This window comes from Neopelma chrysocephalum, unplaced genomic scaffold (assembly GCF_003984885.1).
Source record: "Neopelma chrysocephalum unplaced genomic scaffold, ASM398488v2 Primary Assembly neopelma1_60, whole genome shotgun sequence".
Lineage (NCBI taxonomy): Eukaryota > Metazoa > Chordata > Aves > Passeriformes > Pipridae > Neopelma > Neopelma chrysocephalum.
The window spans coordinates 17,662,651-17,771,430 of NW_020897715.1; the positions used below are offsets into that span (position 1 = coordinate 17,662,651).

Genomic DNA, 108,780 nt, shown 5'->3' on the forward strand with positions numbered 1-108,780 from the left:
TGCATTCCTCATAAATCTTCCATTACTGTCTTTTGCATTTGTTTCCATGTGGAAAAACTGAAAAGCTTCTAATTTGAGTTTGTGTGACTTTATTTTTGAATATATCTCAGTATGTCTTGTATTTTTACCTTCTGTTCTTCAGACTTAGTAGCTATCCAGTAAATAGTCAGATATTAGCAGTGTTTAGGTTGTTGTTCACGTAAAGCAGGCAATTCACATTTTCATTTCTCTACATTCTGTTTTCTTTATAAATTTGCTACAGGACTTTTCCTCAGCATACATTATCTTCCATATCAGGTGCAATCCTTCAAGTTGGCTGAATATGTTTCAGTAAATGGTTTTACTGTGGAACAGAAAATGTTTGCACAAGCAGCACACCAAAACAGCTGGGATGTGAACAAATGCTCGTTTGAAAGGCCAGTGCTTGAACTAGTAATAGGTTTGGCTGAGACTGGCTTCATGTAGCTTTCACACTAATCCCAGCAATGGCCCCAGCAGTGTCTTTAGTTGCTTGTCTTTCCATGAGGCTGCACCGCAACTTAATGACTTCCAGCAAGCTGAGTGAAGGGGAGATTTGGTTCAGGGCACAGGCAACTGAGTTGCAGAGCTTTCTGCTGTTGCACAGCTGTGATTTGAAAGAGTTATGTTTGAGTGTGTGTGAGTACACGTGCACAGAGTTGTCTGTCCAGTGGCAGGGGGGGAGACACAGAACAGCCTGCGGCTTTTGATCAGGACCAGCTTAAGCTTGCTTCCCACAAATAAAGCCTTAAAAAGTTTTGCATCACATGGCTTAAGATATAAAATATTTTTCTCTGAGAATACTAATGCTCAGGCATGGCTTTTAGGTGGAAATATTAATTATTGGTCTCCAGTGTTTATTAAATTTTTATGAGAGCTGTGCCCAGATATGTGCTTATGTGACCATGAATAACTTAGTTCTTGCTGTGACCATATTTTTAATAGTATGTTTTTCATTATACCCTTCCTGGGGTTGGACTAATTTGGCAAAGAGGAATCTTTACTTGCTCAGCTGGTTATTGCCCTGTCTTGTACTCTTTGGCCACAAAACACACACTTCTATACAGTGTTTGTATAACTGGGGAGAAGAGGGAAGTTATTTTCATGGACTCTATCTGTCTCTCTATTTCTGCTTGTACTATGTGGTTTTGTCCTTAGGCTTAGCAAACTAGAATTTTTCTTAGTCTCAAGTAATTTGCCAACCAAAAAAGTTACGTTGTTCCGGCAAATTTTTCTTATTGTCCAATAGTCCATCTCCATGTGTTTTCTCCTTCATCCGACTCATGACTGCGTCTCTTAGCCTTGTCATAGCTACCCAAAGCCCTGTCTTACCAACCTTAAGCCTCCCCTATTTTTTCAATTCTTTATATTGATGCATTTAAAACCAAAACTTCTGCTTTCACCTTTGAATGCCATGTGAGAGTTCTATTTTTTGCTAGATTAAAATTCAAGACATAACTTCTCACCTTCATTTACTTCAGTGAACTGACAATTAGTTGAAATTAAGATTGCATTTATTTTGAAGATACAAGGTCAAAGGATTTTATTTAGTTTTTCTTTTGTTGTTTTTGGTGGTGGTGTTTCCTCCAGATTTTCTGCTCTGATGGAGATATTTCATTGTTGTGTTCTTCTCATACTGTTATATGTTGGGTGCTGTCTCAGTTTAACGAGACAGAAGTGTTTACTAGGGAGAGCGGGTTCCCTTGACAAGTGTTTAGTGTCAGTTCACTGCACATTTTACACCTATTAAAGTACTTGGCATCAGCTCAGTGAAGATTTTATTGGTAAAATGGAAGAGGAAATAACTTCAGCCTTTGCAGACCATCTTTGCAGTATGATTTTTGTCCCATCCTGACTCCCTATGCTTTTTCATGTATTAATACAGGTGAGAAAATGGTGCAGATGAATGCTGCTTCTGTTCCATGGGTGGAGGCAATACCTAGAATGGATCTTGAGTAGTGTCTACAAGAAACAGCAGTTACACTCACCTTTCAGTTTCCCCACAGAGAGAAATCCAGCTCCTCATAGGAAGCCTGGGAAGCTAAAGGCAATAGGAATGGAGAAATACGTGTGTGTGAATGTGTGAGCACACATGTGTGTGCTTGTATATTCTCAGGTGACAAACCTCAAGAAGCTTTCCAGGTTAGCTTGTGTCTTACTCCAAGCTCCCCAAGCCTCTCCATGTGCATAATTTTTGTTCCAGCTTCATCTCCCCCAGCTCACAATCTGTCTGTCATGACTCACACACTCACTGGCTTTGATTTAGACTCCATCTGCTTTCTCAGCTAGTCAGAATCCCAGTTCTTCTGTAACACACTGTAGGAGAAGTGTGGGACTGGAGCAGAACATGTATCTGTATTCAGGAGACAGGAGGGGGAGGTGTATTGACTCCAGTCTCAAAATTTCTCCTTGTCTCATCTATCTCAGTGGAAGCATTTGTTTAAGCTACAAAATGTAAATCTGCACTGTAAGGCTGGGGATGACTTGGAGAAACTCGTCGTTCGTGAGGGTACATGGACCTTGTGATCTGATTTGGTCTCAGTGTTGTCACTCACTGCACATTTGTGCGAGTTTAAAAGGAATGTCCTTTCTCCTTTGCTTGTATAAAGGACTATCAGAGTTCCCTGAGAAAAAAAAGCAGTTGTTTTGCCTCTTCTCTGCAGGCAGCAGAAGGTGACACAAAGGTAGCAGGGAGGCTGTGTGCTAATGCCTGGCAGACAGAAATGTGCCCCTCTGGTGGAGGCAAGCAGCTGGTGTGTGCAAGAGACTTGCCCTCAGATCAGTGTTGTCTTCTCACAAGGACAGGGTGACTCTGCGAGGACAGAAGAAAGGGAAAGGCTGTCCCCAGTTAGCTCATAAGGGTGGATCACGTGCCAAAGACAATACACAGCTGGTGGGCTCTGAATTCCAGTCAGCAGAAATAAATTTTTCCCCCTTCAAGAGACTAGCTGGTAAAATTTCCTTCTACTATAATCTTGTCACAGACTCTCCCACCCATAAGCATCATCAGAGAGGAATTGGTGTAAGATCAATGTCAATCCTCGGAATTAAAGCCAGGAGGGAATTTTCCTTTGGCGCCTGGGTTAGAGGTAATGATATTTTTGACTTGCTACTGAGAGAGCTTATGGAAAATTACCTGTTAAGGTGAAACTGGTCACTCTAAGTTAGGTAAAGCTTTAATAATATCAGGAAAGGGGATGTCACCCAGCATCTGGGAGAATACCCCCAAGAACATATTCTCCAAGCCTGGATTTCTTCTCTGTTGCTGGTAAGTGGAAACGCATCCAATAGGCTGCTTGGGACTGCATATAAGTGCCATGAGACACCAAAAATATGATAGAAAGAGATGTAGACTATGAGAAGAAAGCAGCAGAATACACAGAATTTGATTTTGCCTATTTACTGAGAAAACCTCACAAGAGCAGTGAGTTAAACAAACCAGCATCTTATCTTTGGATGCTAAGATTTTGCATGCGTGACACGAACTGACAAGACATCTTTTTGCAAGATGCAGATCAAGATCTGCTCTAGATTTAGAACTGGAATAGAGAGGGATGCTGTAGACAAGGGTTGAGGTCTCTGCTGTTAGTCACAATGGAGAGAAGCCGGCAAAAGTGAGAGCTGGAATTCTCAGATATGAGGTATGCAGAAATATGTGGAAAGTAGGCAGTGCAGAATTAGCAGGAAAGAAAGCAGGAGTTTTCAGAAAGAAACCTGTTTTCAAAGTGTAGAAAATCCGGCTTCCCTCTGCTATATTTCTTGGCAGCCTGCAAACACTCCATTTTTTTTTTTTATTTTGAGTTCTTGTATTTTAAGACTATAACTGTGGAAAAATTGTGAACAGTGATTCAGAGAGACAAACACAGGTATTTGAAATATAGTTATGTACGTGCTGCTTTACTCCTCTTCCCCCAATACTGAGAATACCCCCACTTGAAATTTTCACATTCTGTTTAAAAATTCCAGAGATTATGGGAAAACAAAGAGGCTTTTCTCCCTTCCAGTGCTTTCTAAAGCCCTGGCTGAATTCAAGACATGAGACATATACCAATATTTTCCTTCTATCTGTTTTTAGGGTGTGGCTCAGCTAAAGGACAGAGGAGAAGCTCTTAACTGCACCCCCATCCAGGAAAATCCCAGAGTAAATATTGAGAAAGAATAAAAATGTTCTACATGGGAATGTTTGGGAGGGATGCAAGATAAGAGCTAGTGAAAAGGAGCTGCAGCAACGTGGACAGGATTGCAGTCAGAAGCAGCAGTATGCTTCTAGGCTGGGGGCCTGGCTGTGTTACACTGGTGTGTGCAGGCCAGGTGTGACTGGAAGGATGACACCAATGGTAAATGAGAAGAACTGCTCCTCTTCCACTTTCCACATGGCAGATTGACCCAGAACATGCTGACCGTGTCCAGCAGTATTCATATCCTGTTACAACCCCTTCTGCTGCATTATGTAGACATGGCAGAAGCCTAAGCATTATGAGCCTGTACTTCGGCACCTTCCAGTCCACATCTGATACCTGAACACACCGTATAGTCCAACAGTTCTTTGTACAGAGACAATGCAGCAGAAGAAAGGGTTGGTCTGATGCCCCTCCTCCCAGCTGAATCATACCTCTGTGGGGATTGCAAAGAACATCCAAAAGCTTCTCTTTGAGGAGCAAACACAAGAAGACTGGCTCACTGAAGAGTGTGATGGACTACTACCCTCACACCAGTTATAAGCGGACATCCTCATCCTCATCTTCATCTTCATCCAGGTCAGTGGTGCGTAGGCTTATGTCCTTGAGGATGTCTGAGATGTTTTCAGCAACTGGCCCTGTAAGCTCCATCTCTTCCAACTCAGTATCAGTGGCATAAGTGGAGCATGGGACTTCCCCCTCTTCATGCGAGTGTGAGGGCTGCGGGGAGTCCGGGCAGGGAGGCAGTGGGCTCTCAGTGCCCAAGGGCACTGCTTGCTGTGCTGCCACCATGCCATTGTCCTCCCGGCTCCACGCCTGAGTGGCCTGACTGACCTTCTCACTCTTGGTGGAAGTCCGGTTGGTACTTCGGAAACTGGCGAGGGGTGGGCGGAGACGAACCCCGGAGCGCGTGGAACCTTCTATTGCCTTCTGGAGCTGTAAGAAGAGAAAAAGGTCAGAAGAAACAGATGAAGAGAAGGGTGATCCAACCTTACTCAGCAGAAGTTCATCTACTCCCCAGGGCAAAGGGATCACAAATAGAGTCATAGCTCTAGCTCTGAGGCCTATGGAGATAATCTTTTACATTGGTCGTGTAATGAAAAATTCCATGGTAAATAACAAATTCTACACCACTTTCAGAAACAGCAATAGCCACTCAGTTAAGAGCCCTACACTCATGAAAAGGATGAACCTTCTAACATTCCTGTAAACAACACCTGCTGCCTCCTCTGAAATGCAGTCATCCATTCCTCTACATGGCTTCCAAAGAGTTGATTCAGAATTCAACACTGGATTGAAAATGCAGCAATTGTAATTATATATATTCCCAGCTGGAACTTGCAGCATCTGTAAGGTATTGCAGTGATCCACAGGATATTTGCAGCTAATTAAGAGAATGGTAAGGGATCTGTACTTACCTCTTCCAAAGCCAACACTCCCCTCAGCTTCCCCATACTGGTTACATAGGCATGGCTGAGGCCCAGTAATGAGAACAATGTATGCGTCTATGAGCAAAACCACAAAAGACCATTTCAGGGATTTTGGAAACTGGTAACATGGTACTTGGTGCTAGAGCTGGTACTTGGGATTTAGAAATGGGAATCACAAAGGCATGCAAGTCTGCAGTTATCCCGGTGAGAAACTACCTTCCCCTTTTGTATTTGTCAAATTCTACTCTTTGGTCCTTCTGCTGTGCAGCCATAGTTGGGAATGCATTGATGATGGAGAACATCATTCTCAAGGTCACTCTCATCCTGCATCTGGCAGAGATTCACATGCAATACCCTGTGTTGTGTATTTGGGGACTTAGCAGATCTGTTTCATTTTGGTCCTGGAAATTGACCTAGCCTATGTAAAGCCAGAAACTGCTTAGGTTATTTATTCTAGTGCTTTCCTTAACAATAGAAGATTTATTTTTTCCTGTTCCAGAATAATTTTTGTTAAAACTTAAGCTTGTTGCTGCTTATCCAGTGCAGCGAGAACACTGAGAACAAGTTATTCCCTTTCTCTTGCGAAGTCTCCTTGAAAGGGCAAATATCACACTCTTATCAGTCTTCTTTTCTTAAGCCTAAATATACCCCATTATTTTACTATTCTTCATAGATCTGGCTTTCTAAAACTTTCCACATTCTCAGTGCTCATCTGTGGTGTACTTCCAACCTTCAATTTCTTTTAGCTGAGCTCCAGCTGGACTTTACCTGTGGTCTTACATTTAGTCATCCTTTCACAGTTGGTGTTTGCCTGGTTTTTTACATCACATGAGATATTGAATGTCATTTTCAAGTGTAAACTAGGAAAAATCTCATTTCTCAGGAACAAGACATTTTACCCTAATGTAAAAAAAAAAAAAGGGACTGCTTAAATATAGTTTGATCATGGTAAACAGTTATATTCTTGCCATTGTCAGTAGTCTTACATTTAGCTCTAACTGTGCATACCTCAGATAGTTTGATTATTTATTCCTGCTTTTTTGTGTGCATCCAAGTTAAGTTGATTTGTCTCTTTTTTCAGAGTTTCTCACTTGCTCTTTTGTATAACAGGTACAAAACTTCCCCTTTTGCAGCCTTCAAGTGTAATTTCTTGTAACCCCTATATTCTCAAAGATAAATGCTAGTGGTTTTCAGATCACTTCAGCCAGCCCTTTAGAAAACACCAAACTCATCTGAACTATATGCTAACCTGTTCTTATTTTGCTCAAGGCTATCTTACCCCTTTGATAACAGCAATTAATTAATTTTGTGCAAGGTATATGCTGACCATTCACATTAAATGAATATTTATAAAAACAGGTACTGTGCACTTTCACTTCAGTAGACTGCTTTTCCTTTCCACTGAGTGAAAGGCCAGTCCTCTCTTCCCCTGACATACGATTGCTTTAATCCCCAGTCATCCTGTGTTGACTCTAGAAGTTGCATGAGCTTCCTCTTTCCTTGTGCTTCAGTTCAATGAAGAACCTATGATATAGACAGACTCTAAACCCTGACAGAAACACCCTAAGAAATCCAGAAGTACTCATTCCAGTACTGCACACTGACAAAGTAGAGTGTAAATCTCAGTGTAATGCCACAGCAGCAAGGCATACAATTCTACTACAGTGTTAAGGTAGTGGCTGGGAAATCCTGTGTGGTGTCCAAAAGGTTTATAAATAAATGCACTCAGACTTCTTATCACGTAGCCTTTTGTTTTGCAGGAGACTGGAGGTACACACAGAAGGTTGTAGGAACAAACTGACTTCTGTAACTGGATGTGGAAGTAGCTGGTGGTAGTAGTTGTAGGTGAAGACAAGGAGAAGAAATAAGTCATAGACTGAACTTGCAATGATAGATAGGATGAAGAAGAATGATATATGCCTCAGGGAGACATCAGCACCCACCTTGTGCAGGGAAGTTCTCTCCACCAGTTGGAAAGGGCAGGGGTCTATGCGGCAGCTGTCAAAGCACACGTTCTTGTTCAGTTCCTCCTGTTCCCAAGCATCTATCTGACACAGGAAAGAAGAGGAATCACTTACAGTGATCTGCAGTGTTGCTGCCTCGTGTACCCAAACTAGTCCCCTTCTTCTGTTAATGCTTCTTCCTTTCTATGTAGATTGTTCATCTTACCCATTATATCACCCCCCTGAGGTTTTGCATCCCTTTCTTGCTTGATGTCAAGTCCCTGTGGAAACAGAGCAATTCCAGTACCTCAGAGGTTTTCTGAGAAAATGAGGTTTTGCTTCTTCCCGCTCAAAGAGGGAGTGAACATCTTTTGCTTTCTTTTCTGAGTGCATCTTCCCCTTGTCATTGCAAGATAATTGATCCTTTGTGTAAAAAGTGAAGGAATAACATAGGACCACAGAAAGATTTAGGTGAGGGGGCACCAGTGGAGGTCTCTAGTCCAAAACACTGCTTGCAGCAGGGCTGACTTCAAAGGTAGGTCAGATTAGTCAGAGCCTTATCAGCACATCTAGCCAGACAATCTGCTCTTATTGGGTGAGACTTGCCCACTGTGCAACTTGAAGAAGAAGATGGCTTTAGCCGTGGCTTTATGTGGCAATCACTGAGGTTGCTGGTGTTCAGGAAGTATTGCAAGTGACAGGAAATGGGTATAAGAAGCACTCACTTAACCTCACTCCCTTTCTGCAGCTGGTCTTACCTCTTCTGGTGTCATTGTCTCAACAACTTCCGCCGGCTCCTGTAGGAGAAAACACTCTTCAGGACAGCCAAAAACCCCACTGTTTCACTGAGTACAGAAAATAAAAACCTGCACAGACCCATGTGGTCCCCTTTTTGCTCCAAATAGTATATTACTGAGTGCTTAGATTTTCTTTATATACATCCATTATAAGGTGTACCTTGTTCTTGCTGTGCTTCCCTTGTCAATGACAATTCACCATGGAATTCTGGTGGAGCAATTCAGGTGCCCAAACATGGGCATCTAGTACTGATTTAGATGCTCTCAAGATATCCCACGTGGGGTCCAACCACTGCTCTAGGGTGGATGGGTCTCCCATAAGCTCTTTATGATATGCACAAAGCCTGTGCAGACGTGTCAGATAACCAAGGACATTTAACGTGGCAAGAACCAAAAGCACTTTTTAATTTTTCTCTGTCTAGCCAAAACTGTTTGCCAAATGGAATAGAACTGCACTTTATTGCAGGTTATCCAAAATATCATTAATTTTTTTCACTGAGAAAAAATGCCCACACTCAGTCATGGTGGCAGCATTGACACCTGAGCACAGGTGGCTCTTGAGGAAGATACAAAGTCCTTTACAGTAATCACACCCTTTCTCTTTGGAGAGTGTTCCCCACTGATGCTGTCAGAGTTCAGGACCATAATTGTGTCCATGTTTTGGCCAAATGCTGAATGTCTCTGAATAGTAGGTTATATTTCCATTGCATTCCCTTCTTTCTTATATTTCCATTGCATTCCCTTCCTTCTTCAGGGTACTACTAAGCTCTCTGTAGCCCTAACCTTGACAGTGCTCTCTGTTTCAAGTGGACGGCTGCAATGGCACAAAAGCTGCTGGATCAGTTGCCTCAAATGCCTGGAATTGCCTGAACAATGAGAACAAACACATGGAAAAGAGAGAAGAACAAATGAGAGACAAAAATACAAAGCCCCATGCCCATCCCCTTACCCAAGGCAGGCTTGGAAATAATATGAGGGACATGATATGATAGGGCTGAGTCAGTCACAATCTAGCATTGAATTTGTAAGGTGGTATCTGGGACATTCCAGAATGAATATTCCCATGGAATATCTGTTTTTCAAAGATAGGAAGTAAACCATTACAAAGTTGTCTTTGCAGATAATATTCATAGAACAGAAAAAACAAAACAACAAACCAAAAGCAGGACTACTAATACAGCAAACAATCTGATACATGGGATAAAATGCTGTGACAGGAGGTTTCTGCAGTCCACGAAGAGAATGTGACTTGGAGAACGAATGTGGCAAAGGAGGTAAGAATTTGGAAAGTAGTTCAAAGACAAAATATATCAACAGACTGAATGTGACAGGTGCAAAGAGGTGAGGAGTCCATGGGTTGTAACAGCAGTGTAATTATGGGAATGGAAAAGACCAGAGTTATACTCCCAGGCAGGATAGGCAAGAGTTAGCAAAGAGCAGGAGAGAATTTCATGCTGTTGTAAACAAGGCTGTGGAGGAAATTTGCTCAAAAACAACGATAGCTATGAGCAAAACTAAAAACGGCAAGGCCTCACAGAGTCATTCCTGTACCACTTCCTCTTGTCGTTCCTGGGTCACTCAGTACTATCTTCCCATAAAATGTCTCACACACTGTCCTTGTTTTCATATGTGATTCTTTTTCTGCTTTGGTAGGGAAGGTGGATGGCTGCTCGAGCACTCCACTGCTGTGAAAGCATAGCATGGGTTTTTCTATGCCTTAGAGGTTTAGTCGTACGAGAGGTGTTACTGAACCAGAATTTGCTATATGCTGTATTATTTGCTAACCTCTGGGTGCCTAAAAGCATGAGCTAGAGTCCTATCCTCTGTATTAATTCTCAATACTGAGGTATATCTCTGTGCTTACTCACTCTCTGCATGTTTCAGGATGTGTAAAGGAGAAAAACAACCCACCATCCTGTATCAAATATACGTGATATATGAATCAGAAATGCACTGTAAGTACAGTCTTGAGAGCAAAGCTAATATAGGCTGGGTTGGTACAAAAAGAACACAATACATCAGTATTTGTCCATCATATTAATGTAGCTGAATCAAAGAGTTGCATGTCTGAGGGAGGAACTGTTCAGTTTTGGAGAAGGCTGAACAACAGCCTAAGCTACTCAAAAACCAAGTGCAAATGTTTAGCTCTCAGGCTGCTTTCCCCAGGGAAATTAATCCATATGGTGAAGAAACCAAGAGATCTTCCATGCAGACTCTCCAGCAAATGTCCAAGGAGATGTTATTGCAAAGGGTGGAGTGGGGAGTACTAAAAGAGAGAGAGCATCTTTAGTGGGCCTACTTTTGCCATGCTCTCTGAGGATCACAACAGAAGATCTTTCTAGGTACAGTACACTAACAAAGTATCTTTAATACTGGAATGGCAGAGAAAGTTCCTTCTCTCAATCTCTGGGAAACTAGCACCTCGCACAGGCATGTACAAACAGTTAGTGTGAAAGCTTCCCCAAGCTGGCTAGGACGTGTTTGAGGCATGCCAGAAGTTACTATACCTGAGTGTTGCTGGGGCTCCAAAGTTTCAGTCATTTGTTTAAGAGGACTTGTCAGGCCATTTGGCTCCTCTGGGTAACTGGGAGTGGGACTTGGGGGCTGAGGCAGCTGTTATGGAAAGGACAGAAAATAAAGTCCACCTTGTGTCATTTCTTTCTCAGCATCTCCAAATGCCTTACTGCTTCTTAAGCAGTCTCTGTGTTGCAATCTCTCCACTTGTCTCCCTCACCTCTCCCTTCTCATCTGTATCCTCATCCTCATCAACATAAGCAAAAGAGTCATGCTTCAGCTTTGGCAGGTTTGCCCACGGTCCTTGGCTGTGTCCATCGTAAGGTGCCTCAGACAGCTTCTGCTGCATTTCTCTGTTGAGGAGCTGTCGTCGTTCTGGGCTTATATGTCTCTGGAGGAGAGCTTCCAGTTCCGATCGCTCTACAGACCCCAGAAGGATCATGGTTTCTGTATAACACGGAGCAGAGAAGCCATTAAGCCACATCAAGGTTTTGATTGTCCCTTTCCTCCCTCATGGTTCTTCAAAGTGCTTGGGCTCATTCTGTCTAGAGCAATACAGGAGTCATTAACGAGCCGTGCTAGTTGCTACTAGGCTGTGGGAAGGAAGCTCACCGTTCCTGAGCTGTGCCCCTCCTCAGCACCATCAGAAGCAGGCTTTTAACTTATGCAAGATCCCAGGAGGGCCCTGTTATCACAGTTCAGTCTACAAACTTCCCACACACCTCCCTTATGTGCTATATCTGCTTCACTGCCCACGCTCCAGCTTACCTGTCTGACCAGCTGGAACAGCCTCCTGTCATACATCATCCACAGAGAAAGATTTTTAGGAAGATTTTTTATGTAGTAGGTTCACACTGTCTGTTTCACAGCATGTAATTTGAAAGCTAGTTTCTCTGGCTCTTTAAGCTGAGACAGTCTTCAGGAAAGGTTAGTTTCTTCACATTGCTTACCTGGTGAGTCCACCAAAGGCAAAGTCTTCACTGTGGTGCTTTGGAGTAGAGTTTGCAGGTCTCGGTATTTACAATTGGAGGAGACAAATTTCACATCTTGGACCATAATATCCTCCACAAAGATATTGTATTTGCTGTGAATTTATGGACAATAAGGGGAAGAGTTAGCATATTAACAATGCCTAGCAGGTAAATTCCTTAAAGAAATACATAAATGACCACTTCTTTAAAAAGTGAAAGTTGAAAATACAAATACCAAATGATCTTCTGCATGACTAACCAGAGGACTTTCCAACAGGATCAACACAGACTAACTGGATATTCATTACAGTGTTATTATTACATATATTACACTATTACATTACATATATTATTACATTACATTAATGTATTCCACCCCATTACCCTGCACCAAATAATACACACATATGTATAGATGTTTTTAATATACTTAACTATGTATATTACAGATACTAGAGAGAGGAAGTCATATGTATAAATAACTGAATTTTGCTTCAAGCAAAATATCTAAATAAAATGAGGTTTCAAACATTTGTTAGAGGAAAAAAAACCAAACCCCACTGAATTAAGATAAATGAAACTCTCTATTTTTAAATTTTTAAACTAAAGCAATTTGGTAATTTTCATACAGATTCAGTAACACTGCAGGTCATTCAAACCTGTGCTTTCAGTGAAAAAAGGAGACTTTTCTCTGTTTTTGTATATGAACCCTAATTCTACTCCACCACTTGTTTTTTTTCACTGCAAGCCTTTTCTGTCTTTTTATTTCCTTTGTAGTACTATCCCGTTTTCATAACTTTTTTTTCTCCTGTAGTCTTATCCTTTTCTGCTTTACTTCTTTGCCACTCCCTGCCTCCGCCTCTGTTTTACAACTATACCTTATGTGATTCCAGCCCAGGTCTGGCAGGTAGGGCAACTTCTTCACCTGGATGATGCTGTCATAGAGGCTGGGCTGCAAACTCTGGGCCACCATGTTGGCAAGAATGACAGCCACCATCATAGGGAGGATGTGAGAGATCTGACCTGTCAGCTCGAAGCAGATCACAGCAGTGGAGACAGTGTGGCTCACGGCTCCTGTCAAAGCTGCTGCACCTTTCCCAGATAGGGTGGAAAAGGAACAGGGAGAGAAGGCTATCATATAGAAACAGCATGTCATGTCAATAAGGAAAGTTATGACGATGGGACCAGGTGGAGACAAAGAAAGACATGGAGACTCACCAATGACAGCATAACCTCCAGGTAAGATTTGATAAACAATATCATCAAAGAGGATCCCGTTGGGAAAAAGTGCTGCCATGATTTCCCCAATAAGACGTCCAAATGCAGCACCTGAAAAACATCACTGACAGTTACAGAATTAACATTTAAGGAACATCCGGTCTGTCCTGTGCAGCTGTGCTGGGCAATCACTTGAATATTTTCTAACAGAAACAAAGCCAAAACTTACATTAAAATGACACTGCGGACTAAAAAGTAGTTTTCAGTTACAAAATATGGAAGTTAGATTCCAGGAGGAGAAAAGGATACTAAGAACATAAATACAGTTGACCCCTCATTCATCCACTTGGACACACCAGGCACAGCAGTATTTGTGCTTCTCAGGCAGGAGGACATATTTTCAAGCTGTGTACTATGTCAGTCCAAATCACAATTGAGGCCCTTCAGACATTCTCTGAATGTCCAAAATTAGAATCACAGCTTACAGAAAAGTTTAGGTGGGAAGGGACTTTTGGAGGTCTTATTCTGATCCCTGCTCAGAACAGGGCTAATTTCAAAGCGAGATCAAGGCACCCATGGTCTTGTCCAGACAGGTTTTACAAGCCTATGAGGATCTTTTGTATTGGTGGACACAAAATGACATGATATTCCAGAATTGTGTCCAAAATGCTGAATGCAGGGAAATAACCAATTTCTTTGCCTTGCTGGCTAGGTTTTTCCTAATACACCCTTGTTTGTAGTTAGCCTTCATCACTGCAAGGGCATGCTACTGGCTATGTTCAGTAGCTGCCTGCAAGAACATGGAGGTCCTTAGAGCACATTGTTATGTTTGATTTGTGGGTACTTAATGCTGAACTTCATGAGTTTGTATAATTCAGTCTAACTTAGCTTCTCTTTCTTAACATTAGCATAATAGTAATTTTATTTTTGTTATTGGAATTAAAACCAGTTAAAAAAGCAATAAATTTCTGTTATCACATTTCAGTCAGAAGAAATTAAGAAGTCATAGATTACATAGCAGGTAATAGTTTTGAGGTTGTCTCTTCTAGCTGGCCTTCAGGGGTGAAAGGAGCAACTACTATGAATTGTAGGATGAAAGTTTCTCTATAGGTGAAGAGGCAGAGAGATTAGAAGGTCATGGCTCAGCATGTCTTCCTACAGTGTGGCTTTCCTTATGTAAAAGGACAGGGATTTTCTCCTCAGCATTTGGCTTCGGAGGTTGGGAAAATGGCAAAAACAGAGATTCAGAGGCTGGTGTATGGACTGCTAATCAAGCTTGTCATAGAGATCATGTGATGACTCCTCATACACTGGAAGAAACCTATTGGGTATGTATGCAATGACTCTCTTATCCTCCCCACCTGTCAGATGTATATGCTACAACAAACAATTGAGACCTACCTAATACGAAAACAGGCATGAAGCCTCCACAGGGGATTGGCATCGTAGTAAAAACAGCAGACATGCAGAACTAGAACAGAGGCAGAGAGTGCAGTTGTTACTGAACAGCAATAGCATTTCCTGCAGCCTCACTCTACTGCCCATCCTGTGAATCTATGAGGAATCACGTTCTGAGGGACCTGGCATTTCAGCCAGAAAGTGAAGGATAAAGGGGCTGTGAGGCATGAAAGGGAGCTGGAGGAATTGTGGCAACGCACCCACACTGATGCAGAGGACCTCTATGTGACCCCTGTGGTGGCAGGGAAGCTGAATCACCAAGGGGATGGATGAACAGGAGAACTCTTTTGCCTTGGACCTCGGGAGCTGATATTTCCTACTGCTCCAAACACCTTAGCTTTCTATAGAACAGTGTTGTCAAAAATTCACTGACCCAGAAAGATTTCAGTACAAAGAGAATTCTGGAGGCCTTTTCCCCAGCTCCCTGCTCCCAGAAGTGCTAACTCCTAAGTTAGATGGAGTTGCTCAGAGCCTTCTCCAGGTGAGTTCTAAACATCTTGAAGGGTGGAGATTCTCCAGCTTTTCTGGACATTTGTGCTACTGCTGAGCCACAGTCAGGAAAATTTTTTCCTGAAGTCTAACTCCTAAGTTTTGTTTACTCAAGCTTGTGTCTGTTGCCTCTTGTGTTATCACTACATTGGTCCAAAAATGAAATCTGTTCTGGTATTGCTAAGACCAATTCAAGTGCTGACTTAGCCCAGACGACTTCCGGAGGCAACAGTCTTAAAAATACCTCAAAGGCCAACGTGCTCTTCCTTCCATAAGCCGTCTGAGGAAAAGTTCCTGGCTGGTCACAGAGGCCAGCGAGCTGCAGAAACGGAGTACTGCTAACTAAGCTCTGTCTTTGCAGTACCAAACCTGGCCAAATATAGCTGAGAACTGGAACTATAGTGCAGTGGAGAATCAGGCCAAGGCGTTGCCCAGAGTAAAATCAGCAGTTTCTTGTTTATGTGGTCTATCTCAACTCTGAACATATCCAGAAGAAAATAAACTGCTTGGCACAGTTATCTAGTGAGTTGAGAAAGCCTTTAGTTAGTAGGACAAGGCCAATGAATCTAGTATCTGAGGATTCAGCTCTTCTAAAGACAAAAAGATGGACTCAGAAGAGATACATTATGTAGTCCATACCTCTTTTATTCAGCTGAAGGAGACCTTATCTGCTTGGAACACTATAATAAGAATTATCACACAAGCAGAACCCTTAGCCTCCTGTCAGAAATTCGATAAGACTGTTTTACTCTAGGTGGAAACAGCTGTGTCAATCACTCATTGATGTCCATTCCTGATCTACTGAAATGTTTGACTGACATTGCAAGGTGGCCTCAGCTCTTCTGTTCCTTTGCAATAAGTAGGAAAAAATAGGACCTTTTCTATGATATTTTTATCCTTTTATATATTTTTTTTCCATCTTAGGAAAACCTCTTTCTTGCTACTTGTATTTTGAAAACTGGAATACCATGTTTTCTTCTTTCTGATGTTTTCTTCTGTTCTGTCCTGTATCAGTTACGCAATTGATCCTTTCAAGGCTGAACAGTTGCAACTTCCATACACCATGTCAGCTCAGAACTTTTAATCTGCTGTTGCTTTCTGAGATGTGAGTAAAACTGTTTTCAGATGTATTTCTCCATCAAATTATGGTAAACAAAGAAATTGTAACAAATCCTCGATCCTCACATACTCTTATTTGTCTCCTATCTGTAGTCAGGAATATAAAATAGACTGTATCAAAATTTATTCAGATCAAATATATATTATTTGAGAGCTTTTTAGTCAAGTATTTATTTTTGTGGAATTTGATAAATCTTTCCTGATGTAGTCCTCCCTCCCAGCATCTATACAGTGAGTATCAAAGGTCATTCATCAGAATGCGTGATGAGATTGACCTAGGGAGCAGTGCTTCCTACCTTCACAAGGAAGAAGAGCAGGATGATGATGAAGATGCTGACTTTAGGATGGATCCAGGCAGCAGATTTCCCTAGGATCTGAGTGTCCCCACTGTGTTTTATCCAGGTATAGTTATCAAAGAGAGTGCTGATGGCTTCCCGTGGCATCAACTGAGCAGCAAAAAAACAGGTGTGAGTCATGAGATTAGATGGAGTAAGTATTCTAACTGTTGCAAGAAAGTGGAGGAGATTTTTCCTTTGGTAATTCATGATTACTAGACTTAATTCACATTTTTCATCTTCAGGAAGAGAGATAAAACTTTTCCTGAACAGGTGAAAGGATAACTACTTTTACACATGGGGTGACATCTTCCTTATTATTTGCTTAGGAGAGTGGACCTATTTCAAGTTTTATACGAAGGAGATAGCAGAGATCATATAGTGCCTCCTCAGTCCAAACTCCTCCCATATCTTTCTTCCCCTTTCCATGACACAAAGTTATGGGGGCACAGGATAAGAAGAGATTTTTCTGCAGAATTGCACAGAATTGCTAATAAACATTCCACTCTCACCTCTCCTGCCATGAACTGCCCAAATCCAGGAGGAAATGTCGCAGTTGCTATAAGGAAGGTTATAACCCCAGGGTATACGAGTCGGCTGTAAAGGAAGAAAACTTTATTAAAATATGACCCCACATTCTGTTCTTGTAGCACTATCACTTCAGGACTATGAATGCTATTTCTGTGAAAGCTCTCTGTACCTGTATCCTGTGCTTTGGAGTGCTGTTACTGGCTCCACTCATCATCATAATTCATAGAGAGTTCACTTGTCAGCAAAGCCCTTTTTCCAACCATAGTTAATGTAATGGGAGGGATGGAGGAAGAGAGAGGGATGTACAAAATGCACAAACTTGAATATGCATGGGGAAACTTGTATTTGCAATGATGTGTCGACCAATTGTCAAAAGCCAGTACCTCCTCCATTTGTCCTGATTATGCCAGTCTTGCTTCTTCATCGCCCATGCAATGTGTCCTGTTCTAGTGGATTTAAATGTACAGTTTTGTCTTGCAGGCACCCCCTACTGCGTTAAATCTTATGGGAAAAACTGCTTCTATTTCCATGGAATTGCTGACCATCACGATTCTGGGGAAGGTGTCCTTGGTATTTAGTGGGTCTAGGTGTCCTGGGCCAGTGGGCCATAGTTGGAGAGCAGGCTGAAGCCGTCTGTGTTTTCCTACTGCTGTGTCCAATCCCAGTGTGGGTTTCTGGGTAAACTGAGACACTTCATGAGCACTAGGACAACATTAAGCTACCTCTACGTGCTGGACTAATCCTGTCATGTCTCCCCTGGCAAGTTACTGTGTTCACTATAGGAAGTGTTTTCTGAGATGCTGTGGTATTCAGGAAGGCAAAATATAAACTTTAATTTCTTTCAGTCTAAGGACCTACAAAATTCTGAAAAAAATTAAAGTAAATTCCCACTTTGCAGGCTTTGCTTCACTTCGTTATTAACTTAATTTGATGACTCTGCTGATGCCTGTGGGTAATGCTACATAATGAAGAAAGACAATTTGTTTTCCACATAAGAAAATTAGTTCGAACTTCTATTTTTCTAGTATTATTCTGCTCAGGTTTGCAACTTGCTAAGAATTGTAGGCCCCCCACACCTCTCACAGCACAAGATTTCTTCTGTTAAAGAGACTGAAAATATTTACAGTTAGTCATTTTTTCTTCTTCAGATTAAAACTTTGGAGGTTAGGACTTTATTAGAGAGAGGGAAAATATTATCTATCTAATCAATAGTTTCCCTTGTCCTCTGAATGAATATTACAGTCACCCTTCTAAACCAGGAAACTATTTGAAAGAATTGGGACTGATCGAGAAGAAAATCCAGTGCAGAAAAATTCTCTTGATGGTTACATAGATCTTACTCCTATATGAGAGCAGTTTCTCATATTTTTACTATCTCACACTTGAAATATTATAATACCTTCCAGAAAGCATTTGTTACTATCCAATAGCAGTAGGGTGTAGAAATCTGGAGTCTAAAGAGAGTATCTTCAAAGGCACTCACTATTTGGTGAGAAACTGGCTCAGAGCCTTGTGACGCCGGACGCACAGGACCACTTGGCGGTTGAGATAAACAAAAAACGCTCCAAGGAACCCAGAACATATGCTAATACGGAGAAAAATAAAAATCATAAAATACCAGATAATGCACAAACCATCAACCAAGAAAATGAGTTTAAGTGGTTTCATCTTCAGCTGCTTATGAAGTCTTTTAAATGACACCAGAAGGGTTACTCCTACAGCAACTCATTTGAAGACATTGACTCCCTGATGAAAGGGAAGAGATTATTTTGGACCTCTTTGTCATTCACACTGTCATTTTAGCACTTGAATTTTCTCTTGCTTAGAGGGGGAAATGTCATCTATAAAAATCTGTAAAATAATCTATAAAAAGTGATTGCAAGTTCTCAGTGGGGGCTGTCAAAGAGCAACTGGACAAAGACCAGTATTGTCAGAAATTAAACATCAGGTTGGAACAGGAAATAGTAAAAATGAAGGGAGTTTAACTCTGATTCAGCAAAATTATATGCCTAAAACAAATACTAAAAGTAATTACAACTCTTGTGCCTATAGCAAAGTATGTCATTTCTATGATCCTAATCACCTAGGCCTAAGTTTCTGATCCTAATAAAGTAAAAAAAAATTATAGTTGGCTAAGAACTGGTCTTATCCTTATGCTCTGTAGCTTAATGAAACCAGGATAAGTAGGGCCTAATATTCAAAGGTAAAAAAAAAAAAGGCACAAAAAAAGACTGCATTTGGAATTTGTGAGGGGAAGCCTTATTTTATGTGGCACATCCACATAATATTGAGAATAAACAAATAAGATTTTCGTTCTATTAATTTTAAAAATTAATTGAATTTTCCTTGTTATATGCTAAGCATGCTTTTGCCAAATCTCAAAGATTAATTTAGCATACTTAAAACGTTGCATGTTGAAAAAAATCCTGCTTGATCATTTAAAAATTGCATAGAAACAAGTTTAAACTAAATCTAAAACTGTTCACAAACAAACATGTCCAATGAACTACTCTTAAATATTTTAAGCAAGCACTGTTTAGAACTACAGCTAAAATAGACCAGGCAATATAAGCCTAAGAACTTCACAGTGAACTAAATTTCTCTGTAATACCTTATTTTTAAAATAGATGTCTCCATTCATGTCTAATAATTTGCCAACAAACTGGAAGTGCACTTCCTGTATATATTATGCAATTTAATATTTGCTGACACAGAAGAACAAGATCTACCTATTGATAGTGCTTGTCCTACCTGAAAGCGAAGAAATATGTTGGATAGAAAGAGAGTTCAACTTTGAGACTTAAGAGAATTTGGAGCATTCCAAGTTGGCATCAGGACTTTATTCAAGACTATCCAAGTCTTTAGAGTTGTCTTCTATTTTAACTACCACATTGAACACCCAGGCATTTGAAAGCATTTTGCAGTTGTCATATACTCCTTTTCCTAGCCTATGTGCAGTACCGAAAAAATCCAGCTCTGCCAACTCTGTTCAAAACATGGCAACAAGAAGTTTTGCATTCTACCAATCAGCTGTAAATCAGGATTACTTTTTTCCTTGCCAGTCTAAACAAATAGATTCCCCTTAGTTCAGCATGCAAGTCTGTTTAAGGGGAAGAACAAAGTGGATACAGATTATTAGCAAGAACTCCTGTATATTCGTACCTTTTCAATATATCTGATGTCTTAAAAAAATTCCACTTCAGTTCATGTTCAAATAAATCAGTAGGAGGGCAGCCTACTAAAAGGAGCTGGAAAACCTCAAATACATTCCTGTTCTGGGATCCAGGTCTTGCAACAGAATGTGATCACCACACCAGTACAGGTGTTTGTTCTTACAGTACATTCCCTTCATTATTGCTCTGCAGTGATTTCCCTGGAGCTTCTCTCAAGCTCTAACCAGAGATGTTTCCTCACAGCAATTCCAAATTCAGGTTTTCTCTAGTATTTCCCAATATTTATTCTTCTTAAGTTCATTCTTTCATTTCCCAATGAAAGAATCCACTCCACAAATGAAACCAACTCAGATATCTCCATAAACAAAATAAAACTGATGCTCATCTTAATAAATTAACCATTTTTCTCACTGAATCCAATTACGGTTCAGTTGCCCTTGCCACCATGTCGGATGTACCAACCTCTCTTGAAAAGGATAACCATTCTGACCTGGTGAAAATGAAACTTCTGGTTAAATCTTTTGTTCCATTTTTATCATGTGAAAAGGCCATACTTGTTGGATCAGTTCACTTGGGGGTGCCATCAAAGCAGCTAAAGGGCCATTCAGTAAATCTATTCTCAGAACTTCAACCAAGATAGACTTACTTTTTTTTTCCTCAGAACTTATTTTTTGAAGAAGATATGTGGAAAGGAAATGACAAACAGCTTGATAATACCCACATTTCCTTCTTCATCCATTGTGCTACATGGACACCATCTGACGGAGGAATTCCAACAAGTAGAAGCCTTATTTGTGACAACTAAAGTGTCTAAAAGTGATGTATGTAACTATTTGGCAGAAGAATTCCTAACAGAGATCACATTATAACTTTGTAGAGCAAGGAGTCAGTTTCCTGGGAACTTACCCTATTATAGCAAATGCTGGCAGCTCTTGCAGATCAAAGGGGAAATCCATACGGAAGTTTGTTCTGAACAGGGCTGTGATGGTATCTGTGAGAGAACAAGGAGGTAGAGGAGGAAAGGTAATAATGAGGTGAAAAGTTGAATGCCATAAAATCTAGGAGTAGGGACAAGGAAACTAGTTTATATGTACTCCTGTGTGGTTTCATGACATTATATACAGTATTACAGATTGGCAGACTGCTCTGATTGTAGTAGTGCCTATTTTTGAGCACTTGCAGCCCTAGATATTATAGGTTTGTTTTCAGAGACTTTATACATTTTTTAAGTACAATCCCAGATTTTTAAAGTGGTTTCTTTTCTTTCTTGTCTTCTACCATCCATTCACTACTGCAGAAAAAAAAAGGCTCTGTTCACTATACTCACTGCCTCTGAAAAGGTCTCTTTGCTGAGGCAGGCAGTGCTTGCATATCTGGAGAAACTGTGTCACCCACAGTTGTGATTCCCTTCTAGAAACAAAACTCAGATCCTCTCTGAAGTTACATCTGCAAAATTTTTGACTGGTACCAAAACAACAAAAGGCTTAGAAATGAGGATGGAAAAGATCAGCTAAGCCCCATCTTCTCCAGCTCACTCCTCCTGGTAGTGTTGCCCTGCTGAAACGAAATATTGAAACCTGTCTTACTTTTATCTGGAGGTACATTATTGTGTGGAAACAGTGCATATCTATATGCCAATGGGTGAAGTACAAATTAGCAATTTAACAGGGTGGAAATGCAGCTGAATGAGGATGGATGTAAATCCCAATTTGCGCTGGATGAAGCGATTATTTGCAAAATGAGGAAATAAAAGAAGCAGTGAAAATCTAGCATTGTATAGCAATGACAGGAGGCATTAATTACTTGTTATTTGTTCAGGCAACACTAGGTTTAGGGCAATGATTTAATCAGGTCTCTGTGGGTTTCACTAGCTAAGATAACTGCATGTTCCTTTCCAAATTGGGAAGATCTTCACCATGTTCCTTCCCTCCCAGCTGCACTGTTCTCCTTTCCCAACGTACCCATTCCCACAGCCTTCACTTAGTTCTTTCATCTCATTGCAACTTGACAGAAAACCTATCTGCTCTTTTCCTGAATTAGTCCTCTGCCAGGAAAGCAAGTTGAATGGAGGGGTCCAACAATCACAGAGATGGTACAAGGGAGGGGAATGAAAGATGGTGAAAAGCGAGATATCCTCTTTTTTTTGTTAGATCAGCCCCAAAAAGGGATCATCTCAATACAGTTTTAGGAAGCAGATGGTCCAAGCCACTAAACGTCAGTGCACTAAAACGTATAGTAGGGTTCATTTTCAAAGACTTTTGCCACAGGGTGACCAGAGCAAACAGTCACAGCACTTAGTCTGAGTCTTTCTAGGTTCCCTCTCTACTTCCACGAGACAGAAAGAGCTTTCCACAGAAAGATTCACCACACCTATCTTCATTCTCTTTCCTGAGTGGCTAACCCATCCTGAAACTGAATGTCTAAGCCCTTTTTTCTCCATTGGCTACAAATTTCGCTACTTTAGAGTAGCTGTTCAATTCTTACAAGGTTAGAAAAAGTAAAAAGAAATGAGAAAGTCTAATTAATGTGAAGTCTACTTAAAAATAGCTTTGAACTTTAAAATAACACATGTAAACACTTTAAAATAACATGTAGAAGTGATCAGAGGGAGCAGGAGGAAGGCAAGGCATAAAACATTATGGCAAATAAGATGAAAGTTCAGTATGTAGTAAAGCAGGTGGTCTGCAAATTGTAGAACTCCAGTCCTCCATGGCTGGCAAACAGGGGCTTAAGCTTCAGCGGTCAAAGAGAGTGGGCCAGACGTTATTAGGAAAGTACAGATAATGGTGTAAAGCCAGCCAAGAAAGCCATGAGTATCTAGAAGCAGGCAAAGATTTTGTGGGTCTAAGAAATAAAAGAGTGAGATGCTACACAATTGCATCTGTCACTCTGATATGATCACTTCCCTACCTGCTACTTCTTGGTAGCAAGCATAACAGAAAAACCCTTGCATGAACAAAGACTGAAAAAACCACGCTTGTAACTTCCAAGGGAAATGAGCAAGAAAAGACATGAAAGATAAGTTAGAGCAGGCATGATAAAAGATCATAAAATAATGAATGACTTAGCTAGGCAAAAATTTCTAGTTCCTTAATACAAGAACAAGGAGACTAGCAACACAGACAAAGAAAATTCAGAACTATGAAAAGGAACAATTTGTAATAGACAATTGAATCACGGAGCTCTTTAACCCAGACAGTCAATGAAGCAGAACTTAAGGAGCCATTAATATGGATATTAAAGCTGTCTGGATGATTTTGAAGAAGGGACAGGAGTCAAGATGTTTCAGGATTAAGCTGATTTCTAGTGATTTGAGAAAGTAGACAAAGTGAAGGACAGGATATTATCTCCTGTCATCTCTCTTTGAATTTCTTATATTTTTTTATGGAAAGAACAGAAAGATTGGGGGTAGGGGTGTTTTGTGACAGATCTAATGGTTGAATACCCTTCGGTTTTAGGCACTGTGACATAAACAAAGATGTAGTCACTTTCTACATTTGAGTAGACAGTGTAGTCATTTTCTATATTCATAAGTATGTTCAAACTCCAAAAAAATCCAGCCCTGTGAAGCCCAGAGACACAAGTTATAGCAGTTTTAACTAAGTAAACTGCCCCCATGGAGCTCAGATCAATAAAATAGATACAACTGTAAGAATGAAATAAAAAGGCATTATAAGGAAGAGGTTTACATAGAAATGGCATCCTTCTGCACCAGAGCTCTATTCCTGCAGTGTGTGAGATGCTTTCCTGAAGAAGCTTGCCCTGTGCTATTTCTGTCTGCACAAATGTCACTCTCATGCTTTTCAGTTACTTGAGACAGTTATTTTTTCAGGACCTTCAGTCATATCCTACCAATCCTGTAGCCTCTTAGTCATTTAATCATCTCAATTTTCTTGACTATTTGTTTTAATGTTTTTAGTCAAGAGATGACCAAAGTAGACCATGGTATTTCCATCAGATCACAGCAGCACACACTGTGGTAGGTATTGCATTCTCTGTATTTACAGCCTTCATGTTATTCTGAGTAGAGGCAAAAATCTCACCTCAGGGCCCCTTTTGCTTGCCAAACACTCATATTCTGTCATTTATCAGTCATATCCTGTCATTTATCAGTCATATCCTCAGCACACTTAGGAATAGGTTAGTTTAGACAATGACAAGACACTTCTCTTTCTCTTCTCTTCTGTACTGCTGAAATCACATGTTATGGCAGAAGTTTCAGACGTCATAGAACACTGTGGTTTTGAGGAAGATGGAAAGTAATGCATTAATACAGCAACTTTTGTACAGACAGTAGCTCTTAGCTTACCTGCATCCTTGTTCCAAACAGCAAGAACTCGGAAAATGAAGGCACTAAAGGTAGCTGCAAAGAAACCTCTCCAATAATTGCGCACAGCAAAGTAAGTGGAAGTGACCTCAATGCTGAAAAGTACCCCTAGAAAGAGTTGGAAAGGGAGCAAAGTTAAAATCAGAAGTGCAATGCTAGAAGCATGAGAGAGGCTTCTAAATAGCCTTCTAGAGCTGTGGTCTCCACATTTATTTGATCACATACCCCATCAATAAAAGATTTTTGAGCATGTACCCTCCCTTTTATAAGTGTATTTATTTAAAAATAATATGCATGTATTACTGTACTAAAATATTATGTACAATATAAAACATACACAAAAAAGAAATTTAAAAAAAGATGAGATGATGAAATAAACAAAAATTTTAAAAAAGTATTTGTTTTATTTATTAATGGAGCAAAAAAATTTTGTTCTCATCTTGAAGTACATCAAGTACATACATCAAGTGTGTTTATTTTTTCAAAAATAACTGCTAGGTAGCATGCTACTGACAGACTCCTGTCATCACAGAAAAGATCAGCAAATTCAGAACACTTGTCATTTTTGTAAAAGAAAAATGTGTAACTGGTCTTTAAATTCAGTTGCCATGAGATAATCAGCAAATATCTGTAGAATTTTCATGGTCACTCCCCCCCCATCTCATTACAATGTATTGTAAAGATTCTACTGTTTCAGTCTTGTTTTTATGAAATGAAGCACATCAATGATATCCTGTAGCACCTTGTGCATGTCTGTCTCCCATTTCTTTGCTGCAATAGCTCATCCATGAACATCACAGTGAACAAATTCCCAACGTAGTGCTATCAATGTAACCTTACCACCCAGTCCTTCTCTTAGTCCGCTCCACAGCTTTTCCATAAAGTATTCTTATTAAAGAAGTGATTTACTGTTGAGAACACAGCTTCTGTATTAGATCTTTCCTTCAGTGACTCACAGAAAGTAGTTCTGCATGTATTTCACTATTGAAACAGAATTTGGCAAATACCATAATGTGAGGCATTTTAGAAACACCTGTACTTTCATCCATCCAAACAGGAAGCTGCTTCTAGAGTGTAATTTGTATGAATACCTGTTTCTTCAAACCTTTAGCAATGTTTTCTATGTATCTTTCCATAGTGTTTGCTGACCAAGGAATGCATTTTAGTTTGCTGCTCTATTGCTTTCTGTGTATTATTGCAGACATTTTTACCTTGGCAGGAAGAACAAGTGTTTTCTCGGTGGTATGTGGCTTTTTGTATTTCACTATGAAGCAAGAAAAACCTTCCTGTCTTCTACACTAATGTCATTAAGTGTAATTTGTCATTAAGTTCAGAGAAATTTCGTACTGTATTGAATGTCACATGACTTGAAACATCACTAAAATAATTGTAGAGGTTTGTCTTCATGTTCTGGATGCTTAGATTTTAAATGTCTTACTATTTCTGATGGCTTCATACCATCATTAATGAACTTCTCAAAGCACAATACACACTTAGGGTGAAGTTCATTGTTAATGATAGCAGATGTAAATCCATATTTAAAATAGCCTTTGATAATTTTGATTTTTTTGTCCAACTTCTTGTCAGATCTGATTAGATGATCACTGCTGTACCTCAGAGTGTGGCTGATTAAGAGCCTGTACTAGGAGTAGAAGTATCAGCTCTGCCATTTTCTTGTCATTTGTCTGAGCTTGCATTATTAGTATTATCTTCAATCCATGGCCTCTTTGCAGGGATCTTTTTAAGCCACTTGTTGAATTTGTGAGGATTAGTTTAGTTAATACTAGATAATATACTCCAAAAATCCACTTAATCCAATATGGGCACATATTGATTGCAATACATTGCAATATGCTGAAACAAAGCAAATGATTGAGGCACCATGGTCAACTCCCTGCTTTGGGAACAACCCTGTGCCTCATGCACTGTATGTGATAAGTGGCCATATGACATAAGAAGGCATCACTGCCAATACGTATATTAATGTTAGCAAAGTTTAATTATTTAGTTTTTTATATTAAAAAATAAAAATTCTGATTTCCTCCCCACACCCAATCGATCACCTTGTGCACCCCCAGGGATACGCGCACCCCAATTTCGAGACCACTGTTCTAGAGAGCCTTCCCCTCTTGCCTCCAGAAGGTGGACAACATATGGAAAAAAAGACTGTGTCAGAGATGCTGGAGAGGTTGGTAACAATAAAGGTAAGCTTCTTTGTCCAAAGTAAATGACAGATCAAAAATGTGGTGCAGAAAAGGGGAAGAGGAGAGGAGGACTAGTCAGGAGAGGATTTAGGTACCTGAGAAAAAAGGAAACAGAACAGCCACTTGCCTCCAAGTGGTGTCCCGAAGCAGCAGCCAACGCCCACAGCACACCCCACAGTCAGGACATCCGTGTAATAATATGGCTGCTACTGGTGAAAGAGACAGAGAGACAGAAAACAGAAGAAAGAAGGAAAGAAATCAGAGACTGAGTAAAGAAACTGGCAGGTATGGCCACATAATATCACCCAGCTCTGTCACCAGTCTTAGTTATAGCTACATTTATCTTATTTCTCCCTTCTGAATGGTTTCAAAATATTCAGAAGACAAGACCTGGCATAGGACAGGCATATACCTGGAATCATACATTCAAGACACATGAAGAAGGCAGCATCTCGTCTTCCATAGAAACATGCACATTTCTGTCAGTGTAAAAGAAATGTCTCATGGAAAATCTTCCAGAGGGTGGAATGAGCCTAAGTAGGTTTCACTCCATCTCTTTTACTTTGGCAGGGAATCTCAGGATGCACTTGTGCCACAGACTGCCTCAAAAAACCCACTCTGTAAGTCAGTGTGTACAAGGCACATGCATGTCCAGAGCAGAGTGTGGACTCATGCTGAAGGTCCTTTCACGCTGGGTAGGTGAGCGGGTAACAGATCACCTAGTAAAACATTGTGCTATCCTGATGAAAACTATCATGATGATAAAGGGAATTGGAAGGTATAAAAGGTAGAGTCTTTCTAAGAGACTGGGCACCATTAACTTGTCAAGGGCTAAGCTGGCTTTTTATATCCATCCTCATTAAAACATAGAGTGGTATTTATCAGCAACAGTGCCAAGAAGTTATGTACCATGGGCAATACGATATGAAGTTGCAAGCTATATCCCGGACTAAGGTCAGCTGAAGATTACATGTCTCCCAGGTAATGGAAATCACATATGGCAATTTGGTGAGAATCCAAAAGAGGAACTAGGGTTACAAAAACTATTATAATTTTCTGTTTGTTCCCATACTACAGTGTTATCACAGACTCACAGCATGTATTAGTTTGGAAGGTGCCTCTGAGTACTTCTCTATCTCTCTATCAGAGATGGACTAACTCCAAGGTTAGACCAAGGGTGCTAGGATCAGGGTGCTCTGGATCAGGGTGCTAGGTGAGCCCTGAACACCTCCAAGGGTGGAGATTCCCTAGCCTCTCTTGGCACTTGTGCCCCCTGAACCACCGTGGGGCAAGGGAAGAAATGTTTTTTATGCAAGGATAGAATTTCCCTTGTTGCAAGGGGACGTACAGCTCTCAGCCTCTTTCTTGCTGAGCCTGATTTTCTTCCTGGCACATCTTTTCTCAAGTTATCCGTTGAAGAACCTCTAATCTGTAGCTGACAAACTACATTCCTTTTTTTAAAGTAGCCAACCAGAGTAAAGATCATTATTGTTGATGCAAGACCATGTTGCATCTGTCAGCTAACTCATCCATTTGAAGACTAACAGGAAAGTAGTGTATGGACAAAATACAGCCAACTTAAAAAAAACCCATAGCATTTAAAAACTCCTTAAACTTATGAGCACAATAACCATGGAGAGAGGCTCAGGGCAGTGCACAGGGAGGGAGACAAGTGAAATGAAGGCACAACAAAGAATGGAGAATGTTTTAAAGACAAATTATTTATGAATATATTTCCACTGCTTTAAGAAGAAGTTATGTTCCTCTGGCACATGTGCTGTTTAAAGAGATTCCATGAATCAGAAGACTAGTACAAATGTGAGGAGGAGACATAAATTTCCACATTTCTCCTCAAACTGGGATCATAGAAAGGTGGGAAGGGACTACTGGAGTTGCCTCCTTCAACTTCCTGCTCAGAGTTCTGCTAATTCCAAGGTTAAATCAGGTTCTTGTCCAGGTGAGTCCTGAACATCTCCAAGGGTGGAAATTCCCTGGAAACTCTGAGTATCTATGGCAGTGCTGAATCACCCCTGGGAGAAGGGAACATAATTTCCCTGAACACAGTCAAAATTTCCCTCGTTGCAAGTTGTGTCCATTGCTTCTTGCACTATGTCACTCTGGAAAGAGCCTGGCTTAATTTTGGTAAAACCTCCCTTTAGGTGGCTGATGACATTGGTTACACCATCCCCCTTTAGCCTTTTCTCCTTTAGGTTGAACAAACCCAGCTTTCTCAGCTTCTCCTCATATACCATTACTCCTAACTCCCAATCATCCTATTGGCTCTTTGCACCTCTCTTATATGGGGAGTTCAAAACTTCACACATTGGTGTTTCTGTTCTCCAGTCCATTGACGAAGTACTCACGTAGTAGTTTCCAGTTCACGTAATCACTTCCTGTCACACTTGCCATCACCTCCTGCTCTACTGCTACTCCTTACATTTAAGTGTTTTTTAACTTCTGTTCTCTACTCAATCCTTGTTGACTTTCTGGACAGCCCTTGGTGCTCTCCAGGTGGAGCAATGTCCATGGCAGGCAGGGACTGAAAAAGCTGCATCATTAGAAATCAGCACATTAATAGGTGTCACTCTTCCTATAACCTTCCCTTCCTTTTGCTGCCATCAGTTTCATGTGAAAAGAAAGGACTTGTGTTGCTAGAGCGGTAAGGTATCTGTGGAGAACCTTTCCTGAGAGCAGAAAATCTCACAGCAAGAGGCTAAATGACTTGTACATTAAATGCCACATATAGGAAGACACTTGCCTCCAAGAGGAACCCCGAAGCAACATCCAACTCCAACTGCGCAAGCCGGCATCAGAAGGTCGAACTGCCTATGCACATTCTGGAACAGAGAGTGCAGCCAGAGACGGGCATGCTGGGGTTAGAGGGAGCAAAGCCAGGGGGTTAGGACCCAGAATAATGAAAATAAGCAACAGCCAGCAGCAGATTCAGCCACTGCTATTACAAATAGCAGACTCTACAGGCTTTAGTGCAGTCTTTAGTACTGTCAGCTGGTCTTCGGCAGTGATATCTGGTCCTTGTGCTCAGACACTCAAGTAAAACAGTCCTCCAGTTGTTGTATTATACAGTAAGTTTCTGCTGAGAGCCTGCATGTAAGGGAGTTCCTACATTTAGCTATATGTGCAGTTAATAGATTTTTTTTGGTACAACTAGTCAACACAGTGATCGGCCTGCAGAGGTTGTTCTGCAATAACAAAAGCATAGAGATGGTATCAGGGTCTATAATTAGCAATGCTGTATAAATTTGGCTTAAGGACAAATTGATTTTTGTCTGCAGCTACTTTTTTATACAGACAATGATCACAGTGCAAAAGTATCAGCATTGAAAACTTGTCAAATACATATTCCTAATCATCCTCTGTGTAATTGAAAGGTAACATTGGTGGTCCTAGACTGTGTATCTGGCCTCCCACTACCGTTTTGTTTGGCTTGTATTTTGCTGCTCAGCAGTACAGTGAACTTCAAACCATGTTTCCTCTCTGTTCTGTGGCCTACCTATACTGTCCTATGTGTCTACGGAGTTCAGCCTGTGGAAGAGCTATATGCAGAGACACGTGTCTTACCTCATACACACCACAGAAGATTGACATGAACTTGCTGAGTACTGCAGCACAGATACTGGCAATATGAACAAAAGGACCCTGCAAGAGAAGAGGAGGAAATAAGAGAGGGTTACCCTCTGGTTACTGACAACCATTTAGCTATTGAAGACCTCATAATTTCTCTTTGGCCATCTCAACCATTCAGACAATCAATAGGGTTGGAAAAGACCTAGATCACTGAGATCACAGAGTCCAACTGTTAACCCAGCAGTACCATGTTCACCACTAGACCATGTCCCCAGATGCCACAATCACTCAGCTTTTGAATTCTTCTAGAGATAGTGATTCCACCACTTGCCTGGGTAGCCTATTTCAATGCCTGACAACCCTTTCAGTGAAGAGGTTTTTCCTAATATCTAGTCTAAACTTCCCCTGGTGCAACTTGAGGCCACTTCCTCTTGTCCTGTCATTTGTTACCCGGGAGAAGAGACCAACCCCCACCTGGCTAAAACCTCCTTTCAGGTAGTTGTAGAGAGTGACAAGGTCCATCCTGAACCTCCTTTTCTCTAGGCTAAACCACGCTAGCTCTCTTAGCCACTCCTTATAAGACTTGTGCTACAGACCCTTTAATCCTCCTCAGTCCTCCAATCTCCATTTTTTTTCCAGACTCTGATCACTATTGCACATGGAAACAGCAATATTTACCTCTTTCCCCACAGGCATGCCACTTCCAAGCCCAGCTGTAAGGCTCACAACTTTTGCCACAAAAGCTTTGAGAGTGAGATATTCCTTGAGGACCACTCCCCTCATAATGGTCTTGAGCTCTGGGATCCCAGACCCTGATAACAACAGCAGAGCAGGGAATGAACTAAACCCGCAGGCAAATGAAACAAGAAAAACAAGACAGACAGAAACAGATCTTGCCATGCCTTCTGCCCTCACCAACAGCCTGTGGAGAGACGAGGTGGCAGACAATGGCCGCAAACAGAATAAGAGCAAGTGGGTATGCAACCCACACCACATACTGCATAGGAACATTCGGGTGCAGCTCTCTGTACATCCACTTGTAGGCTGTAGACAGAAAAACAGAGAAGTTGTCAGTAACCACAGCTGCTCCAAACAGGTTGGTACATATCAAAGAATCACACACTTGCAAACGTGCCCATGCTAAATCTCCCCAAGAAATGCTACCCTAAAGTCCTCATTTTCTAAGACAAGCCTTGTTACATTTTGAGTATGAATTCCCAAATAAAGCAGGCATTCTGGAGGAATGGATAGAAGACACTATTAATGCCTGTGCCCCAGTGTGACCTAAGAAGAGATGTGTTACAAGCAGTTGTGAGGTTGAATCACTGTACAGTCTCTTTTCATTTGGCAGCCTGACTTTCTTATGTGTCCTGAAGGAGAATAAAGTGGTCCACAAATCTTTTCTTCCTAAAAACTAGTTTAAAAGCTCTGATTATGATTTGCCTTGGAGAGCAGCAGCATGAGGGGAGCTGTGCCAACAGCTATTAAAACAGCAGTAGTACCATTGCTCAGGCAGATACCATAGCATGAGCGGCTGAGAATCCAAACTGAACTGCAGCTCCTGTGCAATTGTATCTTCTCTGCCTGAGTTGGCTCCCTACGCAGTAGGAGGCTGAGACTTGGGGGAGGGAAAGAAAAAAAACCCAAAACCAAAGGACTCAGTTGCAGAAAGTAAAGGATAGGGACTCTCAGAGACTGATAGACTATAGCAGACTCCTGGTAGATGGGGAAGCTCTGGGAGGAACTTTGGCTGAAGGAATATTGGGAGCTTTGAGGAATTGCAGTGTCTGGTGGAAATCAGCAGCCAAACAGAAAGGGTTGGTGTGCATGTGCCGGTAAGGACTGGGACACTGAGAGTAAGGACAAAGGAACAGTGCAGTTAAAAGGATGTGAGCAATGTTGTGCGTGCGTGTGCACACTGAGATAAGGGGAAGGGGGCCTGAAAAATCTTGTAATGTTTATAGCGGGGAAAGGGGAAACAGACCACAGGAAAAATGCAGGGAAGGGATATAAGACAGCAAAGAGGAGATCTTTCTGAAAAGGGCCAAAGGTCAGAGCGCTATGAGACGCCAGGTAGCAGAAAACTGCAGGGCACCGTGTAAATAAAAGTTGGAAAGAATAATGATATAAAAAGTCAAAACAGTGTCAGGAGGACATCTAAGAACTCCTTCCACTTCCCATCTTCATGTGCTTAATATTCTCAGGGAGGAAGAGAAGCAGTATAATAGGAAGGACCACAGTACTACTTCCCCGTGCTCCTGTATATTCAAGGGAGCAGAAGGGGAAGGTATCGAAGATAATGGTTTTGTCTTTGGCTCATTATACACATATCCTTTGTTTATGCCCACTAACTTCCAAATTTTTCCCTGCCATCCCTTTAATGAACCTCTTCCTATTTAACCTTCAAACTTCAAACTTCCCTGACAGCAAGGGGTGAGGACGTATACTGATGTTAAAGGAGGAGGAACATTGATCACTGGGCTTTGTAAAACATATGTATCATTTACAATCTGCTTTTGCAACACCTGAACGGGACCCACCCTGTAGGCTCTTCGCACTGGCATAATCCATTCCCCAGCTCACCAACGCCATGACCAGACCCAGCAGAACCAAGAAAATCCAGTCCTCTCCAAGCTTCTTGGTAATATATTTCTGCATGCGTTTAGCACAGTCTGTGGAGGGAAGAGTGAACCATAAAAATTGAGGGAAGATAGATGAAGCATGTATCTATCTCTCCTTTGCTGAGAACTGACCACAATCAGGATTTATTTGGAAGCATCATGGGATTTGTGTTGAAGGACTGGTACCCATCCCTCTCTCACATGGTTATGCAAAAAAATGAAAGGGGAGGGTGTGTGTGTGTGTGTGTGTGTGTGTGTGAGGATACATAGGGTGGAATTTAACATCTTGTACACTAGCAGCAAAAGTCTGATACAAGGAAGTCGTTTTCCTCTTGTTACAGAGATCTGTTGTGGAAAAAAAAAATATTATTTTTTTTATTCCAGACAGATCTTGACTCTCCCTAGGATGAAAGCTCACATGAAGTTTTTTCTTCCAGTGAGATTTCTTTTCCTTCCCTCTGTGCTTCTCCCCAGTCACAACTACTTAAATTCCATCTCTCTGGCAGGCCTACCCCAATATCTGGTCATAGGGTAATGAAAGATGAATTCTCTCTACCTTGACATTTGGAATAGTGTTCTTCTTTGATCTGTACTTGACTGTCACGTTTCAGGGGTCTTCCATTGTTCTTTTGGGCCTGTTTCTTCAATAGTTTTGCTGCTTCCTTCTCTGAAATGTCAGTTATCTGGTCTGTGTATTTGCCATAAAGCTAGAGGAGCAGAAAGCAAGAGAGATCAAAAGAAAAGGTAAGGCAATGCTCCTTCACATATAGCATTAAGGATGAAAAGGCAAATCAATCTACCAACAGTCCAAGGTGCAGGCCCAAATGTACCTAAGGAGGGAGTCTGAGACAGAAACTCTCAGACCGATGCAGCTCATTTTTCTTTTTTTCTTTTTTCTTTCTAGTTCCCACTTCCCAATCTTTCCAAAACCTTTTCACCTCCTTTTTGGGAGTACAAGATATGGTCACAGAATTCTCATTGTTTTCTAACATGCCAAGAAAAAGCTGGCTGTGGTCTAAAGAGATCGAGCAGACTTTCTGGAAGTACAAAAGAAGGTCAAAAGAGCTCACATCAGGCTGCCATCCTCAGAGCTGTCTCACAGATTTCAGCAGCACTGTAAAACATCTCTGAAGGTTTTGAGATGTATTACACTATCAAACAGGCTGCAGGAATGTCCTGCATCTGTTCCTCCTGCTGCCAAGGAATGCTTAACAGGGCACACAGCCACTGATGGTGCCTGCAGAGGAAAAGAATCAGCATCAGCTCAGAAATATCACTGTGTAACTGCACTCCTGTTATTTACCCAAATCAGCATGTTAAATCCTCATGAATTTCCTAACTACTTAGTCCAGTCTTTGTCTTCAGATACTAATCTTGAAATGCCATTGGTTATATGCAATTCACAACTAGCTACACACAAGGATATATCATACATGGATATGCAGTAAACTCAGCAGTTGTGCTGTCTTGTCAACAAGATCTTAAGGGAGTTTGAAGAACCCTGACTGTGCCCCCTTGTTTGTTTACCAGATTCCCTGAAGAGCAGCTATCCTACCTCACTCTTCCAGAGTATAGGTGGGGAAGGTGTGTATTTAAGAATCTGAGAATAAGCCTCTCCTTCTCACATGTCCTTCAGTGAACCAGGTTTAGCTTTACTTCAGGTCAGGTTACCACCTGATGCACTTCCCACCTGTAAGAAGGCAACTCTTTGCTTTCTCCGTAGTACAACACCTGCTTCTCTGAGATTTTCTGAGTGGCAGGAGGAGAGTGAACAATGTTTTTATCAGCAAAGTCAAACACTTTAGCTGGAGAATGACTAGACATAGGAGAGAGATAATGCTCTACCACACACTTAGAAGACATTTCTATTTGACAGTTCCTGCCTCCTCCTTTCGAGGTAACACAAGAGATGTTCCTGTTCCCCTAAGATAAAATAGATTTAGAGACTCAAAGAAAGATTTACACTGGAAGGCACCTCCGGAAGTTTCCAGGCCAAACCTCTGCCCACAGAATGCAAACTCCAAAGCCAGATAAGCCAGATTAGGCTGCTCAAGACCATGTCCAGGCAATTCCTAGACATCTCCAAGGGTGGAATTTATCCAGTTTCTCTGAGCACCTGTTTCAGTGCTCTATCAGTTAATATTTCAATATAACAAATATGATTGAAGGTCCTAATTATTTTATTTATTTGCACATATTCCTCAAGAGACGCTTGAACCATATGCCATAGCTCCCTTTGGAAATCCTTGTGGATTTTTTTTTTCACAGAACATATCTATGCTTTATTAAATCATGCTGTTCTAAAGGTGGCTCACCTAGTGTCACTTGGACAGGTTGATCCTATCTGAACAGCTGAAGATATTCTTCTTTTCGTCACTCTATTGGAAACTACACAAATTTAATGCAATTATTAATCACATGATTACCAACACATTCTAGGTAAATTAAGCAATGCAGATCCTTTGCAGTGAGGAATGGCCATGCTCTGACCTCCATAATACAGACAGGACAGTGAAACATCAGGCTGAAGAATTTCATCTAAAATGTTGCCACATACAGAATGCAATCCTACATAGCAAACTGCTCAGGTTTTTTTCTCTCACTGTGTCTATTTCAGCCAGAAATGCTAAATACTAACAGATTTTAGACAAATGCATCTTCACATCACCTCAGCTAGTGTTTCATTGCTGTTAAATGGTCATGAGGGATGCATTTATATCAAATACAGCTTAAACCCATTTGTGAACTCAAACCCATATCAAGTATGAGATTCAAATTAGAATCTTCCATCTGCCAGATAGAACATCATGACAGTATAATAGTATTGAAAGTCCTCATATGGTATCCTAGTTCACTGCTTCTGGCTGGCTGGAAAATGGTGCACTCAGGATGTGGGAAAAAAGAAGTTAGTCTACGGGCATAAAAAAAAAAAGAAGTTTGTCCTGCCAAACAAGATAGTTTCAGCTCATTTAAAGAATGCTTCACACATGTGCTTTGCTTCTCCAGGACTCTGGCAGTATCTAAAATGGTAAGAGATTGTGGGACAGAGAAAGAATCCAGAAAGCAGAGGATTACCTTAAAGCAAAATTAGGTTAGGCAAGAACTATCTACTCCACTAGAAGGCATGTAAAACTAAAAATATAACACAGTAAGACTCCGACTGTTTCTTCTTCTGTTGCTCTCTCACCAACACAAGGAACACAGGATTTCTGAGCACCAGAAAAATTGAAGACAATTTTATAAGATCTCAGTTACTACCTAAGGGTTGAATCAGAAAAGGTACTATCACGCCTAGCTTGGCTAAATGCTGAGTGAGACCATGATAATGGTGCAAAACCAGCTGAAGGTGTAAATACCACTAAGGATTAAGGGGAGGAACATACATATAAAAAAAAATCCAGGGAGAAAGCACAACCACGGTGAAGAACATTTTCAGGGAGGAAGCATTTATTAATGCTTAACTGCAAACCAGCAGGGTTTGTCTTTCCAAAAACTGGGGAATTTTCGTTGCTTGAGTAACAGAGGAAAAGCTGCACAGAATCTCAGGGAAAAAATACACCACAATCTCAAGACTTTTCTGGGAGCTATTTTCTGAGAGCTCAGCACATATGTAAAACTGTTCTCTCACAGTCCAAAGCCTAAGCTATTTCCCATGCCGTTCAGACTGAACAATACATTTTACACAGAATACTCCAGTCCTGAAACCCCCTTTCCCCAGCACTGTCAGTGCATCCTGTTTATAAGTTGCTGCTCCTAGTCACTGAGGCAGTCCTGGACTCTACTTCTCATCCCTTTCATTCCAGCCTTGTAACCATTCTGTTATCTTCATTAGGTGATTTTTTTCTGATGGATCACAAAAGAGAAGCCATATTGGTCTCAAAGGTGAAAACTCCCAGAATTCACTGCATAAGTAAATTCAGATGTCAGTGAAAAGTCTTGACTCAACAGCTGAGATGTAGAGCCAGTGAGGCACATGCAAGCAGTGGGGGACAGCAACAAAGTAATAGTTTTTCCTGTAGAAAAGGTGGCAAAGGGGAGGGTCTATCAGCAATTCCATTACTTGAAGGGTGAGAGGGTTTGGAGAGAAACATCAGAGCAAGACTTTTCGGAGGGGCACAATGAAGGACAAAAGGGAAAAAATGCAACTTGCAAAAAAGTCCACGCAAAAGGAAAACATGTCCCCATCTACCTCCTCTTGAGGGTGGTTCAACACAGGAACAGATACTCAGAGGGATGGGGAATCTTCAGTCTTGGAGATGCTCAGAATGTGCCTGGACAAGGCCTTGAACAACCTGACCTGTCTTTGGAGTCAGTCCTGCTGTGAGTAGGAGCTTGGGCTGGAGAGCTCCAGAGGCCCTCTCACCTACCTCTCTGTGAGCCTGTTATTCTGTATTACTGCATTGCCTGATTTCGTATTGCACATCCTCCCACTACACCCATCTGCGTATTGCTGAGTGAGCTCTCTGCCAGGAACACACTTTCTATGGTCACAAATAACACAGCTTCTAAATACTTTACCAGCTGTAGCTGCTTTCTCATGCAGACAGAAAGCAATACAAAATTCTACAGTGTATGATAATGTATATTTTTATCAAGGTATATTATATCATCTATCTACTATCTGTTATCTTAATTGTCCAACATCATGTGTATATTATTATTTTTATTATTATTATTATTATTATCATCCTGCTATTGTTATTATTTTATTATCTATTAAGCACTATCTGCTTTTTTTACCATTTATTATCTGAAGGTCCAAGGCAAAAGACCAAGACTTCACTGTTCTGGGGCCTGCATAAACCCAATCAAATCACAGGTAAAACAGAAGGCAACAGCTAGCAAAAGAAAAGTGTACAACAGGATCAAAACCTCTCTCTGCCAAATGTTTTTTCACACATCAGTGGAGAAAGAAATCTTAATGATTAATCTAGATGGAAATGGATGAAAACGTGTGCAGCAGGTTGTTTTTCATGTTAATAACATGCTAATAAGTATGCATGTTTGTACAAAGTATACATGCATATTTATAATTTATCTGAATGTGGATGAATGGCTAGCAAAATACACACATGCACAGCAAGCCTGGTTTTGCCAGAATGTGTCTGCATACAAAGTTTCATACATAAACATACGTTTATGTGTACATGGTTGTTTATGTAAAGTATTTCTGGGACATATTTTTCAGTAAAACTATAAATAGAACTGTCTTTTTTTTCGGTTGCAAATTCTGTTCACAAATGCATGCTTGCTTGGGGACATATCTGCCTGAAGATATCCTTGGGAATGGATTTGATGGCCTTCTTGTTGGTGCTTGAGGTTGTCTATCTACATGCACTGACCATCATGCCTCTGGAGCCGAGCACAGAGACATTCTGGTGCCAGGCAGCAAGAGCACAGCGGTGGGTTGTATCTCCTTACTGTGTCATCTGTGTCTGCTGGTGAGTATGGTTTTAGATGTGTGGGACTGGCGTATCTGGTGGATATGTGTGAACTGGAATGTTCCTGGGATGCGCTTAACTGGAGAAGCAGTTTACATCCCGCAGCTCCCTCCCATACCCCAGCTCACTGTCTGTTCATGGTGTGGTGCACACACCAAGGTGCATTTCATTTGCCCATCTCAGCTCTCCAGCCCCACGTGCTTCCCTACTTGCACCCCATGGGGCAGGCACAACCCCCAGTGGAGCTCAGTTCCAGGTGGGCACATGTACCTCTCCATCCTGTCCCACCCCCCCCCATGCTCCAGTCAGACCTTTTCCAGAGGCCTTGCCAGTGGCACTGCTGATTCCAAACCAGCTGGGGGGTGGTTTTGGAAGACTTTAGTGTAGGACACATGCAAATTCTCTGATGTTTTAGTTTCAGAAGAGAAATTTCTGAATATGGCCAGATAACCAATTATCTTATCTTTTGTGATGTGACACATAACCATCCTCCTTGGGATGCTTATCTACTGGAAGAGATTTTCTTGGTGCCAAATGTGGCTTTTTTTTCTATCACTACATCACAAATGTCTTCCCCCACCAATTATTCACCATCCATGTAAGGGGATTTGTATTCATGTAAGGAGAAACACCCACTCTATGAATTCCACATTCACAGACTCTCTCCCTCATCATTTAATTGGATCCTTCATTGCACCAAAGCCCTTTTACGTCAGATTGATTTGAGCAGAGTGGTAGGAAATTAGATACCAGAGCTCTGCTGTAAAACCTCCCTTTGCATGAGGCTGTCCCAAAAGTAGAGGTAAAGGAGATACAGAGAGTTGTGGAACAAGAAGCCATAACCAGAGTACATCTCTGTCCCAGATATTTTTCTGAACCACTGCTTTTATGAACTACAACAAGAGCCAGGTCAAGTGTAAGGGTTAGAAAATCCCTCATTTACAGCTCCCCTAAGAATTACCAAAACTATCAATATACCTGTATGGGTCTATGACCGTGAAGTTCTTTTTGGTCAGAGAAAAGTCACAAGAGAGCTTTACTTCATGTATACAGCTGTGCAGATAGATACCCATCCATCTACATCAGTGTTCTCTTTGATTTTATTCACTCTTCTGCTCTACTTAATATCACTATGCAGATGAAGGCAGCTGCAGCTTCTCTTTGTAGTTACAAATACATTAATGCTCTGGTTGATTTTTCCCCATCCCAGCTTGTCCATTCCAACTCTCATTGAATCTATGGCAGGTAAAAATGACCTCTGACTTGAAATACTGATAAGGACTCCTGGCTTTAAGTACAACCGTGAATGCCAATGCCTGACCTGGGACTCAACAAACAAAAAGGGGAGAATTGGTAGAACTGGGAATGGACAGTGATGTGTGCTCTACCAGCACTGTTCTGGGAGCCCCAAGAGCCTATGTGATCTCAGGGAGACCTGTGCTGCCACAAACATCCCAGTTGTCCAGCCCTACCTGTGGGTAGCTGAGGGAGTTCTCCAGGTAGCGCGGGTCGTCCCCTGTCCCCCCGGCCTCGTGTCCTGCCTCCAGGGGTATCCCATAACGGGTGCATTTCTCAAAGCAGACATAGTCGTATTGCGGTGTGCCCCCCCACAAAGCTGGCTTCGATTCGGGTTCCTGCGTCATGGTCTCTGAGCTCTCCATGCCTCTACTCTTCCTCACGCTCATCCTTAACGGAGCTGCTGCTCTGGGCCTTACCTAGAACCACCTCGTGTTCTGGCAGAGAGCAAGGCCTCCGCATTTTCTGCTGCTCCTTCCTTCTTTTTTCTCTCCTCAGACCACTCTGACTTGTCCCGTTCTTGCACTCTCTTTCTCTCTGCACCCCCCACCCTCCTCCTCCTTGTGCCTCTCTCACTTTCTTCCCTTCCTGCACAAAGGCAGTGATGACAGGGTTCAACTATATTTATAGCAACCTTCATCTGCCACATGATTCCTCAGTACTGTGCCTGATCTCAGCAGAAGGCAATAACTCTGTTGGGATTGAATATCAGGTGTGAGCAAGAGGGGAACTCCTGAAGGAGAGGAAAGGGGAAAGGAGGTGGTATGACAGACAGAGCTATAAGTACAGACACAGAAAGCAGGCAGGAGGAAGCAGAAAATATTATCCAGGATATGAGCTCTTTCACAGCCTCCCATCCTGAGCAAGCCGTGTTTGCAATGACTACAAAAGTCAATGGGTTTCCTCATTCTCTCCCCAGATACCAGGTGTCCAAAAGACTGAGCGACAATCATAAAGATGCCAGCAACTATGGTGAGATGGAACGAGATAGTTGTCCACTTAGTGTCCCAAGAAAATTTTACCTAAGTCCAAGGCCCACAAGAGAAGGAGCAATCCCTAATGAAGAAGTCAGGCATCCCTGTAAACTGCTGAATATTACAGTCTAATCTCAGCCTTCCCACATGCCCTTATGGGGAACACTTTACACTTTGAAGAATGTCACCAAACTGCTCTGTGGGTACTCAATTATAGGTGTATGCAGAAATTTATTCTTCTTAATGCTCACTTTTCACACACTAGAGAATTGAACAGCTTTTTTTCTCCAATCTGCCAGCTGTTTCTCAGGCAGGGAAAAAAGCAACAAGCTCAGCCAACATCAGTGAGCTACCAGACAGTGCTAGGAATGAGAAGCGTGTTACAGCAACATGGCCTAGAGGCATCTACCAGTACTGCCAGTGTGCTGCCTGTATCCATTCTGATGGCTATTAATTAAGGAAGAATAGTGAGTTCAAGATCCTAAAAACTGTGTACAAAAAAAAAAAGACTTCTCATACTACAGGATAAGAGATTTGCAGGCAGGATGGGGTTGAAAGACAGGCAAAATGTCCTTCTTTTGGGTCCGAACAGTGGTCCCATTATTTCATTTTGCAGATCCCTGTAAAATATTTCTTCTTTTACTTTTTCTTAATCTGCATGGTCCTTGAGAGTGAATTAGAAAGCAAGTCTCCAAGAAGAAGACACACCTAATTTCCTCCGTAAGCCACCTTTTCTACTCCTCCAGTGTTTCTGCTAAGATATCCATATCGATGTTCATTAGCAGTAATATCCATGTGGATATTGTTAGTCTCTACAACCCACGACTGGTGGTGGGCCAGGCAAACACTGAATATTTACAAAAGCAATACCAGTGCTGCCTCAAAACCTAGAGACTTACCTGTTTCATTCCCACCAGCACTCATTTTACCGTCAACAAGCAAGGAGGAAGACTACCTATCAACCAGTAGGACAAAACTTGTAATGAGTCACCTTAAAGAAGAGTTTCTAAGTGACTATGTCTAGGAAATCAGAGAAAAACATTTGGATACCCTCATAGATTACCATCTATAAAAGCATTAATTGCTCCCAACACACTGATATGCTTTTGGAAGACTGATGTTACTACGGCATAGCATATACTATATAGTGTATAAAACATAAAAAACTCTGTAGAATATAAGTGCACATCATATATAGGAAGCCTAAACACCAACCACAATAAGGCTCAGCAAACACCAAAGCTGTAATACAGCGCCAGATCTTTAGTTACTATCACATGTACCAGAGGGGAACACTCATCACAGCCACTGGAAAAAACTACTGAGAACCTTTACCCAAAAGTTCACTCTTCTAGCTCATGTTTTTCAAGAGGCCCAAGAATAGCACATTAAAAATTGCTACAGTATGAAAATGAACCCCACACTGCCAGCTAATCAAACTCTACTCTCTCTCTTGCATGATATTGTTGTGAAATTTCCATGGGAAATAATCATATAATAATAGCCTAAAATAGGATGATCCTACCCTGAAAGGCTTTTTCCAAGAATTGTCCCTCTCAGCCTCTCAGCACCAGTGTCACTCACCTTATCAATAAAAGCATGAAGGATCCCAATGCCAACATTCACCAAATGACTCTAGATGCCACTTGAACCTCTACTATACACATGAAGAAGGCAACCTACAAAAACCCTGACCCCTCACTCTTGCTTTCCACAACGTAATACATCTCATCCAGTGCATGGAGTGGTAGAGTGATAATTGAACAATCACTGTGCTGTGGTGGTACCTATGTACACTCTAAAGACCTAGCTCCAAGGACATCTGCAGCTAAGGACTCAGGATTTATCTGATTACCGGTGGGACAGCACTTCTCATCAAAAAATATCTCTACCCCTGGCCTCCATACCAAGATACTGTTTACCAAGAAAAAGACTGAGAACCAATCTAATGAAATGTATAGTTCCAGCTGTACTCGTTGTCTTGCCTGTGTTTTCAGATCCGCAGAGTCCCATAAGTACAGAATATAGAGCACACTCCAAAAAAAGTCTGCCTTTCTGCATTGCTGCTGCCCAGCAACTGCTGTCAAATCTCCCCTATCACTTTTACAGTAATTTCTTGTCACAGTTCTTCTTCCTGTATTTTCTTTATTGTTCATTTGTCCTGCTTTCTACTACCCAGGGCTTGCTCTGCCCTTATACCAGGACTCAGCAGTGTAGTGCTGCTGCTGCTTAAGAGGTTGCCAGCAGACTCAGGAAACTAGCACAGACATAAAAAAAGAGGAAGATTTAATAACCATCTTGCACTAGCCACAAACACAGATGATCTGTATGCATGGCTTGACTCTTCAGGTGCACCTAAGCTTCTTGAAAAGGCTCACAAAAGTTTCTGGACTGCTCATGGCATGCAAGAGGAAAGGGATACAACTTGCTCATACACCTTTTTTTTCTTTGCATATTACAGGCCCTAGTGGGACTGCAAAGTGTGTTTCTGAGTGTACTTCCTTCAAGCAGGGCATCTTTGTGACAGATGAAACTACAGCTATAGTCCAAATTAGGGTATTAAGTGATGAAAAAGGAAGGAACAGAAGTTGGAAGAACTCTCACCCAAGATGGGTCTCTTCTCCAGTCAGCCATCTATTTTTCTCCCTCCTCTTCCCAGTTTTCTCTCAGGTCTCCTTTTCTCTGCCTTTATTTCTCCTGAGTGCTTTTCAAGATGCAGAAATATAATTCCCTTATGTATGTATATAATGGCCTTCCCATTCTACTGCCTTTATAGTGAAAGCTCTGATAGGGTGAGGGTTCAGATAACTGAAGACTTGCACTTCTCTTATGGAGATTTATCACCTGAAATCCCAGTACTATTAATCTACAGTGACAATCTTAATGTTCCCTGTGCCCTGCCCACACAACTATCAGATGTCATTCTAACTTCTGAGACTTCTGTTTATGCTAGAGCTTTTTTTGGTTTGTTGTGTAGCAGATTCATCCTAAAAGATCTAGACCACTTCATGACCTCACTGTATACAAATATTATGGCCCACCACCAGGCTGCAGCCTCCTCTGGAACGAGAAACATCATGTTTGTTTTTCAGCTGCCATCAATACTTCCTACATAGACATTATAGCAGCTGGTAGTGCAAGCCCTCTACCACCCCAGACTGACAGAAGTTGAATTTTCTGAGGCAGAGTTATTGTTACTCAGAACCCTGCATGCAGAATAGAAAAACAGTCATTTAAGAACAAAGAAAAAATAGCATTCTGTGCTTAAGAAAGCTCAGTCTAAGAGGTCTCCAAGGCTGTGAATGAGATAACGTAAAAGATAGATATGAGACAAAAGAAACTGTAAATGTGAAAAAGGGAGTTTTAAAGGAGGAAGAGGAGAAAGGTAACAAAAAGAGGACTACTTAACAGCAACAGAGGGTCTAAGAGATAAACACAGAGGTAAAAAGAGACAAAGCACAGAAGGGTATGAGACAATGAGATGCTGGACAGGAAGAAGATACAACAAGCATATTTTGCCTCAAGCAATAGATTGAGATAGAGCAGAAAAAGATGGAAAAGGCAGAAAAAAGATTTCAGTATGTGTCAGATAAGGCAATGGCTTCTAAATGAGAACAAAGTGCTTGACTAGGACATTTTATTAGAAGAATACCCATGGTGGCTTCAAAGAGCTACAGGAGGCAATTAGAGCTTTGGCAGAGAATGAATGCTGTGAAAAGGGTTAGGAAGAGGGAGGGAGACTGGAAGAAAAGACAGCTTTTAAAGTTAAAGAAAGAAATAGATCACGGACTGAGGCTTGAACAGTAGCAAAAGACAAAAATTTAAGCTGTGCAGGGGCACATAGTAAGCCAGGCTGAATATGGAGACACAATGACGGAGAACTCTCAGAGGACACTTGAAAGAAGGGTTGAATTCACAGTAAAAAGTAAAAAGACCAGAAAGTTCAAGAGCTTTCATCATGGAGAAATAACAAGATAATATGATGATATTCAAGTGGACATGTACTGACTAATACTAGACTGAATAGAGGAGAATTGACAGAAATAGGGCAGATTTTGAGAATCGTTAGCTTTTGATAATTCAAGTAGAGAGAGGCAGAATGGGGAAAAAATCTCACAATTGAAAGCTGGTAAATACTTACAGGAACACAAGGACATGAAGGAGCCACTGAAGTACATGTTGAAATAGATGAATTTGGAAGGAAACTTGAATAGATCATGATAGGGCATGATGACACTGTGGTATGACATGATATGACAGTATGATATACCATGACTCGACAAAAAATAAATGAACTTTAAAGTTATGTCTCAGTTCCAGAAACAACCCAACTGTGACAGTCTGCACAGAGCACCATATCTATGTTGATGCTGGCACTTAAGGTAAATTACTTGTTAACTTGAGATTGTCTTGTCCTACATCACAATGTGGTCACAGGTTGGAACTGAGAGCAAAAATAACAAGCAGAGAGAACTTAAACAAACCCAGCAACAAGAGCAAGATACAGAAAATCAGATGAAAGAGAAGACAGCAAAATTAGGTTTTATAAATGGATCCCAGCTCATTCAAAGCTTTAAAGTGGATCTGACTGTCCTGGTGAGATCTCTGGTAAAGACCATTAGGCTTCAAAACTCAAAACAGAACAGCCTTTAGTGAAATAAAAATAAGATAATTTGATTGTTTTAAACAGAGAAAACTTCAAGCATGCAAGTCGGGAAGCACAGAAATAAATACATAGCTTATACACAACTCTCCCCCACCCACTGTGACCTTGGTTGCAATTAAGCTGACGACCTTCTGAGCTGCTAAAATTTTGTGCTTACAGTCTATTGCCTAGGAGATTGTTTCCATACCTCCACAGCTTGGATGGCTCCTCCCCTACAGCTGCCCCTCTTCTTAAATTGCAGTCCTCAATTCTGTCAGTGATTTCCTACCCTACAGCATCCTGTAGCTTCTATTAAATAATTTCTTCTTTCCATATGCTCAAAGACTTTCCAAATGAAGAGGTGTCTTACTGGTGGGGTAGAGAATTGATTGTCTTGTCTTAGAATAAACCAAGAACAAATCAAATAGGCACAGTGTGCATACAAGTACCAAAAAGTTAAAGAAAAAAGTAATAGTGGACTGCTGAGAAGCAGAAAACTTTTTATAACTGGACCCTGCATCCAAAAGCAGCTAAAGTCAGTGAGAACTAGCAAACATTTAACTGTTTGAAGTGGATTCAGTGGATTTCTAATTTTCTAGGATAATAATTTTGCATGACAAACATTCTCTGATGTAATTTGCTTGAAGACAGTTTTAGCAGAAAGGACCAAAGAACATCTAGGAAATACAGATTTATTAGGGATGCTTCTAAGCTAGTGAATTTCTTTTTATTTCAGCACAGATAATCTACAGCTTGTGCCTTTCTTCCCCTTCTCTCTACAGATTGCCTGTTGCATAGGTAAAATTAATAATTGCACATTAGTTCTGTCAATCATGCTATTACACAGCAGCATGACTGACGTCGTGAGGGTGGAAAGAAAGTGCAGTGATGAGCTGCATAGAGATGGGTTGCCACAGGCTGTGCCAGGGCTCCTGGTTTTGAGTCAGATTTGGCTAATTTCAAGTGAAGAACGCTGTCTCTTATGTAAGCCATGGTCAACTAGGAAAATGTGTGGTTAAAGCTGAAAGGTTTAGGAAGAGGACTGGCTTGTGAAGTAAAATTATTTGGACTGAGTTGAAACGGGAAAGTTTCAAGGACATGTTTGTGGTGTGCTTGAGCTGGGGTTGGTCAAGAAGAAGAGACCATAAGTATGGACAGAGTATCTCCAGAAGGCCATAGCTAGAATTAGAGATATGCAAGAAAAGAAATAATGTATTTAATTTTCTTGATATATGTTCAACTTCCAAAGTCTCGAAAAGTAATTTCTTTGAAGCCCTATAATCTATAGATCTCTCCTAAAGAGTGATCACATTACATAATTTAGGGGCACATTACATAATAAGGAGCAGACTGGTTGAAAAGGACAGTCTTAATTTTTGATGTACTGGAACTAGTGATCAGGAAGCTTGATGTAAGAAAAAAAATTAATTTTTCGGCCAGCTCAGCTCTCCATTCCAGGTGATGAACGGCTATGTGAATATTAGTAAAGAAGTGGTCAGGAACACACCTAGAAATGAAGAAAGGGACTGTCTTTTCTGATTGCAGCAGAGACATAATCAACCATAACCCTTTTATTAGTAGCATGTGAGTCTTGCTTACATTTCAGACTTCCATCATGATTAGAGCAAGTGCTGTGAACTACTTACAAGAATTCCATGGTTGCCAAGTACTGGTTGTTGCCTGTATGAGTTTATCCTGTCCTGTCTCAGATAACCGAGATAAATGGTGTCAATATAAAAGTTGTGGCACAGATGTATTATCATTACCATTCAAGATTTTTTATATGCCTTATTTACTATGTTATACTAGTAAATCTTGTACAGTTTTGACTAAGCTTCCTGTTTTCCTTCTCCTTCCTCCATCTAAATGCAAATACCCATACAAAAGCACCTAACCATCCAGCACAGCTGGGGTCTTGCCTGTTTCCCATAAAACAATCCCTGGTGGTAATATGAGATAAAGACTAAGGTAAACAGAGGGAAGATAGTGTTTCTTTTGGCAGCCTGAATAATAAATCCATCACAAATGAGGGCAAAGCAATTCCCCTGCAGCAATAACCTTTCCTGTTATCACTGGCTGCTGATACAGGGATGATAGTGAGAGTCAGTTGACATTCACTGGACTCTCTCCCTCTTTTATCAGTCCCTTGCTTTGACTTGTAGGAAGGCGTTGGGGGAAGGGAAGAAGAACTGCATCAAGCAAGTGTATCCAGGTTGAAGTACTGGGCCACTCTTGGTATGAGGGCTGCAGAAAGTCTTTTCTTTGTGGAACTTATTAAACTAAAGCTGCTGCATACTTACCAGCAAGAGCCTATTTTGACTGGCACCAGGGAAAAAAGTGCAAGAAGTACTCCAGGGCCATGAGGCAAAAACAATCTCCAAATGTCAAAGAGAGAGGCAGCCTAGTATTTCCAGTTGATGACAAGATAAGTCAGCAGAAGAAAGTGCAGAAAGTTGCCCATAAATGGCATTGTGTCCCAGAACTGGCATTTAATGTCCATGCCATCTAAAAATATAAAATATTTTTATTTATTATAAATAAAGCTGGAACAGGAACCCAGGAAGTGGATGTAGATCAACATATGAAGCTGTTGAATGAAATCAGGAATGGTGGAGAGATAATGAGCCAACACAGAAGAAGATGCAGAGGATAAACAGTGGAAACTATTCTAACTTTCATTCAAGTTGAGAACAGAAATTAGTTCTAGGAGCTGCTAAACTCAGACTGTTTATGAGAAATTACAGATTTTTGGATGCCATGTTTGTTTGTGTAACAGCATTACTCACAGTCCTGCTCATGCATTATTAGGTGTTCAGAGTCAGCAATAGTCCCTAAGAATGTTCATGGTATCTTGTTCAAACACTGCCCTTGGTCTGGGGTGTATATCAATTTTTGCCCATCTGTATCACAGACAGATTCTATTCCACAAATAGCGTTATGTCTATAGGATATTTTGATATGGATAAGTCAGTAAACAAAATAAAAGCAGAGATGGTCCTTGTGAAATTTTTCAAATCCCATTCCCTCTGCTGGTTGTTCTTGCATCAGGGAGAGCATTGTTGCTCTCTGACAGGTGCACTGACTGGCCTGGGGACCTTTACTTTGCAGGAGGAGGACAAATATCTCAGACCACAGGTTTTGTGCACCACAGGGACCATGGGCTCACACAAGTCTGCAGGCTCCTCAGACACATTGTGCTGAAGCATAAGCTGTGCCACCTGCTGAAGACTCATTGCTCTGGGAAGAAGATGCAGCTGACCCTTGCCGTGGCCGATTACAACTTCATCTTTATCAGTGTTCAAAGAGGGAAGGCAATCCAGAGGGTGTTGCTATGGTGCTTCCCTGTACCATGAGGACCACAGCTCTGGCTACAGAACTGGCTGGTATACAGCACTGCTGGTACCAGTGGCATCACCAACTGCTGGCCACCAGGTTCCTTTCTCCCATTCTCTCTCCCTCCAAATGAAACTGCTCAAAATGCCGTCATTAAACCCCATGGAATGGGGTTAAGGTCTCTATAGGTACATGGTATTCTCTTGGCTTTGGACAGGAGGGTTCCCCACTGTCTTCCTGCAGGACATCTTCACCAATCTAAGTGTACTTTGTGGCAGGACCAGTTGGACAGACATGTCTGTCTATACAATTTCATACTGAGTTTTGCCACACTCATAATTATAATCCTGTCCTGTCTTGACCTATAGTCTTGTACACTGAGGAACATGATCGTTGCACTAAATCAGCTGCTGCACATTCAGATCTGCTTAGAAGTGTTTTAACGTCTTTAATATCTGTGTTCTGATACCAGGTCTGCAATGTCATTTTTATCAAGACGCCTTCTACAGCAGTCCTCAGTCCACAGAAGTGTTTGGAGCCAGCTGTGAATTTTTATTCTGCCATGCTGACAGAACTGCACTGGAAACAAGAGGCAGATATCATCAAGAAGGCAGGAGGTCAGCACTCCCTAAAGGACTCCTGGTACACTCTCCAACCAGATAATAATGCTTCTTTCACTTATATCCATGTGGAACGAATCAGTCTGAGCTGCTCCTGACTAGACAGAACCTGCATCTTGCACAAAAACACCTCATGGACAGCCTCTGGTACCTAACTGTTGTCCTTCCCAGATGACCATCCACTCTCTGTAAGGGCTGTTGTCACTTCTTGCTGGCCTGATGGTCATTTTAGTACGGGCATTGTAGGACCTATGGAAAGACAGGTCCAAAGGCTTTGGAAAATGGCGTGTACCTGATCATCTTGCCATACCTACACATAGTGATGGCTGCCAGCAGAAGGATATGGCAAACATGCAGTTGTATCAAGAGGTTTTGGAGCTGGACGGGTATTTGCCTTGTGATCCATCATTTTACAGTGAATGTTGGCAGAAGTAGAATAAAGTGTAGGATTTGGAAGTTTGATTGTCCTGATATGTTGTTTTTTTTCTTGTCATTGCTGCAGCTCCTCTGGGAAACAGATCATATCATACATTTCCTCTACACCTTGAAGAAAAAGAGGGTTCTAGGAAGCATATCACCTGCATTCTGGCAGAGGGCAGCACTAATTTTAAGAATCTGAATATTTAGAAGGTTATCAGCACACTTTGGACTGAAGATTTAGGAGAGAATCATGCGTGCAAAAGCATTTTTTTCTTCAGGCTGTTTCTATGAAGGATAGCAAAGTTACAATAATTCTGTATCCTCAGGTGCAGGGCAGATCAGAGTCTGTGAACAAACAAATTAGACATAGAAAGCAAATATGGTTCAATGCAAATGAAGTACCAAAACAGGAACCAAAGCAGGTACACCTGTTTCTGCAGACTGATTCCTGCAGCTGGTCTGTCCCTCCGTACAAGGTCATTCTTCACAACAGTCTGTAGCAAGAAGCTGCATTACCAAACAATTTTCTTGTCCTTTCGAGATGTTTTGAACAATCATGTGACTGAGAGGTGACCAAGATGAGTTGATGGAAAACCAGTCGTTTTGATGGTTTGGATTTCTCTTCAATCAATGGCCTGAGCTAATTTAACATTACAGTCATGGACATTAGACTAATCAGGACAGGGGCAATAGAAAAGCAAATCCAAAAACAGAGGAAAGAAAATAAGTCTGTCCCTTTTCACAGATACCTGACATCAGATCATATCACATTATATTATATTGTAAGACTTCGCCCTGGGAAGCATAGAGTCAGCTGGTACACTGTTATAGAATCAGCTATGTCAGTCCTCCACATTCAGTAGCAAAATGCCATCAGCTGATGATTGTTCATTCTCTTTAGACAAGATCCATTTACTACAAACCCAAGCACACTGAGCTGGGAAAGGGGGAAGAAGGAGGTAAAAGCCTACACATAGAAAAAAGGGTTATGTTGGAAATGGAAACCACTAGAGGTTCTGAAAGAGTCAAAAATCTTTGTGGAATGATTTAGAAAGGGTATGCTGGAATATCTAACATTACACTATTTGCTATGTAGCATTCGAGCAGTTTCCTACAGTGAAGGAACAATAAAAGTAGAGAATAAGGATGACATTGGGCAGCTCAGGGCTATAGCTGAATGGGGAGTGAAAGGTACCATGGGGAAGGACTACTTGCAGATATTCTGCCTGTTTCTGGGCCCTTGTGGTGAGGAACTTTTACGGTAGATGAGTTGGAGGGGGGAACCTTCAGGCCTGGCTTCAGTCCATTACCTGGAAGGTGTATGCCCTTCCACCCTGCCCCCCACCCACGTGGTGCTGTGACCCTGCAAAGGAGCACTCACCAGACCACCAGGGAGAGACGGACGAAAGAGGAAGTTTATTGTGGGGTAGGGGTTTATAAAGCTCTTGGGACAGTCAAAGGGGACCAATCACAGTTGAGGGGTCTTACAAAAAAACAATCAGGTAGGGAGTTAACAGCCAAATAAGGAAGGGGTTAACAAAAGACCATGAAAACACCTTAGGACATCTTCCCAGGGCACTCCTGCCTAAGAGATAAGGAGTCTTTACAGAGGGTGTTGGGAAGAAGGAGCAGTGACTCTGCAAAAAGCCATCTTAACACGTGTTTAAACAACATTAAAAACTTCTGATTCACCAGTCCATCTTTGGCAGGACTTTTTCCATAAATCCATTGCTACAAGGGGCTACAAGCAGGATGGAACAAGACACTCTACCTGAGCTATGCACAGAAAAGGCTGCCTGTCACACGGTACACTGGCCTAATCAAAAGCCAATAATATATCAGACGTTGACCTTCATAGTCTCCCTTGTTCCACATCTCCAGACAAAGTGTTGAGTCTGGTCTTTTATCTTTTGGTATAAGGCAGCTAAAGAAAAAAAAGATAACTTTTCTGCAGTCATGGCATAAGAGTAATTTTTGACTGTTTTTGAAATATAGCTCAGTTAAAGAAGAGAGAACACACAGTAATTCAAGATTTTTCAGTGCGGCCTGAACCTTCACAGCTGTCCCAAAACTGTGAGCACCATAAAGAAAGGACAGTCACATTCCTTTCCTTGCACTAGCTTTGATATTTCTGCTCTGAGCATTGTGAAAGGTAAACTGACAAAAAAATATTCATATCCTCATGCAGTTAACTGCTCAGTTGTGCTCTGAGTGAGTTCACCACAGGTCAGAGGAGCAGCATGTAAGTACCAGGCTATTCATGCGGCTGTGTCAATATATCATGTCAACTACAAAGTACATGCTCATGTGCAGCACTAAAACATATGTTTAGGGAAGAGAACTTTGCTTAGCCTGTGCTTCATCTTCCCAAGAGAAAGATTTCTATGTACCTCTGGAATAAAGTTCCTACCCCACGCTGGCTGTTTCTTCTGTCACTACTCTGTGGCACAGCTGGGATAAATTTAATGCTGCATTTGCCATTACTTGGAAAAGCTTAGGTGAACCTGCAGCTCTTTTGCCCTATGAGCCTGAAGCATTATGGACTTCAAACTAATGGAAATAAGGTTTCCAACATGCCCTATTTCTATATGGAAATGGAACTAAAAGCAGCCTACCCTCAGTGCCATGTCCTCTATCTCTGATAATAAACTTGTTGCCAAGCAGCATTAATATCAACTACCTCTCTGGTCTGGATAAGGGCTAACATAGTGTTGTTAAGGAATTCAGAAGAGTAAAAATGACTGAAGAATTTTGTACAAAGACTTTAACAGGATGATTGAGCAATAAAATCACAGAAGTCAAAATAAATCTAAAGTGATTGCTGTGAGGAGGAACAGACATTCTAGCTTTGCATACACCAGAATCCTCCAACTATTGCTATTTAAGCTTTTACTGTTTAAGAATAAGGTTACACAGAATGGTCATGATAATGATTCCCTCAGCATTTATTTAGAATTACAGGTTAAGAAGTAGGAAAATAAGACTGAACTAAATGCAATGTGCAACTACATCTGAGTAATGTTTGCCTTTCTGTTTCCCCCAGTTTAAAAAAGAATATAATAGAATTGGAAGAAGTTTCAGAGGATGGCCAAAATTATGGAATAGCTGCTGTATGAAGAAGAGTTAAGTAGACTTGAACCTCCCAGGCTGAAAAGGGCAAGGAGATCTGGACATGAATAAAATGATGAGTGATATGAAGAAAGTGAACTGAGAAGATTTATTTTGCTGTAGCTCAGGAGGTAGGGTCAGTTCAGAAGAACAACAACAAAAAAGTTGATAAAAAATATTCATCTTGTTCTACTGAAGTCAGAATTTCTTGGAATTTAGATGCAGGCAAAGAGTTTTAATTTGCTTCTCCATCATCATCATGGCTAGGCTTCGCGAACGAAGATTTGGGAAGGGCTCTACCCATTTTTCATGCAAGCGCGTTGGTGGCTAAAAAGGCCAATACGAGAAAGGCAAGTCCGGTTGCAAAAGACACAGCAGAAAGACTCCTTAGATGGTATATTCTGCAAGGTTCGATTCTTTCTGCGTTGTCTTTTCTCCTCAAGAGTGATCCTGCGTGCTTTCTCAAAAGCATCAGCAGCGTTATAAATGGTCTGTCTCCAGGCCTCCCGATTAGAGGCCAGAGTGGACCAGTTATGGTGATCAATATGCCCGAGGCTGAGTTGTTGCTTCAGGGAGTCCTTGTATCTTTTCTCCATAATAGAAGTAAATGACAGGTTTGTGTGAATCACTTAACAATAAGGGTAGATAAGAGAGTTCATTACAGATGAAGAATTAAAAATACATTCTGCATCATATTTAGAAGACAATAATCTTGTAGACCAGTAGCTAACTTGCACTGCTGTTCCTCTGAGTACTTTAGTTAATTACAGAATCATAGAATATTTGAGCTTTGGATGGGACACATGCTGTCTTGTCCAATACCATGCTTAAGCACTGTCAACAGAAGCAGGCTGCCTAGGCTATGTCCAGACAGCTTTTGAATGTCTCCAAGGATGCAAATTCTATAACCTCTCCAGGTAACCTGTGCCAGTACTCAGTCATGCAAATCCTCTTTCTTTATGTTCAGACAAAAATTCCTGTTTCAGTTTGTGCCATTTCCATCTTGTCCTGTCACTGGGCACCAATGAGAAGAGCCTGGCTTCACCATCTTCAGTCTTCCATCAGATGACAAGACCTCACCTGAGACTTCTCCTGGCTGAAAAATTCCAGCTCTTTCAGCCTTTCCTCAGATGTGAGATGCTCCAGTCCCTTCATCATCTTTGTGGTCTTTTGCAGAACTCTTTCCAGTAGCTCCATATGTTTTTAGAACTGGGGAGCTCAGAACTGGACACAGGACTCTAGGTATGGCCTCATCACAGCTAAGTGGAAGGAAAGGATCACCTCCCATATCCCATGGGGTTCATCCAAGCAGATCCCTGAAGAGCTAAAGACTTCTCTCCTGAACTCAAGGATTTAGATCTTGTTTTTAGCCCTTCTCTCTTCTCAGATCCTGAGGCTGTCCCGGGTCTTCACACCTTTGACCACTCCTTTCTCTTTTGTAAATATCAGGTCCAGCAGAGCACCTCCTCTTGCTGTCGCCTTGATTATCGGTGTTAAGAACTTGTTGTCAATGCACTTCAGAAACCTCCTGCATTGCTTGTAAACATGAGGCTCTTCCAGTTGTCTGAAGAAAGCATCATCTAATTCTGAAATCTGTTTGGAGGACTGTGATCTATACCTAGGCTGAGTACATTCTCAATACTGGTAAATATTTTTTTGTAGTTGTTAAAAGCAGTAAATTCTTTCTGATATTAAAATATTTTGTAAGCTTCTGTGAGGGGTCTTCAGGCAAATTCTGTTCTTCAGTGTCCCAGTAGAGATTTGGGTACCTCCAGGTCTCAGGTTATAGACAGTCACAGTCACTATAGTATTTTACACCATATCAAAGAACGTGTATGCTAGACTATACACGGTTAAGACTAATTGGACTAACTTTAATCTGAAACAAACTCGTGGGTGCACAAGATTATGTACTTAAACACTGTGTTTCCTCACATCACCAAATCAGAAAACAACATACCACATGTAATTTGTCAGAGTTTTTAGACCTACAGGTAATGGCTTTCTTTGAAAATGTGTAGGTGCCACTCAACACTTGCATTATCACTGTAATAGATACAGTGAAGGTGCTTTGTATTTTTATGAACTTTTAGAATCCACTCTCAATGCTGATAGTTGATAAGCAAACGTTCCTGATCCATGGCCTTTTATAAATATGTTATGGGAATAGATGACTTTGACTCCCAACATCCACTTGGTTCCTTTATGGACACATATGAATCAATTTCTTCACCACAAAGCAGGAATTTGTTGTAGAGGTACATGGCTGAATTTTAACAAAGCGAGCAAATTCTTTAACCCTCCCTATATCCTTATCAATGTCAAAAGACTAAAATGTCTGTTGCAGTCACAACTCACGGAGGATCTCTTTGCTACTCCTATGTTCAGTGTGAAGAATACAAAAACATAACATGCCTTCTGATGCAAAGAACCCACAATATAATCTGGTTCCCCAAGAAGCCCCATGTCACTTAGTAGTAAATGTAAACACTAAATAAGCAGATTCTGTCCGATAAGGTGCTCTCCAACATTATTAACCTATGTTTGTTCTCCCTCTGCGTTAATGAGTTAACAGTTATCATTTATTATGCAGGTATGTGGAAGCTGTTCCATCAAAACTGATAACAGCAACTTACTGTCGCTTTGCTAAAGCAAACATTGAAAAAATAACTTATTTTTATGTAGTGTTTACCACCAGCTTCTCTCCAGCATGCCCATGTTTTTTGCTGTGATTTCATGGAGATTCACAACAGTAGTCAAGTTTATCTTGGGGATTTATATTTGCTGTACATTTCAGTCATCATCATGGCTAGGCTTCGCGAACGAAGATTTGGGAAGGGCTCTACCCACATTTCTTGCAAGCACGTTGGTGGCTAAAAAGGCCAATACGAGAAAGGCATGTCCGGTTGCAAAAGGCACAGCAGAAAGACTCCTTAGATGGTATATTCTGCAAGGCACAATTCTTTCTGCGTTGTCTTTTCTCCTCAAGAGTGATCCTGCGAGCTTTCTCAAAAGCATCAGCAGCGTTATAGATGGTGTGTCTCCAGGCCTCCTGATTGGAGGCCAGAGTAGACCAGTTATGGTGATCAATATGCCCGAGGCTGAGATGTTGTTTCAGGGAGTCCTTGTATGTTTTCTTTGGGGCTCCTCTCTTGCGGCAGCCGGTGGCAAGTTCACCATAAAGCAGGATCTTAGGGAGGCGGTGGTCCTTCATCCTGGAGACGTGCCCTGCCCAATGCAGCTGTGTTCTCAGTAGCATGGCCTCAATACTTGTGATTGCTGCCTGTTCAAGAACAGATGTATTGATCACATAATCTGACCAGTGGATGTTTAGGATTGTACGGAGGCAGCGCTGATGGAAGCGTTCTAGGAGACGCAGGGGGTGGCGGTAGATGACCCATGATTCGGAACCATATAAAAGAGTAGAGAGCACTATGGCTCTGTAAACACTGATCTTGGTACTTTACATTTCAGTATTGATGAATTATTTCTCATCTACCATACTTTGTATGCCACCTGCTGTACAGCTTGGGCAGTAATTTCTGTATTCCAGTTGCCCCTCTACTGCCATTGTTGAGAACTATACTAGCAACAGGTCTAACTTTTTTTTAATGTCAGGAATTCTAGTACAAGGTCTTTCCATACATACACCCCCTGCCACAAACTTGCCTGAAATAATTTAATCTGCTACATTGCCAAATTAGCATATATCAGCTATCAAAACAATTATGTATTGTCTTGTCCATATATTAAAGCTTATAGCATGTAGCTACCCTATTAAGTTTCAAACAAATGTGGGATGCCCCCATATGCCATTTATACACAAACAAGTTTTCTTACTTTTTACAGCACAAGATCAACAGCAAGGTTTAAACTGATCAGCATGCTACCAGCCCCTGGGATTTATTTGTTTGGGCAGGAGGTCTGTACAAATCATGGAAAAGCTTAAATTTTGTAGCATTATAAATAAGGGATAGGTAGCTGGACAAAATCGCTGAAGTATATTCTTACTGCTACTGTGCTATAATTGTGACAGCTTTCTCAGGAATAAACAACTGCAGTGCTGAGGGACAACACCACTGCTATCCCACTAGCTCCTGGTGTGAGAACTCCACTTTGTACCTGGACACTTCAGGTGGTTTGGAAATAACATTTTAAAAAGTATAATTCTGTACACCTTCCCAAAAGAACCAAATACCTGACTGATGCTGGAAATGTGTGAAAAAATATCTTTCTGCAAGTAGCAGAAAAGGCCCCTTGCACCCCCTGCCACGATGTTGCTATCCAGGGCACAGTGTTCCCAGGGAAGCTGCTCCTGTGGGGCTGTAACTGCTCCCGCGGTTCAGTACAAGGACAACGTTGGCAACAACCAGGGAAGGCAATGACCAGCGGCAGGAAAAGTCTTTAGTACCATGTCTGTTGCACGTGCTACTGACCAAACTTTCTCTATGGGAAAAAGCATTTAGGTCAGGAATATACAGCACTGGTGTGCAGCTGTGGGTGTCACCTTGGGAAGTCTTGCCTGGATTGTTTTCTGGAGAGGTTGAAGGAGCTGGGTTTATTCACCCCAGAGAAGAGGCTGAGGGGGATCTATTTGCTGTGTGCCATTACCCAGAGGGAAGGTATAGACGACACAGAGCCAGGCTCTTCTCAGAGAGGCACAAAGAAAATGCAAGAGGCAACAGCCATGACTTGAAACAAGGAAAATTCATGACCAAGAAGGAGGTTGGACAGGATACTGCCAGAGTTCCCTTCCCATCTAGATCTTACTATGACTCTGGTTTCTTTGCTTTGATAGAAGCAAAACCAAAATACTGGCAGGCAAATTTCAATTATTAATAGAACTATGGAGACCAGACCTGCTAGCAATACAAACTGGAAGTGAGAGAATTTCCTCAGGAATATGCTAGGTCTCACAGCAGAGCTTATGGCCACAGCAAAATATATCAAAAAAGTTCCTAGGTAGGGCAGCTCTGCACATCTCTCCCATGCAGTGATGGACTGAGTTAAAAATTTCTATTTTCTTTTCTACTGTCACAGTCAGCAGCCTACACCTTGCCATGTACAGCCTGGCCCGGTATTCATCTGCATCTTTTGTCCTCTCCAGCTTTAGAACGGGCAATAGAAATCTGCACAAATGATCTTTCTCATGATCTCAGCTATCCAGGTCTCTTCTGCCTTCTAATATTACTTTCTGTATGATTGACAATATCTTCAAAAAGAAAAAGAGGAGAGAGGAGCTGTGGAGAATCCCCCCTCTGCCTTGGGACAGCAGAGGGAAAGGGTCACATGGGATATTTTTAGAACAGAATCCAATGGCAGGGATGTGAGGAAGGCACAGAGAAAAACACAGCTGTGAAACCTAACACTTGGCTTCATAGATATTGAGAGCAGGAACGGCAGAGAAACAGATTGAGGAGACGCAGCAGAAGACAAGTGAGGAAAAAGTATATGACGATAAGAAGAGAAAGGTAAAAGAGTAAGGGACAAAGAGGCAATGAATACCTGGGAAAGAAATGGCTAAAATAGATTATTGGAGAGGAATGGGGAAAAAAAAGCCAGGAGCGGAAAAAATTAATAAAGTGGCCATATTATATAAATAAACAGAGATACTTCAATCATAGAAGGGACTTAAGGACAAGAAATGGTCAGATGACTCATCAGCACTCTCATGTAGACCATTTGTGACCTTGACGGCTGACCAGCAACTACTCACTGTACCATATCTCCTCATCCCAAAGTATAAGTTACTTCACAAGTAACTTAGGTTGTGGATTGTGACACTGCAATATATTTTCTAAATCAGAGGAAAATATAAATCATTCCTACAGTGTTTGAAGTCAGGCAACGACCTACTGTTTCTCTTTTACTACTGATCAGCATGCCCAAAGAGCAGCGATTGCTTTATGTCTGATGTCTTAAAATTAATGTATGCCGCATTAGTTCAGAAGTGCTCTCTGCTATTATTCACTCACTAAACAAGAAAGAACTAACATGCCCAAGAACACAGAATGAAGAGAGGTAATGATGACACTTGAGAGGAGCCTGCCCCTAAAGATAGCATTTTAAGGTGTAAAATTGCTAAGATACTCAAGTCCTGAAAGTGTCTGGTATCCACTTAAGGCAACTACAACCAGAATTACGATCCCTTTTTCACTTGCTACTTAATCCTTATAAATGTTATTAATTTTTCTTGTTTTGAGAAATAATTTATTCTTCATTGAGATTCAGCGCCTACTCAACACTAATGCTTGGATTATATCCAGCAACTAGCTACTCTCAGTAATTAGCTGCTACTCTGCATATGATTCCTGAGGACTTGAATATAGATGGTCATTCTCAAAGAATTCCCAACTTTACAATCATCTCTTATGAAACAGGTTGTAGCATGGCTGCCTCCTTATCACAAAGCTTATCTGGGACTTGAATTCAATAAAGAACTGATCCTTTTGGGTTTACCTATGCAGACACCTCAGGAATCAAACGGCTACCATTTATTACATTATCCTGACCTGTCCAGAAGCCTAAAAGAACTCTCAATGGCAAATATTTGGGATAAATTTATGAATAAATTAAGATCATGTAAGACATTTTCTTTCTTTCTCTCCCCAATAGCTATTCAGTAATATAAAAATATTTTGTCAAAGACTTGCCTTCGCTTACATTATACAGACCACGATCCTTGAACTCAAGGAAACTAGTACTAGTTGTGTCTTCCCACATTCAAGAAAACTCTCATTAGTCTAAATACTCTGACTAGTCTAGTTCTACCCTAAAGAACCTAAAACTGAAAACTGTAGATGTTCATGAGTTTGTTACATTTGCAGAAGAAATATAGTCATTTTATCCAAATAGCATACTTGCTATTTCTGCATCTTTTGTTGTCCCATGCTCTCTTCTTTACCACTGCTCTTGTTCAGGTTTGTATTATGTCCTTACAGTTCAGTATCTTATGCAATCATTACAAGTTTGTTTACTATGCAAACAGGTCACAGCAGTCCCATTATGTTCTGTATTAGGATCAGTCTCAATGCCCCAGTGTTGGTACCACTCGCTCCAAACAGTGAGGATGATTCTTTTTTGTATTGGACAACAAAGTCAGGCTGCCAGAGATGAAATATATCATAATCCAGCCTTTCCACTGTAATGATTGTATCCTTCAGCAATGTTTATACTTTATATGCAATAAATAGGGCTTTTAGTAAAAATTGTTGAGCTGAGGGCATGTGCTTGTGATATGCCTATTTGGAGCACTCAGAAATTTACATTCATTACATAAGTCTGAATTTTAAATCAATATTTCAGTCATAAAGGGCTATATGGTCACATCAAAGATCATACAGTTCTTCATTCATCTGTAAGGCACTATGTCCTATGCAAGAGCAGTGTTCAGCAGCAGAGAATTTTGAACTGAAAGCTACTCTCCTGTTCTTCAGCTCAACTTTTTGCTCCCAAAGACAATCATACCTTCTCCTTAGCAAATCAGATGTTCTAGAAACTGAAACCAGAAAGTGTAGCAACAGCCTTCATTCAAATATCTATAAACCAAAACGGTGCAAGACCCTACTTGAATGTGCCCAAGAGACACCATAGAGCAACAGGTAAAAAAGTCTCCATCTTTCTTTTCAGTAGCTTAAAGAAGATGAGATTTCATACTTTCCTCAGCCTCAACACAATCTTATTTGTCTCTAAACACTGCTACCAAAACTTTGCATGCTCAGGTCACTATTCATTTTTAGAGGTTGGGATTCCCTTCATGCTGCTCCACAGGCAATCTAGAATGTATGATGCTACTTCTCATCTCAGTGACCAAAGTGGTTTTTTGGACACAGTACAGGCTGCTGCCTCCACTTGCCCAGAAAAGTGTGAGGACTTACGAGATGCAATGAATCTTAGTTCTCCTAGTTGGTGGTAACTCTTTAAAGTAGTTAAAGCAGAAAGTGGTGCAAAAGTTCATATCCAAATACCTATAAAGCCAAGCAGTGCCTGACCCCAGTTGGATATGCCCAAAAGATGCCCTAGAACAACATGCTCCATGCTCTCACAGCACCTGTTAACAGCCAGTATGGCAGAATCCTAACCACATCTTCTGGGAGCTGTAAGGAAGGGCAGGGAAAGGTTTCAGTGTCTTATCTGTGGTTGCCCAGAAAAAGGAAACCCATTCACAACCAGCAGTTGAACTTCTATGCATCTCTGCAGAGTAGGCGTTGCTACAGCCCTGAGTCACTCCAGCACCTTTTTCCTTGTCTGGTGATGTAAATTTTTCATCCACGTGGATTAAGATCAACTCTCATTTTCATACTGAGCAAAGGAAAATATGGCCTTGTTCTGTCTTGGAGGAAGCCACTACTGGAACAAGTGCTCAGGTAGATCTCTCACAGAGTCTGTCTAATGCAAACAGGGAAGGATATTTATAGGCAAAGAAAGCATTGAGCCCCTTAAGCAGAGAACGGAAGCCAGCTATCATGTAGGAAACATTCTGTCCTGCTGCAGGTATTGTACTCACCAGTGTCTGTTGGTATCTGAACGCTTTTGTTTGAGCGGCATCCCCAGTCATATCCCCAGCAGCCGTGTCCTGTGGGATTAGGGTTTGTTCAAGACAATGTCTTCCTATCTGCCGTCCACAGCAGAATCATGGAGTGAAACAGGCGCAAGGCTTCAGCTAAAATCCCACAGAGCACCCTGAGAGAGAAGGTTACTGGTGAGGGAAAGACAGAGAGGGAGAGTGTAACCAGAAACTCCCTGCCCCCTCCTGTTCAGTCTGCTTGGACACAGCAGCCGCTTCCCTGCCTTAATCTCTCTCTGCTGACCTGGCAATGGGACAGCTCAGTAAATTAACAGGAGGTAACATTTCCCTCTCCTCTCTCAGGCAATGTCATTCTTCACTGCATTTGGAAAGGGTGGGGGACCATAGAAAGAATAGGTGCTGACAGCAGAGAGAGACTAGGGATGAAAAGGGTGGAAAAGAAAAATTACCAAAATTAGAGACAAGAGAATCATCCTGCAACTTAAGCAGGATTATTCCTACAACTTGTTTCAGGGACAACTTTGTGAAGTGTCAACATCTGAGAGGGCAATTATTCTTAGCTGGCTATGGAAGAATATTCTTTATATAAATTACATGCTGTCCTCACATTTAAATGTAATTTTTCTTAAAGCACACCCATTATTGCTCGTTACCTCACCATGAATAACCAGCCTTCCTCACAGTCTTAGTACCTTCATCCATGGGCATAACCAACACTCAGTGTCTTTTTCATCCAGAATCACAGAATGGCTGATGTTGGAAGGGAGCTCAGGCCCAACTTCCCTGCTCAACCAGCACCCCTGGAGCCAGTTGCTCAGAGCCATGTCCAGACAGCTTTTGAGTATCTCTAAGGATGGAGACTCTGCAACTCTCTGTGCAATGTCCTCCAGTGCTCAGGCACCTTCACAGTAAAGACGTGTTTTTATTCTTGTTGGTGTTTTTTTTCTTAATCTCTGACTAGAAATGACATGGGAATATAGAAGACAACGGAAAAAACTATGCTTAACCAAGTTTTTTATACCTAAATCCAGTCAAAGTTGCTCAACAGCACAGTCAGGAAGGGTTTGTGGGCTGTTGAGGATCCTGGGACATCTGCGGGGTTGCAAAGTAGGGAGGTCCTGTCTCCTGCCCTGCTGTGTGTTTTGGGCCTTTGCCAAAAGAAAAGCAAGGAGGAACTAATAGTATAGAAAGCACAAAATCAGGGTGCTGCTGTGTGCTTCTGCCTTGAAAAACAGCATTGAGCAGCTGCAGTAACAGCTACATCCTCAGCTGAGTCAGTGCTACTGTCTGCTGTATCCTGAGGCAGCAGCAAGCACAGAAGTGTGTCGGGAATGAAGCAGATAATATAGACCACAGATCTTTTCACAGACAACTGTTCATTTTTTTTATCTGCTATCTGTAAAGCTTTTCATTCAGGGAAGATGATAAATTCTATATCTAGGCAAAGCAGTTACTTAGAGCAACGTCATGACTTCCTAAGCTGCTGCTCCCACTAAATAAAGATGAGTTATGTAAGGTTATGTGAAAGGTGAAAGCATCTCCTTTATTAAGGTTATTCAGTCAAGGACCTTTTCAGTGCAAAAGTTGGGAAGCCACAACTAACACCACACAGAGACCCAGAATTCAGAGACAGAGAGAGAACAGAAATCAAGCAAAGACCAAATGTCTCTGGTCACTATTTGACAGGTCATTAAGAAAACTACAGCCACAGCTTTGGGCAGGTCCAGCCCGGGCTTTTTAACTATTATGAAGAGGGAAACAAGAGGAACATAAGGATTTGAACTAAGTCTGCGGGACTTTGCAAAACTTGATAAGGAAAAGGGTTGGGGAGAAATAAAAAGGGGAACAGATGGAAAGGGACAGGTTTCGTGAAAACCAAAGCTGGTCAATATCTGTCCTATCTTCATATTAAATGCTTTCTTCATTATCTTTCCATGAAATCTCATTATCCCATGCATATGACACTGTAAGTTTGAGATGCCAACAGCTGGCAAGACTGGTATGAGTGAATTTGGGGTCAGCAACTGCAGTCAGACCAGGGGTGTTGGGGGTTCTGGGGACAGGAGTTGAAGCAAGTGGGGTCTCAGCATCAGTAGCTGGAGCGGCCATAGCTCTCTGGATCATCTCAAGGGGTGCTCAGAGTGTTAGCTACAGGTCAGACTTGTGTGAGGAGACCTGGCACTACTAACTGGGTCAGACCAGGGCTGTAGGTAGCCCAGGCCTGTGGTCTTAGCAACAGAAGTGCACAAGTGTCTGCTCCAGACTCTAGGATGGGACCAGCACATGTCCTGGATGCACCTGGCGAGGCACGAAGCCCAGGGTTTCTGGGCTGGGCAGGAGGAATACCGAAGCCAGATGCAAGAGGCAGTGGCAGTTTGTAACATTCCTTAACCGCCTTTTCTGTGTAAATTGATTTAGAAAATTTAAGCCTATGCTCAGTGTGACCTTTTCTACTCACCCTAAGTCACTTTACAAGTGACTAACATCTAGCTAGTTTGTGTTTTTTCTTTACAACCTGAACATAACAAATCCAAACCTAAGTATTTTCTTAATACAGCATGATGCTTACCTTTGCCAAAACATGATTTCTATGGGAGGTGTTACTGTTCATCCTTATTTTGCAGCTGCAAATCAAAACTTTTAGGAGTGACAAAGAAAATTAAAATTAAAAAAAAAATAATCAATGGCCTGAACCATAGTAATTCCAGTGATATTTCTAAGTTAGAGAAATGAGTACAACTGTGAGCTCTTTCAAAGAGGTAATGAATTACACAGATGTCATCTTAAGAATCTGTGCATGCAGGTAGAACAGTTTATGCAAAAACACAGACTGCAGACCAAGTTATACATAACACTTACCATAAACAAGGTAACATGCAGATGAATGGAAACAAAAGAATCCCTTCACAAGAGACAGTTCTGTGTGTAGGACTGGCAAAAGCAGCAACACCAGGCCAAATTGCACTAAGTAGGACATAGCTCGCTCCTAGTTAAACAGACTCACCAAGGCCGCTGATCCTGTGACAGTGATTGGTTATAACTTCTCTGGAGATTCTTGTTTCATTCCCTTCCTTTTAAAGAAACTGTTTTCTGTATGCATATGCTGATGACATCATCTATTACATAACAGTATCTTCTTTTCTTGCATTTCCTTCTCCTAACTTAATAGTGTTGTGATGTAGTGAAGAACTCTCATACCCTGAAGGGTAAGAACACTTTGCACAATAGAGGTACTGTGTACATTAGAAGTCTCAGCTTTGCATAAATTTTATTTATGTTACCCAAATCTTTTCATGTTTTGGAAAGCATGCCCTCTTTCAGTACCATTCTGTACATCCTAATTTTTAAGGGAACCAATGACTATTTTTATAAAGTCGGATCCTTTGAGTACCTATTACTTTTAATAATGGTAAATATGGAAACGAAATCAGTTTAGAATTACAATTTCATTAATTATACTGAATTTTAAATAAATGTATAATTTATAAATAAATAAAATTAATAAATATTCTCATACAATTTAAGATTTTTAAAATCCCTTGTCATCATTGGATTCACTGTTTTCACTCTCCATCCCATAAAACAAAATCTTTGACCTTATTCTTTAGGTTTCAAGACAAAATGTGAACCTGCTAACATTTTTCCACTATCCCAACTATTAAAATTCCTTAAACTATACTAGCAGCTCAAACTTACTTCTGTGAAAATACAAACATCTTGTTTACTACGACTTCTGGACTACTAGAAACATTTTCTGCAGAAGTAGATGTTGGTAATTCCAGTGCTAATATTACTACTAGATTTCCTGTATCAGAATTCAGTAGTATTAACAAAACCAATGTCATGGCTAGGCTTCGCGAACGAAGATTTGGGAAGGGCTCTACCCATTTTTCATGCAAGCGCGTTGGTGGCTGAAAAGGCCAATACGAGAAAGGCAGGTCCGGTTGCAAAAGACACAGCAGAAAGACTCCTTAGATGGTATATTCTGCAAGGTTCGATTCTTTCTGCGTTGTCTTTTCTCCTCAAGAGTGATCCTGCGTGCTTTCTCAAAAGCATCAGCAGCGTTATAAATGGTCTGTCTCCAGGCCTCCCGATTAGAGGCCAGAGTGGACCAGTTATGGTGATCAATATGCCCAAGGCTGAGTTGTTGCTTCAGGGAGTCCTTGTATCTTTTCTTTGGAGCTCCTCTCTTGCGGCAGCCAGTGGCAAGTTCACCATAGAGCAGGATCTTAGGGAGGCGGTGGTCCTTCATCCTAGAGACGTGCCCTGCCCATCGCAGTTGCGTTCTCAGCAACATGGCCTCAATACTCGTAATTGCTGCCTGTTCAAGAACAGATGTATTGGTCACATAGTCTGACCAATGGATGTTAAGGATTGTACGGAGGCAGCGTTGATGGAAGCGTTCTAGGAGACGCAGGTGGTGGCGGTAGATGACCCATGATTCGGAACCATATAAAAGAGTAGACAACACTATGGCTCTGTAAACACTGATCTTGGTGCTTTTCTTCAAGTGTTTATTACGCCATACTCGTTTATGGAGTTTTCCAAAAGCACTATATGCCTTCGCTAACCTATTGTCTATCTCCCCATCAATCTTACCATCTGAGGAGATGAGGCTGCCTGGTTTTGTTGGCCGGCCCGGTTTTGTTGGACCCCTGGTGGCCTAGTGGTTAGCATGTGGGACTCTCACCGCTGCAACCCAGGTTCGAATCCCAGTCCCCCAGCCCTGTGAGGCCATCCATCTATGAGAAGGTCACTCTAAAACAAACCTACGTCCTGAGGACCTCACTGCCATTGTCCAAGCTTGCTTGGCCCCGGCAGATGAACCTTAGGATTAAAGGGTGGGCTCAGTTCAGCGCATGCTGTGTCTCACCTAAAAAATCCATTGCGCAGGCTGGAAAGGTTAAAGACCTTTCCCAAAACAAAACCAATGTACTCCTTCACTAAAAACAGAACTCGGACTCTTCTAGGTGTCACAAATGACACAGGGTAAATGGCAACCTCTAGTGGATCTGGATACTGGGGATTATTTTAGAACTAATGAAAACAGAGCTTCTACCTTCTTATTTCACACTCATTGGCTTTCATTGGTTGTTTGTGAAGGTGGAACAGAAAGTTCTGTTGGTTCTGTGCTGTATAGCTGCTCCAAGTTACAAGTCTTTGGCACTACACATCAAGGCCTCTGGGCATCCCTGGACATTCGTTACCATGCAGCTCTCTCAATTCCTTGGATATTCCCCCACTTCCTGGATTTTTCCTCCAGCTGGTACCTTCATCTTCTGTTTGGCTTCTTCCTCTTTCCAAGACTCCTTTTTTTCAGGAACCATTCATTTTGGCAAGAACACCAAGCCCAAAATTTTCTGATGTGCTGAAGCACATCATCAGCCTCCTACGTGGTGGTTCTGCCTCATATGCCTTTATTAATGTATTAGCCTTTGTTTAGCTCAGGTGTTATCAAAATTTACAAGCAACTCACACTGGTTGCAGCTAGCAAGTAGCAGGCCTAAGAGTTCAAAAGTGCTTCTGGGATGTACTATCTCAAGAAATTACGTGAAATTGTTTTTATATAGAACCTCCATTTCTGCACAGAGGTCTGACTCTCCAAATGGAAGATATTGCACAGATTAATCAAACAAGAATTCTTTATTTTAATGCTTCAAGGCAGTAAAATACAAGTATACAAAAAGAATATACAAAAGTGGCAGTGATAATACAACTTGATACAATCCTACAGAAATTTAATCCATCAGAGTGGACTCTTCATCAATATACCTATCGGTAAAATATTGCACCATTTCATAGAGGGAGCACTCGGGAAGACTGTTTATACTCCAGGAAGGTACAACAGCCTCTAAACTGGTATATTAAACTTCAGAGTAAGGCACCAATTGGCAAGTATGATTCTTGTTCCGTTTATCACATTGTGTGTAAGATAAATGCAAGATAAATGTTAATGATGCACCTTTGTCAACCGGAGGAAACTCAGCCTTCATTTTCCTAGGCAGAATAATAAAAAAGCATATGCCTAGTTTTCCAGCCTCCCTTCATATCCCTTTGTGCTTCCTATTCATAATTCTATCCTGAAAAAAAATATTTTAAAAGCCATACTTACATTAGAAAAGGAGTAAGCCAGGAACTATGCCAACTTACTACTACAAAATGAAGAAGACTGAGACTTAAGTGAACAGCCTGTAGTCCTTATGTAATCCAGTATCCCAGGATTTAGGCTCTACCACAAAACCAGAAAAATGCCCATCTCCCACATCACATCAAATGGGAGTAACTGCAATTGGACACAGCAAGAGACAAGTTACAGCTTGAAGAGACTGTGAAGGAAATTTTCAAAAGAAGTGGTAGATTATGCTTTTTAATGACCATGGCTGAAGAAAGAAAACTCATAATAGGGTAATAATGTGAAACTCTTCCCTTTCATTTAAAAGGGAAACAAACTGCAGTGATAAATAATCTAAGTAACATACTTAGACTGTAAAGAGCTGCCTTGAATATTTTTGTTAATAAAAAAAAAAACAAGCGATCCTTTTGTTCAAGGCTGTAGGGTTTCAGGGCTTCAGTTGTACAGTGCGATTTATGGACTCCTGAGAAGTTGATGGATTGAATGCTGTCTGTTGTGACACATAACTACTATGGCAAACAAATTCCTGAAAAATAATATTCCATGCAATTGTTCATTCTTGGGACTACGGGGAGTTAATCTACAATTTATAGATTCAAAACTATTTCTGGGGCAGTTTCTGCAGACTTGTCTAGGTCTCTATTTGTTTTGCTGATAATCTGGGATGTCTTGTAACTCTCTTGATAACTTTGCTATAGAAAGAATGTAGAAAAATAGACTTTTAAGTGATCACAATGGGTAGGAAAGTGCTGAATACTGAGAACATAACCTTTCATTTTAAAGAGGGGGAGAATTCTCCTTCACAAGGGAGCTCTTTTTCTAATATACACAGTAGTAAACTGTCCCGTATGAAGAACCACACAGAAAGTATTTAAAATACAAGCATAAGATAAGTAGCATTTTATGACTAATTTTCCTTTCAGAAAGGCTTAACTTTTTTTAAAAGCTGTACTAATAGTCCATTTTCACTTTCACTTTGTTTACAAATGTCCTCACATCTCCTTCCAAAGGATGTTCCCACTTCTTCCAAATTCTAGTGCTGATCCTCTTTCCATCCATTTCTATACACACAAAGCAAATTAGGATATTAGAATTTTAAACCCTGAACTGAATCAGATTACAAAGAGAGTTGCCAGAATATTTTAAAAAAACACATCAAGCAAGAATTGGACTGGCCAGATGAAGAAGCATTCCTTGCTTGCACATCTGATGTCACAGTCAATAAGAATAAAAATGCAGACATCCATAGTCAAAGTTCAGGTTTGGCAGTATCCCTCGTCAAACACAGAAGGTTATTTTCCTGGTAGATAGCCAGGAAACAGGTAAAGGTCCCGACAGAGCGTGCTACAATATTCTGACATTTCCTTGCAGCGGTGAAATTCTGTGTCTGGGGCATAAGCCTCTCGTTGCTTGATTTGCCTATTCACCTAGATGTGATATTAAAAAAGAAAGAAAAAAAAAAGACTGGAAGGATTAAGATGGAAGAAAAATGTCATTGTTTCCTGTACTCATAGATTATTCTGTTTAACATATTAAGTAGTCCCCTTTGTATTGTCTCTCTAAACTATAAGGAGAAAGAACTAGGGTGCAGTTCCACAGCAGCTCAAGTTGCCGTGATCACACTGCTTTCTTCAGTCCTTCTTCCCCCATTTTCTCAATCTTTACCTTATGTGAGTACTAGAGCTTTTACAGCTATGTGGTGTGCCTGTTCAGGGAATGAATTCACCTGAAAAAGAAAGTTATTTCTATAGAAGAAAAGTAATTCCTGGCAAGAAAGATTAATTCTTCTTGCAAGTTCATCATGTGACCACACAAGTGAAACAAAAGCAGTGCAAGAAACAGCATTTTTACTTTGGTTAAACTGCTATGGAACTGCATATAAATAAATAAATATGAACTGGGAAAGAAATAGTAATTTTGCTACAAACAAGGCAAGAACAATTGCTTTAACGGTAGACTAATCCTAGCATTTTGAAGCACTGAAAGGCTCTTCAAAAACCAGGTAAAAGTGGGAGGGTAAATATACTTCTGCTTACCTTCACCAACATGTCAGCCACGTGAGTGTCTCGGGAGTCCTCTGCAAACACAGAGGTGAGAGCTTCGATATACCAGGATCCATGCTTGGTGTTTCGAATGGCCACAGTGCCTGAGAGGAAAGTGTCTATGATGAAGTTTTTGGGGAACACAGACACATAAAACCTCTTTATGCACAAACAATTAGGGACTCTATCCAGTACCTTTCAGACAAGCATATCCACAGATCATATCCGAGCATGTAGGCAGACGCAGCTTGAGACTTTCTTCCTTGTTTGCATCACTTTCCTCACAGCCTGAGGAATCTGACCGTTCTTTCCCATCTCTTTGATCCACTCCCTGGTCAAACTTATCTGTGGTGGCAATAAACAAGGAGGGGTGGGGGGGAGAAGAAATTATCCAGAATTACTGGATATAGTTTTCCTGTACTTCCTTAGTTTTGGGCTCTGGTCAGCAATGCCACAACCGCTGTCAAGCAGAAAGCTTTTGTATGAACTTTAAGCTTTTTCAGCTGTTTTAAAAACTCATCTGAAAGTCCTTCTGCACAAACTAATGCAGATATCAACAACTGCTCAACCTAACCTGAGACTTGGTCTGCATGCTGATTTCTGCTCCTCCCTCTTCCTATGCAGATCATGGGATAACCATGAAAGCAGAGAAGTTTCTGACGGTTCTCCACCACGCATGGAAGGATTTGATGCCTAGCCATAAAGTTTTGATTTTCCACTTGTAACTACCTTAAAAATATCCAAAAATGTCTAGTGCAGTTTGCAGTGCTAAAGACTTATTTACTGCAGAACTCAAACAAGAGCTATAATTTTAGTTGCTCAGGTCTACCTCCAAGACATCTAGAAAACATGGACCAAGTATCTCACCTAGTTCTAAAACCTGACTACAATACTGCTTGTATTAATCAAAAGCATAAATTGTGCAGCAGTAAAATGCAAAATAATCTGACCCCAAATATGAGAACTCCAGTACATGGAGATTAGTTTAAAATCTTGAGAGTATTTTGATGTCTTTTCCAAGATCTATTAGTATGTATTATGAGAGTATAGATATTCTCAACTGTTTTTTTTACATTATGCAGAGTTTCCATTATAATCTAAATTAATTGCTTAGTGGTGATAACTTTGATAGTCCAGATATGTTGCAAGAAAATTAAAGCTACATTTTTATATACTTTTGCCTTCCCCCCCCTTTACTTTTAAGATGAGAATCTATTATTCTACTTTCTTCCTAACAGCATGGGTCAGACTAGTCTTAGGAGATGAAAGTGTCCACTTCAAAGGCCTTCCTGTTATGATGGTTCTTAGTTTTTGATGCCAGCTCAAGCCTTAGAAGTACATTTGGACTTCTAACCCTTTTACAGGCAGTGGCACCAGTGGCATCTCATAATTATGCACTGGAAATGGTCAGTTCATAAGTCAGCAACATTGTTCTTTTCCTCTAAAATGAAAGCAGCAGTGGGAGGGCTGTGATTGTCTGACAGGTTAGATATAGCCTTGAATAGGGCTCCATAGCTCAAATGACTTCCATTAAGTTTCTTCCTCATCTCTTTAAGGCAGCAATGCAAATTTTTCCATTTTTAACCACACTTTTTTCATGTCTTTTATCACGGTTTTCCAAATCCTTTCAGTTCTCTATCTTCTTAAAAATTCAGTGTACTGTTCACAGTGTTGTTATTTCAGATAAGACTCAGGTAATTTTACAGTCAAGCTATATTATTCACACTGCCATCATCCCATTATGTAAAAAATCAAAACTTTTTTTATTAAAGCTTCAGAATTACACGTCTTCCTTGTGCATTTGTCTTCAAACACCACTCAAGTCAACTTACCAACATAACTAAACCCTGTAAAACACTAACCCTCTGCATACTTAACCTCCAATTTATATCAGCAATAACAGCCACACAGATTGATCTAGTCTGTTTACATTTTACTGAAGCTGCCAGATAGGTATTTTGCCAACTGATTTAAATAACTGCTAACTACCCATTTGTCATTACTTAGCACAGTTCTTTACTCTTCTGGATCAACTACTACACTAAACACAGATATAAAGCAGCTTCAAAGTTACATTTTATGTCATACTGAAACTTTTCCCATTGTTTTCTGTAGCCACTGTTTTTTGATCCATGGCTGTAGGTGGACTACTTCAGTTCTTTAGTAGAGTAGACTCCTGCCAAAGGCTCTTTGGAAATAACCACTTTACTAAATCTTCTTTAGCTACATTTTTTAATGTGCCATTAATAGAACATAGAGTAGGCTTACTACATAACATTAGGGAAGAAGAAGAACCTGTGCATTTCTCATTTTGTTTCAAATAGCTCCAGCTAACTTGCATGGCATTGATAGCTTTACCACTATTCTAAAGTTTCCATACTATTTATACAGTCTTTTAAATGCTGTTTTTGAAAAAAAAATTGTATTGGCTAGTCTAACCTTTGAATGCTAACATGAAAGGGTACACATTTTTGTTGACAATTAATTATTTTGTAACTGGCTTTCCCCTCCAACTATTAATCAAGGTTTAAAAGAGGTTAGAAAGGGCAGGATTTTGCCTTTTTTTTTTTTACTCAAGGACAGTTTTCCCTTTCAGTTGTTCAAGTCTCAGTCCTCTGTCTTTTGGAGTATCCCAGTTCTAAAGTATTGTGCGTAGCAAGCTTTACCACTCTTTCTCAACTGCAACTTTTTTGGGAATAGAAAGGCCAAGCTTGATTTGTTAATCTTAACAGACTCGTTATGGTAACATTACAGTCAAATAAACCTAATTACGCAATTAGGTCAGCTGCAAATTCTAGCTTATTACACTTATTTCCACACTGAGTCTGCGCATTCACATTTGCTCAAGAGTATCTAAACGTTCAATAACATAAGGAAAGCAATCACATTCATTACATATTGTAAACATGCATGTTACAATATTTCCAAATACTTAGAGGGATAGGAATGTTTCTGATCACCAAAATACTTCATGTAGACTAAGTTTTTCCCTGCATTGGGATTAAACAAGGTGAGACAACAGGTGAATGAACTATCCTCTTGGCTAGAGGACAAACTATAAAGCTTGATAAAAATAAAAAGAAAAGGACAATTGCAAGGAACAAGGGAAAAGCAGGGGAAAGAGCATATACACTAGAATCTCTATCACAAGGGGAAAAACCAAAACCATAAGACAGAACTTCACTTTGGAGTATCTGCAATTTCACAGCGATCTCAGAAAGTCCAAACACTTGATGGAAAAATTCAATCATTAGCAGATCTGAAAGGTGGTTAGTTACAGATATGTGTTTAGTTACAAAAAGAAGGAAAAGGAATAGCAGAATTAAAAAAAAAGACAAAAACTACAAAGCACAGAAAAAGAACAGGTGTATGAGAATCAAGAAAAGAGTTCTGTACATTAGCATGTAAGAATTCTCTAACAGTATATGAGGAAAAGGGTAGAAAGAAAGGCCATTTTGAGGTTGAAAACAGGCTACGGTAAAGTAAAAAAAAGACAAACCCCCCAAAATACTTGGAACCAACTTTGACAGCTCAAGAGACAACCACAAGAGACGCAACACATGGAGGATGAAGAGAAGGACACGATCTCAGACAAGACTCCAGTGCTAGTGTACCTCTCCATGCTGTGCTGCAATTTGTGCACCACATGCCCCACTCCCCTTAATGCAGGCACAGTATGAGAAAGCCTCAATGTATGAGTGGGGTATGACAGCTTTATGTCACTAAGGTGCTCTGGGGTCTGCAAGTCAATGCACACACCTCATGCAGAGCAAAAGACACTTACAGAGCAACAGATGCAGTGGCAGCAGCAGGGCAGAGGGAGGTGAATATGGGTCCCACTTACACCTGAGAGGAGCAAACAGGAGAGATGACAGCAAGTTGAATGTGAGGGTGTGCATGTGTGCAAAATGAGCCTTAATGGCATGCCAAGTACTTTTAGCATTTGGGCACTCACCTCCCCGGCAGGCCTGAATAAAGAACATTTTAGGTTTATTCTGGAGATTTGGACAGTTTGCGTTATCAAAGAGCCGGAAAACCTCCTGCAACTGAGAGAAGAAAGAAGATAAATATTCTTCACTGTAGCCTTGTATAAGCCAAACCCAGCCCCACCTTGCTTCCCTGTATTTTGGTTATTACCTCATCAGTCTTGATATTTTCTCCTTTATCTCCAAACTCAGCATGTGACAAACACACCCCTTCCCCACCCTTTACCCCAGCTACTGCTAGTTTTTCTTGCACTCTACCTAGTACTTGTACAGAAAGAGAGAATGAAATAAATTCCCCTACTTGCCAGTCTTTATTTTCCAGACCACTCACAGACTCCTGCCCTTTTCTTGCCACAAGCCCTTATTTTTTCCATTTAAAAAAATGTGAATCCTCAGTCTCCCATCACTTCATTTTTTTTAAATGTTTTCCCCCTCTTTCTTGGTACTTTCCTAGAGACAACCTACAACACCACATCAGGATACAGCAATATACCTGTAGTAGCTTGCCATCAGTACCATAAACCGCACCCTCCACACCATGGGAAAGCAAAGCTACAATGCAGGAATCCACATACTGATGATCTGGCAGCTTGGAGAATCTCTCCAATGCATTCTGCATCTCCTGAAACAGAATAAAAAAACCTGTTTATGCTTTCCAGACTCGCACAGGGAATGTGAGTCAATATTCATGGAAAAACATAACCGGTCCCTCCTCTTACAAAAAAAAAAACAAACAAACCACCTACATACAACAAGTTTATAGGAAAAAGACGTGTTTTATTTAAAAAAAAACCACCAAAAACCAGCAAAATGTTCTTGTTCTTTTATGTAATATTCAGTTCTAAGTATGACATTGTGAAGTAAGAATCACTTGGCCAACAGGGGGATGCAGCAAGTAGTACCTGAGTTGGTACATGTGGATTCAACACAGAAGAAACTAACTGGTATTTTACAAAGGTTTTACACTGACACTTGAGTCTGACTGGGATATTAGAGCAACTTAACAGATATATACTCTGGGACTTCAAGCATTCAAACACTAGTGGTCAATAAACAATTTAAACTGAAAAACTTTACAAACTCTGACAACATGGCAGGTGCAAAAGTATTATTATAATGTTGGAAAAACTGCTTTCTTGAGTAAAACACTCTTTAACAGGTTTTGTACCACTTGGGTTCACAGGGATTTAAAAGAAATAAGAACAAATGAATCTGGAAAAGGCAGCATTCCCAGGGATAGTGGCTTGATTAAGTTAGTCATGGAACACTACCAACATTCCTAAGTGAAACACAGCTTCTTCTTTAGCAAAGCAAAGACTGAAAAAGTGGAACTTAACTGCACAGACACTGGAAGACTGATAAATAGGATGGCAATTGACTCCATCAATGAAAGGACATGAAAACATCACACTTGCAAATACTACATCAAGTATTCGCAAAGTTTAATTTTTAGGGCAGCAGAACACTGTAAAAGTCTATCTGAAGTGTACACTTTATATTCATTTGTGTTTTAAAAACACATGCAAGGTGTGGTCTAGAAATTCTTGCACCTTGTACTAGAGTCAGACTGCAGTAGTACCTCTCATGGTCCTTTGTAATATGGCTTTCTTCGTAAGAGCTCTGCCTTCCAAGCTTCCTCATATTGATCAGTACGTGAGCAGACATTATCCCATTTAGGTTTATTTTCTATTCATAAGTGATAATTCACACCTTCCTGTTCAAAGCTTAGTTACATACCAAAGGAACATCTTACGATGATTATGTAACAGTTACAAACTCTCAACCATACCAGTTGTGAAGTACTGGGATCCACCTCCTTACCTGTGCAGTTCGATTAGGAAGAACAGTCACTTGATACCCAAGGTGCTTGAAAAGCACCTCCAGGGAAGCGCAGTCCACGTCTCCCCCTTTGCGATACTCCAAGTCCTTCTCACAGCTGAAATTGACATTGCTGAGAATAAGTGCTAAGCCTCGGGGCTCTGATATCACCTTGTATGCCTGAGAAGAAGATTTAAAATCAATAAATTTAAACTACACAAAGAAATAACCGTGTGTTAGAGCAGAACAGCAACCCCTACATACCAACTTGATATCATATTCCTGTGTTTGCAAGCTTCCACAACTGATAACCCTACGATACTATTATTGTTAGACTAGCTTGCCTTATTTCTCATTTAAAAAGAAACACAGTTTATTCATTTCAAACTGCAAATTAGCTCTTGCTAACTTCTTTCCCCTTTCCTCACCCTCACCCCTGCAGGGCCCCACATATTTCTGCCATCTCCATCAATAGTACTAGAAGAACACTTCATAACATTTAGCTAGTATTTCTTAATTGCTGTTGGGAGCAGACAGAGATGTAAAACAGAATGTGAGTGCAATTGTAACAGCAAGGGACTGTCAGTCATTGATCTTGAAAGTTATGCGACTGGCAAAAAAGCTTAACAGGAAAAGAACTAATTTAAGAGGAGTATCTTCAAACTAACTTCCCCCTTTGTCCCTACCAATCTAACAACAACAAATCAATAGTAATTCAGTTACTAATACTCCTGTAAATTGGAAGTAAAATTTAATACCAAAGGAGAATATCAAATAAGGTGTATCCAGGCACAGATGTAAAAGGAGCCAGTCAAGTTCACACTGGCACTGCTTATTAATCAGGTCACCCCAACAGACAGTTTCAAAAAAAACCAACCCAGAACCAAACAACCAAAAACAAACACACAAAGAAAAAAACCTCTGTTTTGCTATACAAAGAGCCTCTGACAGAAGTGCTGTTATCACACTGTGTAACCCTAATGAAGCATTTGCCCCATTATGCAAAATAATTTTATTCCTTAAGCCCACCCCACTTCAACCCACGCTTTACAAACAGAATAAACAAAAAGTGATTAGACTACCTACACAACTTCAAACACTGCAGAAGAAGATTAGAAATTCAGGATGTTCTACCTAGTACTACCCAGCACAGAATCCTGACCTGGTTCTTAAGCCTAAGGACTCTTTCAGGTAGAGCTGGCAATCGAAACAGCCAAGACTGTGATTACTAGTTGAAATGCGTTCTACTACCTTATGGTCATTTACAGGGTGTGTCATCATACAGAAGATGAGGACACAGACAGATAAATTTGAGGCAATAATACTGACAGCTTACACAGAACAACAGAACAAAAGGCATTTCACCAAGCTCTTCATGAAGAAAAATAGAGGCAGATATTTGTATAGTGTTACAGAACTTCCAATTTCTTGACACTTGTAAATGAGAACTACATCAAACGGAACACAACTGGTAACACCTTTCAGTTACGCAAATAACACAGCACTGATCTGCATCCCAGTGAAGCGTTTAAACTCAAAAATTTTAAGTAGCATGTGTTCAGCTGATAGACCAAACACCTCACAACTTTCACATCTTAAGAATTTCTCTGTTAATGACTTACCAAGTGCTGATGATCACGATAAAATTCAGGAGTGCAATATTTCACTGGAGGAATTGAGTGACCATCTCCATTATCCAAGGAAGCTTCCATTGGTCCTGTGTAAGGCAGACATATCAATAATAATAAATTTCAACCACAAAGTCTCTGCATTAAGGAAGTAACTTGCAAATTCTGAACTATATTCTCTTAGGCATATTTCTGTATTATACTATTCTCACCTCTAAAAATTTTGTTTGATCAGGGACTACAGACACAAAACGAAACACAGCAGGAAAAAAAGTACTGTAAGGGTATATATTTTTTTAATTATTTTAATTGGTGACTTGTTTTTTGGCTTGCATGTGGGCTAGCCTTATCTGAGGCCTAGTGAATTTGGGTCTACAGACTGAAAACAGCATTCTCATCTAAAATTAGAGCCTTGTGCTGTCATTTTGCACAGTATGTTATTCCTTTCACAGTTTGGCTGACAAAATGTTCCTAGAAAAATTCAAACAAAATACTGTTTTTCCTTTCATAAAAGGCTTCCCATGCTGAACACATGCATAAGTGATCAAATGAGAAGTTTCTAACTTTCACAAACTGCAATGCCCTTTTTTTTTGTTATCTGCCTCAACACTTTTCTCTGGATAACAGCAGATGAGGGGAATGATAATCAACTATATGCCATTTGCAGGCAAACACTCCTGTGTACCAAAGAAACTGAGCTAATGACATTCACGATCTCCTTTGAAATCCTTTTTCAGCCTTTTGAGGCATGGCTCTCCTGGTTGGAGGAATATATGCTCTAAAAAAACCATCAAAACAATCAAACCTTAAAACCTTTGCACCAAAAAAAAAACCCCAAAAAAGTCTCCAAAAATTAGACACTTGGTTAGGGAAACTGAATACTCCAGATGTTATCAGAGGCAACATAAATACTAGCAAGGAGATTCATTCCAACAGCTATTTATTAGAACAGTTCCTTGGTCTAAGTCACAAATGCATGTTAAAAAAAAGCTGATTTGCTGCACTTGACAGAAGCTACAGAAAACCAAGTTGCGCTCATGTAACACATACAAGGCCTTAGACTGATTTTCCAAGTAGTAAGTTAAAGTTAAGGCATACTGCCCAAAATCAGTATCTTGTCACAGTTCTAGTTCAGTGAAATTCTATTACAAATCTTAAACAAAGAAGGAAATCTTTGAAAAATCTAAAATTTTACTGACATGTACTGTTTTAATCAACAAAATTTCCTGTAGGAGTAAATGAAGCTGACTAGAAACTAATTTGGTTCTCTCTTCCAATATGCTATTTCACTTCCATTTTCTAGCCTAAATCACTCTCTTTATCTGTCAAGTTTGTATTCCTGGGATGAGCAAAGTGGTGGCAACCTTATTTCTAGAATTGAATTAAGAGACTATTAAGAAATTAGAAGCAGCCAAATACATATCAAATCAAGTACCCACGAAGTCACACGCAACTCACCAATCCAGCGTGGTCTCTTTGAATTACAGGACTCACTGACAGGGAATGGAAGATCTGATCTGTGACAGTGCTCAAGCTACAAGACATGCAACAGATACATTAAAAAAGTAGCATACAACAGCTATTGTTTTCATCTATGGTACAAACCTTAAGTTATCATGGAAAAAAGATACATGCATTTACCTACACATAAAAATGACTTAAAAATAATATAAAATCCAAACAAAATATCATGACAAGGCACCAGCATTTTCTCTCAATATAAAACTCCTTCCTTTCTTTGCTCATCTCTACTTCTACCCAAATTCTCAGTTTGGAAACCTTACACTGAGGTCATCATATTCTCCTTGTTTTTGCCAAAAATTTGTCCAGTGATTCCTATATTTTTGTCTGCTGTCAAGATTTCATTGTTTGAATAGTAAAGCACAATTGAAAACAAAAAACCCCAGAAGAGTGTAATCTAATAAATCCTACATTTTAATAAGGGAACATCTCTGTTCAAAAGTGTCGTCTCCATTCCGTTGTAGAATATACACTTAATGAGAGTTTCCATCCTTGCCAATGCACTAAGAATATGGAATCTTTGCAAAATTCTTCCTTCAGTTCAATGCTAACAACTACAGATAGTGAAAAGGTGAAAATAAAAACACCAAAAGAAATAAATAAAAGTATCTCTTTCCTCAACATACAAGACTAGCTTTCAGTAGCTTCCTACTCAGAAAACCATTGAATGGTTAATCAAAAAAATCTGGAGAAAATATTTTCTTTGCAGCTTTTGGATTAATGATGACATCCATTAACAATATGCTGGATGCAAGAACACCCAGGAACACTGTACAGTTCAGAAAGAGATGTTCAAAGTCCTGCACCTGGGAAGGAGCCATCCCATGCATCAATGTATGTTGGGGGCCATCCAACTGGGAAGCAGCTTGGCAGTAAAGGACATGGTAGCGCCAAGTCAAACAGGAACCAGCAATGTACACTTGGCACAAAGACAAATAGTAAGTACCCTGGGCTGCATTAGGAGGAATGTTGCCAGCAGCCCAGATGAAGTGAGGTGATCCTTCCCCTCTGCTCAGCCCTGGCAAGGCTGCACCTAGAGTGCTGTGTCCAGTTCTGGGCTCCTCTATACAAGAGACATGGACATACTGGAGAGAGGCCAACAACAGGCTACAAACATGAAGGGACTGGAGCACCTCACATATGAGGAGAGGCTGAGGGAGCTGGGACTGTTCAGCTTTGAGAAAAAAAGGCTCAGAGGGAACTTATCAATGCATATGAATACCTGAAGCGAGGCTGTAAAGAGGACAAAGCTTGCGCTTTTCAGTGGTGCCCAGTGACAAGACCACAGGCCACGGGCACAAACTGAAACCCAGGAGGCTCCATCTGAACATCAGCAAACATTTTCTACTCTGAGGATGCCTGAGCACCAGAGGAGGTTGCACAGAGGGGTTGCTGAGTCTCCATCCTTAGGGATATTCAAAAACCAGGCATACATGACCCTGGAAAACCTGCTGAAGGTGATGCTGCTTGAGCAGGGGAGTCAGGCCAGATGACCTCCAGAGGTCCCTTCCACCTTGTGATTGGTGGTAGAATGAAAATTCTCTTCTTCCCAAATTCCCTCCTCTCTGTTTTTACTAAGGCTTCTACAAGCTTAAACTTGCAACAAAATCCCATCCTGTTTTTCGTAAACAATTGGGTTTTTTCCCCATTTGACAGAGTCCTTTGTACCCAACCCCAATCTGAAATGCAGTCCACCTGTCTTATTTTTTAAAAACTGTTATACCCTTGCAATCTCATGGCTCATGTCGGACACTGTCTTCAAGATCCTTGCCTCCAGATGCTGCTGTTGGGTTTCTCGTAAAGCTTCACAGAAGGCTGAGAAGGCATTAGGGCCTCTCTTGGGCAGCAAATTGAGGAATTCCACATTTCGGTCGAAGCTCCCGGACTTCGCCTAGACCCAGAGGAAAAGAAAACAAAATCCACGCTCTATGTAATACCCAACACAATTAATTTTCAATGAATTACCAGAACAACTACTCTTTAAATTTCAGATAAACATTTCACCACTATGCTTATCTATGCTAGATCCATTATTATACTCTTCCTAGTCGATTTTGTTCACACTCCTCTGTTCCTATTTGCTCAAGGATGAGAGTATATGACAATACAACAAGCCAACAATTCATACATTACCACGCACAGTAATACACCATATTCTCTCCAAACTTTTACTTCCAGTTACTGTTGGAATAGTATCTATTTTCTCTCATTGAATACACAAAGAGTCCAAAACATGATTCCACCACTATCCAATGGTTTATGGTCGTATGCAGATACTCAAATCCTCCAGAAAACATTAAGTAAAATACTTACTATATACAGTCAATTCCAGAATGGTAGTTGGTATGTACAGACTGTAATATTTAGACCAATGAGGCAATATATTCTAGTCTAAGTGAAAAAGTAACCATCAAAAATGAAATTCATGTATTTGTTAAACATTGTCAAGAAGTTCTATTTGTTAGAATACTAACAGGGCATTTGCCAACAAAATGTATAATTTATACAATAATAACTTTCCCTGTGAAATCTAAAAGACACCAAAAATCACATACTAAAATACTGGATATCAGAAATAAGTTTTGTTGTTTTTTTTAATTCATCCTATTTGTTTTTAATTATCACTTAGATCTGAGATGTCTCCTTTTGGTGGATGATTGAAAACAGTTGGTGAGAATTAACGCTTAACAAGACAGGAATCACAGGAAAACAGTGCCTTGAGGCACATGTCTTCTGCTACAGAAGATATCACATCACCTGGTTTCTTTCATAAAATTTAAAAAATAGTTTAGGATACTGCAAAATCTTGTTGATCCAATGTTCATGAACCTATTGAGAATTTCAGAGCTAGATTCATTCATGACTAATAGCATTTATTTTTGTATCAACGGTGTTCCTTGACTTCAGTATTCTCCTGTCCTTTCCCTTATTTATCAAACTTCTTTCTATAAATTGGTCTTGATTTGCTACAGTAAACAAGTCACTTTCTTTCAGGCTCCTCATAAATGGCCTTGTCCCCTTGCCAGTACCTTTCCCTACTCCCACAGAATCCTCAGCTTTGAGATCACTGTTGCCTAGAAGTGCATACAACAGTATCTCACTTGTGTCTTGCCAGAAGTGTGAAGGCACTTTCCCCTTTCTCCCAGTAACACTTCTCCATTAGTCCATGGAAAATAACCAGCTCCATACACTTATATCTTCATGTAAGCTCAATGAGTTTTATTTTAACTAATAAAGTAAATTGAGAGCTTATTTCCAAAGTATATATAAATTGTTTATTTCTCTCTGGTAGGCCTGCAGCTGTTTGAGACAAGCTGAGGATCACTCATCTTCTTCACTTGATGTTTTTGTAGTCTGTGACTCTAAGCCATAAATCATAGTTAAGAACACAAGCTGACCTTAAGAACTGGATTTTAAGTTTTATTGAAAAGTTAAGAAATTTCCATAACGTTCATATTCTGCATATGTATGTATGTATCATATTTGTATGTATATCGGTCAACTTTTGGAAGACTTATTCCTTAATGCTTCATTAAACACCCAGAAGGCTGTACCTCTTCATTTAACTTCCACATCAACACAACATTTAGATTACACTAAATAATGTTCAGCAAACATTCAGAAGTAAAACTTTAGTAAGATACACTTATTTCATATTATTTTCCAATACATCCTTAATTGATTTCTGTACCCCCACAGATGGGTTTGATAATCTGCATAACAGGAGATAATCTGCATAACTGGTTGTAAAAAAAATTCTGAATTCCTGTCAAAATTCCATAATATTAGTCTTATTGAGCCAGAATATAAACACAGAATCTGTGAAAAGACCATACATATTTTACAAACATTCTAAACAAATTTATTATCACTTTGTCAAAGCCAGTGGTCCCTTCATTACTGTCTAGTGATCAACACAGAGCATTTAAATGTCCAAATCTACATAGTCTCAGTCTTTGCTTACAGTATAGAGTGTTCCACTTGTTTAAAGAGCAAGAGAAAGCTCTTGCTACCTTATCTGCCATTTTGAAGGTCCATCCTAGAACTCTGGAAGAACATCTGATGCTCTGAGAAGGCGGCATTTATAAAGTGGATTTTGCCTTAAAAACAGCTGTTTCCACTGTCCCACTTTATTTCCACCTTGTTTTTGCTCTGTGTTCAAAATTCCCCTGTTCTGGGTATTCATTTAGATAATTTTATTTACATCATCTTCACTACAAAGAAAACACAATTTTTTTCTTTACTCTTTATTCAAAGTGTATACAGTGGAAAAAAACCTCACACTGTTCAATATCTTTCTGAATGACCCAATTTAAATTCATTCCTGTCAGATCCTACTATCTCTCCACATTTCAGACATCAAAGGAAGCTGCTTCTATTTATTAATTCCTCTCCAATGTACACCTTAAACTCTTTACTTACTCTTCATATTCCTTATGAGCTCTTCATCCAACTCAATCACCTTTGTCTTCTGTGGCTCTTCCAGCAACACCCTCCCCTCCCACCTTTTTCTTACTTGTAGTAAAGTTTCAGTACTGGTTTCACACTTCACACTTGAAAAAACTTCATCCTTAGTTCATCTCCCTGAGCTCCTTGGTTTATTTCACTTTCCTTAGACTACAAAAGATTATTAAAGTGCTTTATTTCCAGAATCATTTTCTTCTTTTGTTCATCTTAAATCAAGCTCACAGGACCAAAGTCACTGCTGTGCTTTTAAGACAGTATGATTTAGAATGTAACTATTTATCCCGATCTTGATTTCCTGACTTACTGGAGGAGCAGGGGGAGATATGTGTATATATATATATATATATATAACCAATTAATTATAATATCCAGGAAAATCTATGCTCTTTTATCAGACACAGTGGCAATTGGCTCCTCCTGTTTCCACTAAAGTACCTGATGATTGGCATCAGAATGCATTTTCAAGACCAGGTTACCTAACAGCACTTCTAAGACCTTTGCTCACACTTGAGCCAGAGACTGGAAGAATATTAAAAATTCACAGACCTACCACAGAAAAATGAAAGGTAAGACAAAGTGTTTTCCATTCAAGTGATTTTTTTTTTTTTTAGGCACCTTACTTTTTCTCTATGGCACTGTTATGACTAGTGCTATCGTGTAAATGTTCCCTTCATTTCTATCCTTCTAGTACAATGTATATTTTGCAGTACTACTGTTCCAGTTGTGAACGCTTTCAGCCCACCTCTGCCATATTTACATTTTTGTTGCAATTTCCAGATCCATACCCTGCAACAGTAGTTCAAGTCCCTTTGCTCTCTTGCTCAGGCTGCTATTGCTGTTTATATGCATTTAAACTCCTAGTTATGTGTGTATATTGTATTAAGCACAATTTTTTCACTAAGCTATTACTCTTTACCTCACTTATCCATCATAACACCTTTCTCCTTACTGATAATCCATTACTGAGTATTGTTGCATCTCCTTTTACTCAAATACACCTGGAGGGGAAGATTCCCTCAGTCTTCTTCACCTCTCAGTTTAATACGTCTCAACTACAGCAGCATCTTGTCAAAAGGAGTATTGTCTCTGGCATTACTCTGAGAGGGCTTTTTTTTTTACCCCTTTCCTTCCCCTCCCCTCACTTTCCCTTCAGTGACAAACTGCAGGCCATCAAATGAACATCCCTACTAATCACCCATACTTCAGCAATGTTGCTGTTTAAGACCCGTGGGCTGCTAAGCACCAGACAGACAGTCAGTTACTCCCTCCCCAGCGGGATAGTGGGCAGAATCAAAACTGAACAAGCGAGAGAACTTGAGATAAACATGGTTTAATAGGTAAAGCAAAAGCCACACACATAAAGCAAAATAAAGAATTCATTCACTGCTTCCTGTCAGCAGGCAGGTGTTCAGCCACCCCCAGGACAGCAGGACTCCATCCCGTGAAAAGGTGACTTGGGAAGACAAACACTGTCGCTCTGAGAGTTCACTTCTTCCTTCGTCCTCCCCAGCTTTATATGCTGACCATGACACCAAATATTGTGGAATATCCCTTGGGTCAGTTGAGGTCAGCTGTCCCAGATATGTCCCCTCCCCCTCCCCCCCCCCCCCCCGCATGATTGCTGAGGTGGGGCGAGAAAAAAAGTCCTTGGCTCTGTGTAAGCACTGCTCAGCAATGCCTAAAACGCCTCTATATTATCAACACTGTTTCCAGCACAAATCCAAACACAGCCCCACACCAGCTACTATGAAGAAATTATTCCAGCCAAAACCAGAACAAGAAGGGACTTGAACTATTTCAGGTAAGACTGCCCGCATCTCCCACAACTTAGCACTGATATCCTTGACAGGTCCCATGAGGAATCTGTCATTATCTTTGACACTGAGCCAAAGTATGTAAAGTGATTCATGTTACCTTTGACAATGACTCAAAATTAATCTGGAAGTTATTTCCACATTGCTATCAAGAATCTTATCAGTCTCAGGTTTACACTGTCAGCAGTGATGCCTAGCAAATAGTTCATAATCTGTTCTTATTACAGGACCATCAACTTTACTAGGGAACTAAAAACTCTCTCAGTTGCTTACTTGAGTCCTGAGATGCACTTGCCGTGCAACTTCAGTCATTTCCTTTCCAGTCTGCTTTCTTTGAAGACCTGTATCTCCATCCTGCATGGTGTTCAGTGCACTACCATCCCTCTGGAAGAAATCCCAAGCTATTTCCAATGACTTCTCTCCATAGTACCCTCTGCACAGGGTAAGTAAGACAGGCCTACAAACAAACGGCATTTGTCAGCTGAGAGTGGGCCTTGAATCCTGCAATGTTCTTCACGCAGTTTAGAAAAACACATATACAGCACAAATTCTTTGTGTGAAAGGTGCCACAACAAGCTGGTCGATAATGTATTCATTTACTTGCTTTCACGGTATTCTTTTGGAAACAGGTACTATTTCTGCTTCTACGAGTGGAGAAAAAAGAGGTGCAAAAAGACAACAAAGGACTCCGATCCACACACTGCAGCCTGTTGCAACTGCATATCGGCACCCAAATAGTGAACTTTTGACAAAATACACATTGCCAAAAGCACCTCAGTTCTTCTGCACGCTATAATCAAACCCCACAAGGCTTTGCACGTTCCCTAAATGCAATCACGTTAAAATGTGCAGGTAACACACAGGTGAGGTTTCTTCCATGCTGCCACTGAACGACAGCGAGCTTAGCCAGAAATAATGGCCACGGCGCAGGCGAGCCCACCCCGCGTACCTGTATCATTTCCACCATCTCCGGGGTGATGATGTCTTTCTCTACCAAGTGCTCCACCAGTACATGCAACACAAGCTGCTTCGCCAGGATCACCCGGTTCTTCTTGAGCGCTTCCTGGTGACACCGCTGCATTCCGCACGCCACCAGCATCCTGGGAGAAGAGGGGAGACTCGGGGCACGCTCAGCGGCAAAGACCCACCCGCACTCCTCTCGACTTTTCGCTCAGGAGGGATCCCACGGGCGGCAACTTCCCGCTCACAACAGACGGAAAAGGCCCTTTCCACCCGCCTTTTCCCGGCGGCACCCGCGATTCAAAGCGCGAGACCCGCTCTCCCGCTGTCACGTGACGTCCCATGGAGCGGGAGGGGTTTCCCGCCGCCTCCTGCCCGCGCGCGGGCCGGGGCGCGGCCTCTCAGGGACGGAGGGTGGAGGGCTGGAGGGCTGGAGGGGTGGAATCATGGCATCGTGGCAGGGGGGTTATAGTGCGGCACAGCAGAGGCGCGGCATGGGTCCTGTCTGCAGAGAGTATTAACAATTGCAGCTTTCTTTGCGAACATACCGGTTCTTGGATTTTTTTTTTTTGTTAGAGGTTTTGTTTCCTGTGTTTTGTTACACGTGTTTCAGCGGAAATCAGCTGAAGTCAGAAAAGATAACGCGCAGTAATTCAGAGGGAGACAGGGAGCACACAGGGTTTGCAGAGAACATTGGAATACGAAGGGAAGATCAAAGTGACCATCCTTCTAGCATAAGCAAATTTGCAGCACTTGTCACATTATCACAGGGTCATTATGATTGGAAAAGACCTCTGACATCATCGAGTCCAACCTTTAAACACCACCTTGTCAAACTAGTCTATAGCACTGAGTGCCACATCCACTTCCAGGGACAGTGTCTCCAGCACCTTCCTGGAGAGCCAGTTCCAATGCTTGACAACCCTTCTGTGAAGAAACTCCTCCTGATGGCTAACTTGAACCTCCTCTGGCACAGCTTAAGACTATGTTCTCTCGTCCTGTCGCAAGTTGCCTGGGATAATAGGACACCCCCCCACACACTCCTTTCAGGTAGTTGAAGAAGGTGATAAGGTCACCCCTGAAACTCCTTTTCTGCAGGCTAAACAACCCCAGCTCCCACAGCTGTTCCTCATAGGACTTCAGATGGTTGCTCCTTGGTGTGCAGGAGTTCCACATGCTAAAGCTTAACACAAGTCCAAAGGCTTGAAAACCCTTACAGATACTGAAAACAAAATCCAAGTGGTCATAACTGATGCATTTTTGGTCTTTGTTTTGGCCAATTTTTAATCTCTGGTGGTTACGTGAATTTATTCCTCACTCCTGGCAGTTTGGTGCACACAGAGTTGCCCAGTTTAAGACTCAAAATTTCTATGCCTATGTTGTCTACCTATATCACTTTTTAGTGAGGTTTTTTCTTTTCTGTTTGCAGTTAGAGGAGGGAAATGCCAGTAGTGATTGGCTTTAAAGAAATCACATTGCCTCTATCAGCAAATTTGTCTCTCACAATATTTCTACGATAGAGGTATCATACCTGCTTCATCACTAATAATATTAAAGTGATGTAGCTGTACATTCAGAAATGGAACACCTCTCCTTTTTCTAAGCCAAGATTATCAAATAAGCAGAATATGAGCCAAAAGCACGGCTTTGTGGAGTGGTTGTTTTGGGAGGAAATATAAATGATGCCACCTGGAATTTTTAATGCAGTCCTGTTTATTTACAAACAACATAGAGGGTCCTTTTTTTTCTTTGAACTATAAAGAATCAAACTATAAGAAATAGTTTGTTTGCTTCTAGCTGTGGTTTGATGGTTCCTCATAGGAATTCAAGATGATGCAGTCATACGAGCAAGGCTGTGATGATTGCCGCTCTCCTTCATGAGGAGATTTGGACCACCATTTTTATTTTTATTTTTTAATTTGGACATTCACCAGACATTAATGTCTCCTTGCATGGTCTATGGATGTAGACCACTTTGACACTGCAGAGGCTATCAGTTTAACTCACCCATTTTAAGAGACTGCACATCACCACTGATCAGTGAGAGCTAAAACCTGGCTCCAGCCTAGAGCCATCATGATGAAGACCGCTTGTGCCTTGGGACTATTATTCTCAGGTGCTCTCCGGTACAGCTCTGGCCTCGGCAGACAGACTGGACCTTTCCAGAGTCCAGAGAGAAGCCTCTGAGTACAGCGTGGTTACAGAGATTTCCGTGCAAGTCCTTGCCATGATGACAATAAAGTCTCTCAAGCCATCTGTTAGGGGCTATATTACAGCAGAGACACACACCCTGCTGTAGAGCCACCAAGACTACTGATCTAGGCAGAAGATGCTTATATGTGTGTATATCCCACTGCTGGCCTCTCTTACAGGAGGAAAAATTATCCCCCTCTTGTACACTACTGGCTGTGTGGGATGAGAACCTTGTGAAGAACAGAAGTCATTTTATGGTGCCATGCTTGCTGTCAGCTTTTCAACCTTAAGTGACACATATCGGGTGGTACCAGCTTCCAGATGCAGACAACCACCCTCCCCTCAGTCATGCTGCAGTGCAGCACAGCTGAGGATGTGGCACAGGTGTGGCAGAGGGGCAGCGAGAAACAGCGCAAACCATAAATTTTTGTTGCCACAAAACGACAACTCAGGGAAGTGCAGGCTTGGTCTCTCTGTAGGGATTTCTGGGTGGCTGATGACCGCACAGCTCTCAGCAATATTGCTGTTTGTAATGCACAGGCAGAACATGCTTAGTGCTGTTTCTGTTCCTCCCCTTTCCCAGGCAGATTCTTTTGGCTGCATCTTACAGTCCTTCTTCAGAGGTCTTTTGATAACCTTGTCTCTTCTCATGATTTCCTCTTTTCCCCCAAAAGGTATATCTTCAGTTTGAGAATGTTGCCATATATAACACAACTTTCCTCACAATGGTTTTATGTATCTGCCAAGTCAAAGCATTGTGGTATTGCATCGATTTTTATTTTGTGCAAAAAGATTCTAGTGACATCAGAAGCTGTGTTTGTAGTTCAACTCTGTTTCAAAGAATGGTGAGACAAACTTTTACAGTTTCAGGCATGAAAAATCTCAGCCCTTTCACCTTCTTTCTAGAAGCATTCTGTATTAGGGTAAGGGTTTGGTTCTGTATTCATGGAAGGTGAAAGTAATCATAAGACAGAGGGCTGGCAAGCATCTTCAAAAACCTCATCACTGATGGCACTCTCATAAGCAGGTGGTGGAGTGAGTGGTTCTAGTGGTTCAAACCTGTCTTCAATATCTCTCTCCTCATGGATGTCCGAAACAAACCTCTGCGGTCTTGGGGGCAACACCAGCTGTAGCTGTATCCTGGAGCCCGTGTCTGTCTCAGAGGTGGGCCTCGTGTCTGGTGGCACTGACACCCGGAGAGCCTCCACTGTAATCTCTTGTTGGCCAGAGGATTCGATAACAACGCTGTAAGGAGGAGGCTCGCTCAGTGGCGAGGGCACTGGGCCTGGGTTGGATGTAATCGTCCATATTGCTGGAGCTGACATGGTCATCACCTCCTCATAGGTGGGCGCTTCAAAGGCAGCATTCACCCTTGTTCAAGAGAGGAAGGCCAGTTACATCGGTTATTTTACTGCTTAGTTTATGCAGAGGCAGATAGCACAGATTATGTACTATAGGGACCATCCTACAATCAACAAATAGATGGGACTGAGACAGGGTATTTCACGTGGTATTGCTGTATAGGGTATTCTGCCCCTGGATCAGTTCACTCGTCCAGCCAACTTAATATCTTGCTTACAGGTATAGAGAATGGCTCATCTGACCATTTTCCCACACTCTCCAGGATAAGTGAGGCGACCCACACTGTTCAGTTCTGTGTACTAGGCTTAGCTTGATGTCCCTCAGTTAAAATCTCCTACCAGTTAAAATTTATTACTAAGAATTGTTAGTTACTGATTATTTCTTGGAATAAAACAGGACCTTGCTTTTTTAATACATTAGCTCAGTGTTCATCTATTTTTAAGAACTGGAGAAAATTAGTATTTTCATTTCATTTAAACAAGGATTAATTGTTCTGTGTTGAGAAGAATTATCTGAAAAAAAATGCTACTTTAGGAACATTTTCCTTTTCGGGTCATATTTTCAAATAAAAGATACTAATTTTCTTCTAGTATGCCCCCAAGATAGCAGAGCCCAATATAGACTTCTTTTTATGTAGTCTTTCTAAAAATAAACACATAGTAACATTTTTTCTCCTTCCACAGGTCCTGTATTTGAGAGTGTTAAGTCATTTATGGATGTGGAAAATGATTACCTGGATAATACAAGGAAGCAAAGATACAAATAAAGTCAAACTTGTCAACTATAGTAGGCAAACAAGGGTTAAATTAGGTGATACTGAAAACCTGCAAATATACATGAAGCCCAAAAGAAGTATTCAAAGCCTCTCAAAATCAGGATTTATTAGTGTCAAATTGGGATTTTAAGACTGGAAACAGATCCAGTTACAGGTTTCTTTTAAAAAGTTTGCCAAGGAACAGTTGCTCCAGAGATAAGTTTTATAGAACTAAACCCAAATAAGATTCAGTATTGCTTCAGTGTTTTTTCTTTTTCCTTGTCTGAGTCATTGTTTGGCAAGCCTCGATTACTCAAAGTAAAATAAAACTGGGCCTGGATCTGTTTAACCTTGGAAATTTTTAGTGAATCAGTTTCCGGGGGGAAGAAAATACATATTGTACAAGATACACGAGATGCGTGGCATAGATATTTGCAACCTCCACCTGAAGAATGAAGGAAAACAACCTGAAAACAACTTTTGTCTTTGGGAATGGAGTCTGTGTTTGTTGCCCCAGGGAAGGGCAGCAAAACAGTGTGTAAAATGTCCATGACTGAGGTGAGAGGGTTAAAGAACAATAACCAGGTTGCTGCTTACCCTGCTTGGCTTTGACTGTTTGGAGGTATTTCATTTGCGTCATGTCGGTGTTGATTCCTCAGGTAACACTCAACAAACACACTCAGCAAATAGCCGACCAGGCACACTCCCCCTACCCCTAGAAAGAAATAGCCTACTGGGTTGATATTAGATGAAATGGCCAGCATGGTGACCCCAATGAGAAGAGCAGCAGTGAAAAGAAGCAGCAAGGTTTGGCGGATGTTCTTCCAGCGTGTCTCTAACCACATGGTAGTATAGATGGTGGTAGCAGGTAGTTGAGAACAGATGAGCAGTTAAAGGGACAGACATCTGTGGAAGATGGAACAGTTTTTTCAACATGAAACATGAGAATATAAACACATTGTAAGTATCATGACCAAAGTAAGAACATACATACTAGAGCAAAGGACATCATGAGAATGTGAACTATGCACATACATAATAAGTCTGTGAAATCCGCATAAATGCAAACCAATGTAAATGTACTAGAATTTCCTGTGTGAATGCATATTGAATAATAGGAATGCTTGGACACACAGTTGGAAGACATGAAATGCATAAATAGACCCTAAGCACTTATTGCCAGGCATATCTAAAAAGATCTGGCTTAACAGAGCAGTCTGGGATGCAGATTTGAGGTTACTATGAAAGTGAAACACAGAATAACTTTAAGGGTTAATTCTGGGACATTTGTATGTTGCATAATGAACATTCAAATATTCATTCAGATCCCGGAAGAAAAGCAGCCTTATTTAATGGGCCTGTCTGCCCCACTAAATTGAGAATCTAACTTCAGTGTAGCATTGTAGCAATAATGTTACTTTAGGTTCTGGATATAGCTAGGGTACGTGTGTTTTTGCAAAGTGTAGGCATAGTTTGAATATTTGCCTATATCCTCAGTTCTTTCTCTGTTGATGTGCTTATTTTTGCACCATTCTCAAACACAAGAGCCCTTTCTGTCCCACATTCCAAATCCCATCTCAGTGAAAGAGACAGCAGTTTCACTATGTGCAGTCAATATAGAATGAATACTAGGGACCTGGGGTATTCAAGAATACCATAATTAAGGAGTTGTCTTGCATGTGTTCTGCTAACCTACATGTATCCCCCTGTTTTGATGAAGACCCCTTTGAAGGAAAAAAGCATGACACAAGGGGCATATTTTTTATGAATATGCATCTCCAAACAAATATACAGTTTTATATAGTTCCATGTTACATTGTGTAACATGTACACTTTTGCACACTAAATGTGTCCCCTTGTTACAGCAAAAATAGTTAAATGTATATATTCAAAAGAAACACATTCTTTTTCAGCATATACTTACCAGAAAGAGGTCTCGGTAGGTAGGAGCAGTCATGGTTTAACTTCTCTCTTCATCACAAGGAAAAATGTGCACTGCTGCTTTCCATTCTGATCCAAGAATAGGATACCAGTTAAAACTCTCTCTTCCTCCTTTTGAGTTTTCTTGTAGGGAGACAATGAAGATTTCTTTTGAAAATAAAAATTGGAAACTACTGAACATGGGAAGGTACCAAACAACAAGAAGATCCCATTGTATGAGTTTTGCATGGGAAAGTAGAATCTCCTTTTTCCAGGTTCTGAATCCGAAGCTACTTCTAGACGATCACATACCTTCTACTCTTTTGCAGCTCTTCTCGGTCTGTTCCACAAAAGCAGGAAACTCATTAGGAAAGAAGGCGGGGTGAGCAGTGGGGGAGTGCTTACCTGTGTCGTATCTGTTTGGTCTGCTTTACTTTAACAGGAGAAACTGCCCTGAAAATTCTAGGTTTTTTTCCCTGCGTAGCAAAGGAATCTTGAACTCTGCCTCACAAAGCAGGAACAACTGCCTGCCCAGCCCACATCACATGGCCCACACATAAAACTATTTACAAGTTCTGTAAAATGTAAAACTATACATTTTTCTATCCTGATCAAGTGCTTTTTGTCAAATGTTGTTTTATACCCTCTTTGATTTTGCAAACAAAAGGTGGAAAAAAATGGGGCAATGGGTTATTATATCACAGAGGGCTGAGTTAAAAACCTTTTTACTCCCTAATGTATCTGGGAAAGGTAAGCAAGAGAACAGGTACTGAATTACTTCTGAACCTTTAGTGTGTGTCTGAAAATTAGAATAGAATAGAATAGAACAGAATAGAATAGAATAATTTCAGTTGGAAGGGACCTACAACAATCACCTAGCCCAACTCCCTGACTGCTTCAGGCCTCACCAAAAGTTAAAGCCGATTATTAAGGGTATTGTCCAAATGCCTCTTAAACACTGACAGGCTTGGGGCACTGACCCCCTCTGTAGGAAGCCTGTTCCAGTGTCTGGCCACTCTCTCGGTAAAGAAATGTTGGTAAAGAAATGTTTCCTAATGTCCCTTGACGCAGCTTTGAACCATTCCCACGTGTCCATTCACTGGATTCCAGGAAGATGAGATCAGCACCTCCCTCTACTCTTCCCCTCCTAGGGAAGCTGCAGAGAGCAAGGGGGTTTCCCCTCAGCCTCCCTTTCTCCAAACCAGACAAGCCCGAAGTCCCCAGCTGCTCCTCACAACACATGCCTTCCAACCCTTCCACCAACTTTGTTGCGCTCCTCTGGGCACATTCAAGGACCTTCACGCCTCTCTGAAATCGTGGGGCTCAGAACTGCATCCAGCACTCTGTGTGAGGCCACACCAATGCTGAGCACAGTGGGATGATCCCCTCCGAGCGACTGATGATGCCGTGTTTGATGCTCCCCGGGATGTGGTTTGCCCACAGGGCTGCCCAGGCACACACTGCTGACTCACACTGAGCTGCTGCCCACCAGCGCCCCCAGGGCCCTCTCTACAGGGCACTCTCCAGCCACTCCTCTCCCACTTTATACTTGCACCTGGTGTTGCTCCATCTCAGGTGCAGAATCTGGCATTTGATTTGTTAAATTTCACACCATGAATCATTGCCTAATGCTTCAATCTGGCTAGATCCCTCTGCAAGGCCTCTTGTCCCTCAGACCTGCTCTTGTCCTCTAGATCTGCTCATCTCAGCAGTTGTATATTACCTGCAAAATAGTCCTGTCCTATTTCACAGAAGTGGCCCTAGAATTGAGCCCTGAGGAACACCTCTGGTGACCAGTCACCAATCAGATGTAGCCGTGTTCGCTACACCCTTTTGAGGGTTCTTCACCCAGTGCACAATGAAACCACTCATCCCACAGCTGGAAAACTTCCATCCAGAAGGATGTGTCCAGAAGTGACAGTATTAATAAACTTACTAAAATTCAGAAAATCTACATCCACTGCCTTCCCTTCATCCACTAGGCAGGTGACGTTATAGTAAAAGGATATCAAATTGACTAAACAGGAGTTTCTTCCCCTTGTGAAACCGTGTTGACTGTGACTGATGATTGCATTGGTCTTGAAGTGCCCTTCAATAGTACCCAGTATGATCTGCTCCATAATTTTCCCAGGTATTGAGGTTAGACTAACATGTCTGTAGATCCCCCGGTCTTCCCTCACACCTTTCTTGGAGATTGGAATAACACTGGCTGGCTTCCAATCAGAAGGGACCTACCCAGACTCTCAAGACCTTTGCTAGATGATCAAGAGAGGTTCTGCCATAACATCCCCTAGCTCCTTCATATCTCTGGGGTGAAACCCACCAGGCCCCATGGACTTGTGAATATTCAGTGATACCGCTGGTCCCTTACAGTTTCAGTGTTCACAAATTGAAAGTTACTGTTCCCACACTCATGGTCCTCCAACTCAGGGCACTGGGCAGTCCAAAGTCTACCATTATTATTAAAGACATGGCAAAAATCACCTTGAATGCCTCTGCTTTTTCTTCATGCCTACTAGTCAGGTGACCATCTTCAACAAATATCACTGAAAATCTTAAACTCAACCATTTCATGATCACTGTGGCCAAGACAGCCTCCTACCATCACATGTCCCATAAGTCTTTATTCACAAACAGCAAGTCTAGGAGGGCATCCTTCATAGGTGTCTCACTGAGTATCAGTGACAAGAAGTTATCTCCTACAAACTTCAGGAATTTCCTAGATCTTCTCATCTCAGCAATTTGTTATTCCAAGTTGATATCTGGGAATTTGAAATATTCCATAAGGACAAGGGCTACTGATGCAGAGATTTCTCTAAAGTGCCTATAGAATAACTCATCAGTGCTTATCACATTGGAAATTCTCAAACACTATGGCATGAATTACATCCAGGAGGTGGCTGCAGCTCATGTGTGTCTGGAATAGGAAGATGCTCTACTGCTAAATGTTTATTAATAGTATTTAGTTTGGAAGATTGGGCCAACAAGAATTTCGTGAGGTTTGACAAAGATAAATGTAAAGTCATGCAGGGATGGACTAACCCTAAGCAGCAGTACAGGCTGGAGTCTGATTGACTGGGATGCAGCTCTGCTGAAATAGCCTTGGTGGACATGATGAACAGGAAGCTCAACAGGAGTCAGCAGTGTGTCCTTGAAGCAATAAAGGCAAATCGTGTCCTGGGCTGCACCGGTAAGAGCGTAGTCAACAGATCAAGGGGTGGGATTGTTCTATGCAGCACTTGTTAGGACACACTTGTAATATTGTGTACAGTTCTGGTCCCCCCAGTTTGGGTATGGTCTGAAAAACTGGATATGGTCTGGTGAATTGCCACCAAGATGCTTTGAGGGTTGGTGAATTTTGACAACTTAAGAGGCTGGATTTGTACAGCCTAGAGGAGAGAAGGCTTGGGCAGATGGTGAGTGTCTACTTACAGTTTTCCAGCAGTGGTAGGTGGTTATGGAGTAGTAAGTAGTTGTAGTAGTTACTACAGAGTAATAGGTAGTTAAGAGAGAGGAGGGAGGTAGTCTTCATGAGGGTACATGGTGACAGGACAACAGGCAATAGGAAAAAGGGTAAATGCTAATGGATATAAGAAAAAAAAGTCTTTAATGTGAAAAGAGCAAAATGCAATTACTTGCCCACAGAATTGGAGGAATCCTCTTGGCTGGAAATATTCAAGACACAGCTGAGTCTAAGGCCCAGCTTTGAATAAGGGGTTGGACCAGATCATCTGCCCTTCCAGCCTAGACTTGTCAATATTTTTATGTTTTGAATATTTTCTCCTCATAATTGCCTTTTTTGACTGCTGACAGATAAAGGACCTTTAGGTCTGATTGTTATCCATTCTTTGCTGTCAAGAGAATTCCTTGAAGATGGCAGACTTAATATCCACATAAGGGGGAGGAAGTAAGGATTCTGGTGTGTAGCATGTCATTTTGCAAAACTATCATTTAAATCAAAACTATAATTTCCATTTCAGGGTTGCCTGGTGTTGAGAACATCTTGACTTCTAAGGAAGATTTGACAAAACTGTTTTCACAGCCTCTCTTCACAGGAATAATGACTAACCCATGGTGGAATCTGCACGTGTTGGTACTAACAGGAACTTCCTTCTAACCAATGTAGCTGGTGGTTGTTAGAACCATTCCTTAGAGATAAAAGATTTATATCTGACTGATTTGAGGAGGTAATTAAAATTATTCTTCCTATTTGTCCTCCATTTCCTCCTGTCCTTGCCTTGATTCAGTGCTCATCTGATCTCTTTCTGAGCAAGCCCAGCCAACTCAGCTAGTGGGAAAGTATTTACATTTTTCCAGAGTGAATTTAGTGGGTGGAATCTAGTTTCCAAAGTATCATCTAACCAAAGTATCATCTAACCACTAGTTCTGCATTAAAGGGAGGCAATGGGAATGCATAGTAGAGTGGTGGATGAAAAGGGAGGAAGAGTGGATGATTTCCAGGGCTGCAGTGGCTGTCATTTGACCAGGTCAGCTCAAACCAGTGGAGTAGAAGGAAATTCTTCCTTCTTTGATGGAGTAAGTCTCACAGAAAGGTGTAGAATCTAAGACCCATCTTGTACTCAGCAAATCCTGTTAGTTAGATCAGGGATTTCCAGCTCAGCCTGATGACTTTAGGCAACTCCCAGCTCTGGTACATTCACTGACTACTGTTGAATCCCCCCAACAATCTGATCATTGGTTGAATCCTCCTAGTAAGTACCTACAGAAGGTACTTATGCTTCTTTTTGCTGTGTGGAGGGAGCTGAGGCACTTTGCTTGTCTGCGCATTCTCCTGTGGGGAGTAGGCACTGCTTTGAGGCTAGATCTTTTTGCTAAGTTAGGAGGAAGTCAGAAAGGTGAAAACATTCTTTGTTATTTGGTGGAAAACTACCTTGGTGATTAGAAAGGGTGTATTTGATTTGTGGATAGATAGAAAGATGTCGGGTTTGCTGAAAATCTGTATAGTAGTTTTGACTGGTGCACCATTTTAAAAAATGTTAATAGACATAGATATGAAATATCAGGATGAAAAAGGCTAGAAATTGTAGGTGTCTTTGCTGCGTTAATTGTTGCTTGTATTATTTCAGTTTATTTCTGTTGAGGTCCAGAGTTCAGTAACTCCTGTAGATTTTACACATGGAGTTCACAGATGACTGTGCTGAATATTTAGGAATTATTTTTATTCATTTACCTGAATGCATAAAACAACAATACTGTACAATGCAGCTGTGAATGCATTAGTTGAACATGTTTATGGATGTGATATGGGCTGCATTGTGCGTCTAAGGATACAAAGGAGGATGAACCACTATGAACTAACCTTTGCAATATGTTTTCTAGCAACACAATTCTACATGAGGCCTTTTGGCATTTCTGAAAGACTTCTGAAATTTTAAGGTCTGCTGTTTTGATTCTCTGCATAGTCTGGTTCAGACTGTCATTGGTTACAGTGTGTGGGGATCCATAACAAAGAAAAAAATTATCACACAGCTTCGTCAAGAAGTCTTTGGTGATGAAAAGATTCAGAAAATGCAGAGGGGCTCAGGAAAGGCCTGAGACATCACTATGCAGGGTTTGTTAAACAAGGTGTTGAAGTCAGGGAGAGTAAACAAGGACATTTGTACTGCCATCCTAAACTGTCTCCCTTTCATGTGCAGAAGAGATTTTTTTTTTACTGAAAGCTTTTTGTTCTGTTGTTCAGTCATGCTGTGGGGACCTTCATTTAACAGTAGATCTCTTTAGTTAAGACCATGGATTTCCTTTTTTGTTTTTAATTCTTTCTCTGTTTCTTCCAGTATCTTCTTGTCCCCCTCTAGGAAGCATTTCACCTTTCCCCTGTTTCATCTCACTATCTACTCAACCTCCTGCCCTGACTGCTACTAATTAACTTAGTACCTACAGTAAGCTCACTTATCAGCTTGGTATGCAGAGAAGCTTGCTTTATTCCCAAGGGCCTGTGACGTACATACCACTGCACGATTAATCTCATGGTAATCGCTAAGTCTATTCTTCCCCATAACCTTGTCCTGAAGCAATTTCTGAGAACCTGAGCAAGTACTGGGGACAAAGTGCTACTGAACCACTTTTCCTGTCTTGTCTACCTCTCCTCTTGTCTCCTAGGTTTTGCTTAGTCACCTTTGCGACTAAGCAAAATGCATCATTGCATTGTATCTACAGAGACCACAGGGCAGCCATGACCTCTGGTTTATATGTTTCTGGTCAGTACAATGTCTTAGGCAGGAGAAAGCAAAACCCCAAAGAAAGCAAAATGCCAATGCTTGGGTATTCAAAAAATGTGTGTAACTTTGAGAAAACCAGTTGTTTGACCTGCATAGCTGAATGTTCATACATTTCTTGGGAGATGGCAATCTCTTTTTGTCTTCCAGCTTATTCCAGTTCTTATAGGACAATGGTTGAAAGTTATCATATGTGTAGTCACTTGTGTGGTGGGGTTTTTTGGCATGGCTGTCTTCTACCTGTAGTAGCTGGGCTGTGGTCACAGAAGGACTGATATTACAAGAAGAGCTTCTACTGCTGCTATTAATTCCTCAGCTGTCTGAAGGATAAATGAAAAGCATAAATCTACAGAGAACAAGTCAGAGACACTTGTTATGTTGTGCAGAACTAATGGATTTCTCTTTGCTGAAAGTGAGGAGTCACGTTCAAGATGAGAAGTGTTTCCAGGGCTGTCTGCACACCTAAAATTCCTATGTATTTAAAATTAACAAAGCAGCACCTCCTTGTCTGCCAGGAGAAGAACAAGTAACAAGCATTTGCCAAGATTTTATGAGGGTTTTTATCTCCTCTTATAACCTTTTAAATTCACTTACATCAAGTTTTGCTTTTTTTCTGGAAAAAAAACACAAGAAAGCAAATGTAAGAAGCTTCCTTATCTTTTTATTCTGAGTTCTCTTTAGAGTAAGGGCTTTGTGAGGTTTCATTAGCATTGGTAAAACTTCGTGCATCTGATTTAGTTTGATGATAGAGCCCAACCTGGTCTAAATTATTTACTTTTTGTAGGAGGACTTTCTACACTTGTGTAGAATCTCTGCACACCACAGTACTTCTACTGATGAAAAATCAGTTGTTACTGTATTTGGGATGTAAATTGGCAGTATGCAGTTCTTTGAAGGAATCCACTCTGGTGACTGCAATGCTACTAAATGGAACACTACAATGACCTCTCCTCTTTTGCTAATTTAGAGCTCCTAATGTGCATCAGACAGAGGAGGAGATGTCTGGTGGTGATCACTGAAGGTGAAGAAGAACGAGAGTAGTTAAGATCCTACTGCTAGAATATGGTGAAAGAATTAAATGGAATACTTAGTGTGGAAAGACCAAATGAGCAGAAAAAAATAGTTGCAAGATGAAATTAAGGAATCAATTAAGAATAGTTAAAAGAACACAGTAAGATCACTTGCTATCATTCTGGACTGTACTAGGTGTCTCTGGAAATAAGAGAAAATAAAACCTGTAGATGCTGAACTGCTTTTTGACAGAACGTTCTTTTCTCTAGACATGATTGCACCATTCTAAAACAGGAAAGTTTTCAGGCAAAGGACATGAGATGCAGTGAGAAAAGTTAATGTGTAATTGCCACAGAATTTCTGTTCCTTATCTTCCTCCCTGGTCCTAGTGACATATTCTTGCTGCTTATGTTGCCAAACCTGTTATACACTGGAACCCTCTCTGACATGTTCTGAATTGCTAACAAGGCATAAACAAGTAAAAAGGAAAAAAGTGCTATTTTCTCTTGTGTTAGTAAATCAACAGTCACAAAAATATGCAGGAAGTGCCAGTACAGCCACAGGAGAAGAGAAAGGACCTCATGGCCTATTCCTGTGTTGAAGAAAGGTGGATGCCCTTTTCCTTTCAACAGCATTAGATGGTTCTGCTAGGGAACCACACCTGAAATATTTGGGAATTACCACTCAGCATTAAAATATAGTCTCCTTGGGTTGGAATTCACCAACTATCCAACTCACTGTGATACTAAATAATTGGGGACTAAAATGTAATAGGCGTGAGAGGAGTAAAAGAGGCTGAAGCTCCTGTCACAGAATGCAGATTCCTGAGCAGGAATTTGGCATCATTTGCTGTCACTGGTGGGACCCACCGTGTCTCTCCATGAGGTGTTCTTACATTCCTATTGTATAGAGCTGCACTTTCTTCAGATTCTTTCAGTAAAGAGAGGGGGGAAGAATGGAGGAGGTGTTGCCAGGCAAAGAGATCACTTGACTATTTTATTGATGAGCTGTGCTTTGGAGAAAAAGAGTACACTGCTGTTATTGGTACTGGTCCCCTCTCTAAGCGTTGTGCCTTATAGCAAACGCAGTGCAGAATCCCACATGCTCCTTGGTGCCTATTCTCAGCCTAAGGTGCCCATAGTCTAAAGCAAATGTGACAAAGACACAGAACAACAATTCAAGTATGGAAGGCCAGAGAGAGATAACTTAGTCAAAAAAAGAAAAAAAAGAAAGAAAAGAAAAATCAGTAAAATCTATTTTAATAAAGATAGTTTTTGCCTGAAAACTATATGTATAACTGGGATCCTTTTTTTTACTTCATTAGATATCTTCCATTCAAAGACAATACCGTTTGTTTCAGCCTAGTTTTATCACTAGTTTTCACTACACTTTGCTCCAGCCTTGTGCCATAAAGGCAGCACACCTCGGAGAGAGGAAACTCAATCTGGTTCCTTTTTCTGCCTCAGGAAAAATGGGTGTTACATTTCAGTTACATCCCTGCAAACAGGCATTCACAGGGGTCAGTGAAAGAGCAAATATGCTATTTTATGAAAGTAAATAGTCACATGAGCTGAAAAGACCGTAGCTTCTATCTTGGCCTGGTTCCTCAACATGCAAGCTGCTAGTTTATTTAGTGATACATACAGGTTTTGTCCAGTTCTGGCATGGATTTGCATTCCTAATAGACACTGCCAAATTAGCAAGAGCACATCATAATGCATTTCTGGTATGTGCCATTGTCATGCCTTATAGTATTGCAGTTTGTACGGCATCTGAATTGTTATTCTGGTACATTCTAGCATGGCATTGTGACAATGTTTCGGATGTTTGTTCCTGTTGAGGGAAATTACTGTTTTCAAGGTCAGCCATCAACTGCAGGGACAGCATCATAGAGCACTGTGCCACATCACTGCCAGTCCAGCCTACTCTTTGTAAATCAGTGCTGTGAAAGCAGTACACCATTTTGCTTTCTCCTGAGACGGTAGCAGTGGTGATTACTGCAACTCCTATTGTTTATAAAGGGGAACTCTGTGTTATCAAGGCTTCTGTTGCTGAGAGATAGCTTTCTTGTTCACTGTAGGCAAGTAAAAATCAGGACACTCAATACATGGAATTAACTGTATATCTGGTTGAACTGATGGCTTTGAGAATTTATTAATGGTGAAAACTGTGCAAGTCTGATGCTTCCATGAGAAAGTGCTGACTAGTTGCAAAGGGTCTTTCTGTGAAAATGAGAAGATTGCCATTGAAGGGAGAATTTCAGGATAGAGTGGTCACAGTTCATGGCCATCTGTGTTGGACTGAACTCATATTTGATGCCAATGATGATCCATGAAATTGTGCCTCTGTTTCTTGGGAAGAGTTTTCAAGTTTACTGACTATTGGCAACCTCTGATTCATAAAGCTGTTCTGTGAAATCCCTTGCTGACGAAAAAATGTCAGAGTGATTCAGGGGACAGTGTTTACTATTTGAAAAGCTCTCAGTGACAGTCATTGCATGAGAGATCATAGTTCTAGTTGAAGAGACTTCTTTGAATATATTGGAACTACTGATGAGCTATATATTCTTGTCCACTGATGAGGTATATATTCTTGTCCACTGCCTCCTCTGTTCCTCCCTTCTTCCTCCAAATTTTGTCTCGCTCGATTAAAAAAAAAAAGGGATAATAGTCTTTTGTAACAGAGTCACTGTTACACAACCCTTTACTTCTCACACTTGAATTTGTGGCAGTATGTGACACCCAGATCTCTCACAAGTTTCCAGTCTACACCTGCTTGAGATCCTGCTTGAGGTTAATATTGAAAAAGTCTCCAAGCGTCCATTAATATTGATGAAGTTGCCAAGTCTGTGATACATAGTGGTGCTGCTTATACTCAGATTCCCCTGCTTATCAAGCTACTCAGCAACAACTTTGACCATCATCAAGACTTCCTAAACTTTCTACTTCAGCCACTGCTATAGGATGTACGTTTGGCCATCTGAAGAAAAGATAAAGAGCCTCCACGATGAGAGCTGACTCCTCTGCTTCCTTGGCAATATTATGTTCACCTGCTGTTCTTAAAAGATATTTACAGAGCAGCATGAGGAATGTATGGATGTGAAGTGACTTATACAATTTCTTAGGAGCGCTGTAAAGGCCAAATGATGCACTGATCTCTATTTATGCAAAATCCCTGACAAGTGTTTGCTTATATTGAGGACTACAGCTTCCTGCATCTCTTGCTTCTGCTTGCTGCTTTCCCCTTGCCAACCCTACCTTGAAGTGTCCTTCCATGTCAGTCCAGCTACAGTGAACTTTGTTAAGCCTGTCTCATAATTTTTAAAATTCTGAACCTCAAGTATATGAAACTGGCAACATGAGTATCTACCATATCAACACACTTCATTATGGGGCTGGAGAAGGCAGAAATATGTTCATTTCCATGCAAGGTATATCTTATTTAATGTAATAAAGAACAAAATATGACTCATTAAAACACTTCTAGAGATCTTTTCAGATATTATTTTTATGCTCTTACTTTGTATTTTATGAATTTGCAGGCTGAATATTTTTTCTTACAAGTTGTGTTGAAACTGGTAGGTCAAACAAGCAGTGTAGAATCTGACTGTAAACGTTTCCAAACAAAACAAAGACAAAATCAAGGCTTCTTATTAATTGTGGCTCTCTAAATGGAGAAGTTTTGGCTAGAAATTGCCATAGTAAGAGGTTTTTGTGGTAGGTCAGTTTTTTTGTGGTAGGTCAGTAAGAGACAACTGGAGTGGAACAGCTTGAAGAATATGTAGAGAAGGGTGGAAATCAAACCTGATATTCTCCAGATTACTACTATATGTATATAATTGCATGAGTCAAGGGGAAAAGAAATGACTGTTTTGGGGTGATAGATGAAATACTGATATTATAAAAAACAAGGCTGTGATTAGCTTATTCCCCACATTTGACATGCCTATGCAAAACTCTTCAGGATGAGAGAGTAACTGATTGTTCTTGCTGTTCCTAAAGTCTCTGGTTTAGCTGTTGACCCTTCTGAGTTCTCTTCATAGCACTCACACCAAGCCAGATGGGCTGGTTAGTTATGCAGATAACACAGTGTAAATATTTACTGCCTAATAAATCTAACTTTCCTGATTTTGGTAAAGTCTCACTATTGATTATAGTTCTGCCTTTCATTCTACAAATATATTTGCATCAGTTATATAAATATATTTATCAATTCTTAATATTCTTTGAGAAGGAAGTAAACATCTTGTCCTCCTTTCATTGCATTTTAGTTTGTGCAGCTCTACTTGGTGTTAGAAGATTGCTGGATTTTCTCTATTCTCAGTTTTATGTGTCACCAAAACATTGCTGGCATTCTTTATTTCAGGTCTGCAATTTACAGAAGACCACTTGCTGCCTGAGAATGGCTGAATGCTTTTTATCCCATGCTGTGCTGGTTTTGGCTGGTTTTGGTAGAATTAATTTTCTTCGAAGTACCTTGTATGAGGCTGTGGGTTGGATTTGTGCTAGAAACAGTGTTGATAATTTAGAGATGTTTTAGTCAATTGCTGAGCAGTACTTGCACAGAGTCAAGGCCTTTTCGGCTTCTCACCTCACACCACCAGCAAGGAGACTGGAGATGCACAAGGAGCTGGAAGTGGACACAGCCCGGATAGCTAAGCCCAGCTGGCCAAAGGGATATTCCACACCATTTGGTGTCATGCTTAGTATATAAAGCTGGGGGAAGAAGGAGGAAGGGAGGGACATTCAGTGTGATGGTGTTTGTCTTCCCAAGTAACCACAATGCATGAGGGAGCCCTGCTGTTCTGGGAATGGCTGAACACCTGCTTGCCCATGGAAAGTGGTGAATGAATTCCTTGTTTTGCTTTGCTTGTGTATGCAGACTTTCCTTTACCTATTAACTGTCTTTATCTTAACCCATGTGTTTTCTCACTCTTACCCTTTTGATTCCCTTCCCCACCCCCTTTCAGGGAAGTGAGTGAGCTGATTTCACTGCAATCTATTAGGATTTTTTTTTAATTGTAGCAGTTTAGCTCCCTGCAGCCTAGGAATTTTACTGGATTCTTACTAACTAAGGTGCTTTATGCAGGCTGATTTTCCAGTGGTGCTGTTTGTCCTCTTAGTGCTCTCCAGGCCAGTGAGGTGCTTAACAAAGTGGCCACAAAATCATTTTTCCTTATTTTTTTAATTTAAATTTGATGTAGAAACACTATTTTGTGAGAAATGTTGTCTGACAGTACTCCAAAAAGTTTAGGGAGCACTTCTTTGTAATAAGTAAACTTGAAGCCTGTTTTTACTGCAGGGCTGATAAACAGAATATATGTATTTTATAAACATATGTGTATCTATACTGTACAGCCCACACATGCCATGTGGAACCATATCCTACTGTGATATGTACTGTACAAACACATTAGGACATGTTTTTAGCCATTCACAGAAGCAAAATGTTCCCCACATTCTTCACTGGTAGATTTTCTGGGTATTTGGAGTTAGTGTGTGGTTCCTATGTGGTAGACACTTTCTTACTGAATATCATGAAGTGATTCTTTTTCAGTCATTGTATAGGCCAAGTATTTGTCAAAGTAAGTGTTGACTGTTCTTGGCTGTTGTACACATACTACTGGACCCTCCTTATTCTCTATGTGTCCTTTTTGGTTAACAAATAAATGATCCATTATTTTGTCTCCTAATGCTTTGCATAAACCAACCATCTTTACCGCTTTCCAGGTGGCCTGTCATCGTGGAATAATTGGTAGGTGCTTTTTGATGAAATTCTGTTGAGGAATTAATTGTGAACAGTCTGCATGTTGTTTGTTTACTGTCCTGATTCCTGTTAGTAACAATGTCCTCCTCTTTCCATGACTGAGAAAGGCATTGTATCACAGGCTTTTCTTTTATTGACGAACATTAAGAAGGAAAGGGGAAGCAAGGAGACAGTTCCTGTAACTGAGGCTCTGATCTCTGATTCAGGTAATCTCAGATCAAATTCCAGTTGTTACAAACCCTTCAGCTGTGACTTTAAGCAAATCTCTTCACTGCAGGTGTTTCCGAGAACATTTTCTTTTAGAATGGGGACCTTCGCAAGTAGGGCTGAGATTTTTCCCGGGCTATCATCTCGCATCCTTTTTCAATTGAAAAAATAAACAGAAATGTTACACTGAAGTACAAATGTTTCACCGAAGTACACAATTTCCTAATATTTCAGGTGTTAACCAGGTCCAACAAATTATCAGCACGACTCCTCTGCCCCCACCCCGCCTGTATTTACAAGCGAGCCAGGGGCGTAAGCCCTGTCGGGTCTCACCTACACGCTCCGGGCACGGCAGCCTGTTTGTGGGCGTCCCGGTCCCGCTCCCGGTCCCGCTCCGCAGTGAATCGTGCCGTCCACACTAATCAGCATCGGCTCCCATTATTAAAGGGGCCGCCGCATCGTTCTCATTTCCCAGAGGAGGGGGCTGCTGCCAGTGGAGGGGGGCCTGAGTGTCCTGTTCCCGGGGATTCCCCAGCTTGGGTTGGTCTGACAGGAGCCGTTCCCGCCACTCTTTGAGCTGAGGGCTGCTTTAACTCTTTCTCTGCCCTTCACAGTTGCAGAAGATGTTTGTGGGGAATAATCCCAGCTGGTTCAGATTATCTGGACAAAGAAATTGAGAGCAACTTTATCCCTAATTCTGCAAAAGGAACTTACTTGTACAATTGCCTTTCCATCCAGGCGTTCCTCTGTTATCTTCACCTGCACTGCATCCCCGCCTGACCTCCATTCCTCCCCAATCCATGTGTCTTTCTAGCAGCAAGCACCATTTGGAAACTTCTGGGTACACACATAGCAAAAAAACTTTGTCTGTGCTCCCTGTCCTTCTGTTTGGATTAGGCAGCTATTATTACCCTTGTTTGAATATCATTTCATTACTGCAAATTGTTAAACCTGTTGATCCAACCCAGGTAAGGCCCATACGTTCACCCATGTGCTCTTCAGCCTCTCACCAGTCTAACAACCTGCCTCTCTGTCTCTTCTGTCCATCTATCTGTTTTATCATGACCTTGGCAATCCTTTCACTTCTCTGCCTTGATTTCACATGTAATTCACGAACATGAACTTTGACATGGCTTTGTATATCCATGTATCACTGCTTTTGAGGGACTGGGCTGAGAGAGGGTGTAAAGAAAGTTTTCCTTTGCTAAAATTATTAGTTAAAGGCAATTATGAAGTAAATTGTGCTGTAGAGCCTAGGAACACCTTTCTCTTAGGTGTTCTTATTATATAGATACTGCACTACTATTTGCAAACTACGGGCTTGTTACAGTGCCTTTCTCTACCTGGTAGAGTTGTCCTCACATCTCATGTTTTCCATCTCCCTGAGTTATCCTCTCATTGAGCACCTGTGATATACTTCCAGGGCAAGACTTGCTGGATGCTACAAACTCTCTGAATTTCCAAATACTTTCACATATGCCAAGAAAATTTTTACCTGCTGAATGATTAGAGCACTTGATTTCTGGGTGGAAACCATTGGTGAAGAATTTCAACTTGATTATGATCTGATACGCTGCAGAACTTGAAGCTTTTACATATTGTACTGAAATTATGAACTTTGAACTTTTGAACATTTCATGCCATGGATTTTCTAACATGCAGTGAATAAAATCATAGAATAAATTAGTAGGGAAAGGTCTCATTTGGGTCAACTACCGTGCACAAAACAGACAACTTCAAAGCTAGAACAGGTTCCTCAGGGCCTTGTCCATACACCTTCTGAAGATCTCCCAGAGTGATACTACTCAGCCTCTCTTGGCACTTTTCAGCACCAAACCACCCTCATAGGAAGAACCAGTATTTCCTTAGATATAGCTGAAATCTTCCTTGATGCAACCTGAATGTTATCACTTGTTTTTCTGCTGTGTCCATAGTGAGAACTTCTGTGGAGGAGCTGCTTCCTCTTTTCTAAATGCTGGCCATTCCAGTCATGTCTGAAATTAGCAAGTAATCCCACAATTTCCTTCCATATGAATTTTTTCTGTTAACAAATATCCAGAGTTATACTGTCAAAATCTCCCCCAATTCATACAGTAATGACAGGCAAATAAATTAATATTTCTCATATCATTAAGTTCTACTAGCAGGCAGCTTTGCTCAAAGCTTGAAAATAAACTGAGTTGTTATTCAAGGGCTCTGCTGAGAGAATGATGATGCACTTCCATGGGCCAGTTTAAAATTCTGCTGCTTGCAAAAAAAAAGGAGTCCTGCCATATCCCATTTCCATCCCTGACCACCTATCCCAGTCCCCTTCATTGCATCAACACTAGCATTCAGGATGTTGCGCGGATCCACTGGCTGATCCGAGTGGGACAATCCCTGTGTCAGTGTGGTATGCAGGCATCTCAAGCTGTTTATACAACTGTACTGATGGACTGAGAGCTCTATCTCCTTTTGCTGGCCCTGGGTGACAGTGAGGGTTAGTATCTCTGTGCCACTTTATCCTTATGTGGAACACTGGTAATCATGGGAACGAATATCAGTAACATATTGTGAGATCTTCAAATAAAGGTCTCAAGGAAATGTGAAGTGTTAGTACTGATATGGAAACAATATCTTCTAGTCTTTACAGACATATGTGAAGACCCAGTCAGTTTATAATCTAAGAGTGATTTAAAGACTTGTATAAACGGTAGGATGTTATAATTGGATTGATCAGGTTATGAATAATACTAATTTCAAATTGTAAAATACCAAAATAGTCACACAATTAGTCCAGTATGAGTCTAATATTCAGAAAAAAAAGCATAAATATATGCTCCTATATCTGCAGGTAGATGCACAGATATTGATATTTGTTTTTTACTGGAAAGCCAAACATGACTGCTGTTCTAATATTTACAGTGCTGATCTTCTTACTTTTATTGAGCTTTACCATGCTTTGTTCTTAGTCTACTTTTCTGGAAAAAAACCCATCTTTTAGACAGTCTATCTGTGTACCATTATCCCTTAGTAACCTTTGGAATAGTTATATCCTACCAAAATTAGGGTATCAAGGTCTCAAAGACAATTTATTGATTTGATAATTTCCTTAAAATTATATTCTGATAATTCGATAATTATCTGTTTGATATATCTTTGATAATTACCTCAAAGAGAATTTTTTTCTGTTACATCAGAGAAGAGGTTCCTAACAAATTAATTAAAATGGTCAACCAGGAAAAAAGATTTCCCATAAATTGTCCAAAGGAGGGAAAGGTTGCAAAGTGAACATCATTGAAGATTCAGCACAAGAGAAGGGTCTTGTAAGTGCTCCAGTGGATTCAATCAAAGTTCTTAGACCTGAAACAGCTGCACAAACTAAATCCATGAAAAATTTGTTGTTTTTCCATCTATAGCACTTGATGGTTCCCATGCTCAAGTAAAAACAAAAAGGTGCTAACTTTTTCTTTATTTAAAACGAAGAGTTTCCAGCCTTCATAATTGTGGAGAAATGCTTGACAAAGACTGATCCATGAAGTTTTGAAAACAAGATAATTAAAAACAATCACAGTATCTTCTTAAAAAGAGTTGCTGGTTTTCTTACTCACAACTGTGGTTGCAATACCAACAATTTCTATGAGGCACTTTATTTTTAATGTAATTTCAGGAAACTCTTAATTACTTCTGGTAAAATTCCTGCAGATT

At 40.8% G+C, this 108,780-nt stretch overlaps 3 protein-coding genes across 10 annotated transcripts; all 3 read right to left on the reverse strand.

The window, feature by feature from the left end:
• Positions 1-3,402: 3,402 nt before the first annotated feature.
• On the reverse strand, positions 3,403-61,439 carry CLCN1 (chloride voltage-gated channel 1). Of its 6 annotated transcripts, none has more exons than XM_027681383.1 (23): positions 61,255-61,439; positions 33,468-33,618; positions 32,831-32,962; positions 31,206-31,334; positions 30,969-31,102; positions 30,285-30,362; positions 26,833-26,911; positions 24,484-24,609; positions 21,081-21,165; positions 18,485-18,586; positions 16,983-17,067; positions 16,432-16,581; positions 14,471-14,540; positions 13,070-13,180; positions 12,730-12,982; positions 11,831-11,964; positions 11,101-11,327; positions 10,874-10,979; positions 9,150-9,232; positions 8,328-8,366; positions 7,570-7,674; positions 5,615-5,701; positions 3,403-5,132 (listed from the first exon to the last, which is right to left on the reverse strand). In XM_027681383.1, exons 1-23 carry the CDS (start codon positions 61,303-61,305, stop codon positions 4,734-4,736), a joined length of 2,916 nt encoding a protein of 971 aa, XP_027537184.1. In that variant the 5' UTR covers positions 61,306-61,439; the 3' UTR covers positions 3,403-4,733. The 6 variants fall into 6 exon arrangements, with proteins under 6 accessions (XP_027537184.1, XP_027537183.1, XP_027537182.1 ...); XM_027681382.1 differs by lacking the exon at positions 61,255-61,439 and adding an exon at positions 39,825-40,221 and having other exon boundaries at positions 31,289-31,334; positions 32,874-32,962; XM_027681381.1 differs by lacking the exon at positions 61,255-61,439 and adding an exon at positions 39,825-40,220 and having other exon boundaries at positions 12,730-12,937.
• A 5,464-nt stretch (positions 61,440-66,903) lies between these two features.
• Positions 66,904-85,946, reverse strand: CASP2 (caspase 2). Of its 2 annotated transcripts, none has more exons than XM_027681409.1 (10): positions 85,634-85,943; positions 80,127-80,294; positions 78,341-78,416; positions 76,877-76,971; positions 75,258-75,434; positions 73,930-74,058; positions 73,406-73,496; positions 69,646-69,795; positions 69,445-69,554; positions 66,904-68,835 (listed from the first exon to the last, which is right to left on the reverse strand). In XM_027681409.1, exons 1-10 carry the CDS (start codon positions 85,781-85,783, stop codon positions 68,701-68,703), a joined length of 1,281 nt encoding a protein of 426 aa, XP_027537210.1. In that variant the 5' UTR covers positions 85,784-85,943; the 3' UTR covers positions 66,904-68,700. The 2 variants fall into 2 exon arrangements, with proteins under 2 accessions (XP_027537210.1, XP_027537211.1); XM_027681410.1 differs by lacking the exon at positions 66,904-68,835 and adding an exon at positions 73,235-73,296 and having other exon boundaries at positions 85,634-85,946.
• Positions 85,947-87,349: 1,403 nt separating this feature from the next.
• Positions 87,350-92,316, reverse strand: TMEM139 (transmembrane protein 139). Of its 2 annotated transcripts, XM_027681419.1 has the most exons (4): positions 92,186-92,316; positions 91,878-91,963; positions 90,551-90,859; positions 87,350-89,208 (listed from the first exon to the last, which is right to left on the reverse strand). In XM_027681419.1, the coding sequence occupies exons 3-4, from the start codon at positions 90,796-90,798 to the stop codon at positions 88,800-88,802; spliced, it is 657 nt and encodes a 218-aa protein (XP_027537220.1). In that variant the 5' UTR covers positions 90,799-90,859; positions 91,878-91,963; positions 92,186-92,316; the 3' UTR covers positions 87,350-88,799. The 2 variants fall into 2 exon arrangements, with proteins under 2 accessions (XP_027537220.1, XP_027537219.1); XM_027681418.1 differs by having other exon boundaries at positions 91,878-92,316.
• Positions 92,317-108,780: the final 16,464 nt, after the last annotated feature.

Bases quoted from the DNA above. Each gene is read 5' to 3' on its own strand.
- TMEM139 (XM_027681419.1), bottom strand. From the start codon at position 90,798: ATGTGGTTAGAGACACGCTGGAAGAACATCCGCCAAACCTTGCTGCTT. The intron at 89,209-90,550 runs GTAAGCAGCAAC...CTCTTGAACAAG, and splicing joins AACAGTCAAAGCCAAGCAGG to GGTGAATGCTGCCTTTGAAG.
- CLCN1 (XM_027681379.1), bottom strand. From the start codon at position 40,037: ATGAGCGTGAGGAAGAGTAGAGGCATGGAGAGCTCAGAGACCATGACG. The intron at 30,363-30,968 runs GTAAATATTGCT...CTTCTCTTGCAG, and splicing joins GCATGCCTGTGGGGAAAGAG to GGTCCTTTTGTTCATATTGC. The intron at 17,068-18,484 runs GTGAGTGCCTTT...CTTCCTTTACAG, and splicing joins AGCCAGTTTCTCACCAAATA to CCGACTCGTATACCCTGGGG.
- CASP2 (XM_027681409.1), bottom strand. From the start codon at position 85,783: ATGCTGGTGGCGTGCGGAATGCAGCGGTGTCACCAGGAAGCGCTCAAG. The intron at 78,417-80,126 runs GTATAACAGTTT...CATGTCTTGTAG, and splicing joins TGAGCCATGAGATTGCAAGG to CTTGAGCACTGTCACAGATC. The intron at 74,059-75,257 runs GTAAGGAGGTGG...ATTCTGTTTCAG, and splicing joins TTCCTAATCGAACTGCACAG to GAGATGCAGAATGCATTGGA.